The 142,752-nt window shown below is 51.2% G+C and overlaps 1 protein-coding gene across 10 annotated transcripts; it reads right to left on the reverse strand.

Annotated features, from left to right (window-relative positions):
* Positions 1-41,607: 41,607 nt before the first annotated feature.
* On the reverse strand, positions 41,608-90,275 carry TLE3 (TLE family member 3, transcriptional corepressor). 10 transcript variants are annotated; one of them, XM_027553084.1, is made up of 21 exons: positions 90,194-90,275; positions 89,146-90,008; positions 88,467-88,567; positions 87,860-87,923; positions 86,874-86,918; positions 67,125-67,187; positions 65,516-65,620; positions 58,066-58,270; positions 56,473-56,489; positions 52,501-52,620; positions 51,541-51,591; positions 50,788-50,940; positions 50,249-50,390; positions 49,496-49,695; positions 48,844-48,920; positions 47,815-48,064; positions 47,207-47,454; positions 46,546-46,693; positions 45,544-45,694; positions 44,616-44,692; positions 41,608-43,626 (listed from the first exon to the last, which is right to left on the reverse strand). In XM_027553084.1, exons 2-21 carry the CDS (start codon positions 89,167-89,169, stop codon positions 43,519-43,521), a joined length of 2,349 nt encoding a protein of 782 aa, XP_027408885.1. In that variant the 5' UTR covers positions 89,170-90,008; positions 90,194-90,275; the 3' UTR covers positions 41,608-43,518. The 10 variants fall into 10 exon arrangements, with proteins under 10 accessions (XP_027408885.1, XP_027408891.1, XP_027408890.1 ...); XM_027553090.1 differs by having other exon boundaries at positions 50,258-50,390; positions 65,546-65,620; positions 90,194-90,268; XM_027553089.1 differs by having other exon boundaries at positions 50,258-50,390; positions 65,546-65,620; positions 89,146-90,273.
* Between the last annotated feature and the right edge of the window lie 52,477 nt (positions 90,276-142,752).

Consider the following 142,752-nt stretch of genomic DNA (forward strand, 5'->3'; position numbering starts at 1 on the left):
GCACCATCAAGACTCAATAGATGGTAGGAGATAAAGTGGCTTGTGGTGGGGTGCCACCAGATAGAAGCAGTGCCCCTCCTGGCTTATCTGCTATGCATACTTGGAAGAGATGGGGATGACATTGAATCCAGCCAATTAGGAGGATTTCTCATAAAATTTTAATTCTTCAATAAAAAAAGTGCAAAATGACATAGGTGAAGTATTTTTAAACTGTAAATTAATGATCTATGGTTATAGCCATAATAATAATAATAATAGCTACCAATTATGGAATACAGAATCTGGACCAGGAGCTACATACACAGTGCCCAGACCCACCCTCCTTCCGACACAGGGACTCAGGCATTTTGTAGGCCAGGGGAGCAGAGCTTAGTGAGGTCAGTGGTTTGCCCACCACCCCACTGACACCCTATGGCAAAGCTTCTCTCTCTCTCCAATGACCAGGCATCTTCAAATACACTTACAACAAAAATCCAAAGAGCAAATAGAACAAGAACCATCTCTCATTCAGTTTAACTCTCTCCAGTCTCAGTTTAAATGGAATTGAATCTTTCCTCTCCAGACCTCTCTTTCCTCAAATCAGTCCTGCTTCTGTAGCCTCAGGCTCCTCCCTGCAGCCCCTGAAGAAGGTCAGTAAAAGCTGTTGAGGTTTTTCTCCTGCATCTTTGTGAAGTCAGAAATCAATAGCCCAACTTCGCATGTATTCCCCTCAAGATCCCCCCTGACCCAGATAAATGTGCTCTCAGGGCACCCTTTAGAGTCTTCTCCAGTCTCTTGTCCTCATGACTCCTCTTCAGGGTCTAAAACAGACAGGACACTGCAGCTGGGAAGCACCTGAATTCATGCATGCTGGAGACAGGCTAGAGGTTCACTCTTTGACTTGGTACTTACTGTGTGACTGCAGGAGGGTTACTCAGTGTCTTCGTGCCTCTGCATCTCATCTCATCTATAATATGAGGTTGATAATAATAGCACTACCTCCCTGGATTTTTGTGAGATTAAACAAATGCAAAGCACATAGAACAGCGCCTGGCACTTAGGAAGCACTTAATTATTTCCCACACCTTAAGTGTTTATTGTCACCCATGGCTACAGTGATTTCCTTCCAATACCAAAGATGAGAGGCCGGAGAGCTCCCCTTGACAAAGCCAAGGACTTCCATGGTGGCCTAGTGGATAGAAATCCACCTGCCAGTGCAGGGGCCATGGGTTCAATCCCTGGTCCAGGAGGACTCCACACACCACAGAGCACCTAAGCCCATGCCCCATAACTGCTGAAGCCCACACACCTAGAGCCCACGCTCTGCAACGAGAGGCCACTGCAATGAGAAGCCTGCGTGCCACAGCTAGAGAGTATCCCCCATTCCCCACAACTAGAGAAAGCCTGCATGTAGCAATGAAGACCCGGTGCAGCCAAACATGTTTTTTAAAAGCTCAAATCTAAAAAAAATATAAAAAGCCAGACACATTACAAAGCTCTTTAAATGCATCAGCTCCTAAACGTGCCAAGCACAGTGAATGGGCTGTTGTAGGTTCTCAGTAAATGTCAGGCTCTCTGAGACCCAAGTTACTTTCTCACTCAATTAACTTAGAGCCCTTTTCCTTTTTTTAAAAAAAACATAATTCAATTAGAAACAGATTATATCCTAGAAGAGAACATAGACAAAACATCCTCTGACATAAATCGTACCAATGTTTTCTTGGGTCAGTCCCCCATGGCAATAGAAATAAAAGCAAAAGTAAACAAACTTATAAGCTTTTGCACAGAAAAATAAAAAAAAAAATGAAAAGACAACCTATGGACTAGGAGAAATACTTGCAATTGATGCAACTGACAAGGGATTAATTTACAAAATATATAAACAGTTCATACCACTTAATAACAAAAAAGCAAATAATCCAACCAAAAAATAAAAAATGAGCAGAAGACCTGGATAGACATTTCTTCAAAGAAGACCTATAGATGGTCAAGAGGCACATGAAAAGATACTCAATGTCTCTAGTTATTGCTGCTGCTACTGCTAAGTCACTTCAGTCGTGTCCGACTCTGTGCGACCCCAGAGACAGCAGCCCACCAGGCTCCCCCGTCCCTGGGATTCTCCAGGCAAGAACACTGGAGTGGGCTGCCATTTCCTTCTCCAATGCATGAAAGTGAAAAGTGAAAGTGAAGTCGCTCAGTCGTGTGACTCTTAGCGACCCCATGGACTACAGCCTACCAGGCTCCTCCATCCATGGGATTTTCCAGGCAAGAGTACTGGAGTGGGGTGCCATTGCCTTCTCCCTATAGTTATTAGAGAAATACAAATCAAAACTACAAAGAGATGCCACCTCACACCAGTCAGAAGGGCCATCATTTAAAAAAATCTATGAATAAAAAATGCCAGAGAGCGTGTGGAGGAAAAAAGAACCCTCCTGCACCACTGGTGGGAATGTAAATTGGTGCAGCCACTATGGAAAACAGTATGGAGGTTCCTCAAAAAACTAAAAGCAGAATTGCCATAGGATCCAGCAATCCCACTTCTGGCCATATGTCCAGATAAAACTATAGTTCTAAAAGATGCATGTACCTCTATGTTCATAGTAGTACTGTGGAAGCAACCTAAATGACCATCCAGAGATGAATGGATAAGAAGATGTGGTGCATATATGTGGTGCACATATGTGGTGCAGCTGTGGATGGAAGCAACCACCCAGAGATGAATGGATAAGAAGATGTGGTGCATATATACAGTGGGGTATTACTCAGCCATGAAAAAGAACAGAGCAATGCCATATGCAGCAACATGGATGGACCCAGAGATTATGACACTAAGTGCAGTCAAAAAGAGAAAGACAAATACCATATGGTACTACTTATATGTGGAGTCTGAAATGCACCACAAATAAGCCTATCCATGAAGCAGAAACAAACACACACACAGGGAGCAGACTTGCGGTTGCCAAGCGGACTTGAGGTTGTTGGGGAGAGATGGAGCGGGGGTTTTGGATTAGCAGATGCAAACGATTATACACATGTATAACTGAATCACCCTGCTGTGTACCAGAAATTAACAAAACACTGTAAATCAACTGTACTTCAATAAAATATTTTTTAAAAAGAAGCAAATTACTCAATGTTTGAATCACAGTCTTTTGTTATCACCGAATCCTTCTCCTGGAACTTCAACAAGGTCTTTTTGCTCTGCACAGCTTTGAGACTATTTAGCTGGTAAGATTTAGATCACATTTGCTATGTGCGTCCAGCTATTTTTCTTTACAGCTTGTTTCTTGAATTTACCCTTCGGATGCATCTTTATCTACAGTGACTTCTGTTCAGGAATTGAGTGTTATGAATTTCAAGGATATGATTAAAGAAATTCTTCCTTAAAAATAGGTCATTTTTTAAAAAGCAAATTACATTTTGATTGCCTTCAACAATGTGTTTCTTAAAGAAAACAAAACTTTACATTTGGGGGATGTATTTTTAAATGGATAGAATCATTTTACAAGTCATCCAACGACTGACTCACCCAATGATCTCCCAGGGTAGCCTTTCTTTGGGGGACTTCCTTTCTCCTAAATGTTGCTGCCCACAAATCCAGTATCCAGCCAGCTTCCAAGGCCTATTGATTTCTCTTTAAATGTCCCTCCTTCCCAGGTTTTGTCCAGGCTTCCCCTTATCTTGAACTGTGACAAGTCCCTCCAGGACTTCCCCTTCCCAACTGACCCCACATAATCAGTCTCCCGTGTCTGGGGATCAGTTCCCTCCACAGAAACCATGGGTGGCTCTCCAGCCTGCTCCACCCCATCCTTAGCCCTCTAAGGTCTGTTTTCTGCGCAATCTCATTCTGGGTAGTTCTTCTTGCTTTCCCGAGCCCGCTGAAAACTCATGGAGGTGCCACTGTGTTTTAGGTGCCACGTGGACCCTCCAGCTCCGGCAACCAGCACAGGGTGAGCACACTCCTGGTGATCCACAGAGCGATGGAGTCCAGGCTTCCAGATTCAGTTCAGCTGGCTCTGTTTCTAGTTTGAGAAATATTCTGGGACCTGAGTTGCCAGTGTGAGTAACTAGGTGTGGTACCAAATGTCAGCAGCTAATTACTTTTAACCATTATTAATGGGTCTGCACTAATTATCCCCTGCATCTAGGCAAGATTTTACAGATGAGACTGAGCGCGAAGGAGGCGCGAAGGACTGTGCTTGAGGCCACAAGGTGAGTGGGTTGTCAGAATGGGGCTGAAACCCCTGGGGTCCTATGCAGGGACCTTGCCCCCAGAAGAGGGAATGGGGCAGAGAGACGTGGCATTCAGACTGCAGGGCTGAGAAAACGGGACACGGTTCCGCCTGGGGAGATGGAACCACTGTCTCGCCTGTCTCCTCCCCCACTCCCAGAATGCAATCTACCGAAACCTCTTATTAAAAGTATTCTGGAGGTGATAAAAGTGTCACCAAAGATTTGCTCATTTTCTAAACTGTCATTAAAACAAAATTTATTGTCAGGGGAAATATAGGCAGTGGAGGAGGAAGGGTGGGCAGGGAGAGGGGGAGGATGATTTAAAATCAGTCCCCTAATAAATTAAAGACATTCACTCGCAAGACGGGGGCTTGGAGAGGGAAATTGCTAAAAGGTCATTGCTTTCTCCATGCCAGCTGGCCGGGTCCTCACAGGCTGTCATATCCTGCAGTCTCTTCATCCCTCCCTATGCTCCATCCTGCTCCTAACCCATCTACAGGGCCAAATCCTCGCTCCCTTCAGGCCTGCCCCATCCCTCTCTCTCCTACAGGGGTCTTCTCCAACACCCCACCGCAGAGCTTCCATTGCTCGACTATCTGACTACTAACTGGAACCCAAATTGGCCTGGAAGTTTACATGGCTGCTTCTCACCCACACTGGACTGTAAGGTCTTTGAAGGCAGGAGATTGGCCTCTAAGTGTCACTAGATTCTGATTCCTCGGGATGTCCTCAGGGGGAGGGGAGAGAGGGGTGTGACCTAATTCCCTTAGAATGAGGACATGTCAGCCGCGAAAGGGAACACAGAACCCAAAGAGTTCAAACCCTCATTATAGAGACCAGGAGCCCACACCTCAGGGGGAGATGGGACTCACCCAAGGTCACATAGAGAGGTCGCCAGCCACTTCTCTGGCTTCCAACTCAGGGGCCCAGGAGCCTGCTCAAGAGCTGGGACCCTGGTTATAGTCCACCTGAATCCAACGGAAGCCCCCTGCACTCGCTAGTGGGGTGACCTCGAACCAGTCCCTGAGCTCCAGTGCCCCAGGCACCTGTCTGGGTTGTTATCAAGACCAGTTGGGAGAATGTATGTGCTTTGCTCAGTGATGTTGGCATTTATCATCTTCTTTGTCATCATCACTCTCATGATGAGGGGAGGGCAGAGCACTTCCAAGCTGTCAGGGTTTCTGCCTTTTGTCTGGGTCCATGCCACCTGCTCAACAAGTACCCCTGCATCCACTGTGCCAGCATTTCAGGGAGATAAATAGGCATGGCCCCAGCCCTGAAGATCCTTCAGCCTGTCAGGGGGAGATCGAGGCTCTGAACGTGGCAGTCACTGGGGCTGCTCAGAGATGTCCAGCCCTTGCTGCTTCGGGCCGGTGGCCGGCTTGCATTGCCCCACCCTCTGAAGTCAAATGGCCATGTGTCTTGCTTCGGCCAAGCAGGACCAGCCCAGAAGGAGGTCTCTGGGGAAAGGAAGAGGGTGTGGCTGGCAAGGGTGGGAGCGAGGGTGTGGGGTGCGCCGCAGGTGCTGACCCACTGAGAAAGGGAAGTGAGAGCAGGTCAGGGCCAAGTTGCAGGCCCTGGGATGCGCTTTTGGGTCTGGGCCAGGCCAGGAGGGGCCGTGCCCCCGTACCCCTTCCCATCCCCACCCCCCGCAATGAGGCCCCTCAGCACTTGTCTGGAGCGAGGCTCAGGAAGAGGAGCTCGGGGCAGGGGAGAGCCTGTGGTGTAAACGCGTTCTAGGACTGGATGCGCTCGCTGCACACCAGCTCCGGGAGCTTGGCACACTGTCAGCCTGAGCCTCCACTCCCCTCTGCCCACGGTCACGCTGTCCTCTGATTCCGGCGCTCCACACTGAGGACCAAGTGCCAGCATCCACAGAAAAATAGCCAGCGCAGCAGGAATCCAAGTATAATAGCATACATTTCAGAACCTCTGGGGCATCTCTCTGTGCACACGCCCGGGTGGGAAGAGGGGAGGAGATGATGGGGAAGAGGATTTTCACATCCAGGAGGGATGGGAATAGAGAATTTACATGCAGGGCAGGCCAAACAAGTCCAGAGAATCCCCTGGGGCTGTTGACTCCTGTGGGCTTCTTGGAGGAAGAGGAGCCTGGCTTGGGCTTTGAAGCCATGGTGAGCACAGGATGAGCGGAGAAAGGAAAGTGGGGGTGGGGTGCAGGAGGAGCCTGGGCACATGGGGACCGTGGCCTCTGCAGGCTGAACTTGCCCTCTCTGAGGCCTGAGGAACAGGACCCTGCGGGCCTCCCAGCCTGGGGAGCCCCCTCCAGCCTCAGTGGGGGCTTGGTTCTCAGCCTCTGCAGGAAGAGTCCTTTCCCTCCAAAGACCACAGCTGAGGAAGAGAACAGCAGGGCCAGCAGGCTGGGCACTTCATCTAGAAAGCGGGTCAGCGTCCACATGGAGAGAAGGAGGCCAGGTCAAGGGGCCGTGCCAGCTCCACAGGGGGTCCTGCCCCAGTGCCAGACCCTTAGTGGCGGTCCTGCTACTCCAGGCTCTCCCTGTGCCCCCCTCATTCTCTGTTTCGGCGTCTGTTCCCTGTCGACACTCTCTTTGCACGCCTCAGTGCCTCTCTACCTCCTAGGGCTCTGTCTTTGTTTTGCTTTCTGTTGTTGTTTTTATCTCTGTTTCTCTCTCTCTGTCTCTCTCTATCTCCTCTCTCTCTCTGTGTCTCTGCCCTGCCTGCCTCTCTGGATCTTGCTCCCTCTGCCCCTCTCTTCACTGTCAGCCCTTCTCTTTACCTCTTTCAGACTCCCCTGCCCTGCTCCACATGTCTCTGTCCAACTGTCTGTCTCTGATTCACTCTCTGTCCCACAGCTCTCTACCTGAAAGACACTGGGATTCCCAGCTACAGAGCTTTGCGGAGGTTGGGCAGGCCTCCTGCAGACTCCCACCTGCGGGGAGCTGGCTCCTCTTGCTTTAATCCAGGGCTGATCTGACTTTGGCTTCTTTTACCTCCTTTGCTTTTGATCTTTATCTTTCTTTGAAACCCTATGTTGTGTTAGAAACCTCTTGACTTCAGATGTCCTCGTCCTTTCCAGGTAGCCGCCGAGGAGACACTGAGGGAGGGGATCTGACTGGGTTATTCCCCAGAAATCACGAGGGAGAATCCTTTCAGAGCTTGTGTTGCAGCTGGATGCCTCCACCAGATTGAATGAGAGGTGGCTCAGGAAGCCTGCAGCCCTGGGGTCCTGGAAGACTGTGTGGTTGGTGGAGGTAGATGGAGTGCTACGCTGGGGACAAGATGAGAGAGGGCGACAGCATGGGACAGAGGGGTTTGCATGATCTGGGGAGCTGGAGGGTACAAGGGGCACAGAGGGGGGTTAGAGGAGCACTGTGGCATCAGAAGACAGACCTCCCTGAGCTCTGCCATCCCTTCCTGAGTGCCTTTGGATAGATCATAACTCTGGGTTTCTGTTCTTTCTTCTGGAGTTTTCATCGCTCTCCTCTCTTGGGGATAACACCGAGTATGAGAATTCTGCATAGCAATATGTGTGAGATACATGTACCCAGTGGATTACTTGGTGCATAGCAAGTGCTGTGCTTGGCTTCTATCTTGCCCTCCCTAAGCAGGCCTTCATGCAGGACCAGGCTCATGGCTGCCACATGACATCCCCGCCACAAAGACAAGGACTCACTCACTGCCCCACTGAAGAGATGAGCCGACTGGGCACAAGGATGGTAATGTTCGCAGGCTCATCCCCACACCCCTGCCCTATGCATGGGGACCTCAAGACTGTTCTCCCAGCTGCTCCAGGGCTCTCACATCTGCAGGTTTATTAACCAGAGGCACCAGCAGAAGTAAAGGACAAGTACAAAAGCAACAAGCACCATAATCACCACCACCTCTACCTCGTGGAGAGCCTTGGAGCCGCTCCTGGACATCCCTGTGCTCACTTCCCATGAGACCCTCAAGGTGAGAAGGTCCCAGATGAGCGGCCAGACTGACTCAGGTGACCTAGCAGGTCAGGACCAGAGCTGGGTCTGAACCCTGGTCTGTTGAAGCACGGACCAGCCCCCGGTGGGTATACCAGGAGACCCCAAGCACAATCCTCAGAGACTGGGACTCAGCTTGGGGGGCTGGCGCCTGGGACTCTGAATATCAGTAAGCCCCGGGGTGCTGTGACACAGGTGGGTTCCCCCAGTCTGAGAACACCCTTCCCCAACATCTGCATGGAAGGCAGTAACCCTCGCTCAGCTATCTCCCCAAAGAGGCAGAAGCTTGGTTAACAGTTACTCACCCTGCCACTTACTGGGGGCAATTTGGGGTCAAGAGCTTATTAGACAAGCTAGAGGGAGACCAGATGGGCCTGGAAACATGGGCTGTGTATCTGATGCTGGGGTGCCCCCTGTAATTCACTCTGGGGCTTCCTTGCGTGGTGATGAAATGAACTGAGAGCTACTAGTTGTCAATCCTGAGTGTACACTGAAGTAATCTGGGGACTGTTAAAAATATGATGCCTAGAAGGACTTCTGACAGTCCAGTGGTTAAGACTCCACAATTCCTCTGCAAAGGATGTGGGTTTGATCCCTGGTCAGGGAGCTAAGATCTCACGTGTGGCACAGTGCAGCCAAAAAATTGGAGGGGAAAAAAAAAATTACGCCTGGAGCCAGCCTGCAGAGAAGGCGATGTGATTCTTCTAGGGTGTGGCCATGGCTCTTGGCATTTGTTAAAAGCTCTCCAGAGGATTCTAATGTGCAGCTAAGTTTGAGAAGCAGGCCACGGGGGTCAGCTCTATAAGGTCAGAGCCTGGAACTGAGGGGAGAGCAGGTGTGATGCAAGAAGTATTGTTTGCATGTGGGTGAGTCTATGTTTGTGAATGTGAGTCTGTGCGTGGGCTGGGGTGTGTCCATGTTTCAGTGCATGCATGCACGCTAAGTTGTTCAGCTGTGTTCGACTCTTTGCGACCCTATGGACTGGCTTCTCTGCCCATGGGATCCTCCAGGCAAGATTACTGGAGTGGGCTGCCCTGCCCTCCTCCAGGGGATCTTCCTGACCCACAGATCTGAACCTGTGTCTCTTAGGTCTCCGGCAGGTTCTTTACCATGGGCCACCTGGGAAGCCTGTGTCCCTGTTTATGTGTTTGTAAACCCACGTGTGCGTGTCTATGTACCTGCATCTGTGTGCATGTCTGTGTTGACGTGTGTCTTGTGTGTGTGTGTCTACGTTTCTGTGTGTCAAGTGGGCAGCTCGTGGGGGAACAGGAGGGGCTGTAGAAGTAAGGAAGGATCCCTGGGATATGTTTCCTCACGTTACAGACAGGACCTAGTGAGAATAAATGGCTATTCCAGGTCACAGGCCCAGGCCTCCACACCACCATATCCACACCCCCAGACTGAAAGACGAGGAAAATTCAATCTGGTCTGTGGCTCCATGTCTTGGCTCAAGCGAACCTTTGTGTTGCTTCTTTACCTGCTGCAAATCGCTAGGCCCAACCTAACAGAGCCTGTTTGGCTGACCTGGGAGGGCTGGACCAGCCTTTCTCAGAACTCTGCAGCTGCTTCGCCACCAGCGACTGCTTCCCACCGCCCACGCCCAGCAAGACTCCCAGGCCAGCCAGGGCCTCCTCCTCCCCTCTGGGTATTTCGTCATGTGCAGGATTCAAGCGTGAGGAGCAAGCATAGCCCCCCACATTCCAGGTGACCTCCCCAACATCTTGGCGCTGAGGGTTGAGATCCAGAGCTCACCCCATGGTTACCTGGAGAGACCCTGGGAGCTGAGAGTGCTCTGGGTCAGGGCCTGGAGGCACTGCCTCTTGCCAGCTGTGCCAACGGGGCACAGGTGAGCCCTGCTTTCCTCATCTGGCAAATGGGCCGGCAGGACCTGCCACGCCTCGGGGAGCAGGTTGGCTGGAGCACAGACAGAAATGCAGGTGAAAGTACTCAGCAGTCGACAGCATTGGCACCCAAGCCAGATGATTCGGGCACCATGGGAGGCGGGTTCAACCCCTCCCGCCCCCAGATGTCTTCCACACTCGCCGCAGATACTGTTGTTGCCACCATTGGGTCCTACCTCCTGTGTGAGGGGTATTCAGAAGGTTTCTGCTTGGAGGGGCAGGGGCATGACACACCCACGGTCCATCCTCCACACCCGTGTGACTGGCTGTTGGCGCTGCAGCAGCAAGTGACGCCTAGGAGGCAGTGGCTCCTGCAGGCACAGGGACCTGGAGGCCTCGGGAGCAAAGGCCAAGGGAGGGGGCGGCTGGTCTCCCGGAGGCTTTCTGGACAGCAGGGGTGGGGTGCTGGCTTGAGTGCCCTAGGCACCTGGGAGTGACTGGTGGGGAAAGGAATCTTGAGGGATCAGATTCCTTTCTGGGGGGACCCTGTGAGTCCAGGGCTTGCTTGACCTATGGCAGCTGTCTCAGTGGAAATAATCCAGGATCTGGAGCCTGACAGATCAGCACACACTTCTTAACCTCTCTGAACATCATGTTGTCATTAGTAAAAGGGAGATAAAGAACAATTTGATTTTGGAATCATTTAAGGATTAAAATTCTTCCCACGTTGCTCAGTGGTAAATGAATCTGCCTGCCAATGCAGGAGGCGTAAATTCTATCCCTGGGTCAGGAAAATCCCCTGTAGAAGGGAATGGCAATCCACTCCTGTATTCTTGCCTGGAGAACCTCATGAACAGAGGAGCCTGGTTGGCTACAGTCCATACGGTTGCAAACAGTTGGACACAACTGAAGCAACTTAGCATGCACGCACAATTTTGTTGGGGCCTTCGCACAGGCAGACTATATATTCTCCCCCATATTGGGGTATTCACTGCATCCTTGCTGTGTTATCTCCTCCAGATTGGAATGCAGTGCGGCAGACGGGATGTGGGGTTGGTGGTCAGAAGATCTGGATTCAAATTCCGCCCTTGTGCTTGCTGGCTAAAGGACCTTGAACAAGTCCTCTGGCCACTCAGAGCCTCACTTGTAAAATGAAGGTAAGGAATGGGACAATAGTCACTAATTCATTAAGTTGTTGTTGAGAATGACACATAAAACAATATATCAACAATAGTACCCACCTGTCCAGCACTTACAGATGTGCCAGACATTAGTTCAATGGACCCTTGCTACAATCTTATAATTATCTCTGCATCTATGGGTGAAAAAAACTGAGGCTCAGTGTGACTAAGCAACATGGCCAAGGTCACCCAACTTGCAAATGAAGGAGCTTGAACTTGAACCCAGGCAGCCGCTACTTCCCTACTTTACCAGGCACAGGGTCTAAGCACATTCGAGCTGGAAGAAACCTTAAAGCACACACGGCCAAACCACATGTTTATTGCCTAGGAATTGCCCCTTGACCTTGACGTGCATCATAACATCACTGATGAGTCCCTGTATCTGACAGGTCTTTATCAGCCTTACGGCATCTACAAAGCAAGTTATGGTTCCCTTTCGAGGGCATTGAAACCCAGAGAAACCAAGTGACCCGCCCAGGGCACATAGCATGTGTGAGGCCAAGCCAGGGGTCTCACACCTTCTGCAGGCTCTGGCTGCAATGCATTATGCCGTGTGTTCTTGGTGGTCTTTGGGGCTTTTGATGCTGGGCGAGGGGTGGTTAGTGTTTCTGAGACCTCTCTGCCTTTCTAAAAGCATGACACTTTGTGGTCTATGTTCTGATGAGATGTGGGCAGGACTTCACCCTCCTCTTTCAAGAGCTGGCCCGATGTGGGGCTCTGCATAATAACGGCAGCATTCCTGCTGCGTCCATCCCAGTGCTACACACAGCCAAGATAGCACAGGGGTATAGCACACACTGTTGATTGCCCACTCAATACTCATTCAGATTTGTGCTCAGATATAGGCATCCCCAGCCCCAAGTGGCAAATCAGTTATGGTAATCCTTTCCTTCTGCCAGTGATTGGCTGGGCAGTGGCAAATGACCCACTTCCAACCAACACAAAGGAAGGGAAAATCTACTGGGAAATTTCCCTCCCTAAATAAGGAGGGAACCTAAGCAAAGAGCCCTTCTGCTCTCCCTGTCTCAGCTTCACCTCCCTTTCCGCTGACAATGCTCTTGGATGAATATATGATGCCTGGAACCATGGTAACTCTTTTGTGACTATGAGGCAGCATCTGCTGAAGGTGGTAGCGCAGGCGGATAAAGAGAACCCAGATGCACTGATGACGCCATTACCTGATACCTTGTTACTTGCAACCAGGATCATCCCAACTGCAGACAAGCAAGCTGGCCAGGGGCATACAGGAAGACAGAGATACATCCTGACTGATGATAATGATAATGGTAACAATAGGATCCAGTGTGTGACATGGACACTCTGAGATCTGTTTTATAGGTGAGGAAGCTGAAGTTTAGAGAAAACACTGAGTTTTCCCACTGTATATAACCACCACTACTCGCAAGTAGAAGAAACAGGATTCAGACCAAGGTTCATCTGACGCCTACACCCGTGCACCAAATCACCTCACAATCCTACCTCAGAAAGAACTGGGTTCCACGGGAAGGACGTCAGAGAAAAAGGTGATATCTACTCCTCTCCTAGAGCTGTCTCTAAATAGCCCCATTTCCAAGGATTCAGTGAGCACTCATGTTGAAATGTGGCCTGTCAGACCAACGACGTGTTTCAGAGCTGGAAAGAATTGAGACAGTGGAATTGGGTGTCTGTAGAATGAAACCACGGAGAAGGCGATGGCACCCCACTCCAACTCTTGCCTGGAGAATCTCAGGGACAGAGGAGCCTGGTGGGCTGCCATCTATGGGGTTGCACAGAGTCTGACATGACTGAAGCAACTTAGCAGCAGCAGCAGAATGTAACCAAGCAGGCCCTTCAAAGACTTGTGTTGTCTTTAAAGATCTGGGATGGTCATCCCATCCCATGAAAAAGAACACATCTTCTGCTTCTTCCAGTTGGGGTCCTTCAAGGCCAGTTCAAGCGCCCCTTCATCCAGGAAGCCTGCTCTGACTGTCCTGAGCAGACCTGTGAGATAGTGAGGGACAGGGAAGGCTTCCTGTTGTTGTTCAGTCACTATGTCGTGTCCGACTCTTTGCGACCCTACATAGACTGTAGCACACTAGGCTCCCCTGTCCCTCACTATCTCCCAGAGTTTGCCCAGATTCACATCCACTGAGTTGATGATACTATCTAACCATCTCATCCTCTGCCACCTTCTTCTCCTTTTGCCTTGTTTGCCCAATTCTTGTTATGAGCAAAGTTTCCAAAGCTAATTATGTATACACATACCCTTCCTGCCAACTGAATATGAGCACTTGGGGAGCAAGACTGCATCTTACACACAGGTGACCACCCTGTGCCTAACACAGTCTGGAGTGCCCAGGAGGCGTTGAGGAAAGGCTTGCTGGATTGACATGACTTCATTTAGTGCCAACTACCTGCTCTGTAAGGACAGCCCCCCAGGTCAGTTTCCCACATGGTTGCAAACCCACTCCACGCTCAGCTAAGTCTTTGTCCACCAAAGGGAGCTTCTTTCACCAAAATCTGGGGTATTCACTGTGGGGCGCGCCAAGGAGTGTGATGGTCATGTGACCCTCAGCGGGACCCCACAACATCAAACAGTCCAAAAAAGTCTGCCTGGAGGGACAGGGACTTGACCTTGCCTGGAAGGGTGGGCAAGGGCATTCCTTGAAGGGAGCCCTGCATGAACAAAGGTGCAGAAGTGACCCCATAAGGAGAGCATAAGGGACCATCGGGGTGGGTCCAGAGAGCTGCCAGGCACGTAGAAATGGCAGCTTTCTTCTCTACTCCTGCCGGGTGACACCACCTTGTTGATCCAGGCCTGAGGAATGTTCTAGAAGCTGACAATGTCTGTTCCCTCTGGCCTCACTACTCCCTGGAACATAATGGCTTGTGCTTGAAGAGCTTTGCAGGGGTGGGGTGGGTTAGTGGGCGGGGGGGTTGGGGTGGAGGGGTTTGGATTTCTTAAGTCAGCTGAGAATCAAGAGCTTCTGGGGGCTGCCCTGAAGCGGCCCCTCTCCATGGGTATTTTTAGTCACATTTAATTTGGCAGCACTGAGCACTTTTGATTTCACAATGATTAGTTAGAGCTTGTGTGTGCGCTGTTTTTCTTCTTCCCGCCCGCCTGTCTCCCCCAAGGGGACTGGGTGTTGTTTTGACTTTTATGTGCTACAATAAAAACTTTCATTGTAGCAAAATGTTTGCTCGTCAAAATTAGCTTGGTTAATTCCAAGGAATTGTTTCATCTTGGCTCCATAGGCACCGGGGATCTTTTTTACAAGACGAATTGGCCACCAGCCAGCTATCTCCGGGACAATTCCTCTGTAGTGTTCTTCCCCCTGGAATTTACCTTTAAAGAGGAAAAACCTGCCTTTGCTTTCCAGCAGCTCCTGCGAACACGTTACCAAGTTCATGTGCTAGGCACCAGGGCAGGGAAAGGAGGCCAGGAGTGTGGGTTGGGTGGTGTTGATTTTAAAGTCACGGACAAGAAAGAAAACACATCCCCCACACCACCATCCCACCCCGACCCGGGCACAGAGACAGACACTCATGGGTGTAATCCAGGCATGAATGCATGTACAGACACACACACACACACACACACACACACACACACACACACTCAGATATGCCAGGTCCAAGCCTCCACCCAGAGATGTTACATGCTGGGCACACTCACAAATGTACAGACACACCAGGCACAGACACTGCAGACAAGCAAGCTGGCTAGGGGCACACAGGAAGACAGAGATGCAGAGAGACGCACAGACCCCACTCGGTGGGTCCAGATGGGGGACTCTGGAGCCATCCTCTCTACACGCTGGCAGGGGTCAGCAGGCAGGCTGGGCCCAGAGATGACCTGCATCAGGGAGGGGACTGTAGGTGCCACCTCTACACGGCGATGGTTATCCTGGGCCCGGGGTCAAGGCCCTCCTCCTTCTGGAGGAGATGAAGTCCTGCACCAGAGAAAAACGGCTCTCTTGAACCGAGAACCCAGGTCAAGCCAACTCCCTGGGGCAGCTCTCCCACCCACCTCTCCCCTGCTCCCATTGAAGTCTGTTAGCAGAGGGGGTGGAGGCCTGTGAGGTCAGCTGCCCACCGTTAGGCAGGAATCTGCTCAAATTGTCAGGAAAACAAACTCCTGAGAGGTAATGGGAGAGGTGAATGTGCAGTCTGAGCAGGGAAGAGGGAAGGGGACAAGAGCTGGTGGGTGGGAAGGTGATTCTGGAAGACCCTCTGCAAATGGACCATTTCACCTTGGCTGACCTTAGGATGGTTATTAAATGACACAGCCCCTTCCTCCCCTCTCCTCTCTACACTGATTGGGTTTACAGACAAACAGTTCTGGGAGACAGGCAAAGTTACTATTATCTGAACACCCCCATGTGCCAGGCCCTGTGCCTGGCATTTTGAACAGTTGAGCTTCATTTACTCCTTCAACAATCCTACAAGGTTGGCATCTTTATCCCCATTTTGCAGAGTCAGGGTAATGAGGATGGGGCTCAGTGTGGGCTCGGAGATAACTGCTGTCTCGCTCCTGCACTGGATGGGTGAACCGTGAAGCTCAGAGAGGTTCAGAGACTTGCCCAAGGCCACCAAGCTGGTACTGAACAAGCAGGATTTGAGCTCAGGGCTGACTCCAAAGCCAGTTTGGGGATAGGCCTTTAGGACCTGCTGCCCTGGAAACAAGATGGCATGGTCAGGGCCCCAGATGGCAAGCGCTGGCCACTGTGTGGGTGGCAGACTATAGGGGAAGATTCACTGGGCTTTGGGGTGACCTGGTCTGAGAGCCTGACCTAGCGACACAGTGGCAGAAAGGCGGGTAGGAGGGGCAGGGAGGGTGGCATTCAGTTAGTAAGTTGGAGAAGCTGCGTCTACATGGATTAGACACAAAGGGCGCCCAGACAGGAGCAGCTGCCATGGCCAACAGAGCCCTGATAATGCCGCTCTGTCACTCTCCCCTTTCTGCCCGAGCCTCCTCTCCACCCTCCCCGTCACATCCTCTCCGTGGAGAAATGACACAGCTGACATCTTAAGCGGAAAGTGGCCTTCAGGCCATGCATTCATTCCATAAATTTTTATCAGCTGCCCATCCTGTTCCAGGCACCGGGACTGCAGCAGAGAACAGAACAGCTTCTGCCATCCAGTGCTTGCAGGGGAGACAGACAACCATGTAACGTCCAGCAAGGAAGGAGATAACAAAGAAGCAGCAAGAGCCAGAAGTGGTGATGAGTGCTGAAGGGAGGGTGGGACCAAGGGGAGAGATGGGGGGCTGAGCCCAGAAGCTGTCTGGGAAGAGCAATTCCAGCCCTGGGATCAGAGCAGATAGTACCACCAAGGCAGGAGCAGACTTGCTCACTGCACTCTATGGAGGCCAGTGAGGCAGAGCGAAGTGAGCAAAGAGAAGAGTGGGGGAAATGAGGCTGGAGAAGCGGCCAGAGGCAGGGCTCATAGGACAGTGTGGGGCACGGTCTGGGCTCTTGAGATCAGCCTTCACCTGTAGGCACCAGGCATCACCCGGAAGGCGGCTGACAGCATCCCGCGGGGAATCTGGCCTCCTCTGCAGCTGCTGGTGCTCTTCAACCTGGAGTCTCTGTAGCCAGAACTTTGGGTTCCGTTTGGCTTAGAGATTAAGTTCTCCTTCTCGGTCCCCATTGGAGAAGGGGTTTGCAGAAGCTGGCTGGGAAATTCTTGCTACACTGGGGCTTCCCTAGTAGCTCAGTGGTAAAGAATCTGCCTGCCAAGGCAGGAGATATGAGTTTGATCCCTGGTCCAGGAAGATCCCACACGCCTCGGAGCAACTAAGCCCATGCGCCACAACTATTGAGCCTGTGCTGTAGAGCCTGGGGGCTGCGACTGCTGAACCCATGCGGGACACCTACTAAAGCTGGCACCCTAGGGCCCATGCTCCTCACCAAAAGAAGCCCCTCAATGAGAAGCTCTGGCATGGAAACTCAAGAGTAGCCCCCACTCACTGCAACTAGAGAAAATCTCACTCAACAACAAAAGCTCAGTGCAGCCAAAAATAAATTAATAAAAAATGTAAAAATTCTTGCTACACTGCTGGATGCCAGCCAGGCCTGAGGACATGGACAGGCATCTGGCCCTAGGACCTAGCTGGGTAGGGAGATAAGAAGAGCAAGACCTAGAGTAAAGTCTGCTGGCGTCCCCTGGCCAGCTGTGTGGCCTCGAGGAAATCACTTACCCTCTCTGAGTCCCAGGTTCCTCCATTGTCGAATAGACAGACATTCCACCCCAGAGCTGTGCAAATCAAGTAAGCAACAGTAGTCAAAGGACACTGCAAAATGTAAGAATTCTGCACACATGGAAGTTTTTACTTAAAATTATTTCTTGCCTGTGTGGGGACAGGGTGGTGACAGCCATGGAAAGGAAGAAGAAGGCTTTGCTGGGAGGGGCTTGGGCCCTCCTCCCTGTCGACCTCGCCATTCTCCCCACCCTCTGGCCAGGCCACTTCCAGAGTCTCTCATCCTGAAAAATGGAGAGGCCTCACCTAGACCTTGAGGCCCAGCTCACATGCAGATTTCTCACCCAGGATTTCTGATCAGGCGGGTCCTTCTTGCTCTCTCCAGAGAGGAAGCTGCAGTCTGAAGAACAAACCCGCCCCAGGAGCCCAGGCCCCTCCTGTGACCAGGATTCAGAGATGGGAGGATCTGCTGACAGGACCCACCAGGGTTCTCCCCAAATGCGCCAAAGCCTGCCTCCACCCCACACCCTGATTTCAGCTTTGGGCCATCTCCTCTCTGCATTCATCAGTTACTTTTTAATAAGTCTGGGAGGAAGCCTCTTATTCTCCAAGTCTCTCCACCTGCCTCACTTACCTGGGCTTGGCCGACCCTGGCATTCACCTGCCCTCCAAGCCTTTTGGTCAGATGTCAGCCCCTATTAGACCCCTGAGTAGTCATATCTCTGGCCAAGGAGCCATCTGCTTTTCAGTGTGAGGACACCCTGGACCCTTTGCATGGGTGCTCAAGGTGGAACTGGGGTTCTTTCTGGGGCTGGTTTTGCACTCTTGCCTTCCTGAGAAAAGAGTTCTTGTCTTCCGGGCCCAATTCTCCTTTGCTTCTGGACCACCTTTCTCCAGACCCATGCCCACTTTCCTTCACCCACCAGTTTCTCCTAGAGGGTCACCATCATGGCACCCTGGCCTGCCACCGAGTGAAGCTGCCTGTGACACCCAGCAGGCCTGGACAGGCTGTGTGAGATGATGGCCGTCACAGCTGCACCGCTGGGCCCAGGCCAGGTGGACCCAGAACAGCACAGCGGCTGAGCTGAGCCCTGTCAGCCAAGGAGAGATGAGCTTCCCAGAATCCTTCAGAAGCAGCACAAAGGAGGGACCAGGCAAAGCACTCACTTGGAGTCTTGCTCAGACCCTGCTCTATGACCTGGGATACCTGGTAAATCTGCCAGCCTCAAACGGGAGCGCAGCAGACACCTCCAGGGCAGCCATGCGGATGAAGCCGACACTTAGCAGGGGTAAGGGAATCTCAGAGGTTCCTTTTCAGCTCCAGCAGCAGATGATTCTGTGAAAAACCAGGCAGGGAGTCAGGCTGCAGCACATCTCCTGAAAAATCCACAGATTTCTAGTGATCACTCAGCATGTGTCACGAGGCTCTCTTAAAGAGGACTCTCTGACTCCATCCCCAAGCCCCCTCCCCTGTGCAGGAGCCACGGTGCTGGAAATGCCACCATCACAGAGCACCCCTGGGACTTAAGTGCTGCCCTCTTTAAGCATCTCTTTTTATTTTTTTAATTAAAAAATTTTTTTTAATTTATTTTTAATTGGAGGATAATGGAGGCTTTTAATTTTTAATAGGAGGCTTTACAATGTTGTATCGGTTTCCACCATACAACAACATGCATCAGCCTTAAGTATACATATATCCCCTCCTTCCTGAACCTCCCGTCCACCCCTCACTCCATCAGTGGTTGTCCCGAAGTACAGGGTTGAACTCCATGTGTTATACAACGACTTCCCATTAGCTATCCACTGTACATATGATAACACATGTTTCAATGCTACTCTCTCAGTTTGTCCCACCCTCTCCTTCCCCAACTGTCTGCAAGTCTTTTCTCTGTCTGCATCTCTATTCTTGCCCTGCAAATAGGTTCATCAGCACCATTTTTCTAGATTCCATATATTTGCGTTACTATATGATATTTGTTTTTCTCTTTCTGACTTACTTCACCCTGTAGAACAGGCTCCAGGTTCATCCACCTCACTAGAACTGAATCAAATTCAGTTCTCTTTATGGCTGAGTAATATTTCATTGTACATATGTACCACATCTTCTTTATCTATTCGTCTGTCGATGGACACTTAGGTTGCTTCCATGTCCTGCCTGTTGTAAATCGTGCTGCAGTGAACTCCGGGTTACATCTGTCTTTTTCAGTTACAGTTTTCTCAGGGTGTATAAGCATCTCTTTTTAAAAGAAAAAGTTTCCAGTTGAGCATCTTCTCTTACAAAAGGCAGCCCCACAGCATCTTGGTCCCTGGGTGGGAGGAAGGCACAGACCTGAAAGCTAAGATGAGATGCAAAAAAGAACCAAGTTCAGAAGACAAACCTCACCAACTACCATTAGCATCGGCAGGTCAGCTTGGGGCGGCTACACACCTTGGAACCTAGGAAGGATCACAAAGCACATTTTAGGTACTCTTCTCAAAACTCTCAACCTAGAGAGGTAGGTCTATTTAGACCCATGCCACAGATGAGGAAACCGAGGACCAGAGATACGGACTTTTCCGATGTCACCAGCGTATCAGCGGCAGATCTAGGGTCGACCCAGCTCTGGCTCCAAGCCTAGTGCTCTGCCCGTTCCACCACCACCTGAAGCACCAGGAATAAGCCATGGTGAGCAGCCCAGCCCCACCAGTGCCATTGCATCCACTATGGGGAAAACTTCAGGGGGCTCAAAGCCTAGGCCAGCAACTATCTGGCTAAGTCACAGTAGGTAGGATTCTAACAGGTCCAGGTAAAAGCCCTGATCCCTGGCAGAAGTCTTTGGTACCCAAAGTGAAGGAGCAAAGTCCCCTTTGGGTCAGGACAAAGGGAGGGCAGGCTAGGCCCCCAGAGAGCAGAACCCACCCCTAGCCCTGGAGCAAGCAGCAGAGTCGCTGGTGGGCAGGCCCCAGACCGGGATGGCAGGGGGCCCATCAAGCACTTTGACTGCAGGCAGAGGTCTGTGCAGGCCCCAGGAAGGAGCAGCATCAGAGCAGCTGCCAGCTGAGCATCAGCGGCTCCTATGGGTCACCCGTGTTTTGGGGATGTCTTAGTCCCCAGGAGCCCCACAGCTCAGGGATCCACACGGTCTTCCTAATGAGACAGGAGAATCGTTCCGCTTCAGCTCAGAGGCCTCGCCAGTGAGGTCCAGATGAGCAAGCCCGTCACAAGGCAGTGGGCTTGGAGACGGGGCTGCTATGCTGCCGGGTGGAGAGTGTGTTCACCCATGTGTGCACGTGCAAGGGGGGAGTGTCTGAGGGAGAGATGAGTAGAGAGAGTCCAGCTGTCCATGGGAGCCCTGAGGTATGTCAAGTGTCCAGGCCTGCGGCTGTTCCTGAAAGGCAGAAACTATGTGTCTCGCTCACCCTGCCCCGTGTCTGTCACAGAGCACCATCACCCAGCTGTGCAGCCCTAGGCAAGATGCTTAACCTCTCTGTGCTTCAGATGCCTCTTTTGTAAGATGGAGCTGGTACCAGGCTGCGGGAAGGACTTAGCATGACAGTGAAAGAGCCTGGTACGCTCCCGGTGCTGGCATCCTTGGTGGCCCCCGAGCCCAGAGCCTCTGAGCTCCTCCTGGTTCACTAGCTGTTGGGAGAAGGAACTTCTGATCCTAGAAACTGGAACCACCCTCCAAAGAGAAGGTGAAAGGAGTGGAAAAGGTGAAGCCTGGGGAATGTTGTTTACAGAGCACACTTCACGAAAGTCATCATTGTTTTCTCTGAGAAGCCGTTACAGAGCACACGTCACGAAAGTCATCATTGTTTTCTCTGAGAAGCCGTTTTCTAAAGGGCCCTTGAAATACCTTACCAAGAAATACTCCAAGAACGATCCCTGCGACTCACTTGGAGGGCTGCTTCAGACAAGGAGACTCACAAACCTCATTCATCCAGATCCAGAGTGAAGGTGAGTCCAAGAGCAAGGACGAGGCCGGCTCCTTTCCCAGAGCTTGGCTTTAAAGCACAGGGTTTGAGACACCAAAGCATCTGTTTGTGAATGAATTGTATTTTGTCCGTGTAGAAATGTGCCATACTCAGTCACACACAAAACAAACTAAGCCCAAAGCACAGTGCTTAGCACATGCCAAGTCTCCATAGTGGCAGCTATAGGCATTTGATCACGATTTATGTGTGATAAATATTATTCGTGTGTCGATGCTGCTGCTGTTGCTTAGTTGCTTCACTTGCGTTTGTGCGACCCCATGAACTGCAGCTGACAGGCTCCTCCATCCCTGGGATTCTCTAGGCAAGAGTACTAGAGTGGGTTGCCATGCCCTCCTCCAGGGAATCTTCCCTACACAGGGACTGAACACAGGTCTCCGGCATTGGCAGGCAGATTTTTTACTGCTGAGCCACCAGGGAAGCCCATATGTATGTAAATGCATAGACGTAAGTAATATATTTATTTTAATAATAATATTATCATGCAGTAAAAAAAAATGAAAGATGCTACCTAGAAGAGTGGGAGAAGCAATCAGGTGACACCCAAATTCATCACTTGGGAGGTGCTTGGAGGGGAACTTTGGCACAGCTAGACCTGCCAAAGCTATGCAGAAATTCAAGGACAGGTCTAGAATAAGCTCCTACTTCCAGGGGCTTGTCCGTCACACTCCAGCCCTGCCCACCCCCACTGTGGGGACAGAGCCCTCTGGGGTGGGGGCAGAGCTCAGAAGGACCACTACCCCCATCCTCTGACCTATGCTGTCTCTGAGCTGGTGACCACTAGCAGTCTCACCAGAGCCTATCCTGGCTCAGGGCAGGAGACCTGAGAGCGCTGGGAGCCAGGAGACCCCAGGGTCACATCAGCTGCCCACCACCCATCCTGCAGAGAGGGACCCAAAGACCACTTGCCAGAACCAGCAGAACACCCCTGGGAATTCTTCCTTCCCTGCTCACTTACACGTGGGGGCCACGATTTACCTATGGCCTTGGCCTCCAACTTGGAAGAGAGAGCCGTGCACAGGGCCCTGTGAATCTGGGAGGTCACAGGTCCCAAGTGACCCCCACCCGCCCATCGAGGGGCGTGGCGGCTGTTTTTCCAGAAGACGTCTGGTTCCAGCACTCGCTTTCCCCTGCTGAATGCCATCATGTGGGAATAAGAAAGAGCTTTAAAGTTCCAGAGCCAGTTTTGCTTTTCTCTTGGGGCCCAGGGGTTAGGGAAAGTGTAGAGAGAGGGATGTTTAAAATCCATTCATTTAATTTGCCAGGGATTCCCTGGTAGTTCAGCTGGTAAAGAATCTGCCTGCAATGCAGGAGACCTTGGTTCAATCCCTGGGTGGGGAAGATTTGCTGGAGAAGGGATAGGCTACTCACTCCAGTATCCTGGCCAGGAGAATGCCATGGACTGTATAGCCCATGGAGTCACAAAGAGTGGGACACAACTGAGTGACTTCATTTTATTTGCATATTTAGCAGGGTGCCAACAGAATCAGCCGCACCAGGGTTTGAAACAAGGCAGCCCACTTACTAGCTCCTTGCGTTTGGGAAGTTCTTTGAGTTGTCTGAGCCTCAGCTGCCTCCTCTGTGAAACGGGGTAATAAGGCTCCTCTGGGAGCTGCTGGTAGAGGTGAGTGAGGCCAGACTCATAAGGAATCACTCAGCACAGATGTCAACAGCACTGTGATGGGGGAAGCAGGCTGCTGCTAAGTCACTTCAGTCGTGTCCGACTCTGTGTGACCCCACAGACGGCAGCCCACTAAGCTCCCCCGTCCTTGGGATTCTCCAGGCAAGAACACTGGAGTGGGTTGCCACTTCCTTCTCCAGTGGATGAGAGTGAAAAGTGAAAAGGGACGAGACTCAGCGACCCCATGGACTGCAGCCTACCAGGCTCCTCCATCCATGGGATTTTCCAGGCAGGAGTACTGGAGTGGGGTGCCATTGCCTTCTCCGACAGCTGTAACTACTTGCCTGTAAAAGCCTGAAAGAATCTTCACCAAAATTTAAGTGGAGGTAAGGGTGGGGAGGAGAAGGCAATGGCACCCCACTCCAGTATTCTTGCCTGGAGAATCCCAGGGACGGGGGAGCCTGGTGGGCTGCCGTCTATGGGGTCGCACAGAGTCGGACACGACTGAAGTGACTTAGCAGCAGCAGCAGCAGCAGCAGGAGTGGGGAGGTGGAGAGGGGAATGGACTGGGTGCGGCAGGGGAGGTTATCACTGAGGGGCAGGATTTCAGCGACTCCTTTTCTTTCTTTACTTTTCTTCTGGCTTATCCGAGTTTTCCAAATATTCCACAGTGTTTCCTGAATTCATTGTCATTCGAAAATAATAGAGTGAAAAATCAACCTGCTCCCCGCTGTGATGCGTGGCCGCCTCCATGCTAGGGATGGGGGTGGGAGTGCGGTGTTGCAAGGGAGCCCCCGGCAGCGGAGGGGCGAGGTCCCCCCCTCCCCTGTCAGGGAGGAACCCCCCTACCCCGGCAGGCCGGCCCCACGCTCCTGCTCGCTTGGGTTGCGCCTGGCTCAGACAATGCGAACACACAATCATTCATTATAACTCAATTACAGTGATTAAAGCTGGTGGCATGCAGAGGCAGGAGGGAGTGTTGCCAACAGAATTTACACTCCGTGTCATCAGCGAGAGATAACAGCAGCTGACGCGGCCGCTCGCCTCCCCTGCCATCTGCTCAGCGCGGGGGCCGCCCGAGGGGCGAGGTGCTGCCGGCGGACCACGCGGCGGGGCGGCGGCGAACTGCTGACTTGGGCTGCCCCCGGGCTGGGGCCGCGACCGCACCGCGATCGCTGAGGAAGCTGCCCTCCCCGCAGACAACGCGGCCCAGAAAGCCAACATCTGGAATGGGGGATGTGGGGAGGCGACGGTGCCGGCTCTTCTGGGTTTGTGCCCGCCCATGGCGGAGGGTGATACTGGAACATCTCACTTTTGCCCCCGTGCTCCTGATGGGTAAACTGAGGCCCAGACCCATGAGAGATGACACACAGGAAGGCAAACCTCATCTGTTTCTCTCTCCTAGGAACTGTGCAGAGAGGAAAGCTGGAAAGTTGGGCCCCTAGCCCTCTGGACTCCGGGGAGGGGGAGAGGCCAGACTTAGGCTTGAGACCTGAAATGGTCAAAGGTGGTGACAGGAGGGGCCCCAGGGGCAATGCAGGGGACACCAGCCACAGGGCAAGGACGCTAGGGGCATGAGGTGGGGCAGTGAAATGGCCATCGGTCAGCAGGCAGCGGATCAGACAGTGGTGGGCTCTGGGCAGGGTGACTCAGAGGGACTAGGAGGATGAGACAGGCCATGGCCTGGGCATGTGTCGCCATAAGGCGGGGGAGGGGGACAGGACAGGGCTGCCTTTTTAGGGGCAGCAGTGTCACCCCAGAACACCAGGCCTCCAGGTCTGTCAGCACCAGGAAACAGGAACCTGTCTATTGGACTTGCAGATGAGTGAGTCCCCTATCTGGAAAAGTCTCCATTCTGAGCCCCTGTGGAGTAGGGGTGGGGTGGGGGAAAGAGAGCTCAGGGCTCTCATGTCCCAGTTACTCTGTTACTTGTTCAGCACGTTTTCCAGCTATGCTAAGCTCTAAGGCCATGGTCACCATGGGTACCACAATACCACAGCTAGAGCTCATGCCTGAATCCCACCACAAGTCTCATTTGCTAAACTGTCAGCAGCTCCTTGGGGGCTTCCCAGATGTCTCAGTGGTAAGGAACCTGCCTGCCATGCAGGGGACACAGGAGGCAGCAGGTTTGATCCCTGGGTCGGGAAGATACCCTGGAAGAGGGCATGGCAACCCATGTCAGTAATATTGCCTGGAATATTCCATGGACAAAGGAGCCTGGTGGGCTATAGTCCATGGGGTTGCAAAGAGTCAGACATGACTGACTGAGCACGCACATACACAGTGGTTCCTTGCTTCCTCCAGGATACATCTGACACCCCGCAGGTGTTCTCCCTTGAGCCTCATCTTTCTCCACCGCCCCAGGGCCTTTGTACGTGCTGTTCCACATCTCTGCCCCCTTCCTTTGGCCTTCCTCATTCCACTGGTGCCTCAGAGCCCAGCATAGGCCTCCCAACCTCCAGGAGGCCATCCTGACCTCGGAGCCAGCTGAGTGCCCCTCCTCTGGGTTCTCATCCCCCCCCAGCATAGGCCTCCCAACCTCCAGGAGGCCATCCTGACCTCGGAGCCAGCTGAGTGCCCCTCCTCCGGATTCTCATCCCCCCCCAGCCCTGTGTTAGTCCCCTTGGAGCACTGACCAGGGAATGCTGGGGTCACCTGGGGACAGGTCTGTTTCCCACCTGCAATCCCAGTAGCAACTGGTGAGCAATGGCCGGGTCCTGTGCCTTTCCGGAGTCTCAGGGCTGACTGGATAGAAGCTTGAATGTGGATGAGGGGCCCAAACAGGAGCTGACACGGTGGCTGCCTCACAAAGACTGGCTCAGGAGAGCACACAACCAAGCCCACAGGCTGGGACAGAGGTCACTGTGAGAGTGAAGAGGGAGGGAGGGGAGCTGAAGGGGTAGGAACCCCGCTTCTGCCAGTCCAGACCTCTCCTGCAGCCATGAGGGCCACTCAGTCCATGGCTGACAAGCCCGCTCTGTGCTGCCTCTCTGGCTCCCAGGCGGGTCAGACAGGGCAGGGCTGATGGCCCAGGGTGAGGCTTGAAGCTGCTGACTGCTGAGGCCAGAGACAGAGAAGATGGGGCTGCCGCCTTCCCTCTCCACGTCCCATGTCAGGCCACCTCGACCCTGAGTGGTCAGCCACCGGGGAACCTTGGCGACATGGTACAAGAGCGAGGTCCAGGCAGGACCACATCACCCTGCCCGGAAAGCAGTCCCTGGAATTCCCCAAGTAGAACCAAAAGAGGAAGCTGAGGAGAGGTGTTGGAGGTGGGGCACGTGGTCGGGGAGCCTGCGATACAAAAGACACGCAGAGTCAAGAAACCTAGGTTTTAGTTTCAGTCTTGACTAGGGCTGCGTGAGGGACACAGAGAGTCCAGTGTTCTGTGGAACTTCCATTCCAAGTCACTTGTGCTCTTGGGGCCTCAGTTTTTCCATCTGTCATGGGAGTCATGGACTTGATCTGGTTGGGGGAGGATTCTTTTTAAGCAAGGTGAAGACGCATTGAAAATCATTGCCAACGATAGGCAATCTCCTGGCATAAACCATAATGAAAAAGAATATAAAGAAGGAATGTATATATGTGTATAATTGAGTCACTTTGCTGTATAGCAGAAATTAGCACAACATTGTAAGTCAGCTATACTTCAATCAAAAGAAAAAGAAAATCATTGCCCACAGAGCAAGAAAGTTTTTCTCTTTCTAATTCTCGAGGATGCTGATGAGTCCTTAGCACCTCTCAAACACTGCCCCACGTCCCTTTCAAGTAACAAAGAGGGAGTCAGGAGGACTAGAAGAGAGGTGTGGTTAGATTTATTGACATTACACTTAGTAGTATGGAGACCTTTTTAAAAAGATGAGTGATACCCATTTGCTGCTGCTAAGTCACTTCAGTCGTGTCCGACTCTGTGTGACTTTAAAAACAGCAGCCCACCAGGCTCCGCTGTCCCTGGGATTCTCCAGGCAAGAACACTGGAGTGGGTTGTCTTTTCCTCCTCCAATGCATGAAAGTGAAAAGTGAAAGGGAAATCACTCAGTCGTGTCCGACTCTTCGTGACCCCATGGACTGCAGCCCACCAGGCTCCTCTGTCCCATTTAGGAGAATGATATAAAGCTTCTTTCTTAAATGCTTATATTTAAGCTTTAAAAGTGAATTTTTTTAAAGAATAACTACGAAGTAACTCCCTGCCTGGTGAGTTTTAGTAAACCAGGGCACCAATCACCAGATGATAATTTACAAATGACTGCAATTCCTTGACCCTTGGGTTCAGAGGGTGCTGCATCAGCAGTGTAGCTCTGCCCATGTTGGGGCAGGGCTCGGAGGCCTGACAGCTGTAGGTCCTGGAACCAGGCCAGCAGGGTCAGAGGCAGGTATTACACCCTGATAAAAGTGAGCCAACTGGTAACATCGGTCCTTGAGGCTTCCCAGGGACTAGGGAGTATGTCCCCAAACAAGCTTAAATGCAAATAACTTTCATTGACACGCTGATCTACATCATGCATGCACAGCACTTGGCGCTGGTTTCCAAATAGTGCTCTGCAGAGAGGGCCGCCTCTCTGCTGTGCTCTCCAAAGTGACTCAGGCCTGTGGGCTCCCTCTCTTCCTCCTTCCTCCCTCATACTTTGTGCCTGCCCTCCTATAGCCCCCTCATGGGAGATACTGAGGGTCCTCCCGCAGCGGTCGCCAACCTCTGGGACCTAATGCCGGATCATCTGAGATGGAGCTGATGTAATAGAAATAAAGTGCACAATAAATGTACGTGCTTGGATCATCTGGAAACCACCACAACCCCAGGGTGGGGAAAACTTGTCCCTGGTGCCAAAAAGGTTGGGGACCATTGCTCCAAAGAGTAGCCTCCAGCCCCAGCATAAGGGATCTGTAAAACCTTTAGCCATCCAGGAGCAAACTAGCTCATCACTACAGAGGGGCAGGCCATTCAAGGGCCAGTGTGTCTAAAATGCCTTGCTTTCTCTCAACCCACAACTCCTGTTCATCCTTAAATACTTGGGACAAATGTGATCTCCTTTATGGATATCCCGTTCTGACCCTCTTAGAGCTGCCTGATCCTCCTCACGCCCATAATATGCTGTCCATACTACTTATTAATAACACGGTTTTATAACTGCTCTAATTGTTCAAGTTTGGTTTCCCCACTGATGAGTGCACTGCTTCAAGCATGAACAATTCTCTTTGTACTCCATGTCAGTCCCTAGCCTCTGACACTGGCTATGCTCTGTCTGTGTATCTATTCAATCAGTCGGTGGGTGGATTGGCTTGGCTTAAAGTTCTGAGCTAGTTTTCAGTTTCCATTCACTCTACTTCTCTATTTAAGGAGAGGGAACTTTATGTTGAAAGCATGGTTCCTTCAGGCATTCGGTAACTATTTACTAAGCACGTATCATGGGACATGTACTCTGTTAGGAGCCAGGAGTATAGAGCAAACCAGATTTGATCTGTACCCTCAGAAAGTTGACAGTCAGGTTGGAGAATGAGGCAAGCGACACATGGAGAACAAGAGAAGGATTTCAACATCATAATTACTTAGATGTAAACCACTCAGAATTTAATCTACTTTGAAAGGAAATTCAGGTAGAAGATCAATGAGGTTAAGTAAAAACCTACAACCCTGAATTTGAAGTATCAGTAGATAGGGAATCATATCAATATCTTGTAATAACTTGTATTGGAAAAGAATCTGAGAAAAAATATATAATACATATTATATATCTATATCAGTTTAGTTCAGTTCACTCAGTCATGTCCGACTCTTTGTGACCCCATGGACTGCAGCACGCCAGGCCTTCCTGTCCATCACCAACTCCTGGAATTTACTCAAACTCATGTCCATAGAGTCAGTGATGCCATCCAATTGTCTCATCCTCTGTCGCCCCCTTCTTCTCCTGCCTTCAATCTTTCCCAGCATCAGGGTCTTTTCAAATGAGTCAGTTCTTTGCATCAGGTGGCCAAAGTATTGGAGTTTCAGCTTCAACATCAGTCCTTCCAATGAACACCCAGGACTAATCTCCTTTAGGATGGACTGGTTGGATCTCCTTGCAGTCCAAGGGACTCTCAAGAGTCTTCTCCAAAACCATAGTTCAAAAGCATCAATTCTTTGGTGCTCAGCTTTCTTTATAGTCCAGCTTTCACATCCATACATGACTACTGGAAAAACCATAGCCTCGACTAGACGGACCTTTGTTGGCAAAGTAATGTCTCTGCTTTTTAATATGCTGTCTAGGTTGGTCATAACTTTTCTTTCAAGGAGCAAGTGTCTTTTAATTTCATGGCTGCAATCACCATCTGCAGTGATTTTGGACCCCCCCCGCCCCCGCAAAAAAAGTCAGCCACTGTTTCCACTGTTTCCCCATCTACTTACCATGAAGTGATGGGACCAGATGCCGTGATCTTAGTTTTCTGAATGTTGAGCTTTAAGCCAACTTTTTCACTCTCCGCTTTCACTTTCATCAAGAGACTCTTTAGTTCTTCTCTGCTTTCTGTAATAAAGATGGTGTCATCTGCATATCTGAGGCTATTGATATCTCTCCTGGCAATCTTAATTCCAGCTTGTGCTTCATCCAACCCAGCGTTTCTCATGATGTACTCTGCATATGAGTTAAATAAGCAGTGTGACAATATACAGCCTTGACATACTCTTTTTCCTATTTGGAACCAGTCTGTTGTTCCATGTCCAGTTCTAACTGTTGCTTCCTGACCTGCATACGGATTTCTCAAGACGCAGGTCAGGTGTTCGTTTCCAAGGCAAACCATTCAATATCACAGTAATCCAAGTCTATGTCCCAAACTGTAATGCTGAAGAAGCTGAAGTTGAATGGTTCTATGAAGACCTACAAGACCTTCTAGAACTAACACCCCAAAAAGATGTTCTTTTCATTATAGGGGACTGGAATGCAAAAGTAGGAAGTCAAGAAACACCTGGAGTAACAAGCAAATTTGGCCTTGGAATACAGAATGAAGCAGGGAAAGGGTGACAGAGTTTTGCCAAGAGAACACACTGGTCATAGCAACACCCTCTTCCAACAACACAAGAGAAAACTCTACACATGGACATCACCAGATGGTCAACACTGAAATCAGATTGATTATATTCTTTGCAGCCAAAAGTGGAGAAGCTCTATACAGTCAGCAAACACAAGACCAGGAGCTGACTGTGGCTCAGATCATGAACTCCTTATTGCCAAATTCAGACTTAAATTGAAGAAAGTAGGGAAAACCACTAGACCATTCAGGTATGACCTAAATCAAATCCCTCATGATTATACAGTGGAAGTGAGAAGTAGATTTAAGGGACTAGATCTGATTGATTGTCTGATGAACTATGGACAGAAGTTCATGACATTGTACAGGAGACAGGGGTCAAGACCATCCCCAAGAAAAAGAAATGCAAAAAAGCAAACTGGCTGTCTGAGGAGGCCTTACAAATAGCTGTGAAAAGAAGAGATGTGAAGAGCAAAGGAGAAAAGGAAAGATATACCCATTTGAATGCAGAATTCCAAAGAATAGCAAGGAGAGATAAGAAAGTCTTCCTCGGTGATCAGTGCAAAGAAATAGAGGAAAACAATAGAATGGGAAAGACTAGAGATCTCTTCAAGAAAATTAGAGATACCAAGAGAACATTTCATGCAAAGATGGGCTTGATAAAGGACAGAAATGGTATGGACCTAACAGAAGCAGAAGATATTAAGAAGAGATGGCAAGAATATACAGAAGAACTGTACAAAAAAGATCTTCATGACCCAGATAATCACGATGGTGTGATTACTCACCTAGAGCCAGATATCCTGGAATGCGAAGTCAAGTGGACCTTAGGAAGCATCACTATGAACAAAGCTATTGGAGGTTATATATATATATATATATATATATATATATAATACATGTATATAGCTGAGTCATTTTCCTATACACTTGAATGGTACAACATTGTAAATTAACTATACTTGAAAAGCTATCAGTAGATTTCATGATGTATTTTATCTTTAACAAATATACAAACACACACATATCCTATCTCTGCTACGGGAAGGAGCTAAGTACAGTGACCAATCCATTAGCATCAAGCTAACTCCCAGTATGGCTTCTAAATACTACTTCCCACTAAAAGGAACTAGGGCTTCTTGGAGAAATGGCTGACTCCAGATTTCAGACAGAAAATGTACAAGATGAGAATGTTGTACCAGTAAGCAATGAAGCTATCAAAGACTACCACTGCTGCTGCTGCTAAGTCACTTCAGTCGTGTCCGACTCTGTGCGACCCCATAGACGGCAGCCCACCAGGCTCCCCCGTCCCTGGGATTCTCCAGGCAAGAACACTGGGGTGGGTTGCCATTTCCTTCTCCAATGCATGAAAGTGAAAAGTGAAAGTGAAGTCGTTCAGTCGTGTCCGATTCTTAGTGACCTCATGGACTACAGCCTACCAGGCTCCTCCATCCATGGGATTTTCCAGGCAAGAGTACTGGAGTGGGGTGCCATCGCCTTCTCCAAAAGACTACCACAGGCATATCGAAAAGACTCAGAAGGTATCTTCAAGAAGTTGTCTAAAATAGGATGATTTGAGAAGCAATAAGGATAGCTCAGTTGATAATGAATCCGCCTGCAATGCAGGAGACCTTGTTTTGATCCCTGGGTAGGGAAGATCCCCTGGAGAAGGGAAAGGCTACCCAGTCCAGTATTCTGGCCTGAAGAATTCCATGGACTATATAGTCCATGGGGTTGCAAAGAGTCAGACATGACTGAGCAACTTTCACTTTCAAGGATAACTCCATTTGACTGAAATGTATCAAATATTTACAAATCCACAAGTTAAAAGTGATATTTTAAAAGAAGAAAATCTTTGAGAATACTAGGGAACTAGCTTATTACTTTGAAAACTGAAAAATAAAGTAAAATAAGTAGGCATTTATCTTGCATTTAAACTCTACCTTAAGATAACCAAATGGTTCATGAGGGGTGGTTTCTTTTTATAGCAGTGTCCAAGCAAATAGATGAAGGAGTAATAAAATACCACATTTTGTACCCCCTAATGAATTCATGCATCTAGACAATGATCATCCATGCCTGCTGTCATACAGAAAGAGAAACATCTAGATAGTATGTGCCTCCTAATGGGTCAATGAGATACTCTTGCTGTTCCTCGGCCCCCCCAACTCCCAATGAAATCTGGATCTAATCAGGCTCCAAGATCTAACTACAATTTAGTGATCAGCACAATTCAGACTATGAGAAGCTTTGGGGACAAATAATTTTGTTTCTTCAATACATTAATGTGTGTATGTATGTGCAGGAATGTCAGAGAGAGAGAGAGAGACACTGAAATATGAAGAAGGAGCCTATAAGACATATCAATTATAATCACTTTGTATGGACTTTATTTGGGATCCTAATTCATATATACAATGTTTTAAAAAAAATCATGAGGCAGTTGAGGAAATTCAAATACAGAGTGGGCCTTTGATGACATTGAATATTACTGTTAATTTTTGGGGTGGCTTAGTGGTATGAATATCACAGCTATATTTTTAAAATAGATTTTACTTTTTGGAGATATTGAAATGTTTACTAGTTAAATGATGAACTGTCTGGGATTTGCTGCATAATATTCCAGTGGTCATGTATAAATAGAAGGAGTATAGGGATAAAACAAGGTTAACCCTGAGCTGATAACTGTTGATGCTGGATGATAAGTATATGGAGATTCATGATACTGTTTTCTCTATTTTTGTATGTTTGGCATGTTTCCTAATAAAAAGCCAAATGGATTCAATCCATGATGTCTCTGCATGAGATAGTTGCCCATGCAATCTACAGAATCATTAGAATCACAAAAAATCTAGGCTGGAGAAGATCCAGGGATTGCTCACCCAGCCTTCAAGCATGACTGCATAGATAAGACCAAGATCTGGGAGAGTCTGGTGACATAGCCAAGGTGACATGGTGAGCTTGGGGCTGTGCTCCTCTGCCTCTGGGTATGTGCACCTATCCCCCCACACCCAAAGTTCCCCTCCTAGTCACCAGAAACGATGGTGATCCTTATCAAGGCCTGATTTTTCTGGCTTTCTTTCTTTAGTCTTCAATTATGAAATATTTCAAACATATAGAAGATATTCAGTTCAGTTCAGTCGCTCATTCGTGTCCGACTCTTTGTGACCCCATGACTCACAGCACGCCAGGCCTCCCTGTTCATCACCAACTCCCGGAGTTCATCCAAACCCATGCGCATTGAGTCGGTGATGCCATCCAGCCATCTCATCCTCTGTTGTCCCCTTCTCCTCCTGCCCCCAATCCCTCCCAGCATCAGGGTCTTTTCCAATTGATACTACTAAAACTACCACATAGATTTTTAAAAATGGCTATGTACCAGTTGTGGTGAGCAGGGGACGCTTTTTGCCGTGGTGCAAGGTCTTCTCACTGCGGTGGCTTCTCTTATTGCGAAGCACAGGATCTAGGACATGTGGCTTCAGTAGCTACAATCCCGGTCTCTACAGCACAGGCTCAGTAGGTGTGGTGCATGGGCTTAGCTGCTTGTGGAATCTTCCTGGACCAGGGATCAAATCCACGGCTCCTTCATTGGTAGGTGGATTCTTATCTACTGCACCGCCAGAGAAGTCCAACCACATAGATTTTTTAAATGTGAATATTTTGAGATTTTCTTCGGATTTTTTTTTAAAGGTAACAGAATGTGATGATGGATAGAGCCAAACTCCCACCTTCCTCTCCCTTCCTTTCCTCCTCACAGATACCAACATCTTGGTGGCAGGCTGTGTTCTTTCCACTTGCGTTTGATGTGTATACTCAAATTTAGAATTGTTTTGTGTGGATTTATATTTGACATAAATAGTATCATATCATATATTTCCTTTTGCAACTTGCTCTTTTCACACAACATTGTGTTTTTGAAATTTATCCAAGTTGATGCATGCAGATCTAGCTCATACATTTTAAAGCCTCCATACAATTTCTTTATACAAAAATGTATAGATTTTTCTTTATTCATCCCTCCAATAATGTGTTATTGCATTACTGGTTATTTACAGTTACTTTTGCTGCTTTGAACAATGGGGCCATGAAAAATACTCTGCATGTATCTCTTTGTGTAAGAGCTTCTCCAGCGTGTGTACTTGGAAGCAGAATTATCAGGTCATAGAGTTGTGTTGCTTCTACTTTGCTATTGCCAAATGCTCTGTGAAGTGGGTGACCCAGTTATGCTCCCACAGTGTCTGACGATACTAGTCATTCCACATCCTCATGGAAGCTGCATGTTCCTAAACGCAAAACTTGCCAATCCAACGGGAACAAGTTGTTCTCTTTTGCTTTGGCTTTTGGGTTTGCATTTCCCTGAGGACTAGTGAGGCTGGGGCATTTTCACCTGCTTCCTGGCCATTTGTGCTTCTCCTGTGCATCGTCTGTGTTCTTCCCGTTTTTCTGGGTTGTTTACTTCTATGTGCCAATTTGGAAGAATTCTTTACCTATTCCAGTTACTATTTCTGTGGCAGTTATTGGTGTCACATTTGTAGTTTTCCGTGCTTTGCAACTTGATGGCATCTTTTGTGGTACAGGTGTTTTAAATTTTAATACAGTCAAATTGACCTCCAATTTTTTCTTTATAGCTCTCAATTTCTGTATTTTGTTCAATGATCCTTTCCCTACTCAGATTTCTAAACGTTTAAGGATTTTAATCCCGCTTGAATTTCTTTGTGTACGCTGAGTAAGGCAGAGGTCCACTTCCCCTCCATAAAGATGGTCTATTTGTCCATTGTCCCAGAGCTGTTTGCTAAAAGCCCTTTTCTTCAGTGATACATAGTGGCGCCTAGGCCATAGTCACCTTTCATCTCTGTGGAGACTTACTTATAGACTCTGTTTTGTTCCATTGGCCCATTTGTCTATGCGTGCACCAAGAGCATATTTGCCTGCCGACTGTAGCCTTGAGTCCCTAATAAGTCTTGCTATCTGGAGGACAAGCTCTCCTTTCTTTTTCCTCTCCACAATTATAGTTGCTATTTTGAGTCCTTTATTCTTCAGATAAATATTAGTATTAGCTTTTCAAATTACATAGAAATCATTCTCTTTGGGTTTTGTTTGATATTGCATTATAAATTGATTGCTGGGAAAGAGAGCTTTAAAAATGATACTGAATTTCCTTATCAATGAATATGGTATAGCTTATGATCTGCACAGGTCTTTTAAAAAAGACCTGCAACATTTTTCTGTAACATTTAATGTTTTTCTTCAAAAACGTCTTGTGTAGTTTGACTTAGTTTTACTCATAGGTCATATTTGTTGCTATTTGGAAAAGCATTTTTATTTCTTTACATTATGCTTTGAAATTGGTTATTGCTTATGAATAGGAATGCTATTGATTAATGAATATTGATTTCAGATCTAGCAATGTGGTTAAGCTCTCTTATTTAATTGCATATTTTCTACATATATACTCATACTATCCATAAATAATCATAGTTTTTCTTCCATTTCACTCATTGCATTCATTTTTTTTTTTATTGTTTTATTTTGTCCAGCTGGAGGCTGGTAGAGCCTCCAGCCCAATGCTGAATAGAAACAGTAATAAGAGGATTCTTGTTATGTTGCTGACTTTGAAATCATGGTTCTAAAACTTAATTTTTATCTATCATTGGGTTGCTGCTCATCTGGTTTAGCTGTCCATCATAGGATTAAAGATATTTTCTTTTATTCCTTGTTTGGTACATTAAGGAAAATCATGAATGTTGAATTTTGTGAAATATCTTTATTTCTTTTGACTGATGAAACTAGATCTTCTAGCTGTGTTCTTCAATAGTTGGTTGTAGGGTTCTGTGATTCAATTATGTTGTTCAACTCTTCCAGATTCATATTAATTTCTCTCTCAGCTTGATCTACCAATTTCTCTTAGCGGTTTGTTAAAACCTCCCATTCCTCTTTATAAAATTCTGTCCACTTTTTAGAATTTATGTAGTGTTCTGAACTTGGGAGCTCCCACTCTACCTTTAAAGTCTTTTATCTATGACATTAAATGAGTCCCCTTTTTTTCATGATAGGCTATCAAAATTGTTTTATTTGCTTTTTATTTTTGGCTGCACCTTACAGCTTGCTTAGTTCCCTGAGCAGAGAGTATTGAACCTGGGCCCTGGCTGTGAAAGTGCTGATTCCTAACCACTGGAGCTCCAGGGAATTCCCTATTTTACTTCGATTTTATCCAACATGGCTGTCTGTCCACATGGTTAAAGGGAATCCTAATTAGCTTGCTGTTTCATTTGCCAGTATTGGACATTCCAGACCTGCTTTTTCTGAGTCTTGTCAGCTATTGCCAGCAAACACTTGCATGGGTAGCTTCCCTCTGTGATATCCAGGAGAGACAAGACCATAGCCCCATCTCACTCTTGCTCCTGGCCTCAGTAGTACAGGAGACCTCCAGGGCCTGCTTCTGAGCCATCAGCCCTGTGCTGGTTGATCTGCTTGGGAGGGGAGTTCGGAGTCAGGGTCAGAGTGAGCACGCTGTGGAGCTTTCTAGGCATTGACAGACATGCCCTAATGGATGTGAGGAAGGCCTAAGCTAGGCAGTGGACATTTCTGTCTTCCATCTCTCCTTCCTATGTTCTTCATCTCGAGATCACTCATCCCCTGCTCTACCTGTGGGGTCAGTTCTTTCCAAGTTTCTGAATCAATCCTAATGGTCCACCACCCAACCCACCCATTCATCCATCTACTCGTTCATTTGTCCAGCCAGCATCAGTATTGTACAAATACTACAAGCTGTGTGATCTTGGAACTTCAGCGACATCATCTATAAAATGAATATAGTAATAGCATTGACCTCTTAGGACAGTTATGAGTTTGGAATTACACAATGCTTAAAAAGAAGTGGCAGACACATACTAAGTCCTCTATTAAGAATAGCTATTATCTTCATCCCACACTCACTGATTCAGTCAACTAACATTTCCTGAGCATGTACTACTGAGTACCAGAGATACGAGACACAATCCCCGCTCACTTCCAGGTGGACGTCAGGAGAGGGTGATACCATTAAATTAACAGCCATGATTCGCCATGCATAGTACGTTCCCCAGAGAGCTGGCAGAAGACGCTCCAGCAGCACAAAGGAGACACAGCCAGTTTAGACTAAAGGAGTTGGGGGCTAGGGAAGGGCTCCCTTGAAGTGAAACTAAAGTTGAATCCTAAAGAAGGAACAGGGGTTCAAAGAAAGATGCAGGGCATTCCTGGCTGGAAGAGAAACACATAAGTAACCTAAAATCCGAGTGGCCTCTCAGGGCATTGGAGGCGTGTGTGACTGGTGTGAAAAGGTGACTCCAGAGGTACAGGGCTGCACCTGGAAACCAGTTAAGGAGTTCAGACACAGTGCTGTGCACAGGGCCATCGAGGGGCTCCAAGCAGAGGACTGGTGGGGACAGATGTGCAGCTTAACGTCCTACATGACTGTATGCACCAGATAAGCGACCCAGGTCATGTCCAGTGCTCCAGTGCACAGAACCCCGGTCTCTGCACGTCAGTTGAGGTGGGGACCTAGAGCCTGGGGCTCAACACAGGCAGTCTCAACCCTCTGAACTGCAGCTCACCCCCTAATATTTCCTCCTCCTGGCTCAGGTCAGAACCCTGGCCTCTGCAGGTCTCTCCTCCTGAGTTTCACCAGCCTGCTTGGCCTGAATCTGAGCCTGGTTTCTGCACAGGAGGCGACTGGCCAACGAGAGGCTGCAGGAACGGGGACTTCAACAAGCTGGAGGGTAGCTAGATCAGGGTAAAAGGGAGAACTAGACGGGTTGGGGGAGGGAGATGGAGGAGGATGTGCCTCTTACTCTGGGCCTTGGCACATGCTGTTCCTTCTACCTGGAACACTCTGCTCCCCACCTCCCTTGGGCATGGCACCTCTTTGTTCTTTGGGCCTTGGTTCGGCTCACTCCTTCCAAGAAGCCTTGCTCTGACTCCACTCCCTGGGTAACATCTCTACTGTGTGCTGTGGCATCTTCCGGTTTGTGCCTTCTCACCCAAGTTATGGGCATTAGCATTAACCTGCTGGTATCTGCCTTCCTTTTGGGCTTCCCTGGTGGTTCAGACAGTAAAAGAAGCTGCCTGCAATGTGGGAGAGCTGGGTTTGATCCTGGGTCGGGAAGATACCCTCTAGACAGAACTGGCAACCCATTCCAGTATTTTTGCCTGAGGAATCCCATGGACATAGGAGCCTGATGGACTACAGTCCATGGGATTACAGAGTTGGACAGGACTGAGTGACTCACACACACACACACACACGCATCTCACCAAGTGGCAGTTGTCACTTTACGTGACTGTTTCTCCCGGCTGGCTGAGCACACTGTGGAGAGGGCAGGCATCATGTCTTACTGATCTTTGCATCCTAACACCTAGAACCATGCCTGGCATATGTTGGGGTCTCTCCATAGAAATGTTGGTGGGATGGATGGGTAGATGGAAGGATGATTGGAGAGATGAGAGGATGAGTGGGTGGGTGGATGGATGGATGGATGAATGAGTGACTGGTGAATGGATGGAAACATGGGTAAGGTGGGTGGGTGTGTTCTAGAATGTTCTCAAGGCAGGATACTAGTTTCCACGACTCTTGTCGGCCATGGCTCTTCCATGAGAAATTTCCTCACCAGTCCTCTTAAAGAAGAGGCAGGAATCCTCATGCCCTAGATACTAATCCTTGAGACAGTACCGCTCAGTCCTGCCCACTAAGCGGCTCCTTCACGGAGGCTGTGGTATGGGTTTAGGGGAAGGGGAGGTGTGAGTCGCAATGTCGGCTCAGGCCGTGTGACTCATGGTGAGTTATGTAGCCTTTATGGGCCTTCACTGTCCCATCTATCAAACGAGGGGCCAAGGACAGACGTCTCTCCAAGTACAAAAGTTCCAATTTTGGTGTAATATTTAAAAATACTTCACGAGTATGGTACATTTTATAGAGTACATTTCCTACTGTTGTCACAAAAACATCAAATGATGCCCAACCGTGCAAATAAAATAAGGCTCATCATGTTTGTTTGTTATACTTTATATTAAAAATAGTTCATTCTCCAACACTGTGTTCTTATAAAAATGTACACCCCATCTCCATGGGAGAGTCCATGGCCAGTTTTTAACATTTAAGTCTTGCCGATCACACTTCCACCTCCAGCTCTCTGTATCTGTTCCTTGGTGCAGACCCTATGATTTAGGACGGTCACTGCCTCTGCTGGGGTCGGGGCTGCCTAGGGGTGGGGAATAGGGATGGGCAGTGACTCAGAGAGGCCTGAGAGTGAATGGCTCTGCCATTGCTACAAATGGCCTGGACACTTGCACATCATCTGATGTGACCTGAAACCACGAACTTGGTTTCTGGCCAGAAACTCTGGCTTCTGACGACCATGCCCTCTCTGTTTCAAAGATCTTGCTTTGAGCAAAGGCAGAGTGACCAAGCTGGAAGACCCTCAAAAGCCAACCTTTTCTCTGGGCTTCAGGGACAAGCCTCAGGACAGTGCACTTGCCCTGAGAATCAGGATAACCTCAAGCCAGGGAAAGCTCAGCCTTTATTCACTGGTGCTGCCCCGAGTCTATGAGGTCCTGGGCACTATCTTCAGTCAGCGAAACCAGTCTAGCTGTGTGGACAAGCAAACAGGAGCACTGAAGAGTTGCAAATGCTATGATCAGTATGAGCCTGGATTTTTGCAGGAATGGTTAAGGGGTGACTTTGAAAAAGGCTTGGAAAATGGGACATCCCTCGTAGCTCAGTTGGGAAAGAATCGGCCTGCAGTGCAGGAGGCCCCCTGCAATGCAGGAGTCCTGGGTTCGATTCTTGAGTTGGGAAGATCCCCTAGAGAAGGAAATGGCAACCCCACTCCAGTATTCGTGCCTGTGAAATCCCATGGACAGAGGAACCTGGCAGGCTACAGTCCATGGGGTTGCAACTGTCAGACACAACTTAGCAACTAAACCACCACAGGAAAATGGTATCAAGGTTTTCTGCTACTTTGTTGATGAGGAGGTAGGGGCAATCTTGGGGGATTAGAGACGGAAATTGGAGTGTGTACAGTATTTGGGTTCCTCCCCAAAGATTCGAAGAGGCCTCCCAAGCCTTCAAGTGCAGAGGAATCATCTGCAGAGTCGCGAGAGGTGGATACGGCAGTGGATATGGCTTTCGTACGGCTGAGTCAGGGCTGAGGTTCCGTAAGGTGGAAAGTGCGGGAGGGGAGCGGTGGTGGGGTAGGAGGCAGTAGCGAGGCAAAGACAAGCATGCGCAGTGAGAGGCTCGGGGTGGAGAGGCTTGTGAGCTTCTTTCTGTCAGGACAGCCGCAGCGCGGACAGGCAGGGTGGAGGCACCAGCACTCAGAGCCGAAGGATGTGTTCCCAACTGCACTTTCACAGGTCAGGTGACTCTCCCTGGCCTCCACTGGGAGCTTCCCGGCCCGAAGTGAGTCTTGGTCGTCTCCCCATGCTCAATTGTGCCCAGAACCTCTTGGTAGAAGAGCCTTTCTGAGATGGTCTCCCCTTCTCAGCAATGGGCCTCACATTGGCCTTCACTCCCAGGAGCCAAGAGTGGAGGGGAGCATTCTGAGACATTCTTCCTTTCTACCCACTGGGACCTGCAACCCTCAGGCACAGAGAGAATGTTCTGGCCAAAGACTCCCCCATTTGGCCCCGCTAGCCCTCTGCTGTGATGATCAGACTTTGACAAGCAAGGAAAGCATGGTTCAAAGGGGTGTTCCTTTACTCAAGTTTGTGCCACCAGTACAAGACAGAGATGTCAGCCAAACATAGCCGCAGACGGGCCTTCTTCCTACATGCTGGAAGCTTCTCTTCTGCAAGCCTGACAGGAAGCCCAGCTCCAGCTAAGTGACCCTGGTACGTGCAGTCCAGCTGTCCTTTCGAGGCTTAGAATAAAGGCTGCTCTATCTGGATGGTCACTCCTTTTTTCAAATGTTCAATCCTCTTTCTTGAATGAAATAACAGCAGGCAATCATTTTTATGTGCTCATTTGCAGTGACTTTGGCAGGACTTGGAAACCACATTAGCCCTACATTCTGGAAATTTAGCTCATGGCTGCGTGATGCCCAGGAACCTGGGAACCACCACCCCAGGCCAGTCCTGCACCCTCAAGGGCACTGCCCCCATTTCCTCTCTGTAAACCCCTCCTAAGTGGGGTTGCCCCACAGCATCTGAAGTTAAGCTTAAAAAAAAAGAGGGTAGAGGTTTTCAGGGTCCTGATGGTCATAGACACTTTGCAATTTCTCTGCAAGTTCATCCCATTTCATCTTTCTCCGCAAAGAGTTGGGCAGTGGCAGCTACACAGGACATGGGTGTTAACTGTGGACTTCCCCTCTGGGAACTGCCCTGAGGAGACCCCCCCACCCCACCCTGCCTTAAACTGGGGAGACAGCACAGGGCTGGGGTCATGAAAACACTCACTTTTTAACTGTTCCACGTGATCACTTTCTAGGGGTGTGGGGGCAGTATGGGAACGCTTTAAAAAAAGAAGCGCTCACATTTATGGATGACAAAGGAGATCACCCAGGACGTGGGGTAGACAGCACCCCACCCCTCTTCTTGGGAGCGTGAGGGGAGGGAGAATGGAGATAAACTACTGGGGTGGGGCAGGGGGAGGAGGAAGAATTAAAACGCAACAATCAAACCTTTAAATAGTAACTTTTAAAAATATAAAAACAGGTCATTACAATGACTTTTCATTTTCTTTTTTTCTTCAGGAATCAATTTGTCTTCTACCCTCGCCTTCCCTTGTGGCAAGAGCCTTAACAACAGGTGGTGGCTAAGCATCCGAGACCCAGAGAGAGAGAGACTGAGAGAGGAAGAGAGACACAGACAGACTCTGGACACCCCTCCCCAGCCTCAGAAAGGTTAGGGCACCCACCTTGCCCTTCTCTTCCGCCTCCAGAGCCAGGTATGTGGAGGGGCTCACCTGGGAGCAAGAACATTGGAGAGGGGTTCACTGGGAACCCCCCTTCCTTCTAACCAGACAGGATCACACATTAGAAAATAACCCATAAAAATGCAGTATAAAAATTATCTTCCATATGCTACATCCACGGAGAGCCCACCACCAGGACTCATAACGGCCTTTAGCTTTTCCTTAAGAAAAAAAAAAAAAAAAGACCAAAGGAAAACCAAAACAAAAAACAAAATTCTAATACCTCAGAACATTTTGGTACCAAAAAGTGGCACCCGCAGGAGCTGATATTCTACCTGTAAGCTGTTTGGGCTCCTAAGAGAGACAGGAAGCCAGGAGAAGTCAGCGCGGTGCACCCCCAGCCCAACCCCAAGTCCCCTCTCCCTGCTGCCCTGCCTGGGGTGGGGGGGCAGGGAGATCAACCTTAGACTCCGTCCTGCAGGCTAAATACACATTTTCCCTCTAAGGAGAGAGTAAGGGGTCAGAGGCAGGAAAGTGGGGAGAAGGCATTTTATGAAAGGACATCACTTCTAATTCCTTTTATTCGAATTAAAAAAAAAAGCACCCACATCAGTTGCTATTTTCCTCTGGTAGCTCCCTGAGCTGAGTTGCTATGCGTTCTTCTACCTTTGTGTCCTTTTCAGGTTGTGTCCGAAGATTAAGTAGGGCTGGAGACAGAGTGCCTTTGAACTTCCATTTCTCATCACGACAACCAAGTGTGCACCAAAGAGAGATGGAGGCGGGGGTGGGGTGGGGGAGACAGACAGACAGACAGCTTCAGACACCCGAGAGGGGAGCCAAAGGGCTAAGAGGCAGGTGGAACTCAGGAGGCCACAGAAAAATTCACTGTGTTTCTGCTGCCGTCAGCCTGGGTGGGCACCCGTCTCGAGCTCTGCCTGTCCGTCAGTCTGTCTGGAGCTGGGTCCTGACATGCCTTAAGACGATTTCCAGGTCCACATGGAGACACACTCACCCAGGGGTACCTGATGGCTGACCTGGCCGCCAGCCATACTGCCCCTCCTCCACCCAGGAGTCTTCTTCCTCTCCCACTCCCCTCTCCATTCTGCCCCCCTCCCTGCCTCCCCTTCCCAGATGGGAACTTCTGTTTAAAAAAAAAAAAAAGCCACCACCACGAGTGGATTACGAATACAGCAGGCGAAATACACGGCTGGCATTGCCGGTGGGAAGGGGCCTCCTCCCCCGCTGACCAGTCCGAGATAGGAGTCTGTTATTTACACTTTTCACAAACCTTGTGCGCTGCACAATCGGGGACGTGAAACCCTCCCCCACACCCTGGTACAAACGTGTGGTCCACACTCCAGTGTCCCCGGGCTGGGGAAGGAGGACACATCAAAAGAAAGGGGAAGGAAAGAGATTCATGAGGGTGTATGTGGAGAGCCGGAGCCATGAGCCTCCAAATCTACGTGCAGCCTCTGCCAGCATCGTTACGGGAGGAGGAGGGGAGAAATCCATGGGAGTCCGTGAGACACAGAAGTCCCGACGTGACAGGCGTGTCCTCTCAGCCCGCCGGAGCGCGGTGCTGGGCCGCTCGCTGCCCGTCCTCCGTGTCTGCGGGGTCTCCCTGGCACAGCCGAATCGGGGTCTCCCAGAGCTTGACAGCCCCGTCACAGTCCTTGCTTAGTAGATGACCTCATAAACCGTGGCCTTCTTGTCACCAGAGCCTGTTACGATATATTTGTCATCCGCCGAAATGTCACAGCTCAAGACTGACGAGGATTCCTTAGACTGGAGGAGGAGAGAAAGGACAGAAATTCACTCTCTGGGGGTACTCAGCGCTTTCTTGGTACTCGTGGGATTCACCCGCCCTCTGCCCACCCTGGAGAGCATGCTGTGAGGCCTTCAAACACAGCCCTTCCCATCAGTGGGGCCCCTTCTGCCTGCTTCCCCATAAGGAAAAGCTCATTAACTGGGCCAGATGTGATCTTTACAGTCAGCTCCGAGCAGCAAAACACAACACTTGAGTGTGAGCTTTGCATCCTGAGTTTACAAATAGGAAGAAGCGTTTCTGAGCTGAGAGCAGGTGTATCCAGTGTAACTAGAGACTCTTGAAAGTTACATGTGTGATGCACCAGATGCCAGACTTCCAAACTGCATCAAGAGAATGTCTTACTGGCTCTGAAAGAGAGTGTGTGTGACTGTGTAAGTGTGCAAGACTGTGTGTGTGTCTCTCTCTCTGTGTGAGTGTATATGAGTGAGCGAGGGAGAGTGCAGCGTCAGGCCCCAGGCTTTGAAAACCCACACACAAAAAAAGCCTCTTCCCTCTCTCATACCTCTTTCTGGATCCTTCTCTGGCCCCATACCTCTCTCCTTATATTGAAGTGTTGAGATGGAAAATGAACTTACTTTAATACCAGACAACACTGCTCAGAAAAAAAAAGCTGCCCAGTTTGCTCATACGCCCGGTGCGCCTCCTGTGAGGGCTCAGTGTGCAGGCCAGAGCCAAGAGCATGTTTTCATTCCTCCTTGCTCTAGAAATCCTACAAGAGCCCCTGCTAAAAGCCCTCGCCCCAATTGGTCAGATGCCACTAGCAGCAGAGTATGGGTCCCACTGATGTGCCCAAGTCCAAACCCTCGCCGCTGGAGAAGCCGTCTTGGACTCCCAGTAGGTAGGGGTCAGGGCAAGTCCTGCTCTGCCTCCCCCATCCCTGCCCCATCACCGTGGCCAGGCCGACTCTCAGCAGAATCAAGAGGGGCACTTGGAGGGCAGGTAGTACCTGGAATATGCTGGCTCCATACGGAGTCCTCCAGGCGTTGAGAAGGTTATCTTTCCCAGTGCTCACAAACCACTTGCCTGCAGGCAAAGGAAACATCAGGTTGTGGGCTGCTGCTCTCTAAAGCAAGACCCGCCCCACATGGCCAGCTACCATGGAAACGCGGTGTGACCCGCTAACTAGTGCTGGGCTGACTCTTCCCTTGTGAGAAGCGTTTTGTAATCAAGACATACCACACACACACGGACACACACGGACACTCAGATACTGCCTTTCTCTGCAATCAAGGGGAGGGGTGGACAGGCTGGTACAGAGAGAGGCAGGATCTGCAGTTAATCACAGGGATTACACTTCGCCAGAAGATTCTTTTTAAAGCCACTAAGCTCAACTGACCCATCTCGATTCTACTACTGAAAGATGGCAGGAAGTACTGGGGATGGCGAAGCTCCAAGCAGCTAGAGATCCAGCCAAAGGCGGTGGGTCTCTGCAGGCACGCCACCAGAGCTTTGCCTGCGTTAAAGCTCCAGGGTTCCCAAAGCCCTGGGGGGGTGCCTGCTATTCCTGGTCCATAAAGACCTGTTGGGGTTCAGAGAGGCTGGGACTGTCCTAAGCTGCATGGCTAGTCAGTGGGCCGGCACATACTCCAGTCCAGAGCTGTGGCCACCAAAGCCCATGGTCCAAATCACCTGTAGGCAGGTGCTCTGCTCCTGCCCCAGGCCAGCAAGGTCTGGCTCTGGCCTGGTGCCACAGGTGCTTGGTACCCTGTGGCAGTACCTGCATCCTCAGATGCGGGGCGGGATGGGGGTACTGGTCTGGGTCAGGAGGCTGGTTCTGAGACCATGCTCACTTAGGGGGGCTCTGGCCCTTCTCCAAGCTCCGAGCGGCATCCCTGCACAGAGGGCTGGCCAGGTTCCCGCTCCCCCAGGCTCACCGCAGTAAGCGAACTTGAGGGACAGCACGCAGCTCTCGTGCAGGTGCAGCTGGTACTTGTCGGGCTTGGTGTGGTGCAGCACCTCCACGTTGCTGCTCTCCATGCCCACGGCCAGCCACTCCCCGGTGGGGCAGTAACCCAGCGAGAAGATCTGCAGGGGAGGGGAGGACAGAGATCAGCATCCTCCAAAACCACGGCAGCGGGGTGCCGGGGGCAGTGCGGCGGGGACAGGAGGAGGGAGAAGAGGGGCGCTCCTCCACCGCCCTGCTCAGGAACCCTGTGGGCTCAGTCTTACCGACTCCCTCCCCTAGCACCTCCCCACCTGCCATGTGCAATGTAAAGTCCCCCTCTCTCCCCCTCAAGGGAATAGGATCTCATGTTTTATCCCCAATCAACTTCCCAGGTGAGGAAGCTGAGGCTCAGAGAGGTTGCTGACTCTAAAAAGTAAAGCAGGAGAGCCAGGATTCAAACTCAGAGGTGACACAGACATTTCACTTTCAAAGTTATTCTCTGTCTCAGTGACTTTCACCTTTCCTTAAGAAAAATATGAGTAAATAAAACACTAATGTATTAAACGTGCAAGATTAAAATATTAACACAAATAATACAATAACAAAAAGTAATAATACTTAGCATTTATGGAATGCTTTCTATAGCCAGGCTTACAGCCAAGGCTTTCAGAGGGACCATTGCAGGTACTCACATCAGACCCATGAAGTAGCTATGACTATTCCCATCCCATGAATGAGAAAACTGAGGCCAAATGCTCAATGGCAGAGGAGCTGGGAATCAAGGGGCAAGTGCGACCAACTCCAAAGCCTTGTGGATTCTGCTTCACGGCCACTTCCTCCAGGAAGCCTTCCTAGATGACTCAGCTTGTTCTCAGGTCCATTTGTAATGACTGCGTGTGAGGACCCCTTGGTCCCCTGAACCAGCCCCTGAGACCCAGGGAGGGAAGGCCCCATGCTGCCCCAGTGGACGGGGAGGGTCCCAGGCGCACACCTGGGAGGTGAAGTCGTGCTGCTGCAGCTGCCGGCCCTCCCGCAGGTCCCAGGAGCGCACGGTGTTGTCCAGGCCCCCCGTCCACAGCTTGGTGCCGTCGTGGGAGATGTCTATGCAGCTGGCCCCGTCTGTGTGGCCCTGGAACTGCCTAGGAAGGCCAGGCAGGGGTGAGGGTGAGCCCCAGGGAAGCACTGACTGCTATGTTGACAGCTGTCCCAGGGAGACGCCAACTCTGCCCCAGCAGAACGGGAAGCTCGAGGGCCATGGTCCCTCAGGGCTCCTCTCCCACGCGAGCGTCTCGGCCAGGGCCAGTACTTGCATGAGGTCACAGGGAGGGAGGACTCAGACCCAGCAGCTTAAGCTCCTCCAAACCGGTCTCAACGCCGCCTCTTCTCCCCACATCTCTGCGTGTCTCAACTTATCTGAGTTCTGCCCTGCCAGGTCTGCCCCAGGCCCCCTCTCCCTGGAGCCTGGTGCAAGCTCCTGGTCCACAGAGCCCTCCTGCCTCTGTGGGCACCTGGTACAAGCCATCCTTTCACCTGGGTGCCCTCACCTGTGCCACCCCGGCCACCCCACAACACCTCAGACCAGCTGGTCGCAGCCACGATGCCAGCACGGCCTCCCCAGGGCGAGGACACCCCCGCTCCCCCCCGTGCCTCACCTGACCAGCGTCTGGTTGTGCAGGTCCCACACGGCAATGTTCCCATCACTGCAGCAGGAGAAGCAGACTTTGGCGTCAGGGCTGATGGCCAGGGCGTAGCAGGCCGGAGCCGAGGACGTCAACTCAGCCTTGATGCGGGGCGTGGGCGAGGCCAGGTCCCAGATGGTGAGCGTGCTGGCCTCGCCGCCCACGATGAGCGTGCGCCCATCAGGGAGCAGCTTGCAGGAGCGGATGTAGTTGTCCCTGTTCTGAAGAGGGAGGGGACAATGCTCAGCGCCACCCACCTCTCCTCCCGGGGACCGGGAGAGTCACATCCAGCAACACTGAGCACCCTTGCCACATCTGCTCTCTTCCTGCCCTTAATCGCGGCTGCCAGGCTGACCCCACTGCTCACTCGTGACTTTTTAAACTTTCACTTCTTCACAGACCCCTGGAGACCAGCATCATCTCCCCAGACAACGAAAGCAGGGTTCAGAGAAGTTTGCCAGGTTGCCCAGAGTCGCTCAGTCGATACAGGGCTGCGCCTGGCCAGGTCAGTGGGGCACTGCCCCAGGCCCCAGCTCTCCTGTAACAGCTAGAAGGGATGCCCGCAGCCCTAGGATCCTCACCAGGCAGTCCAGCTGGGAGATGGGGCTCTTGCTCCCCGGCTGGCTGATGTCCCAGATCTTCACGCAGCCCTTGCCTCCTGTGTAGACGTGGCGCGTGGGGTTGCTGATGGTCACCGCACACACCACCTCCCCGTGGCTGAGAGTGTTGATCTGCCGGGCGTGCCTGGGGATGCCAGGGCCTGCCAGGGCGTCGTGGGGGAAGGGCACGGGCTGCATCTGCCCATCAGCGCTCACATGGAAAGAGTAGGCTCTGAAAGGGGGAGAACCACGTTTCTGCCATCTCCAGTCCTCTAACAGTTTCTCCTAACTGGCCCTAACCCCTGCCTGGCCTGCCTGCCTCCAAGGTGTCCCCTGCCCTCATCTTAGGAAACCTGGTAACCCTAACCTCCTTGACCTGGTTCCACCAGGACGGAGACAGCTTCATAGTCCTGCCTTGACTTCTGCCCCTGCTTATAGATCCTCGCTCCGAACCACGTCACTGACCCCTCGTTGCCTTGGAACACCCTCTCCCGCCATCTATACAATCTCTAGCACTCTGACCCTGGAAAGGGCCCAGCTTGAATGCCACCCCTCCTCTAGGAGCCAGTAGTATTAGGGAAGAAAATCTGCTTGCCCCCCATCCCTGAATGAATCACAGAGTACACATCAGAGCCAGGGGTGAGCCAGTGTAGTCTGCCCGCTGGTTCAGGTCATAGGAGTGCCAGCTGCGGCTAGAACCCACAGGAACCCCCAGGGCAGGGAAGATCCGTGGCATCTGGTTGGGAAGCCCAACATGTGAAATGTTCCTCCCCTCTCAAGTCCAGGGATCACAACCTCAACCCCAAACCTTCTTCCCCTTTCAGAGGGAGCCTGGGGGCGATCAGGAGTGCAGCCAGGCAGCCATCAGTGGGATTGCAACCTGCCCCAGGGGCACCCCTAGAGAGGCAGACACCTTTCCCCAGGAGAGGCCCATCAGGGCAGGGGATGGGTGAGTGGGTGGTGTGCTCTCTGCCCTCCCCAACAAGCAGAAAATAAGTAGTCAAGGCTTACGGTTTTCCACCAGGAATGGAGGCGAGGCTTGAGGGCAGGCCTGTGGCCCGCATGGGAGGGTGAGGGTCAAAGCCAACCTGTAAGGCAAGACAAGCCCAGCCCTTAGTGAGGGGTGCCGCCCTCCGTCCCCCTACTATACAACGCCGCCACCCCAGCTTCCTCCTCCACCACGTCCTGTCCCACCAGCACCACGCTGCCTCTTCAGAGCCCAAGATGGCTGAGCAGAGCAAAGCCCCTGTTCCAGCGACAACACAGGCCGGGGCCCTCTCAGTAACAGCAGACACGCCTTGGTATAACACGTGGGCAGCCCCACGGGCCGAGGCCCTGCCTCGTGAAATCTCCTGACTCACCATGGGAGTCCCACCCCAGAGCGCCCAGAGAGACGGGTGCCAGCCCCGCTTCCCAGATGGAAGGGCAGCCCAGGGCGGCTGCTGGTGGAGGTCACGTGGTGACCAAAGGGCAGGGGTGGGAACCAGGCCTGTGACCCCAAGAGTGTTCCCTTCTGCTTCCTCATGAACACTCTCCCCCAAGGAGCTGCCTGTCACTGGACCCAGAGGCGCCCCCTGCATGCAGGACGGGTCTCTCTAACCCCCTCCACTCCCCTCCCACTCCTTGCCCAGCCCCCCAAAAAGGAGCCAAAAGGTCTACGTACAGCTCCAAAGCTCACCATTGGCGATCGGCCGTAGGCGGCAGCAGCGGCGGCTGCAGCCGCGCTCATCTGGGGCGGGATGTTGTGGAGGCCTGCGTAGGCGCTGGGGCTGGTGAGGGAGCCATTCATCTCGTGGTGGCTCATCATGGCAAAGGGCGCGGCGTAGGAGCTGGTGATGGAGATGGGCGTGCGCAGGGCCGAGGCTGCAAGGAGGCGGACGTAAGCCCGGACGCACCGCCAAGGGGAGAGGGTCCCACCCCCTCCATCCAGGAAAAGCGCAGGCCACCAGGCTGCCTCTGGCCCAGAAGCAATCTTTCCTGTCTTCTCAAGCTATCCACTCCAGGCAGCCCTCCTGGGCTGAGCTCACCTACCAGAGATCCCCATGTTCACAGCCCAAGAAGGTTTGAGGTGAGAGATGTGCCCACCTTTTTTTTATAGAACAAGATTCAGAGGCCCAGAGAAGAGCATTTTTCAGAATCTCACAGAACTAACAACAAAGGCAGACAGACACTGATGGTGTCCCGAGCTGTCTAAAGCTCCGTCCACACGCTGAGCTCAACAGTGGCCTCAGTAAGCCCTGACATGAGTGCTGAAGCAGCAGGCGTTCACCTCGGTGTCAAACCTGACCAAGTCCCGCAGAGACAGGCCCTCACTCCGACTCCCTGCCTGGTGCTCTGGCCCATCTGTGAGGCTCCAGCCCTGGCCCGGGGCAGACCCTCCCCTCAAGCACAGTCAGCTCAGCCCCATTGTGCCTACCCATTATACCTAGCGGGTCCATGCCTGGAGGTTTGCCTGGCATCGACCGGAGCCCCGGGGTCGTGCTGGTGCCAGGAGTTGGGGCATCATTCCGCGGGGTTGGTGTGTTGGACTTGAGTCCAGGGGTGGAGGATTTGTCATTCTGCAAGGGGGAAACGCAGACACCAAGGGAGGCTATGGAGATTCCTTTCTCCAAGAGCTAGACACCACATGAGGCCTAGTTCTCAATCTTCTGCCACACAACCCCTTCATTCTTGCCCAATCTTGTTTGGCAGGGACTGTGTTCATTGTTCCCATTTTACAGATGCAGCAACCGAGGCTCAGAAAGAGTAACTAAGCACAGGGTTCAGCCTGTACGTGGTAAAGCCAGGATGTGAACCCAGGCCAAGCCCCAATCCATGTGCTTTCTGCTCCACCCCTCCACCTTCTAATCAGCAGCACTCCAGGTGCAGCCCCTTTTCCAGAAACTTTTTCTCTCTGCCCCAACCCTCCCTAGCCCTCTCCTAGTCTCTGCGGTGCCAGGAGCAGACCCCACATACATGACCAAGGTCTTTGGTCTTGGAGGAGGGCGTGCTGCTGGAGGAGGCCACCGAGGCGGGGCTGGTGGGGGCATCCTTCTTCAGGCCACGGGCCTTGTCCAGCCCATTTTCAGGAGGGGAGTGTGCCGGGCTGACCCGGGGTGTCGCAGGGTCCTAAGGACACAAGTGAGGCAGAGATGTGCTAAGAGCTACGATGAGCCTGAGTCTTCTCTGGTCCCAAGGGGAGGCCACCAGCTCTTAACAACCTAGTCTGACCCTTCCTCATCCCAGAGACGGGGAGACTGAGGACAGAGCGGGTGGGTGGACGGGATCTGCTCAAGATCAAACATGAGTTCAGGCCTCCATGCTGGGGAGCTGGCCCTCTTGACTTCGTGTAGATCCCTTCTAGCTCCTCATTCCCAGCTGAGGCTGACCCACGGGGCTCACCACCCTAAAACCCTAGGGATGGTGCGGAGAATAGAGCTGACCTAGAGGACCAAGGGAGCCGGCCCCCCACTGGGATCTTCAGGGGTCTCTCTCTCTGGAGACCCATCCTAGGAAGCCAGCATGCTGAATGACTCCCCAGCCACTAAGCAGCCAAGCCCTGTCTTCCTCCTCCTGACCAGCCTGATGCCCCCAACCCAAAGGCCTCAAACCCAGCTGGGGCTGCCGGTAAGGGTGCAATAGCCGAGACACAACAGCTCCCACCTGGGACAGGAACCATCTCCAACTCCCCACGCAGAAAGCCACCCTGCGACCGGGAACTGCCCTCACCTCATTGGAAACGTCCACCACTAGATCATCACTCTTGTCCCCGTCACTATCCTGCATGGAGAGAGAAGCCAATGAGAGGCCACACCCACCCCAGACTGAGCCCAAACCATCCCATTTCCACCAGCCAGGAGCTGAACCTCAGCCAAACCCCAAAGTGCACACTGTCCCCACTCAGCCCCACCAGCGGCGGCCTCCTCTTTGCTGCTTACTAGTGCAGCCTCCCGGACCCAGGGTCTTTCGGCTCCCACAGCCACCGGCAGCGTCACCCACAACTGCCCCATTATATTTCTAAGCTTCCTTTAACTTGTCCCTCTGGAGCCAAACACCTCTCTCCAGTTGGCCTGACATCCGCCATCACTTGTACATACACTGGTCTCGTTCCATCATTTCCATCACAGTGTGGGAAGGGTGATTAGCCTCATCTCCCAGAAACGCAGCTGAGGCTTTGGCTGCGCGATACGCCCAAAGCCCCAGAGCAGCCAAGGAGCTGGACAGGGAGGGCTGGGCCCAAGGGCACTGGCTCCCACACCGCATTGCCCCCTGCCCTCTGCCCCAGCTCTCAGCCCTGCCCAGCCTGGCACAGAGCAGAAACCATGACCACCTGTAGGGTCAAAGTATGAGGGCACCAGGGATGGCACCTGGAGCAGACCACAGATTCTGAGGGGGCGGTGATGGTAGCACGGGGTTGTGGGTCCATCTGGGGGGGCCCCTAACTCTCCCCAGACTCCACAGGGCCCAGGGGGACCTCTCTGCTCACTCCCTCCTGGCTGTGGCCCATATGCTCACAGCGCACTGATCTATGCAGGCTTCCCATGCCCAGGCCACCTGCCCTCCTCAGCAGGCCACCTCTCCTCCCCAACCTGTACCTGACTCTTCCACGACCAGGCCCTGGGGCGGGGGAGGGCTCCTCCTTCAGCCCGGCCGACCCAACACAAACCCCAGCAGAGCCCCCAGACGTACGTATCGGCTCAAACTGTCCTTCTCTTCTGCTTTCCGCTTCTTGGCTTCCATGCTGTAGTCTGCAGATCCCCGGTGCTTCTCACTAGCTCGCAGGCTTTCCGAGGGCGACACTGAGTTATTCTGGAAGCAAGGAGGAGACTCAGTGTGAACATTTCATTCGTGCATCGATATAGCTCAGTGGGGTGACCCAGAAGGTCAGTTGAGGTGTCGTGTGTGCCCTGTAGGTCTTGGCTCCATCAGAGCCTCACCAGGGAGGGACGCCCTCCCAACTCCCCAGATTTGGTTCCTCTGGGAGAGGCCCTGAGAGCATGACAATTCTCTTTTGTAGCAATGTCGCTGCTGTTAGATAATTAACCTTGCACGAGCCACTGGCCTCTGGCCTATTAGCCTGTGCGCTTCATGAAGGCGGGGGTCGCACCTATCTCCTTTTCCACCCCTCTGTGCTCAAAGAATGGATAAACTGAATTTGTACAGAGTCTTGAAGACGGATCTGAGCCGACAAACTGGGGCTATGCACAATACCTCATCTGCTAAACCTGACAGGAAGAGGGACTGACAGGCAGGGGAGCTGCCAGGTGCCAACAGGTCTCCCAGTGTAAGTACGCAACGGGGCATTTTGTGTGAATGCCCCTCCATGACGGCTTGGCCTCCCGCAATTTTAGAGAGAAACACCAGGGTTGCAATGATGCAGAAAACACAATGTCATGAAGCCTCTCCCTCTGAAGATGGGAAAAGGCATAGAGGGCAGGTGGAATTCCCCTCCACTCTGTGATGATGGCCAAGTCCAGGTCCCGAGACGACGGGAAACGTGCCCAAGGTCCCCCAGCAGGAGGCCACTTGAAGAAAACCCGAGGCTTTTATGCCTGGAAAGAACTAATGAGTTCTCCCTTCAACTACAAAGCAAGTGAGGATGAGAAGAGTTTGGAATGTAAGGCCTGGGAAGAGGGAAGGTGGGCTAACAAGGTGAGGCAGGAGAAACAATGACAGTGGGTCTGAGGATGGAGCAGTCTTGGAAGTTGAGAGCTTCTCTCAGAGAAGGACTCCAGCTGGTGGTGCGATGGGTGAGTAGGGAACAACAGGCGTCACGTGGCCTCCAACACCAGGCTGGGAGCAGACAGGGAGGTGCGATGGGCAGGGGTACCTGCCAGCAAACCTCTGTGCCAAGGGAAAGATACCACAACCCCCTCTAGGGGACCACTGAGGTTTGTTCCTTCCTAAGAGACTACACTGGTGGCTCAGTGGTAAAGAATCCACCTGTCAATGCAGGAGACACAGGTTCATCCCCTGGGTCAGAAAGATCCCCTGGAGAAGGGAATGGCAACCTATTCCAGTATTCTTGCCTGTAGAATCCCATGAAGGGGAGGAGCCAGGCAGCTACAGTCCGTGGGGTCGCAGAAGAGTGGGACACGACTGAATGACCAAACAATAACACGACAAGAGACCGCACTGCACCTTCCCCTGCAGCCCTCGGCACCTTCTTCTGTGCACCTGCCTTGGATCAGGCTTGAGGCTAGATGCAGGTGTGGAGGAATGAACAAGATGCAGTCCCTGCCCTCCAGCAGCTGACCGCCCAGCTGGGGCAGGGCGGGGAGCAAAGTCCAGTCCATCCTCGTCCCCGTGCCCAGGGGTGTGTGACAAGCCTACGTGGGGACCTGCAGAGATGTCTCCTCAAAGGCGGAGGCCTTCCAGAGGCAGATGGAAAGTCTCCCCACTTCCCCCAGAGGCAGGGTCTGGCGTTCTGCGGGGAGCTGTGCGGGAAGGAGCCACAGAACCTCATTTCCTCCCCTAAGCCGGTTTCTGGGCAGCCCTTCCCTGCCAAGCTTCTGCCTGAAGCAAATTAAAATGGCAGAGTTATCAAGCCTTGAAGAAAATATGGAGGTTATAATGGAAGTGCAGCTTCAACCTTCCCCGCAGCTGGGCAGGCGCGGCAGCGATGCGCGCATAGCCGCAATTCAATTAGCCGCGGCGAGCGCCGGCAGAAAAATCACTGTCATTTCATTTCATTTCCTCCGACGGCGACCACCCCGTGCTAAGCAGAAACGCTCCCAGCCCCTCTGCTCTTGCGCGGGTAGCAAGGAGAGGGGGGCGTGCGGCCGCTCCTGTTTCTCCCCGCGACCCAGGCCGCGGCTCCGAGAACAGCGGGCTCTTTCTTTTGCAGTCAGCTGCAAAGCCTCGCTGCTACCGGAGGAGAGTCATGTCAGGCGTTTAGCGGCATCGATCCAGCCCGCCTCTGGCTGGCAGGCGGCCAAAAAACTAAGTATTTTTTATTGCTTCGGCTAGGCAAGGAAATATGAATGAAGCTACCTCTAATTGGACTCCAGACTAACCCCTCCGGGACAGCTTCCAGCCCGGCCAGTCGGCCCCCCTCCCACTCCGACACGGCCCTGTCTTTCCTGCCGGGGCCTCATCTGTTGACAGCCTGGTTTCCAAAGGGCTGATTACGTTCGTTTCCACTTCCCGCGACACCATGGCTGCGTGCACACGTGTGAGCCCCTACCGCCTACCCCCAGGGCCGGCCCACAGCCCTCTGGGGCAAGGACGGTGACCCCATTCATTTCCATTGAACTCTCCAGGGGCCCCTCTGCCCTGTCTCAACATCGGCGAGCACTGTAAAGAGCCCCGATCTTGGGGGCTCCTCGTGGGATTCTTTAGCAGAAAGCATTCACAGAGAGGGCGCAAAGCCAAGGCCAAGAGAGATGAGGATGAGGACGTGTGAAGGCAGTGAAGGGATTGAGCAGCCACTGCTCTCTGTGGCAAGTCCGTGGTAAGCAGGTAAGCTGGGTCCTGGGTCCTGTGCTAAGTGGGGTCTTCCTAACTAAGGAGAGAGGCTGGCTGAGCAGGAATATTCCCATATTACAGATAGAGAAACTGAGGCTGGGAGAGGCCAAGAGGGCTACCCAATGCCCCATGAAGCTGGGACCAGGCTGAGCCTTGAGGTGTCTAGCCCAGCCCTCTTCCTGTCTAGGTAAACTACCTCTCCAAAAATGTCACCTCCTGGGATCAACACGAAAGCAATCAAAATGGATTTGCAGCTTCAGCTGTTCCTTTCTTATGCACCTAGCCATTCCTGGGCCCAAATGACCTGGATTTCTGAGCACACAGGCGAGAGCCTCGGGGACGGATGTGAGCACTGCTGCTGATGCGAGGTTCAGAATCAGCCCAGTGGAGGACTGGGGAGGGGACATGGGTCGAGATGGAGAAGCCACCCGAGGAAGCTGCTGTTTAGATGGTTAGTTAACTGCCTGACCTTCCAAGTCCTACTTAACACGAGGTAATAACCAAAGCCATCCTAACAGATTAGATGGCCCCAGATATAAGGACAGTGATGAGGAATAAAATAGCTTTGCTAATCGCTGGAGGATTTTTTTATCCAGACTCCACTGCGCTCATTCAGAAGGCTTATTCACTTGAAACAGAACCTCTGAGCCTCAGTGTGATCAGAAAGATTTACGGCAAATCTCAGAGCTGGCAGACACGCAGGCAGCCTGGCCTTAATGCTCGCTTGTGAGCACTTCTTAAACCAAGTTAAAGCCTGCAACAGGGAGAAACCTCAGGTGTTGGGAGGAAATAAAGACGATACAGGATCATATAGGAGACAGCCAACCTAGGGGACAGGGAGGGAACTCCGGCCCCAAATGAGGGAGGGACACCAGGGTCCCGAGCTCTGGGGTCAGCCCCGTGACTCCACAACCCCCCTTGTACGACCCAGGGCTGGCCGGCTGACCTCTCCAGTAATCACCTCTTATATAAAAAGGGGGTTAGTTACAGCTCACTTAGCCCAAATCTTCATTTGACAAACGATGGCCCTAAAGCCTGGAGAGGTAAAAGCTTGCCCAAGTGAAGGTCAATCAACAGGTGACAACAGCTCTTATTTCATGACAATACCCGGCCACCCCCAGGAGCCCACACAGGGTACCCCAAGTACCCTGCACCCCGAACGCACCCCACAGGCCCCAGAGTGCCAGCACTTACCGCACTGGATTCTCTCTCTTCAGGGACAGAAGGCCAGGAAAGGAGGAGGGTCAGGTCCCACAACACAGAAAAACAAAAAGAAAGCAAGGTCAGTCTCGTCCATCTGGCTTTTATGCTTTGCTAGTTCACGGGTTTTAAAATGGGCAGTGGCCTCGCTCTCTGAGTCACCCCGGGTCAGCCAAGGCAGAGCCATTAGGTGACGTCTCTTAGTTTGGAAATTAACCGCCCCAATTCCATCGCTTCGCCGGGCCACCAGGCCTGGGTGGGGCTGCAGGGGGCTCTGTGGCCTAGCTCTCCCTGCCATGCTGAGAAGGGTGCCAAGATTACTGGTCAGCAGTTTTTAAAGCCACGAGCCTGGGAAGGATCGTGCTATGTAAAATATCCATAGGATCTGAGAGTTGAGAACATTACTGTTATTTCTTTTTAATTAATTATAGGAGTGGTTTTTTGGTATGGTGGTGTTTTTATCACCCTTCTCTGTTTCTTTGCCAAGAGCCCCTGGAAGCAGAGGCCTCTGATTATCTGCCTAGTCAAGCACTAGCTCCCTGGTCCTCCTGTCTGCTGCAGAGAGGCCCTCTTCCTCTGTCGGGAGGATCATCCTAAGGCAGAGACAAAAATCTTAGTCTCAGTTCCCAGGACCTGCTACCACTCCCCAGCCCCGGCCTGGGCAGGATGGTGACGCTCCAAGGCCCTCATGCCCATAAGGCATTGGCATGTGCCCCAGTGAAATCTAAGCATAAATCAAACCATCACATGGTACACCTTGAATGTGATGTTATGTGTCAATTACGTTATCAAAGCTAGAAAAAAACATCTGAGGGCAGACCACACAAAGTGGTCCTGTTTGCAAAGGGTCTGCTAGGAAGCCAGGCCCTTTCCCATCCCGATAAAACGAAGCCCTCCTGATGCCCTCCAACTTCCTTGCGGGAAGGGCTGAGTAAAGGATGGGGGGCATTCTCATTCCCCATCTTCCCAGTCCTCTCCCTGTAGCGGCACCAGCACTGTCTCTATGTAGCGTACAGCCCCCTAACACGTCTTTACTTGAAAGTCAACTGGGTACCTTTTCCAAGGATCCTTGATGGGTTAAACACCTGGGAACTTGGCCTCTGTTCTCAGAGGGCTAATGATCTCTGTGAGGATGAAACGTTTTCCAGGGAAGGATAGAAGATGATGGCAACAGAGGTCTTGGGACCCCGACTCTTAAACTCCCCTGGGAATTTGGAAAAACCCTCAGCTTGGCCAGGAGGCCCGCCTGAAGGAATGGGACTGGGGCTGACCCTTGGAGAGTGGGCAGGGTGTAGCTAGGAAGATGGGAGGGTACTCTAGGATGAAAGGACCAGATGTCTTCCAGGGCAGAGCAGAGTGGGTACACTTAGGGCAGAGCAGAGTGGGTACACTCAGGGCCTGGGGATGGGTCTGGGGGTGGGCCTGGTCTCCAGGCACACAGGAGCTTCACTGATGGACAGCTCCAAGGCTTGCTAACTCCTGGTCCTCGGGTGGCAGCGTCCGCGGTGTCCACTCACAGCAGGGCCCCTAGAGCCTCTGCCCACACCCCACCCCAGCCCTTGCCCCTGCCCCGGCCCCGGGTCGCACCTCTGTGGTCCAGCTCATGGTGGTTCTTCTCGTCCTTCACTGACAGGTGGGCCTGGCTGCCCAGTGCACCAAGCGCCAGCAGCCCTGAGCTGCTCCCCGTCACTGGGGGGATCCCTGGAGGCTGGAGGCCTGACGGGTGGGGTGGCAGCTGGACCGGGGGGCCGTGTGTGGCATGGGAGAGGTGCTGCGCCTGGAGCTGCTGTTGCTGCAATGAAGTGGGTGGTGAGCACGGCCGAGCCAGCAGGGCGGCAGAGGCCTGGGCCGCCCTCTCGCTCCTCCAGGAGGCAGCAGGGGAACGCGCACCCCCCAAAGCTTCATCCCCAGCTCAGGCCACATGCTGTCATGCTGGAGGAAGTCTGTTAATGGACTGCAATTTAGACACAAGATTTATGATGGCAAACACCACCTCCTCCCCAACCAGGACAGAATTTCTCAATGTATGATTCCCAGCCCAAGATAAATAAAGCATGCATTTAAAAACCACAGTCATCAGGGCTCCCTCTCTGTGGAGGGCGATCCACTTTTAAGCTCCCAGCGGTCACAGTTTTGCTCATGCTTACATGCCTGCCAACGTCAGCAGCCAGCGTCTCCCACCCTTAACCCCAACCCTGGGGAAGACTCCCTAATTCTGAAGAACTCCACGCCTGTCTTACAGAGCAAGAGCAGCACACAGCAGAAGAGTCCTGGGATCAAGAAGAGTTTGGGGCCAGAGGAATGAGAACCAATGTCACTGAACAGGAGAGTGGAGAACAGGGTGAAAAGGGGGGCTTTGGAATTAAGACAGATCTGGATCCAAATCCCAGCCCTGGCACTTACTAGCTGGGTGACCTCAGGTGGGTCACTAAGTGATCTCTTAACAATAGCTAACATTTACCAGAGGGCTTTTCATGGCCCCCCTTCTCCCCTACTTTCCCCAAATCTAGACAGGTATTAATGCAGTTATTATCATCAATAGATGGAGAAGGAAATGGCAACCCACGCCAGTATTCTTGCCTGGAAAATCCCATGGACTGAGGAGCCTGGAGGGCTACAGTCCACGGGGTCCCAGAGTTGGACAGGACTGAGCATGCATGACGACGACGACCATCAACAGCAAGGACAACAATCCCTAGTCAAGGATTCTGCTCTGTGGATGTCTCGAACACCTCAACCTAGCACTGGTCTCAGGGTCTTCTCTTCCCCTCGTCCCCTTGTTCTCCCCCAGCAGCCGAGACAAAACACCCTTTATCAATCTTAAGATTGTGTCAAGAACCATGGGCACTGTGCCGCTGACTACACCATGACCAAATATTTCATAGAGATTGAAACATTTCTTGGGAATGACTGGGGCCTCGGGTTATACATACATCTTTCCTTTCAACAAGCACGAGGGGAGGGAATGGAAATTTACTGAATGCCTGAATGAATGCCTGGGCCCTTTCCAAAGCTTATCTCTGACCCTTTCAACTACCTGGCAGAAGGGTTGTGCCCACTTTAAAGACAGCAAACTGGTACTCAGGGGCTGGAATACGGTCAACTACCAACATCATCCAAAGAATGTTCCGAAGGAGACCCCCTGCCCCAGAGCAAGAAGAGTTTATGGGGGTGACAGAGAGCCAAAGCCTGACAAGCTCACCTGTCAATGTGAACCGTGGCTCTCTGGCCACTGCTGACAGACGACAAAATACAGAGAAGGCCCACAGCTCTGGATGCACATGCGGCTCCAAGAGGCAGTAAGTGTATCTGAGATCAGGGATTAAAAGCTTCCCAAACGGCTTACCAAGTAAAGAAACTGCCTGCAATGCCAGAGATGCAGGAGACTTAGGTTTAGTCCCTGGGTTAGGAAGATCCCCTGGTGGAGGAAATGGTACCCCGCTCCAGTATTCTCACCAGGAGAGCCCCCTGGACAGAGAAGCCTGGTGGGCTAGAGCTCATGGGATTGCAGAGAGTTGGACACGACTGAGTGTCTGAGCACAGAGCACACATTAAGAGACCTGCTCTTCCTCAACTAAACCACAAACTGCCAACCTCATGCACCCCCAAATTCATGATCCCCACTTTGCAAATGAGGAAACTGAGGTACTACACTCCTAGCCCTGCAGGGCTCATTTTTCAGCATAGGGGGAAAAGGCTGGGATTACAGCCATCGCTCAAGACCTGGGACGTCTCTTGGCGGGAAGTTTATGGAAGCTGCTGGTGGCCACTGGTCCGGGTTGTCTGCCCTGAGACGCCAGAGCAGACACAAAGTGGAGGTGTCTATCCTAAAGCCATCCACCCCCCAGAGGCAAGGCCCATGGAGGTGCAGCTCGAATGGTTAGTTGGGACGAGGAGTGTCAGTGGGGCAGCCTGCTTCCTGAAAGGTGAACCAGTGAACCAGCACCAGAGTCTTGCAACAGAGTCTATATCTGCAGTTGCAGTGTCTGTATGGAAGACACTGGCTTTCAAAGCTGTTTAGCCTCCAAGAGGGAGATGGTGGTTTTCTGGAGTGGCCCATGAAGCAGGTATGTCTTTTTTGCAACAGAGGAAAGGCAGCTTCCGCGTACTTCTCATCTTCAAGCACAAAAGAGCAGGACCCCCTGCACAGCCAGAAATTCCCCCGAGGTCTGCTCTGGATGGATGGAAGGCAGGGTCAGGAGCAGTCCAGCAGGCTCCAGGAGGCAAGGACAGCCAGCCGACCTCCAAGGCTTCTGTCTCAGGGCGAGGACAGATGCCAGGGCTCGTCAGGTCAAGGGTCTGCTGACAAGCATCCTGGTTGTGACAGAGAGTGAGAAAAAAATCTCCGCAGCGGGGCGGCTGGCAGTGTTCCACCTGTCTCTCCATCCCAGTGTCACAGGCAGGGCACAGCCATCCTCAGGCTGCTTTCCTGTCCCCATGACACATCTCTGACTTCAGAGGACGAGGGGAGGAAACACAGAGACATCCAAGTGGGAGGGTGACGGGGTTTTCAACCGGGGAGAAATGGGATCGAGGCCCCCATCCAAGGAGGCACTGGGCTCAATTCTGCAGCAGCCTGTCTCCAGCTTCCACTGTCCCCTCTAAGACCAGGATCTCTCTGTCCATGAAGTGAAAGGAAGTCAACAAACCCCCTCAAACCCCCAACCAGGGGGCAAGGCCCCTCGCGAGCGCCCCCTCCTCTTGCCTTTCACATTTCATGCCAGAACAGCAGCCTGTCAGAGAAGACATCCTGGGGGCAGGCGTGTGTCCCTGCCTTCCTCATGGGGCCAAGTGCCAGGTCCTGGGCTCAGAACACAGGGCCACTCATTCACAGGGGACACTGACGGGAGGCCCTTGCTGGCCAAGTCTGTGTGACTGGATGATGCACATCATGCTTCACGCCTCTGCTACCTGATTTAATGCTTCGCTTCTCCGGTTCATGATATGGGTTAAACCTAGTGAAGTGGTCTAAGCCTTTCCAGGGCTGAGACCCACTGAGGACGTCCCAGCTGTATGAGATGGAGACTTCTCACCTCCCGGGGGAGGGGAGAGCAGCCCCGACCTCTGCCTGGTCCTTCTACTTCTTGCCCACAGAAGAGGCCCCCCAGCTCCAGGTGAATTGTGCATCTGTGCTCTACTGCAGCTTGGAGGGCTCACAACAATGCTATTACTCCATTTCAGAGACAGGGACAGGCTCAGGGGCGGTGAGATGACTCTGCTAAGCCAAAGAGACCAGAGCCAGAACGCAAGCCCAGCGTGACTTTTCTCTACCATGGCCCCCGGCTGAGAGAAAAGGATTGGCGTTCATTCTAAGGCTCCCTTTCTGCACCATCCATCCCCCTGTCAACCAAACCCAGCTCATCAGCACTGTGGAGGGAATGCGAGAACCTCAGGACTGGCTTCAGCACACCCTGTGCAATCTGTGACAAGCTACAACCTCCCTCTCCCTCTTCCTCACCCCACCCCTACCTAACCTGAAAAAAAAATAAGTAACCACCACCAAGGACCCATTGTGTAGCACAGGGATCGCTGCTCAATATTCTATAATAACCTAAACGGGGAAAGAATTTGAACAAGAAGAGATACACGTGTATGTATAACCGAATCACTGCTATACACTCTCGAAACTAACATAACACTGTAAATCAACTATACTCCAGTACAACTACACTCCAGAAAAAAAGCTACCAACACTTTAAATCTCTTCCACTAACAATTTTCAAGGGGACACAGCCCAAATTGTCAGTGGACAAGTGGGGTGAGTTGGCCACTTGACACGAAGAGCCGACTCATTGGAAAAGACCCTGATGCTGAGAAAGACTGAGGGCAAGATAAGGGGGTGGCAGAGGATGAGATATATAGGTAACATCACTGAGTCAATGGACATGAGTCTGAGCAAACTCCAGGAGATAGTGAAGCACAGGGAAGCCCGGTGTGCTGCAATCCATGGGTTCTCAAAGAGTCGGACGTGACTGAGCAACTGAACAGCAGCAGCAAGTGGGGTGAGAACCCCTCCACCTGCCAGGTTCAGTGACCTGGAGCCAGCGTGGAGCAAACTGAAACGTGAGCTCTGGAAGTGGTGGGTACCATCAGCTCACTGTGTCTACTCTGCCTAGAGAAACCTTTTGCAAGTTGCTGACCAAGGGACAATACTCTGCCCCCGCCCCCATGCTCAGGAACCTTTTGACTGTCTAAGGTTCCCTTAATAACCTGGATCCAAGAAGAGAGGGTGTGGATCAGGTCTGCAGTAACCGGGTTTTGTAGGCCCTCCACGAGCACACACACGCCTTCAGGCCTGCTTTCCCCAGATGGACATAAGTTCCCCGCAGACCAGCAAGCCTGGGCCTCCGTCAGTCCCTCCATCCCCTCTCACCTGGAGGGGAGACCCTAGAAATCCTCTAACTCGTGTGATAAACATGCCCCTCACTGCAGGCACGCCAGTGACCAGGCTTGCCAGATACCCGATCTCTCACCTCTCTCTGACATAAGCCAAGGCACGAAGGCAGAATCCTTCCACCCCATGCCCAAGAGAGCCCCAGATGACTGACTGAAGTGGGCACATCATTCGACACTTGCCCAGCCCTTCACTTTTCCACAGATGAAGAAACAGGCCTGGAGGAACTAGGTGACTTGCCCAAGGCCCCTCAGCTCCCAGACCAGGAGGCCAGGCCACTCCTCCCCGCAGAGGGGCAAATCCAGCTGTGCCATGGGGCAGGTACCAGCTGCTGTTGCGGCCTCGTGGGCCCTCCCTTCCCTGCCCTTTACTGCTGGGGCAGGACTCCAGGCCCCTCACCACCTTCCTCCCATCACTCTCCTGAGTCAGCCGGCCACAAGCCCGTTCTCCCTCTCCCTCCTTCGCGGGATGCCCCAGCTCGAGAGCCTGTCCGTAATTCCTGCCTTGTGAGGCTCTGGCAGGCGCAACGATTAGACGGCTGCCTGCTTAATGACAGGGCGATGGCTGCGTTCACTCAGAGCTGGAGAAGCAATTACCTCGAAAATGGGGGTCACAGGCCCCACTCGTTGGCTTTAATTGAATTCCAATATCTGCCTCGAGCTGCCTTGACCTAACGCGTAGCTTCCTAAATACTCCTTGAAGGAAGCAGAGCTAATCCAAGCAGTGCTTCTTCTCCTCAATTCCACTCTTTCTTAGAACTTTTTTTTTCAAAAACTATTTTCATAAGAGGATTTTAATTCCAAAGGGGGAGGCGGTCGGGGGAAGAGGGGACCCCACTGTGGCCATGGCAGGGGTGGGAGGGCTGGGCCTATAGTATGGATGGGGGCAAGGGGCTGGGAGAGGAGAAACTTCAGAGAAGGAACTTCCCACCTTGAGCCCTTGCCTACCACTCTCAGCACGGCCATCCAGCTGTGAACTGCCACTGAGGAGGAGGACACTGGCCCCACACCAGGGCCGGACCGGGCAGGAGGTGGCAGGGGAGGAGCCCTGAGCTGAAAGCCAGCCTGGGGCGTCTGGCCTGACTTTGCTCCTGAACGCTGTGTGACTGGCTGTCACTCCCAGCCTCTATAAAGCAAGGGTCAGTTGAATCAGTCGCTCTCCACCTCGGGCGCTTTCATGCACTGCCCCCGGCCCCTCACCAGGACATTTTGCAATGTCTGGAGACATTGTGGGGTGTCACAACTGTGTGTGGAGGTCACCGGCATCCAGTGGGTGGGGACCAGGGCTGCTGCTGAACACCCTCCCGTGCATCCTCACAAAGCACCCGGCCTCAAAGTTCATGAGCCTAGAGGCTGCACGACCCTGGGCTGGGTGGTCTCTGAGGAGACCTCAAACTGTACAATATGGTTTCCCTGCGGGGGGCTCTGCCTCCCAGATCACTGGCTAGAAGCAGTTACCACCCACTCATGTTCTCCTTCCCGGCCTCCTCTCCACTCCTCCTGCACAGCAGGTGAGGGTCTCCCCTTTCCTCACCACTCCCAGGATTCAGACCAGGCTAACACTCCCCTGCCCAGCCCCCCGCAGGCAACTCAGACCAGAAGGACAGAAGCCCATAACCATCACAGGTGCCACTGACATGATGAAGGGTGAGGATCCACCAGCATCACTCTGTCACTCCAACCCTGCCCTCCCAGCAGTCCTGGCCCAAAGAGATGAGCTGGTCCACCCCTCTTCTGTAACAGATGCAGACACTAGGGTGCGAGGAAAAGACGGGATCTGCCTGAGGTCACACGGGGAAAAAGTGGAACTAGAACAGAGGGCCCCAGGTTTCTCCCCAGAATCAAGAGCCCAGTGACATCATTCACCCCATCAAGCCAGAACATTCTGCACCTTTAATTCCACCTGGAAATAATGACTGCACTTAAGGACAAGGAGAAGAGTGAAGACCAATCAAAGGGCTGGAGAGACCCTGGCCAACCCATCTACTGCTTCCCAAGCCAGACTACGGTTCAGAATGATCTGGAAAAACACAAAAACACAGAGGCCCAGTCCCATCCCAGACTGATGGAAAAGAATTCTGAGGGGGGTGCCCTGGAATGTATATTGTTCAGAAGTCCCTTTGGGGACCCACACTCAGGAAGACGTGGCCAGGGGTCCTGGCTGGACTTCACACAGGTCCATGATGGATGCTCAGCCAGGCAGCTCAGCGCACGGGACAGCAAGGCCCAGACCCGAATGCCACAGCACGCTTCACAGCACAGAACAACAGAGACAGTTCTGACCTCAGGAGGCCAAAGAAGGGCGGATCTTTGCCAGGGAAGGGACAGGCCCCCAGGGAGGTGGGAGAAATCAGGCTGGCCTCCAAGGTGATCCCAGAGCCCACCCCTTCTCTGTTGGAGATGCCAAAAGCCAGGGTAGGATGGGGCTGATGAATTTAGAGGTGGATTAGGGTTGGGTCAGATACCCCTTTAATCTGGGGACTGGGAGGCAACTGGGGAGCCACTGGGGAAGATATCTAGGTGGGTCCAAGCCCGTAAGACGCTGGGGGCACTGGAGCCCTGGGGCCGCACTCTTTGAGGCCAGCTGAGGTCAGGGTCTGTCTCTGGTTACGGTAAATGGGAGGAATAAAAGGGCTATACACACGGTGAGAGGCAGACTGGGGAGTCCACGTACCCCGATGATGGCGTTCAGCTCTGTCATGGTGACCTGCTTGGCTCGCTCCACCGCCTGCGCCACCTGCTGCTGGTGCTGGAGGAACGAGGTCCGGGTCAGAGGTGGCGGCTTCCCTGCCCGAGGAGGCATGGGGTGCGGGGACCACGCGGGACGGGCAGGGTCACCGTCCTAACAGGAGGCAGACCAGGGCCACGAACCCAAACAGGACTTGGGGGACGGGGAACCCTTTAAACCCTTTTCAATGAGCATGTATTACTTTTGTAATGAAAACGTCCCATAATTTTAAGCCAAAAGATGGCTATTTGTCAACTGTCGCCCTCTACCACAGGAAAAAAAATCTTTATTTGAGGCCTCTGAGAAAGAGCCAACATCAGACGATGCTGCTGCATGATTATTCCCCTTCTAAATGCAGTGACAGTGTTGTTGTCCATAAAACAGGAAGGTGTCCTGTTTTTAGGAGAGGCAGCCTGAGTACGGAGAATGCTGTGAGTTTTCAGGATGTTTGCAACTACATTCGAAGGGTTCAGAAGAAAAGTACATGTATCTATACTCAACCTGTATCTATGTAAACAGAAAACAAACCAAAAAAGCATGTGTCTATAAACGTGGGCAAATGTGGCACAATGAACCCTGATCTAAGCTATGGACTCGGGTGCTGACGCTGAGATGCTGGGATGCTGATGGCGTGTGAGGCAGGTTCATCCGTTACTCCAGGGTGGGGTGCTGATGGTGGGGAGGCTAGGGGACAGCTCTGTACTGTCCATTCAGCTTTGCTATGAACCTCAAAGCACTCTAAAAAATTAAGTCTTTTTTTTTTTTTTTAATCTTTTTTAGAGCATTCATTCCCTTCAGCCTTGGGGTTGACTGGCTGCAAGACCCGAGGGCATCACTTACATCCTGCTTTTACAGGAATTCAATCAGGTAAGGGTCAGTACTCTCGCTCAAGACACCTAGCACCTAGGAGGGAGTGCAGGTGGAGGGGGCCTGGAGGGCAGGCCTGTCCGAGCTGCAGTAAGCTCTACGGGCCCCTCTCGGGCAGCCCACCCGTCTGCCCTGCACCAAGGGGCCTCCTTGGAGAGGGTTTTCTCCTACTGCCCTCCAGTCCAGCCCTGTCTCAGGTAGGGGCCAGGGGGGAGTCTCCTGGAAAAAGTGCTTAAAGATGACGTGACTGACTCTGTTGTCCCTGATGAGTCAGAACCTTTGGGTAAGTGGTTCCCCGCAGAGGGTCTGGCTCCTGGCACTGACTGGGCAGGCTTCCTTGCTCTTAGATGTCTCCAGGCGTGGATGCTGGGGCATGGGGAAGCTGAGGCTGGGAATGCTGGCTTGGACGGGCTGAAGGGTGGAAACGGGAAGAGGCAGAGATACCCACTGCCCATTGTGGCTCCGTCACAGGCCAGGACCCTCCTCTTGGGGCTCAGCAGAAGCAGGGAACAGCTTCCACCGGAAGAAGGAGCAAACGGCCCCTCTGATTTGCCAGAGAAGGTTGTAAAGCCCCAGGCTGTCAACTTCTGTCCACGTGAACGGATGGACAGGGGCCGCTCTGGCAAGGCACAGAAGACAAAGCGAAAGAAGGTCTTACCTCTTGTGACAGGAAAGGCATGATCTGTGCTAAAATCGTGTTCAGCCTCTTCGCAATCTCTGTCTGCAAAGGGAAAGAGACTGCGTGAGGCTAAGGCAAATAAATCAAGTCGCCAAAATGTCAGACTGTGGAAGGGCAACCCCCCGCCAAACCACAGGCCCTCGACAGGCTCCGTCCTTCCACCCTCTATGGACCTCCTGCCAGGAGGCCTCGCTGAATCCACAGCGTGAAGCAATTCCTTCCCACTCCCTCCAACCAACCCAATTTCCAGGAGCTCCAATTTCCTATCAGAGGTGGTCTCCGTGTTTGGTTCAGAGCATACAGTTCGCCTCCTCTGGAATGGAAGCCCTAACCAAAACAATGCAAAGCTAAACAAGAACAACCCCCATACCACCCACTGCGGTGAAACCTTTCATAAGAGCGGACGCAGCACGGTGAGAAGGAACTGCTTTGCCCGGTGGCCCCACGGGCAACTGCAATTCAGACTCTCAGATGCCCAGACACATCAGGAGGTGGTGGAAGACCCCCGGATGCATGTGCCAAGTGCTCCCTGGTGCTAGCCTCATGCCCACTGATGTGCAGTTGAGAGGGTTTCCCTCACTCCCACTTCCCACTGCTGCCTCTCCCCCTGCAGACCAATCCCTCGCCCTTCTAGTGCTGTCCAGCCGGAAATCCCACCATTGATGCTTCCTTCTGGAGAGAGCAAGCCTTGCCTTCTCTAAGATGCTGCTCAGAACGTAACTATCAGAACCCTAGCCCTTCATCTAAGCTGATCACAGAAAGGCAGATCAATTCTCTGCCCCACCCCTAACACCCCAGAAAAGATCACACTCAGAAAAACATCAGCTGGGGGCTTCCCTTGTGGTCCAGTGGCTAAGACTGCGCTCAAAATACAAGGGGCCTGAGTTCAGTCTCTGGTCAGGGAACTAGATCCCACATGCTGCAATGAAGACTGAGGATCCTGCATGTTGCAATTAACACCCAAATAAATCACAGCCAAATAAATATTAAAAAAATTAAAAAGAAGAAAGAAAAAATCAACTGTTTTTGCCATCCATCTATGTGAGCCATCTCAAATGAAGAATGGTTTAAAAAAAAGAAAAAAGAGTGGGGCTAAATGGTTAACAGTCCAGGCAGGAAGGCTGAGGACCACTGACAGACAAGTCTCAGAATCGCCTCTCTTATCCCATTCTGAATCCCAAGGCTGCCGGGACTGAGGTCCCAGAGCTGGCTTCAGAGCTCTCATCAGCACATAGCAATCTTTGAGAGACAAAACCATGACAACAGCCTTTAAAAATCTGTGATCATCTGCATGTCAAATGACTCCGGATGAGAAATGCTTGTGCATTTAAAGTAAAAGCAATGCTGTCTGAAGGCTTACAAGCAGACCCGGGCCCTAAGGAGAATTCGTGGGGCCAGCACTCCTACTACCCCAACCCCCCACCACAACCCGTCCCCAGCCATGATGAAGATGCCTCTGGTTGGTGAAGAGATGGGTCTCAGGCTAGGAATCTGTGGGCTTTTGTGGGCCCACATCCCGGGGCTGCTGGCTGCAGTGCAGGTTCCAACACAGACCCCTCCTTGTCCAGAGCAGCAGGGGCTCCTGGGTGGGGATCACAGATCACAGCTCTCTCCCGGAACACTCTAGATTGGGCACTGGGGGTAAAGCAAGTCTTTGGTGCGAAAGACTGTCCCTCATATCCTGGACCAACCAGTGCCAATAATGGTCCCATTTCCAAACGCATCCTTGGCTGAGTTCCAAGGGAGGGACCACAGCCATATCTGTACTTTTGGGGTTTACTTCAGCAAGGACACTGTACAGGAGGGTTTGTCACAGCATCCGTGCTAGCCACATATGTGCTCAGTCGTGTCTGGCTCTTCGTGACCCCATGGACAACAGCCTGCCAGGCTCCTCTTGTTCACAAGATTTCCCAGGCAAGAATACTGGACTGGGTTGCCATTTCCTCCTCCAGGGGATCTTCCCGACCCAGGGATCGAGCCTGAGTCTCCTGCATTGCAGGTGGATTCTTCACCACTGAGCCGCCTGAGACGCCACGCTACACACATTTGGGGCCAGAGAAAACTCTGTTGGGTGGGGCTGCTCCGGGCACTGTAGAGTTTTTAGCAGCAGCCCTGGCCTCTGCCCACTAGATGCCCATCATTCATACTTATAAGGCTCCTGGGACTATTACTAACTATTGTATAAATTATTAATCTAGGTAAGTGGAAAGAGTTCTAGTCCAAAACAGGGCCCCTTCTCATTTCTTTTCACTTTTTCTTCTCCCACATTGATTGATAGTGGGAAAGGGAGATGAAATTATAAGAGTCAGAATTGTATACGTCAGGAATTCTGGAAACAATCAGCTCAGTCCAAACCTGTATAGAACAACATAATCACTCACCTGTCACATGTTTATGCGCCAAATAAGACTAGAAAGTTTTATTTAAAACACAAAGCAAAGAGAAATAAAATAAATCATCCTTACCAATGAGCTTAGGGAGCTCACTGGTCCAATGTCTCTTACCTCAAATGACTGGCATAGCAGAGACTAGTACATGATAGATGCCCAGTAAAATCTAGAGACAAAAGAATCTCACTGGTTTCCCTGCATGTGTGTTTCAAGACTTCATATTACAGTGTCCCCTGGCTGGGGATGTGGGCCTGCCTCACTGTGGGCAGCATTAGGCAGAGGGACAGTGGTGGACAAAGTGCTGACCTACAACAGGGAGATGGAGCAGGCAGCCCCTCAAGTAGTGGTTAAGCCAGACCAGTCCAGTTAAGCGGGTCCCTAGCTATTGCCTGCTTCTCAGCCAGGAAGGCAGGCGGCAGGCTCTGAACCTTCCCTGTCACTTTGGCCCACTCAGTAACTATAGGTCTTACCATCTTCAAGGTGGGTGGTTATCAAGGAGTCCTGTGTGTGCATGCTAAGTCACTTTAGTCGTGCCTGGCTCTTTTTGACACTTTGGATTGAAGCCCACCAGGCTCCTCTCTGTCCATTGGATTCTCCAGGCAAGAATACTGGAGTGGGTTGCCATACCTTCCCCCCAGGGGATCTTCCCCGACCCAGGGATTGAACCTAGGTCTCCTCCATCTCCTGCATCAGCAGGCAGGTGCTTTACACTATCGCCACCTTGGAAGCCCATAAAGGAGTCCTAGCTTTTGCTTACTTCCTCTAGCAAACAGGTCAAGTGTCAAGATTTTGTTAGGTGAAGGGACAAAATAAGAAGTAGCCAGCCAGCCTTGCCCTTCCCCGCATCTTTTAGCAAACGTGTGGCCATAGGCTGCCTCCAGGTGGAATCTTCCCCTGCAGGGCCTGGTCCAGAGCCCAGCATCCTCTGGTTATGAGGAACAACCTACTGGGATTCATGGAGCTCCAACTGGTTCCAGGCTTGGCATCCAGGCTACAAGATGACCACAGCTGGGTCGCTCAGAGCAAGTCCCCTCTCATCTCTCCTTTCCACCACGGGGAACAGTTCTTGCCTCCCAACCCCACAAGTCAACCAAGAGTCAGCAGAACAAGATACAGAATATTCCAGAGGCTTGGGATATCAACCTTCAGGCTCTCCCCTGGGGCCCAGACTCAGTGAAGACCAGCTTCTCTGAGAGGCCGTAAGGCCTCTGGCCCATCATGGGTCAGGGCTCATAGGTCTGAGGGGCCGTAAGGCCTCTGGCCCATCATGGGTCAGGATCCATAGGGCTGAGGGGCCGTAAGGCCTCTGGCCCATCATGGGTCGGGGCTCATAGGGCTGAGGGGCCGTAAGGCCTCTGGCCCATCATGGGTCGGGGCTCATAGGCCTGAGGGGCCATAAGGCCTCTGGCCCATCACGGGTCAGGATCCATAGGGCTGAGGGGCCGTGAGGCCTCTGGCCCATCATGGGTCAGGACCCATAGGGCTGAGGGGCCGTGAGGCCTCTGGCCCATCATGGGTCAGGGCTCATAGGGCTGAGGGGCCGTGAGGCCTCTGGCCCATCATGGGTCAGGATCCATAGGGCTGAGGGGCCGTGAGGCCTCTGGCCCATCATGGGTCAGGATCCATAGGGCTGAGGGGTGGGGAGGGGGCGGTGTCACCCTTGGTCCCTGTTCTTGGGTCTGGGGACTTCTTTCTGGGGGGAAGTGGGGGTGGAGAAAGTATGCAAACCCCATCCCTCCCAGCTGGGACTGTCCCCTGCCATGGGCAGCACCGCCCTCCTGGTCTCCCCACCACATGGAAGCAGGAATTGAGCCTTGGTCATCTCTAAACCCATGGCTCGGTGGTAAAGAATCCTCCTGCAATGCAGGAGACAAGGGAGAAGTGGGTTCCATTCCTTGGTTGGGAAGATCCCCAGGAGAAGGAAATGGCAACCCACTCCAGTCTTCTTGCCTGGGAAATCCCAGGGACAGAGGAGCCTGGCAGCTACAATCCACGGGGTTGCAAAGAGTCAGACACGACAGGGCAACTAAGCACACAGGCCAATCCAAACCTGAGTTCAGCATACAGCAGAGGGCCAGAGAATGAACAGGAAAATTGTTCCCTAAATGACTTTAATTCTTTAATGTTTATTTTTTTGAGGGTGGTAACTGAGGACGGGAAGCTCTGCAAATACAAAGTTGGCCTAACAGAACCACTCTTAACAACAATAATAATGGCTAACATCCCCAGATCCAGCTGTTCTGAGCATTTTACATGGGTGAGCTCACAAGAACCCTATAGGAAAGGCACTTCCTATAAATCTCCAGTTTTCAGATGGAGAAACTGACGCCTGGTAATTAAGCAACTTCACTAAACGACTTCCTACCAAGAAGCCAAATTTCGACATTTTGAGAGAGCTCAGAGAAGCATTTTTGAAAGAAAAACTACTGTCAGGGTTAATAATTGACAGCATTTCCGATTAGAACAGCTGTTAAAACAGCATTTGATCCAATTCAAACAAGCTCTAAACATTCACTTCCAAGAAAGGAAAGAAAAAAAGAATCAAGACGTGTGGCTTTAACAATCAGGACAGGTCACAAATCACAAATTGGATCTAGAGCCTATTTGTGGCATGCCGGGCATCCCGTTATCAATATGGCAGCTGGGGCTCGCGGGGTAGACCTCCACCCTCCCCTCCATCTCGGCCTCAGCAAAGCCTCTGCCTTCGAGTCAGAGCCTTGGAGGGGAACCTGGGAGGAGGCGAGTGCCAGGCAGCTGGAGGATGGCTTCCTTTGGAAATAGGTGTTTGGGGAGCCTGGTACTGCCTTTCAAGGTTTCTTTTCAAGTGTGGTTCAAAGAAGGCAGCTTTGCTGGTGGAAAAACATCATTCCTCAGAAGGAACTAATCTACTCAACACAGAGAGGCGTGCACAGAGATCCTGCGAAATCCGGAGTCTGCGCTCCCAACTGGCTCTGGCTGCAGGAGGAACATCTGTCCCACGTCTCCATCGAGACTGTTAAGCAAATAAATGTCGGAACACAGGATAGTAGGGGGCGAGTGTAATTTCCCCAAGAGCTGCCTGCTCAGTGTGCCTTAGGAACTCCCATTCACGCAATCATCTCCTCACTGTAGCAGGATCTCGGAGCATCCTGCTATAAAGAGAGGGCTTTCTCAAAGTACACTGCTCCAGTCACAGCCGGCCACTCACATTTGCTGCAGTTCCCATCCTTCTGACCTTTGACCCAGGACACTTAAGGGAGATGGAACCTACTCTTGCCCCACACCCTCAGCAGCCTCTTGCTCCTGGCCTGCAGCCTTTAGCCAGTCTTTGGCTTTTCTTTTAATTTAAATGCCTGCTCAAGAAACAGCTGACAGCCACTTCCCTGAGACTCTCTCTCTGGTACTTAAACTGCCAGGTACTGATCAGGTCTAGAAAATGCAGACTTCATTCTAACCTCAGCCAAATACAAACAAGGAGAGAGAGGAACCTGACTGCTTTAGAGTTCTGAACCCTGAGCCACACAGAAATGACCTGCATGGCTTTGGGCAAATCCCTTCCCTCATCTGGGCTTCAATTTTATTGTCTGCAAAACAGGGGGACGATAATAAGATCCAAGAGCCATCGTTTAGAGTTTGAGAATACTAAATGCTCCCAAGTTGCTCTGTGACACAGGGATTCCTCCAGAAAGCTCAGAAAAGTAGAGCCGAGCATGAGTTTAAAGGACGAGCAAAGAGGCAAGCCACCTTGAAATGTGGATGGACCTCGAAATGTGGATGGATGCTGAGTGGTGTGGGCGAGACTGGGGCTGGCTGGGGCTTGGTCCTCAGGACCAGTCTTCATGGCACGCGAACCATTCGAGTGTGTCCATCAGCCAAACTGCCCACAACAGTCACAGAGCGGGCAAAAGCAGGGATGTCCTATCCTATCTGTGAGTGTCCAGCTGCTCCTGTCTGGGTTCTTTGCATGATTCACAAGGAGCTGCAGCCAGCCAGGAAAGGGCTCAAGGTGTTTCATTCAGCAGGAAGAAACCACTGCCTCCCTGTGAGGCAGCCAAGGGGCGGCTCCTAGGTCCCTGCTTTCGCTTCTAAAACAAGGACTTCTTCACCGGACAACCATGCAGGCTCTTGGAAAGAGCTGTGTGATTCTGGAGATGCGTTTGTGGATGTGTGTGAGAAAGATGAGCTGAGGAAAAGATACCTACGTGAGACCCTGAGTTATATTCCAAGCCATGTGGAATGCTGGCTTTCTCACCAGCTCCCTGTCTGACAAGCCATGTGACCTCTGAAAAGTCACACCCTGGTGGCTGGGCCTCTTGAAGCATGTACGTTTGAGGTGGCCACTTCAGTCTGCTCTGAGGTTCTTGAATTTGAATCGGGTTTTACCTAGCTCTCTGACATATGTCCTGGAGTGTTTAAAGTTAGTCTATCTCACCTTGAAGTAACATCACAAGGGCAGAGGGAGAGGTTGGAGGCTGCGCAGAAGGCCTTGGAAGCGCCAGCGGCCAGGTGCCACAGTCACCCAGCAATCAAATATTAGAAGATTCCAGAACAATGCATCCGAGCAATTTTACCTTAAAATATCCCATTGCATTTCCTAGGCAATTCTAAATTGATAGGCCCTCGATTATTGGACTACAAGATGAAATTCCTTGCCAGGCAGTTTCTCCTCGAACCAAACTCAGAGAGCACGGAAATAAAATAAGTGGGTGTTTTATCACCAGAGAAAAGGAAGTCCAGGGAGGGATGAGGCCTCCAGCAAAAGCTGGGGCGGGGCTCCCAGGCCCCACTCCATCCCTACCATGTACAGGCTCAACAAGAGAACAGTTCCACGGCACCTTTAAGAAGGGGGTGAATAAATGCCCCACTTAGCAGCCAGGGAGATAATGACCCCTGCTCCTGGAGGGGCCGGGGAGGTTTACATCACAGATCACTCAATGATAGGTGAGCCTCCTTAAAGGCCCTTTTAGCACTGACATATTGATCAAATTATATATAACTACAACGCCATTAAATATTTATGCTTCCGAGGAAGCCTGCTGAATTCTTTATGCCGGGAGGGCTTGGAACAAGAAAAGGCCCAGCCCTGGCATGACCCTGAGGATCTGTCTCCTGGGGGAGGGCAGGGACGCTGCCGGGGGCTGGCCTCTGACACTGGCCCCCACGCCCTTCACACAGAGAAAGGATGGCAGCCCTCATCTGGCAAGGGCAGATGAAAGGCGAGGGAGTCTGGGGGCCTAGGCGTGACGTGACCCTGCCACGTGCTCCACTGAAAGGAGTCTCACCTTCCTTTTCTGTGCTCACCAGAAACCTTAGACATTTTCTGCCAAGAGTCCAGGGAGGAAGGGAATTGGGAATGGTGATGCTAAGTGAGGAAGTGAGGGAGTGGTGCGGGGTGGTGGGTGGCGGGGGTGGAAGGGACAGAGTTAGTGTCTAGGCCACTAACCCTGGAAAGAGCTGGCGATGCAATGTCCAGAGACCTGCATGCCTGCCCCAGGTGTGTCCTGTGCTAGGACCTCAGCTTCCATTGCATAAATGAGGCAGATTTAGGTTCAGGATAATAGTCAGTGCTCTCAAAACCAAATTCAGTGCTGTATGCAAGTGAGTACCCTGTCCTGGACAGCATTCAACTCCAACCCTACAGACACACGGGGGTGGACACCACTCCATGGGAGGGACCTGGAAATCTGACAGCCAAGTCCCTCTCTGCCTCTAAGGCTTTCATTTCTCAGACTCTCAGTTTCCATCCACCGGGCTTCCTGTTAACAAGATCCAATAATCTTTAAATATTTGTTCACTTTAATTTCTTGGTTTCTAAAACACATTAAACTCTGCCTGCCTCCCACCCCCACTCCAGGGAATGGTCCTCAAAGAGCCTGCTTGTGTAGATGAACAGGGAAAGTCTTTTCAAATTACAGCTTCTCCCAACACTGTCCATTCATCCCAGGCACGACCAACCGACCAACCCACCAACCCCCTCCCCATCTCTCCCTCCCCTCCCCATCTCTCCCTCCCTCCCCTCAGATAACCCCCAGCCTCCCTCCCCCACCTTCCCAGACTCCATTGGCCAACTCCTGCCAGGAGGAAAAATTCTCAATTCATCCCTGTGGGGTTGCCATGGCAACCCCCAGCCACCTAATCCCCCTTGGAACATTATGCAAATCTCCCTTTGCCCCTCAACAGGCTGTAAAAGTCACATTACCCTTGCAGAGGCAGCTCGTTAAATTTTGGGGGTCTCCCTGTAAGGTCAGTGCTACAAATGAAGCATTGGCTATTGGCTATGAATTTTAAGGATGGGCCTCTCTGGGAAACCTGGGGGGCAGGAAGGGGAAAGCAGGATGTCACAGTATTCCTTAACAGACTGACCGTGGGCAGAAACAGCCCCATTTTACCCTCACCACCAAGTTCAAAACCCAAGAGCACGTCCTTTTCCTAGTTTAAAAGTGTCAGAGGGGCCTGGCTTCCCCAGACAAAGATGGCAGAAGTGGTGGCATTTCATAGGCCTTAAAAATCAAGATCAGGTATTTAAGAACTTGTTTATATCATCGGCTCGCTCTCAGGCTGGCCTCCTCCCAAACCACCAGCACATTCACCGTCTCATTTCACAGATGAAGAAAACAAAGCCCAGAGAGGGCCTGGCTGCCCAAGGTCACACAGCAAGGCAGTGGCCCTAGAGCCAGACTTCCTCCTCCTCCATCATGGGTTCTCAAGCACAGCAGCTTTGGCTCCCCCGGGGACATTTTGGGGTGTCACAACTGAAGTGGTGCCACTGGAATTAGGAGGTAGAGCAATGCTGCTAAACACCCCAGGGCAACCCCACCACGAAGAATTATCCGGCCCCCAAATGCCAACACGGCCAGGGTGGGAAACCCTGGTCTATGCATCACTGACACTTACATTTCACTGAATTCTTAAAATCTCTGAGGACTTCCCAGCACTGGAACTGAAGCCCTGACGCACAGGTGGGTCTGGAGGTGGGCCAGTGGGCAGACCACAAAAGACCACACCTTGATGTGGCCTCTGGATAAAGATCATTGGTCCAAATGAAACAAGCCTAGTTCTCACTTCTGAACCCACCCCTAGTCGACCGTGAGACCGCAATCCAGCCACTTAAACTCTTGAAACATCCGTGTTCCTACTGTGAGGTGGGGCTTAAGGTGTCTACACGGTAGGGCTGGCATGATGGAGCCAACCAGTCACAAATGAGAAAGGGCTCTGGGAAGTCTTACAACATCAGCAATACCAAGGAGCTGGTCCTCGCTCTCTGAGGCCTTGGCAGCTTTGGGGACTGTCCTGTTTTGAGAAGCCCTTGTGAGATCTCCCCACACACAGAGGAGTCAATATACATCATCTCACATCATCCTCAAAACACTCTATAAATGCACAGGCCCATATATGATGCCTCCGGCCACACATGGCTAGTGAATGTTCACTAAAGTTCAACTTGACACTCAGTTCCTCGGTCACAACAGACACATTCCAAGGCTCAAGAGCCCCATGGGGCTGGTGGCCACCATACAGGCATTTCCATGACTGCAGAAAGTTCTATCAGACAACATTGCTCTAAAGGGAGGCAGGCATCCTCATCACCTCTGTTACAAATTCAAGTTCACAGAGGACAAACGGGCCGCCAAGTTGCACAGCCAGTAGACCCTGATTGAGGACTCAAACCTAAGTTTGTCTCACTCCAAAGCCTGTCTCTCAGCCACCAGGTCAGGCCAGCTCCCAGATCCTGGTCCTTTGCCCCTAACTTCCCAGGATCCCCACTTTGAGAACCAACTGACTTCTAATGAAGAAATTCTGATTCCACTGGCACCTTTGTGAAAAAGGGTTTATCAATGACGCATCACCTGGAGGCCTGGGAAATGCCCAATATTCCTGCAAAACCAGAGGACTGAGAAAGGGATGTGGTCCGAGGGACAGAGAGGGAGAGCCAGGGAAAGGTGGTCCTTTGAGAAGGGTGGGTAGGAATCAGGTAAGAGATGAGAAACCAAAAAATGGCTAACAGAGGGATTTCCCTGGTAGTCCAGTGGCTAAGACTCCAAGCTCCAATGCAGGGAGCCTCAGTTCCATCTCTGGTGAGGGACCTAGATCCCGCAGGCCACAACTAGGTCCCAGCACAAATAAATAAATTAAAAAAAAAAAAAAAAAAAAGGCTAAGAGAGACGATCACACACACACACACATGCCACCACCTTAAGGAATTCCTGCAGACTGAGCTCCATGGTGCCACACACACTTCCTAAGTGACACGGCCAGAGGCAAGCCGACGGGGGGAGGACCCTGGCAAGGGCAGGTGCCTCTCTGGGGCTCTAATGCTCCTCATTTCTGGCTGGCTTCGTGGAGAGCTGTTTCCCTGGGATGAAGTGTGAGGCCCTGGGAGACAGGGTCCCTGGACCTCAGTCCCTCCAGAGTCATGCCCTCGGACTCCTGCTTTTAGGCCAAGCAAGACTCTCCATGGGTGACGGAGCTCTGAGGAAGAGTCCCTGTCTCTTCTCAGAGGAAGGGTTTAAGGAGATGCTAAAGCACCCACTGACCGATCAGGCCCTGGCCAGCTCACCGCCTCCATCTGCCGCATCTCATCTGTTTGTCTTCCCACCAGACCATTCAGCCCCTCACTCTAGACCATGTGGTATCACCTGCAGCTTCTCCACAGGGCCACACAGAGTTGGACATGACTGAAGTGACTTTAGCAGATGCACACAGCTTCTCCCAGGCCCGTGAGTCTGCCCAACGTCTTCCTGGGCAGGAAGTCTGACAGAGCCTGTACCCGGCCCCACCCCAGCTGGAGGACGGACTCCTGTCCTGGTTCCCCAGTCCACGCTAAACTGCCTTGCTCCTCCCCAGCAGATATCACCACTGATTCCCAAAGCATCTGCCAGGATGTTCAGTTTCAAACCAGGAGGAGAACAGATCTGTTAACTGCTCTCCTTTAAGAAGCCCTGGAGACTGGGTAGGGGCCCCTCCTCCAACCCTTCATCACACCGTCCTCACCTGGGTGGGTGGTGAAGGCGTTTAAAACCAAAGAAAGCCTCCCCAGCTGACCAGGCAGGAAGAATCACCTCCCCTGCCCCTTGTTGCAAAGAGTTGGAAAGAACTCTCTGCGTTTGATGGAAGACGCAGCCTTCCAGTGCAAACTAAGAAGCTCTCATTTGGAATTAAAAGAAAAAAAAAAGTTGAAGAGCTGTGAACAATGGTTATCAAGGATTTAAAAGGGCAATGAGATAAGGCCCTGGCACTTGGAACTCCAGGCCCATATAGATAGCTAAGGCATGACAAGCATCATTGACTAAGTTACCTCCAAGCCATTAACCCTTGCTTCCTGCTGCTTAGGTCCTCCTATAATCTAAATGCAGCATGCTTTCCTGGCTCTTCCCCATTCCTTATCCCCTCATACCTCTGCTTTATCATCCTTCCCAAGTATCTGGTTCTTCACCCCTCTCCTTTCTTCCCCTCACACTGTCCTGTCATGTGAAAGGAGGGGGGGGAAGCGCTTAAGCCTATTAAAGACACGTTAAAATACAGGTTTATGACATATTTCTTTCTACAATCACGACTTTCGCAGCCACAGGCCTCTCTCAGTAACCTGAGAAAGCCTGCAACATTCCCAGAACGATGTTACACAGGGTCAGCGAGCCCCTCCAAAAAAAAACTGGAATGTAACAGTCCTGGTCTGTGCATGCTTGTGCGTGCTCAGTCGCTAAGTCATGCCTGACTCTTTGCGACCCCATGGACTGCAGCCCGTCAAGTGAAAGTTGCTGTCGTGTCCAACTTTGCGACCCCATGGACTACACAGTCTATGGAATTCCCCAGACCAGAATGTGAGAGTGGGTAGCCATTCCCTTCTCCAGGGGATACTCCGTACCCAGGAATCGAACCAGGGTCTCCTGCACTGCAGGCGGATTCTTTACCAACTGAGCTACCAGGGAAGCCCTATAGCCCACCAGGCCCGTTCTCTAGCCACAGGATTTCCCAGGCAAGAATACTGGAGTGGGTTGCCATTTCCTCCTCCAGGGGACCTTTCTAACCCAGGGATCGAACCAGGATCTCCTGTGTTGCAGGCGGATTCTTTTCCTGGCCTGAGCCGCCATGGAAGCCCAACAGTCCGAGTCCCCCACAAAATGCACACTGTGCACCCACGACGGGCTCAGGAGCCTCTGTGATACAAAGTGGTCTTGTCCCTCGCGGCGCTCACAGCTCACTGCTGCTCCACACGCTCCCCTCCCACCCCAGCCCCAGTTTAGGAACACAGCCTGGTGGCACCCTGAGCATACAGGTCATCTTCACACCCCAGGCCTTTCCTGACACGCTCTGACGCTTTCCTCCTGGTGTGTTTGTCCTGGACCCACATGGCTGTGAGTTTAGGTTTCTAAGACAAAAATGTCTTATCCGCTTTGCAAACAAGTGCTCCACAAATGTGAACGCCTGTATTATTATAGTCTCTAACTATAGATCAGAATTTTCACTCTGTCTTCATAAAGGCTTTCTCTTGGCAGTGTCTAGAGGTGGCGGCAGCTGCCCCAGGATCCCACCTGTGTCCCTCGCATGGCAGGTGAACAAAATGGGGCCCCTCTAAGGAGCCAAGGCCAGACTCAACCCCAACAGGGCTCCCCGGTCATCTCAGCCCCACTGCTAGGAACTTTGTTCTTCCTTCACCCTGTAATGGGTCAGGGAAGGTTTTGGCTACAGCAGTGAAGGGAACCCCTTCTCAAAAAGATATTGCACCATTAAAGTCATGATGTCATGGGGTGAAGTGGAGGGAGGTATTTGTTCTTGGGCAGAATCTTCAAAGCTGAGTCAGTGGGTCCCCCTGTTAATCCCCGAAGCTGGGATGAACGTCCCCTGCAGAAGGCAGGTCCCTGCCCTACTCATCCTCATGATTTTCAGAGGAACCTCTGTACAGAAGGGCCTCCTAAAATCTGCTTTCAAGGGCTTAGAGGGTTGTAATCTGACTCCCCAAAGGCTGACCCCTTTCTCCCTCAGGTGGTCTCTGCCTGCTCATCCACGGTGACAAGGTAACATCTTGGAAGCCTGCCCCCCTCTACCCTCACGCTCACCAGGCAACATCCTTACCCACGGAAGAACTCTACATCACTGCTGGGGAAAACAGCAACTCTCCCGGTAACCTCCTCCAGAAGACCCTCAGGGGAGGCACCCCACCCCCACCGCATACCCCACAGGCTGCCTGCAGTGGATGGTACCCAGACCTTACTTCTGTGGCAGCAGGAAATCCCCCCTTCCCTAAGTTTCTCCTTAGCCTCAACTTGAGAGGGAACATTTCTTTTGAAAGGCAAGAGGAAAAAAACAAAAGCCAAGGGAAAAAAGCAAAGAGAGAAGGGGAGAGAGCGCATCTTGGCTGTGAGTCTCAGAGAGCATTTGTTGAAAACAAGATATTGTCCCTTTAAGCATATAAAAACAAGGCCCTTGAGCGCGCAGTTCTCACTCTGGTACACAATTATGGGTGCTTTCAGCTGTCTAGCACTACTTCAAGTGCTCTCTTAAACCAGACTGTCAATGGCATGTTGAAAGCTATTTTGCTGGCTTGCTATCATTAATAGCAAAGTGGAGAGCTGGGCTGATGAGAATTAAATATGGGGGAGGGGGTGGGTCATAACCAGTCATTACAGAATTACCAATATGAGCGAGAAGACAATGCCACTTTGGGGGATAAAGTTCAAACCAGCAGATGATGGTGGGGTAGCCAGCAGGGGAGGGAGACAGACTGCAGAGAGCAGCCCCCACCCCACCCCCCAGCCCGGCAGATGGACGCGGGCCAGCCTTAGAGAGCCATCTGGGGACGGAGGAGCCACAGAGCAGCGAGTGTGAGCGCCGAGAGGCCTTGGAGATCACTTCGCTGCAACATGTCACCACCTCGCCTCCCACCCCAAGTGGAGTCCCTCCTCCCCTCCCCCCCCACTGCCAGTTCCCAAGACTTGTGGACTTGTGGCTTCCGGGACACATAGCCCCGTGTTTCCAAGGGCTGCTGCCACCCCAGAGGAGCCTCCGGGGGTGCCTGCCTAATGAACCCTCGCTTTAAGACTCGGCTCAGGTAACAGCCCTTCGGTGTAGTCTTCGCTGGTGTAGTCTTCTCTGACCTGACTCCCCTTTCCCAGGAAGAATGAGCAGCTCTGTCCCAGGGTGCTCCTCCCGTGACACTGGCCCTGTTAGCACTTACCTCACTGCATTGCAATGACTCATTTAGATGCCCAACTCCCCCTGAGGAGGGAAGGGTGTCTGTGAAACCAGCCCCAGCCCACACCCAGCACATCCCAAGCCCCTAATACCCGTTTTGGGAATCAGTCCAACCCCCTCATTTGACTGATGAAGAAACTGGATGCTGAGCCAGAGGAGGAAGTAGCAGGAAGCCCCGCAAGAGCAACTCCCCCTCTCCTACTCACAAGGCTGGGGGAATGGGAATTCCACCCTCTGACAGTAATCCTGAGCAAAGAAAAAGCAATGTGTTTACTGAGCACCTATTATGTGCAAAGCACACACAGGAGACCTCAAAAGAGGGGCTCCCCACAGACACTGAGACTTTCTGCATGCGGATCAGTGGGACACCCCACTGAGGTCTGGCCTGGGCTACCTTTCCCTGGTATCCCAGGATTTTGTACAAACAAGATGAAAAACATCTTGCCCACACAGGAAGAAAAAGGGAATCCCTCCCTTGACTGACTTCAACAACAAAAAGGAAAAAAAGGACCTCTGACACAGACTAGGCCTTCCTGTACGAGGGGGAGGAGGAAGCCACAGACAGAAAGAGGAGCTCTGTGCCCCTCCAGGAGCTCCTGGTCCGGCAGGATTCATGAAGAGTCTTCAATAAGGTCCCCACCCAGGACCAGTATCCATGATCGGTAGGGACCACGTGCCCATCTCCCAGATCATTTCAATAATAGCGTGGATAAGAAGGAAAAGAGCCAGAAAGCACACAGACCCTCACTCTGACAGCTCCATAAACAAGAAGCAATGGGCTCCAGAGAAGGCTGGAATGGACGGCAGCCTTGAGGGTCCAGGGGGCAGATTCTTCCTAGGTGGTCAGGACAAGGTGAAGGGAGCTTTCAACTTGGTGGACCCCAAAGTGGAGTGAGGCAGATACCCTCCTCCACTGCCGAAGAGAATGAGAGCAGAGACAGCTCTGGAGAAGAGCAACAAGGCAAAAACACCAGAAGGAAACTGAGGCTTTAGAGGGGTTCCCGGATCCCGGTATTCTGACCAAAATAAATGATACTCAAAGGTATTTTTTCTTAGCTCAATTCAGATGCCACAAAAACAGGGACTGCCCTAGTATGAAGAAATACATCCCCTTCAATTTGAGGGTCCCAGCTTCTCCCTACCCAGACTGACTCGACTCCTGGGCAGGGTTTTGGTAACTTCATCACTTGCTGGTCCCCTCTCGCTCCTCACACCTTTACAGCGGCCACAGAACTTCAAGATGTTATACCTGAAGATCTTCCAGCCCAAGCCCCTTTTTATGTGGGTGTGAGGGCCCAGAGAGGGGAAGTAATAAATGAAAATGTTCCATCTTCCTTTTCAGCCACATCCATGGCCACCCCCATGGCCATGCCCATCCTCAGGTGAAAGACTCACAGGTTCTGCCACCTTTCCCTACCTGTGAACCTTATCTCCGGGATTGCTAGTTATACACTGTGTTTATTACCAGGCGCAATGAATCATTAGTTGTGCAAATAGCTGGCGGTTCAGAAGAGGACCCTGGGCAGGCAGAGAGATTCAGCTGATATGGTTATACAACCCGAAATGGGGGACTTTGGACTTCGGTGTCACCAGGTCTGTAGCCTTAACCTCCTGAGATAATAATGCAGAAAGCAGCAATGGTAATTAAAGACACAGAGTGCTATTAGTTAATACACGAGCACTCTCCATTTCTTGAGTTTTGCTAAGAGAGCTGGGTCGGGAGGAAAAGCGGCAACAGCAGCTCCTCTGGTAACTTACTGGACTGGATGGATCTGGAAACCTCAGCTCCCCCTGCCTGGGCCTTAGTTCCTTCATCTGGACCTTGAAAGGTGTGCAGTAGAGGCCAAAGGGCTCTCCCAGTTAGAACAGAAGGTCAGAGGAAGGGCTGCTTGGTGATGGGAAAGTGGGGGCATGACACATTCCCCAAATCAATAGGCCTCCAGTGTTCTTCCAAAACCTCAGTGATCACCAGCAAGGGGTGAAGAGGCAGCCTGACCCAGCTTTTCAGAGCATCAGTGCCTCAAACCCTATGCACTACAATCGCTCTGGAATGCCTGTTTCTACGCTGGCTTTGTGATTTGTGGCTGACACTGGACAGTGTCAGCCTCTGTGGGAACAAGATGGGAACTGATGAGCTGGCCAGCCATCATCACCTCCCTGGCCTTGCTGAATCACCCTTGACATCCTGCCTAGAAGCAGAGGCTTGGAGGAGGTGGGTGACCTCTTGAAATCTCAGGCCAGGCCCATGATTCTGTAATCTCTGCTTTGCCACAATTAGGGAGGGAAACCGAGAAGGGGAGGAGAAACCATCGACTATGTTCTCTGGGATTCATTCGACAGCTTGGAGAAAGAACACAGAGGGAGACAGAGAAAGGGCCAGGAAAGGAACCAGCCACAGTAAGTGTAACCTCTCAGTAAAATAAAGACTGGCTGCATGTACCTCATCAGCTGCCCTCTGTCAATACTCAGGCCCGTCTGGCAGAACCTGAAGTTCCGAACTAACAGGCATTTCCCATTGAGCCAGCAAAGAAGGGCTTTTGAAAAAAAATATGTGGTGGTGTTGGTAAGAGGGGTGCGTGTGTGCACGCATGTGTGTATGTGTGCATGTGTGTGTGAGCTGGCTGAGGGCTGCCACACTTCCCAAGGTGCTAGCTCTGGAGATCATCTATTATATAAAAGTACAGACAGTCCCCACCCCCACCCCTGAGCTTCAAGATGAAGAATCCAGCCTGTTTGTTCCAGGCAGATGTAATCACACGAACAGTCAAGTCTAGAGGGCAGGACACTGCATGAATAATTCAAGCACTCCAGTCACTTGATTGTGTGTGCAGATAAAACACCAGTCAACCGCTAAACAGGTCAGCTGATAAACTTGTTTGCTCAGGCCTAACCACCATCCGCCAAATGCACCCAAGACCCACACTACAATTAGTGGCCGGTTTTCTTCTGCAGAACCCTAGCAAGCCTAGGGAGGTGGCCAGCCCCAGGAGGTCAGGACTGCATTTCTTAGTGCAGGGTTTCTTCACCTCCTTGCCTCTTTGTTCCTACACAGCCACAGGGCGATTTCACCCAACTCAGAGGTTGCTGTAAATCCAGCAAAGGCACTGTGCTCAGAGCACAGACAGTCCTGCTGGGAAGCAAGTGGGAGCTGAGGCTCCAAGGCAAAGGTGAGTGGCAAACAAGGTAAAGTGCTCGGTCTGGAAGCCAGAGGCCCACGTTTAAGTCCCACCTCTGCCCTCCTGGCTTCCCTAAAGCCTCGGTATCCTCGCCTATAAAAAGGGGGCAAAGAAGACATCTATCTCCCTCTGGCAGCTCAGAGGATTAAATGAGATCATGTCGCCAAACCTCAGGCATTCTCCTCCTAAGAACCCAGGGTCTGGGGACGGGCCAGAAGCCCCAGATGCACACAGCTGCTTCTTATGTAAACCCCACCACTGAATGCACTAGGAAGGTGAATAACTCTTCCTGGGTTCAGAGTGGCCCAGGACTCCAGGAGCAGCTTCGCTCCAACAGCCAAGGTGGATTCTTTGTGCCAAAGAACCATCCACTTACAGACACAGGGAACACCACCCATGCAGACCTCAACATGCAACGACATATTACACCTTAATTACGAAGCTTTTAGAAGAACGGCTGCTATAAATTTTAAACCTGGGTGCAATTACCCTCTCTAAACACACCCAAGATACCAAGCACTGAGGACAAAAAAAGAGGGGTGGAGAATGGGAGGCGGTGGCATCTTGCATAACAGCCCAAAGTCCTCGAACACCTGGGACCCCCGTTTCACTTCACACATTCTTAATGGACCAGTCGGATCCAGCCAGTTCCACTTCAAGTTAGGCAGTCTCTAGCCCATACTCCCGGGAGCAAACATCTTTACTTACAAACTGGTGTCTGTTTATGATTCTTGTGGGTCAAGAAGTAAAAGCCTGGTAGCCTTTTCCTGTGTCTCCCTAAAAAGCTAATCCCTGACTGCCTCCCCACATTCCTCAACAAAATCAGGCCCCTTTCTGGCTGCCCTTCACCCAACACTGGGGTTCCCTCCAGAAAGGGGAAGGAACCTGGATTCCAAAGGCTCTCTGTGAAACCACTGGAGCAGGCAGGCAGGAATCTACAAGCATTCCAGAGGTCACCTGCCCTTCTCACCTGCCCTGGGTCCTGCCCTCTTAAAGAGCAAAATTTAAACCTTGTAAACCACTGTTCATTTAGAGCAGAAAATCCATTCAAGTCACGGTCACCAAAGGCTAGAATGAGTCAACAGCCTTCTGAGATTTCAAGAACACCAATTGTTAAAAAGAACCATCGGCCCGCGCCATTTCTCCATGCCAAGTCAACGCTAATCGCTGGCCAAGCCAAACTATAGGCGGCCTCTCCTCGGAATACAAATATACAAACAGGCCTCTCCCACAGCCCTGCCCAGTGCCCAGGACAGAGTTACTGATATGCACTGAGATAAAGGTGTTTGTATTTGCCCAGTTTGAGGTATACTGTTATTAGAAGAGTGACGATACAGAGTAGTTTACATATCCATCACACACCAGCTAAACTGGTTTGACTTCAGGATTTCAAAGCTGAGCTCAACCCCCAGCCATCTCAGAAGTCCTAGCTAGGCTGCCCCTGGGCTTGTTACTTCACCTCTCAGCTTCCCCCTGGAAAATGGGAATGACCGAGGCAGCCTTTACATTACGATGGAGATGAGAAAGTTGCCTCATATACGTAAGGTACGGGGCTGTAACTCATCCTGGATTTATATTTTTAAGCGGTAGGTAGCCTGTTCCCTTAAATTTTGACAGCTCAGCCTGGCTTTTAAGACTCTTGAAGTTTAATCTTATCAAGGTAGAACATCACATTTTTGCACATGCGCACACACACACACGCATGCACATACAAACACACACACACATACACCCTCCTGCCCTTCCTTTTGTAAATTTTACATTAAAACAGATTAAAGCATCCAGCCACCTCTGGGTTACAGGAGTTTGTAAAGCGGATGCTGAACGGGCAACTTGCCTTTTGCTCCTTACCCCTCCACCAAGATCCAAGACCAGGACAAACTTCATAAGCTCGGATTGCTAAAAGCTCAACATGTCTGAGAACTCAACCAAGCCTCAGACCCTGCCTGTCAAGAGCTGGATCTGTAATTAGATATATATCCTAAAGCACTTACCTGTTTGTGCATCTCAATGTTCAAACCGTAGGACATCTCGTAGTACTAAAAGTAAAAAGAACTGCCGTTAACTCACAACACCAAAATCTGTGTTCCAGAATCGGCTTTGGCCAAATGGTACTTTTAGGATACATTTGCTAAAGAAGTTTAAGTCAAACCCCAAAGCCAGCTAACAAAGGGGCTGAAGAGATGAAGGACTCAGGAGTGTTGTTCTCATCTTACAGAATACCCTATGTGCAATAATACCCTATGTGTAAGAAGAGTTGGGCCCTCCCTCCCACCAGCCCTGCCTGTGCCATATATCCTGTTTATACAACGTTCGGGTTCAACAGGGAATCAATCCTGTGAACACTGGGGCCGCTTGCCCTATCAGAGTTCTTTAGCAATGTGTCCAAGGTCTCTTATGTGGACAGCAGTGCAGGGAGTCCCACATATGGACCTCCAGTGCCCTCCTCACCATCAGAAGATTAAAACTTGCTGGAAGAGACACTGGGAAAAGGGAGGACACGTCTACACACTGCCCCAGGGTCCATGAGATTCTCAGTGGGGTGATCCCTGAGTGAGCGTGGAGGCAAAAGGCTCCTCCACTCTCAGGAACCCCTGGGGAGAGAGAGGGAAGGGGAGAGGTCTTATGTCCCACTCTGGCTAAATCCCAGGGCTGCAGAGCAGAGAAGTTTCTACACACTCCCAGGAGGTCTCTAAGAACGACTTTTATCCAACCCCGAGACAGGACAACCAGCCCTCAGGGAAACCTTCAGAACACAAATCAAAGGCGCACAAAGGTAGTGTACAGGGAGAGGGGTTGGGTTTCTCTTTCTGCCCCTCCTCTCACCCACCCTCCTCCAAGTGGCCCGGGCTGACAGAGGCTGGTGAAAAAGGGTCGGATGGCACACCCGGACTACACCCGCTGCGGGGGCCGCCCCGCGGAGGCTGGGCAGGGCTCCCCAGGCCCCCGCAACCCTGGCCGAGTCCCAGCCGCCTCTCACCATCACATAATGGCGCTGCATCTCCGTCTTCTCGTTCGCCAGCTTGTCGTACTCCACTTTGAGGCTACGAGGGCAGGAGGAGCCGGCTCAGGCCTGGGGCCTGCACAGCCTCCTCTGGGACCCCAACCCCTAGGGCGTCTCAGAGCCACTTGGCCACTTTCCTGACACCCACCCCCGGGGGTACTCCCCTCATCCCGCAGCCTCGGGCGGAGGGGGACGTGGGTCCCCGACACAGGGAGGGGGAGTGTAACAACTTGAAACTTCCCGCGGCCAAACGAATGAACTTATCCCGGGCTCGGGGTGGGGTGGGGGCCGGGACCCTGACGTTGGCTCGCGACCCCTCGAGACCCCCAGAACCCGGAGCGAGCCGGCTCGCGCCCGGATCCCTCAACTTCCCTCACCCCCGGAGCGGCACGGGGAGCCGAGAGGCTGCCGGCAGCAAAGGGTTAAGGCGCCGCGCTCGGAAAGGGGAAACAAAAGGAGGAGGCCCGGGCTGCCCCGCCGCCCCGGGGTCGAGAGCCCGCTCAGTCCCCGAGGGGTGGTGGCAGGAGCCGCGGCGGGGACGCCCCCGCCCTGCCAGCCCCGGGGCGGCCCCCACAGGCCTTACCTGTGATATTGAGCTTGAAGGAACTGGAATTCGTCTTTGATCCTGTCACAAGACTCAGCCACCGTGAATTTAAATCCTGGCTGCCCTGGTTGATGGGGAGCCTGAAGCCGGCCAGGACAAGACAGGGGAGGGGCGGGGGCGTCAGACCCGGCTCCAAGCTGCCCAGGCCCCTCAGCGGCTTTCCCCGGTCTCCCCCCGCCCCCACCTCTGCCAAAGGGGCCTCCCACAAAGCCCAGAACCTTCCCAACAAGTTTCTCCGGTCCCTGACGGGGAGGGGGGCGCCCTAATCTCTCCCTCTCGGCCGCGGGGCTCCTATCCCTTTTACGAAGGGGCTCCTATTCCCAAGTAAGACGGGGACAGAGGAGACACAACGAATGAGTTGGGAGACTTAGGTGAGGGGGCGGGAGACAGCATGAAAACAAACAGTTCCCCAGGAACACTGGGAGCCCCTCACGCCATTAGGGCGGAATTAACCTCCTCTCTCTACGGCGCCCCCCCATCCCCATCCTTTGTGTGAGCGCGCGCGCGCGCGCGCACACACACACACACACACACACACGCACGCACACACACACACATACCATAAAGGTAGCAACAAGCAAAATGGAGGTGCCAGATAAACTGCCTCGTTTACCCTGCCACGATAGATGCTTAAATAAACCGAGTTGCAATTACTCACCGGATGTCTGCCTTGCGGATACATGGCAGGGAGGGGTCGTGATTCCGAGAGCGTGGAAGCGCAGAGAGCCCGGGCCGGGGAGGTGCGGGGGAGGGGGGAGCCAAACCCGAGCGGGGGGCGGCCGGGAAACCGAGAGCTCGCCCCCGGCCCCCCCAGCCCGATCTCGCACCGAAATCCCAGAGTCCGGCGCCCGCACCAAGCGGAGACAAAGAGCCGAGGAGCAGGCGGCAAAGTCGTCGGCGGGCGCGGGCTTTGTGCACCTAGGGCTCCGCGAGCTGCGGCCGGCCGCCTTCCCCCCGCTGCGTGGAGCGCGTCAGAGCCGGGGACTGCGCGGACATCGTCGTCTCCCCGGCGGGTCCGGCGCGGGGTCCCGACTCTGGGGGCCCCTCTTGGGGCAAGCGCGGGCGCCCTCCGGTTCACTCAGCGCGTCGCGCCGGGAGTGGGGGCGCGCCAGGGCAGCCCCAGCATCCGGGGCGCACGGGTCCGATCCCAGGGGCGGCTCTCGGCGAGAAGAGGAAGGAGGCAGGCACCGAGGTGGCGGCTTGGGGCCGCAGGAGCGCCGGAGGGTGAGGGCGGGAGCCCGGCGCTGGCGCTTCGACGCCCCCCCTCGGAGAGGAAAGCCTGCTGTTCCGTCTGCTACTGCCGCCGCCGCCGCCGCCGCCGCCACTGCAAGCCCTTCCCAGGGCCGAGGAGGAAACTCCGGGTTCAGTGGGTGGGAATCAACCGCCCTGGCATTCTAACTCCAGTAGGCACTAGAAGCCGCCGCAAGGGTGTCCTCGCTGCTCCCAGTTCGAGCGCCGAGTCCCCAGCGAGGAGCGCTCGGTGCCGCCACCGCCGCCTCGGAGCGCGCAGGCAGAAGAGCGCTGGAGGGGAGACGCAGCTCGAGACCCGGGAGCTCTGCGGCTTCCTTCCTTCGCCTCGGCCCGGCTCTCCTCTCCGCGCCCCGACACTCCCCCCCACCCCCAACACACACCCAACGCGCGCGCGCACGCACACACACACACACACACACACACACACACACACACACCAAAAAAGTACCCCGAACCTGCGGATACCACACACAGACAGGCGAGTGGGACGAGCACGAGGTCTGAACTGCCGCGAGAGCAGTTCCAAATAGGGACTGAAAAGTAACAAAATAATGTGGCAGCTTCGCCCAGCGCTGGCCAATGGGAGCTCGGGGCCCCCACGTGGGGCAGCCGGACTCGGCCTGCGACTGGGCGCCGCCGGGCGCAACGTCACAATGCCCTCTTGTGTCTAAAACTATGCATGAAAAGTAGCAATCAGGCCCTACCCGCTGGTGACTTTCGCATGGGAGTGAAAAACAGCGCTCCTCAGATCAGGAATTAACCGAAAGACATATAATAAATAGATATATATTATAGTCCAGGGCTGCTGGGGTTTTTTTCCCCCCCTCTTCTTCTTTTTTTTTTTTTTTTTTCCCACGATATACTAGTAAATAATCATTTGGCGGGAGGGGAAAAGAGGAAAGACAGAATAACAACAAAAGAAAAAAAGACAAGCTGTACAGTCCTCAAAACCTGTGGCTGGTAGCAATGTATCAGTTTATTCTGCAGTGGCGGCGAACGATTCCTCCCTCTAATCTCATTAGGTCTGCAAAGCAGCCCAATTAGATACTATAAAACAAACAGAATCACTTTGTCACTTTAATGTTTTCACTTCACAAGATTTAGGACCGATAAAATGGTGGCTCCCAAAGTTGCCTCCCACCTTAATTTTGCTGGGAACTGAGAGTGTCCCTTTCTTTGCCCCTTCTTCTGCTCACCCACCCCCACCCCCGCCCCCGCGGCCCCCAGCTTTTCTTCTTTGTTCATTTGTCCTTTACGGAAAGCCAAATAAACAGCGTCTTTGATGTGCGGCGGCTGCCCGCGAGGACATGTCGGAGGAACTCTTGCTTGGCGGGCTGCGCAGATAGAAGGGCCCGTCTGTCCGCGGACACCCTGCACAGTCCGCGCTGTCCCCACTCGGGGACTCTTTCTCGGTGTAGACCGCTACGCCTTCGCCGCAGCTACCCAGTGAGCGCCGAGGCCAGGGAAGCGGAGTCGGGAATGCGGTGGCGGCCTTACCCCACCAGCCCGGGAGCTTCGAGTTCCGACCCGGTTTTCTCAGCCTGCCCCCGGCAGTGTCACGGCGTCGGCGGAAGCCTGCAGAGGGGCGCGCGTGCGAGCCTGTGGGCGTCTCGGCCGCCAGCCTCGACGCCCCGGGAGGCGCAGACGCTCACACGCCCCCGTTCGCTCCTCTCCCACCCCCACCTCCGCGCCTCCGGGACTCCCCGCGCGGTCGCACAGGCCACTCGACTCCGGGGGCCAGTTTGCCCGCAAACCCATAGCCTATATCTACTGAGCTCGGGGTTACGTCAGGGCAGACGGGCCGGGGGGACGCGGCCCTCGAGCGTCGGGGGGCTGGGGGCCGCGCCCTGGGCCGCAGGGGCACCTACGGGCGGGGGGCCCACTTGGGCCCCCCTCCCCAACATCTCCGCGAACCCGCACGCACCCGGGGGCCGGCGACGGGCCCGGGATCTATATTTTCCCCTCATTAGGAGCTGGAGTTCGCTTTTGCATTTTAATGAGGAGCTGAGAGCGAGCGGGCGCTCGGAGGCCGGTGCGCTGGGAGTTACACGTGAGCGCCCGCCTCGGAGTTGAGCCTCCCCGCGTCCCCTCCGGCCGCCAGTCCCGAACCGCGCTCCTCTCTTCATTTATTTATTTTCCTAAATAAAAACATAAATCGTGTGCGCCACGCACTGAAGAGGGGGGTGGGGAGAAGCCCGGCTCGACAGATGCGAGCATCTGGCCGCAGCATTCATTAGACACAAAATGGCTCCTCTTTGGAGCTTCCTTCCCCCCTCCCCCTTCTCTGCCCTCCCCCTTACGTCACGGGTGGGCGCACCCGCTTCCCACCCGCCCCGCCCCTTTCTCGCCCCTGCCCCCACGTGGGGGCCGCAGACCCCGCCCCCTAGCGAGGCTCAGAAGACCAATCAGAGACGGTTGATGAGAGTCTCAGTTACTGATTGGTTAAATTGCCGAGCCCTGTCAGTCGGCGACCAAGGCTGTCAGTCAAAACCACGCGGGGTGGGGGAGCGCTGACAAATGCCGAGGCTTCTGAGCCTCCCGCTTGCAAATAGTGCTTGGAATGGCTGCTTAATTAGCTTTGAATGGCTTTTCCTTCCAGCTCAAACAATCTGTCACTACCATGTGGTATAAAGGAGCCATGCATAAAAAAGTAAGCAGAGGCTAAATATCAATTTGATTTTGTGTATCAAAGGAATATTTTATTTTTCTCCCTAGTAATGAAACGTATCAATTTAAATAATAAAAGGTAAAAACACACACACAAACCAAAAAAAGAAAAAAAGAAGGGGGGGCTGGGCAGAAAGAAAGAAGGGGAAAAAACCAAACTCTACGGTTCTCCGACTCCTGTGCAAGCCTTAAACAGGTAATTTCTACGGCCCACGTTCAGGAGGAAGCCTAAAGAGTACACCCATCCTCACCTCTTTCAAACTTGCATTGTGTGTTCTGTTGTCGTCCAGAGGTCTAGGAGGAGTGATGGGGGAGGGGTGGCCCGTAAAAGGGGAGGTGGGGGCGAGGAAGGGGGCAAACTTTAAAGGGAGCTCTTTGAAGCTGCTAATCAAAGTGGAGGGGGGTTTTAAAACCCCATAAACTCGGGATCCCGCAGCAGGTCTCGATTTGGGAGCTGAGAGGGAGTGAGGGGTCGGGGGAGAGAGTGGGTGTGCGTCTCGCCGGGATTTATTAAACACAATGCCTTCAAGATGCCCGGGATGCGGCGCCTGGTCCGGCCTTCCCTCTCTCCGTTCTCACTTAAGACTGGCTCCATTGGCGTCCGCCCGCAGTTGGCCAACAAACCTAGCCCCTAGGTCGGGTCCACTTGGATCGGGGCCAGAAGAGCGGTCTGGGGTTTGGTGTCGCTCCTAGCCGGACGACCACTCTCCGGGTCGTTGAGCCAGTGCCCTCCTGCCTGGTAGACTCACGTCGAGTTCACCTGTGAGCCTCAGCGCCAGCCCTGGAACCTTGGAGCCCTCGTGCAGAGAGTCGCCTTCTCGGCAGGATTCCACTGGAGGACCCCACCACCTAGTCTGAAATAATAGCGGCGCCAAAGCCCTTTCTGTGTACAAGGCAGGACACTGCTACCCAGGCACTCCCGAAGGAAGCGGCCTGACTGGTAGCCTTGTTTTATAGAGTAAAAGAGAAGACCTAGAAAGTCCAGTAATTTACCCCAAGCTGGGCATAGGTGTCAGGATTCGAGTCCAGGGCAACCGGTTCAACAGCCAACTTCAGCGTCCTCTTTGATAGCAGGAGCTGGACCCCTGCGAATATGTGCTAAAGGAAAGGCATTCACTCATTCATCTTCATTCATTCATTCATACTGAGGGTCTGGCGATGAGGTCACAGGCCCAGCTCCCCAGCGCTGGGCTTCCACTGGCTCCTCACAGAGCATCATTCCCAGGTCTGCTGGGTGTCTGGCCTCCAGCATGTAGAGGAGCAGAGAGGTAAAAGCAACTAGCCCAGCTCTCCTTTCAGATGGCCACTGCTTTACCCCCCACCTTGCCACACCACAAATTAGGAAAAACAGGGAGAAAAACAATTCTTTATGCTCGAGGTAGAAAAGAAAAAAACATGTATAGGACACCCCGCCCAAAGTGCTTGACAATTATTTTTCAAGAAGGAGGGGAGTGGAGAGAGAGTTCAAACGTCTCTGTCTCCAGTTCTAATTGGAAACGTTTCAACTGTTTATGTTACAAGAAGTGTCAGGGTCATTTGCTACTGGAGAGCTGACTTTTCATTGGCTGCTTAATTGAGTACCTCGGAGTCCACCCCACGTGGGAGAGGAATTCCTGGCACACACACATACACACACACACACACACACACACACACACACACACACATACAAAAGTCACCCGGTGAGACAGAAAGCCTGGCCTGGATTTGCAGAGTGGAGGTTCCCCAGCCCTTCATTGGGGGGTGAGAGGTGGTTGGTGGGCAGTTGTTCACCAGCTCCAAGAGCTGCTTTTCTGGCTTTTAAAAATTAACTGTCAAGCACGTTAGATAGAGTGTTAATAAATGGTTTCTCCTTTTCCCAGGAATCAAAGGGCTTGACTCAGGTCAGCCACAGGGCTGTGGCCTCCAATTTGAGGAAGAACTCAGTACCTTGCAGCTTAGATGGTAAAGAATCTGCCTGCAATTCAGGAGACTAGGGATCCATCCCTGAGTCAGGAAGATCCCCTGGAGAAGGAAATGGTAACCCACTCCAGTATTCTCGCTGGGAAATCGTATGGACAGAGGAGCCTGGCGGGCTACAGTCCGTGGGGTCGCAAAGAGTCAGACACCACTGAGTGACTACACTTGTACTTTCAGTACCTTGGGTGGGTTTCAGATCACTCCGTGTTATCCCTTCCCCCACAGCCTCCACTGGCTTTGATTTTCTCAAGGTCTGTCATTGGGACTGCACAAAGGGAAGAGAAATCTTTCTCTGTCCTCTCCCATTTGGTTGATTCTGTAAGTCTCCTCTGATGGTTGGCCCTTGACTCCATTGCTAGGGCAGTTCTGTCCCTTCACCATCACCACCCCTATCCACCAGTCATCCCCAGCCTTCCTCCACAAGTGAGCACCTCACCACAAAGTAAAAGGAAAGGGAATTTTTATTTATCTAACAAACTCTTACATAGTGCTTAACTCTGTCCCAGACACTGTTCTAAGCACTTGACAAATATTAACACACTTAATCCTCTCACAGTGAATGAAGTGGGTACTATCAGTATCACCCCTGTTATACAGGGGGTTGGGGGTGGGGGGCAATTGACATGCTATGTACAATGACTTGCCCAAAGTCACTTCAGTGGCTGATGGACTTGAACCCAGGCAGTATGGCTCCAGAGTCTTCACCCCCACACTCCACTGTCTCCAAAAGCTTGACTTTCCTGGGAATGCAGATTAGGGCCACAGGACAGACCACAGGAAACAGGAAGGCCCCTAGGAAGTCCCAGACAGAGCCCCTGTAGAGCTCATTCTGCAACCACCTTATTTCAGGGACAGGAACTGAGCTCTAGGAGGGCGGGGAACTTCCCAGGGTCTCCTTATCCCCACTTCCAATTCTCTGGCTGGTCCCAGCTATGTGACCTGGAGGGATGTATTTGATCTTGCTAAGCCTCCATTTCCTCATCTGTAAAGTGGAGATAACAGTCCTGTCCACCTCAGAGAGTTGTTCCAAGGATGGATGGAGATAATGCATGCAATGTACTTAGTGCAGAGCCTGGCTCATTAAGTGATCAATAATAGCCATGTTGGCCATGATGATGATGCAGAACCATCCTTACACATTCTTCAACTCCTTACACATTTCCTGAGTGCCTGCAGAGATGAGGGAGGTCTAATGCCCCAACCCTTGAGGGGAATAATTCAGGCAGTAGCCAAGCCCACGTGGGAACATTGAGCTCACTGAAGCTCACCCGCCCCCCACCCCACCCTGGCCCCACGCCTCATCCCCCACAGAGGTCATCAGGCCTTCCCCTCACTCTCTGGAATTCCCGTTCTTTATCATGGTCCTATGATGTCCTTGGATATCCCTACTGCCCAAGGACCCTTGAGATATGTGTGGGAGGGGGAGGGCCAAAGGCAATTCAAAGCTAAGCTTTGGGGGGTTGGTGGGTGGGGAATTCTGGAGGCAGAGAAATTTGATAAACAGCAGTGGAGTCCGTAGCATTTCTGAGAAGGCCAGCCACAACAATGAAGTATGTGAGGATAAAGTAGTCCGGCTCTGAGGGAGAACAGGAGTTGTGAAAGGGGCTCCTGGGAGGGCTGCCTGGGAGAGTGGAGCTTGAGCTTAGCCCAGAAGGATGGACAGAAGTTCCAGTGGGTAAAGGGGACCAGGATGAGCAAATGCTGCTGACAGGGACCCGTCCCCTTTAGCCTGCGCCTGGGTGCTTTCTGCTTCCCTGAATCCTTTCTGTGTTTTGCCACCTGAAAGAGGCCTTTGGCTCCCTTCCCTAAGGCCCCTGCCATCATCCCCACTTGTAGTTCGGGCTCCAGTGAAATGTCTCTAAAGTCTCCTAAGGTCAGAAGAGAGGAATCCACTCAGTACTGCCTGGCAGCCCCAGCCTGAATCAAGAGGCCTGAGGAGCTGCCAGATTCTGGGGAAGACCCGGAAACTCCTAGGGTCTCAGTTTCCAGATCTGTAGAATGGGAATAGTGACCCTTAATTGCTTACCTGGCAGGAGTTTACAGAAAGTCTACTCTAAGACCTTTTTGGAGGTACCAAAGTCTAAGGGAAACCTTTGGAACATACACAAGCACAGACAGCCTCTAATTCCAGGCTGTATGTGGGCCCTAAGAACTAAATAGGGTCTATGCAGGGGAGCAGTTTTGGGTAGAAGGGATAGATAGAAGTAAAATCAGGGAAGCTGCGTGTAGAGGGTGGTGCTTAGTGTGGCTAAGTGCAGAGGAAGGGGAAGAGTTCCAGACAGGGACAAAGGTGGTCAGCCAAGACATTCTAGAGAATGCTGGGGATGGTTTGCTTTGCTTGATGGTGCAACTGGCAGAGGAGGCCACCACATCTCTCCAGAAATCTAAGGAAGCCAGGCAATAATTTAATGAGCCCCTGGTGTCCACCTGGGACTCTGTACAGAGGAGGCATGGAATGTGTTTGTTTACCTCTCTTTAGGAGAAGTGTAAGACTGGAAACATTCTCCCAGCATTCCATCCAAAGCCGAATTCCCCCGCATCCTGCTGTTCCCAAGGCGCACTTTGCTGACCTCCATTGACTAAGGGGGCAGGGTTTCTGTGCCTCATGCCGGAACTGGGTAAATATTTATCGAAGTGATTGGGCGTCCTAATTAAGAGATTTGTGCCATTTCTTTCTTTCCTTTTTAAGGATTCAAAGTGGAGGCTTAGGAGATTAAGAAATATTTTGCTGGTATTATGCATCCAACTTCACAAGGGTGAGGCTCATGCCGCAAGAATTATACGGGCCAGCAGAGCCAGCAGTGGGGAGTGCTCTGGGTCAGGCTGAAGGGTTGAGAGAGGGGACTGTCGCCACCTGGTCTGTGATGGTGGGTGCAGATGTGAGGAGGTCTGTATTTGCCTCAGAGCTTTGATGTTCACTTCCAAATCTGGTCTCAGCTTTCTATCCTTTTAGTAAATGAATTGATAAAAGTGGGCTTGTCACATACAGGCCATAACAGTGAAGAGTTTGTTTATACAGTGTATTCATGTATATCAGTGGTCCTCAACCAGGAGGGATTTTGCTCCTAAGAGGATGTTGGCAATATCTGGGGACACTTTTGGTCGTCAAAATTGAGGGTAGTCATGCTACTGACATCTACTGAGTACAGGCCAAGGATGACTCTAAACATCCTGCAGTGCACAGAGCAGCCCCCACAGCAAAGAATGACCGAGTCCCAGATGCCCATCACATTGAGGTCGAGGAGCCCTGCAAACCTGTCTCATCTAACTTTAACGAGCAAAGGAGCGCTCTCTGCTCCTCTTTGGCAGATGAGCAAACAGAGATACACAAAGGTATCACGTGTGTAGGACATGAAGAAGCAGTTGTTGAACTCAGACCCTCTATCTTCAAACACTGGATCAAGGTCTTTAGACCCCCTTTCTACTCTTTTCTCTATTCTTAGTGCTGTCTCTACCAGAAAGTAATTAGAACCAACTAGCTCTGGCATCCTCCCTTGTGTAGAGTTTAAGCCATTTTAAAGGTTGCCCTACAAATCAGTAATCATGTAGTAGTTCTAATAAAGTCTCTCTATGAAGGGCTGGCTCTCAACAAGGTCCTGGGATTTCCTGGTAGCTCCTCCAAGTGGGGACATTAAGCCTGGCCCCTCTGGCCAACTGTGTTACACTGGGAAGTAGTCAGGAAAGTAGATGTTGGCTCAGCTCTGAAAGAAATCCAAGTGAAAGGCTAAATAGGATGAGATTGTGTGGAGTTCAACGAGGGAGGGGTGGGCCAGTAATGATGTATGTATGTATTCTTTGGCTTTGGAGGTTCCCTTCCCGATATGAAGGTCCTGCAGGAGGGAGCCTGGAGCAACTTAAAAAGGGTGGGCTGGGGCAAAACTAAGGGTATAGAGGAAAGAGAGCTGGAGACTCTGACGGTCCAGACTGCTGGTAGACCCAGAATTCTGGAAACATGGAGATGGGGGCAGGAGAAAAGGGAGGGGGCTCCTGAGGTAAGAAAGAAGGAAATAAGGCAGAAAGACCATTTCAGATTTTGAGGTTGGAGTAGAACTGTAAAAAAACTCATTTTGAAAGTCTGAAGGACCAACACTGTTTGACTCCTGAACCCCTACAAAACATCTGTAGGAAGAGGTAAGGTACAAACAAAACCCAAGCTGTGTTTTCAGCTTACAGTACTGTCATATATATGGACCTGTAGGCAAGATACAACTTGTAGAGCAGGGAAATAGCCCCATTTGGCAGATGAGAAAACTGAGGATCAAAGAGAGAAAGTGGCTTGCCCGCTACCATACAAGTTGATAAATGTGAGTTTGCTCAGAATTAGGCCTTCTGGCATTGGAATAAACCAGTCAGGGTTTTCAACTGTGCTCTAGGGTGGTCCTGGGATATGTGTAAGTCCCAGGGTGGGAAGAAGATGGGGAAGTGGAGAGGGTGGTGACAGGGATCCCCTTCCCCACTTCCATTGGAAGAGCTCCAATTTTTATCTGTTTAATACATTAGGTTCTACAAAATACTTTGAGGAAATAAAGAAGAGGTTCTGGGGCTAAAAAATAAGTTTTAGAATCGCTAAACTACATGATATCTTTCCAGACATTCTCAGCTGTGACTACAGAATTTTTTCCAGCTCAGTGGGAAGGGCTCTGGAAGCCTGGGAGGGGCATTGCCAATGCCTCACAGCAGAAGGCACCTAGGGAGCCCTTAGTGCTAATTTGGTCTCCCATTTGCTCTTGGAAAATGGCCTAAGAGGACATGGAGACTCTGGGAGGCTAAGGGCCACACTCACACCCTCAGAGCAGATTGAATGGCTCAAATTCTGAGGCTGAAATTCTGGGCCACCTCCTTCCCCACCACCCACATCTGCCCTTTTACAAAGAATGGAAGGGAAACCCAGAGAGACCCGTGATCTGCTTAAGTCACTCAGCTCAGTCATGGAAGACCTGGGGTTGCACACCAGCCCTGTCCAGCTGCAGAGTTAGCATCCATGAGCACTGAACTCCTCCACCCAGGACCACCCTGCTTCATCAACCCACCATTCTTCTGTTCTTGGAAAGTCACAGTGAACTAATGCTCCACTGTTGGCTAAGCTGGGGTCTGGAACTAATATATCATCTACTGTATTACCTTGGTCCCCCCACCCCCACCCCACCCTGCCCAGTGCTCATCATTCATTCCAACTTACTTACTGGCCACCTTTCTATACTGCAGAGACTGACAGCTAAACATCACACTTCTAGACTCCTTCACTGCAAGGGCCGTGAACAAAAATACAGTTTCACAATTAGATGCTCTTGAGCAAGACTGGAAAGCAGCAGTAAGGCAGAGTCCCATCGCTGGCTACCCCAGTCATCTCTGACTGGGGATGTGTTTGTGGAGATGGTGGTTTTTTCTGCACTCATGTTCCAGTGTCTAATCACTAGCTTCATAAATGTCAAGAGTAAGTTGGTGGGGTGCGGGTGGGGGTACAGATTTCTGAGCTCTGACTCTTGGTAACAGCAGGTATTCACCAAGTCAAAGATACTAGAGGTGGATGTCTATTTCCCCATCTTCCTGACTGTGCCAAGCAGCTCTCCCCACGAGACTCCTAGAGGAAAGCATGGGGGAAAAACCTTCATAACATTGGATTTAGCAATGATTTATTGGAGATGACACCAAAAGAACAGGCAATAAACACAAAAATAGACAAATGGAACTATATAAAACTTAAAACTTCTGTGTGTCAAAGGAAACAACCAACACAGTGAAAAGGCAGCCTATGGAGTGACAGAAAATATCTGCAAATCATTTATCTGAAGAGGGGATAATATTAAGATTTTCCAGGAACTTGCACAACTAAACAACAACAACAAAACAAATAACTGAATTTAAAAATGGGCAAAGAACATAATAGGCATTTCTCCAAAGAAGATATACAGAAGGCCAACAAGCACAGGAAAAGATATTCGACATCATTAGTCTTTAGAGAAATGCAAACTGAAACCACAACAGTATATCTCAACCTCATTAAGATGACCATTGTGTTAAAAAACAACGACAACAACAAATGTTAGTGATGATGTGGTAAAAGTTGAACACTTGTACACTATTGGGAGTGTTAAATGGTATAGCCACTATTGGAAATAGTGTGGAGGCTCTTCAAAAAATTAAAAATAGAATTGCCATCAGATCAGATCAGATCAGTCGCTCAGTCGTGTCTGACTCTTTGCGACCCCCTGAATCGCAGCACGCCAGGCCTCCCTGTCCATCACCAACTCCCGGAGTCCACTCAGACTCACGTCCATCGAGTCAGTGATGCCATCCAGCCATCTCATCCTCTGTCGTCCCCTTCTCCTCTTGCCCCCAATCCCTCCCAGCATCAGAGTCTTTTCCAATGAGTCAACTCTTCACATGAGGTGGCCAAAGTACTGGAGTTTAATTCCACTTCTGGGTATATATCTAAAAACCATTGAAAGCAGTATCTTGAAAAGACATTTGCACACCTATGTTTATTGCAGCATTATTCACAATAGCCAAGAGGTGGAAGCAACCCGACTGTCTACGGATGAATGGATAAACAGAATGTGATATATGCACAATGGAATATTACTCACTTATAAGAAAGAAGGAAATCCTGTCACGTGCTACAATATGGATAAAACTTGACATTAATGCTAAGCAGAGTAAGCCAGTCACGTAAAGACACATATTGTATGATCCCACTAAACTGACGTATGTAAACTAGTCAATTTCATAGAAACAGAAAGTAGAATGGTGGTTGCCAGGAGGTGGGGGGAGGGGAGCGGGTACTGAGTTTCAGTTTTGCAAGACGAAAATAATTCTAGAGATCTGTTGCACAACCATGTGCATTTAGTTAACACTCTCAAACTGCACACTTAAAAATGATTAAGATGGTAAATCTCATGTGGTTTTTACGACAGCTGAAAGAGATAGCCGCCTGGCAGACACGTTCTGTGGAGCTGGAGGTGCGCTTCCCAGAGGGCCAGTCCCAGCCCTCCGCTCTAGCCCTTCAGTGGTGTGTCAGATACCAGCTCCTCCCACTGGGTGCTGTAGGGGCTTCTATTCCCTGCACCTGACTGCTGGCGGGTACCCTACTGCTTTTTTCTGCCAGCCTCCTGACGTGCCAGTCACAGCCTGACCTGGGCTTTGGGGCTGTTTCATCTTTTTTTGCTGTTTACCTGTTCACAAGAATAATGATATTGAAAATAACAATGACTCAGGGCCACTGAGCCTGAACAGAAACAGATGAATCTGTGCAACCTATCAGAGGGTACGTTCTCCTATTCAGAGCCCAGGTGCTATTGGCAGACAGGTGTGGGTTGGAATTCTGACTCTTCTGCTGCTGCTTTTCTTTTTTTGCTGTGGAACCTTGGGCAAGACACTTGTTTTGCTAAGCCTCAGTTTCCTCATCTGTAGAACAGGGATAGTAATGGTGCCTTCCTGACAGGGGGCTGTGAGAATTAAGTGGGATAACGTTGGCTGGCAGCAAGCTTTCGGTGACTGTTAGTGATTCTGAATGAATGAGGGCATGTCAACTGCTTTGTCTCAATATGTTCAGACCCCTTAGCCTCTTTATCTAAATCCAAACTTAGATGCTTTTCTACTAGAGCTAGATTCTCCGCTCCCAGAACCTAAATATATCTCACATTAGTGGGAGACCTGGAAAGAGGGGAAGCTGGGGGCTCAGAAGCCCAGATGCTAGAGGGCAGTCTTAATCAGAGGGCCCTGGGAGTCCTTGCAAAGGGAAAATGCAATGGTGGTGGGTTTTTGGTGGGTAATGGATGTGTGCGAGTGGGTAGGTGAGATGGGGTTGGGGACTTGCTCACCCAGAGCTAGCAAGAGCCAGACATGGATGCAGTCCCTGCCCTCCTGCCTGCAGCCTCCTACCCTACAAAGACCAAATCCAGGAACTAGAGCCAAGTGTTCCCCACAATTACAATTCAGGGATCCCCTTTAGCCAATGAGGAGTATTACCATCCCAGGCCAATTAACGGCAGGCTCATAACTCCTAGGGCTTTCCAGGTGGTGCTAGTGGTAAAGAACCTGCCTGCCGATGCAAGAGATGAAAGAGAAGTGGGTTCAATCCCTGGGTCAGGAAGATCCCTTGGAGGAGAGCCTGGCAACCCACTCCAGGATTCTTGCCTGGAGTTGCCTGGAGAATCCCCGTAGACAGAGGAGCCTGGCAGGCTACGTTCCAGAGGGCCACAGAGAATCGGACATAACTGAGCAACTGAGCACATACATCATAACTCCTCCTAACCAAGATGAGAATGCGGCTAGAGCCAAACGGAGGAAGACCGAAGCCCCCATGACTATGACCAGGAGACTAGGCAGGAGACAGACTCTTGAGACCAATGTTACGCTATTGGTTGAGATCTCCAGAATCGAAGGTTAGAGCGGATCTGGTTATCAACACAGAGGGGACACTGTGAACAGAGTCTCCCTCTCCCTCAATCAACAGGACTGACTTTGGAAAGGGTTCTCAGAAAGGAGCTGAGGGGAACTGGAAGAGCATGTAACTTGCAACTGGATAATTGATAGCCTTGACGGCCAGGCCACGTGACCTGGCCTTTATTTGGGAGATGCTAAAATCATTGACTACTAGGTGTCAGGTCTGTGCTAAGCTGTTTTCATAATCATCTCGTCAAACTGTGTAACCACTGGGTCATGGTTGCAGGGTGGGCCGGGCCCAGACTCCCCTGGGACCAAAGCCCCATGCCTTAGCTGTGGGGAGTTTGGGGAGCTCCCAGAACTGCCTTCAGCAGAGGACAACCCCCTTGCCCAAGCTCACACCCCATCAGGCCCCACCCTGCCAGGGAAAGCCAGAATCCAATGCGGGTGGGCTATAGGAGTATAAAACCCAGTGCCCTAGTCTCAGCTTGGACAACTCTGAAGGCCACGCAGCTCCAGCTCCCAAGCGTCCCTGCAGGTCGACTGAGACCGCTGTGTGATGTTGTCCCAGCGCTAAGGCTTCTCTCTCTGCCCCTTCTTCCTCCCCTTGCTTAGGTATCACCCTTCAGTAAACCCCTCGAACATTCTCCACTTTACAGCTGTGGGAGGTCATGAGTAAAAACACAGGATACTCACTGAAATTTGAATTTTGGCTAAACAAATAATTTCTTTTTAGTCTAAGTATATCCACAGTGTTGCACAGCATATACTTATACTAAACAAAATCCTTCATTTATCCAAAAATCAAATTTTACTGAGCATCCTGTATTTATTTGACAACCTGCTCCACCTGAGTCCGTCCTTGGGTGAATCTGACCTGTAACAAAGCCTGTGAAGCGGTACTCTCATTGCCCCAATTTAGAAACAAAACTGAGCCTGAAAAGAATTACAGTCACATATGTGACCCCAGTTATTACCTGAGGGTGAAACCACATAAGCAGTAGGCTTGGGAGCTGGAGCCACTGGAGTGGGTTGGGGTGGCGGGGCAGAAACTCCTGGGTCATTTTTGAAGCCCCACCACTCACTGGGCCCGCAGCTCTGGAGGAGATGGTTCCTCCCCGGGTTTTCCAGCGAGCCTTCCCAGGGCAGAGCTGAACAACCCGGGAAGAACATTTTAATCAGCCACCCTGGTCTCTGCCTCTCTTGGCCTTTGCTTTCATTGTCAGAGTCTGTGTCAATAGCTGGAAATCCAGGCAGCAGCACAAGTAGACAGCTTGCTCCTTCCTAAGCAGAAATCTCACAAAGGGCAGGGCTCCCCTTTTTACAAGGAAAACAAACAGGTCTCTAGGCTCCCAGGGGGTGGGGGCGGACTTGGGGGAGGGGCTGAGGCCAGGCAGCTGGCTCAGCCCGGCCCAGGCTTCCCGCTTCCATCTGGCGGGGGAGCCTCGGCGGCTTCCCCTCTCCTCTGGAGATTGTGGCTGGCTCAAGCCTCTGACTCGCTCAACTGAACCACAGTGACTTCACTCTGTCCCTCTCTAGGAGCTGGTGTGACCTCTAAGCCAGATAGCCAGTGCGAGTTTGATATATGATGCAGAGCACAGAAGCTGGCGCTCTGTGACAACCTGGAGGGGTGGGGTGGGGAGGGAGGTGGGGGAGGTATCTGGATGGAGGGGACATAAGTATGCCTATGGCTGATTCATACTGATATATGGCCAAAAAAAAAAAAATCACAATATTTAATTATCCTCCAATAAAAATTAAAAGACAAATCTGGTCTGTCCTTCCCCTGCTCAAAAACCCTCGCATGGCTCCCCATAACCATAGGCAGTGTAGATCAGGGGTCCCCAACCTCTGGGATCTAAGACCTGCTGATCTGAGTTGGAGCTGATGTAATAATAATAGAAATAAAGTACACAATAAATGTAATGCGCTTGAATCATCCCGAAACCATCCCCTCACTTCCATCCGTGGAAAAATTATCTTCCATGAAACCGGCCCCTGGTGCCAAAAGGGTTGGGGACCACTGGTGTAGATCACACCTCTAGCCTCTGCCCATGTGTTCCCTCTGCCTAAATGCCCTTTCTTCTGTGTTTGAGCTCATGGAATTCCATCATTCTTTAAGGCCCCCTCCCCCTTGGTCAGAATGAATCACTCCTCTGGGGCTCCAAAGCATCCTTAGGTCGTGTCTTATGTCCGAAACTCAGGATGCCCTGCCTTGCGGTTAGCTGAGCGTGTGGGTCTCTATCCCTCCTGGGCTGTGAGCATCACCTGACCTTTGTACAGTGATGTCCAGTATATAAGGTCATTTTCACATTCCTGCTCCCTTGCAGCTCCCTTGGTTAGATATCACAGTCCCCATTCTAAAGATGATGCAGTAGGGGCCTGGAAGGTTTCCTGGTGTGCCTGTGACTGCTGGCTAATTACGGAACAGAAGTCAGCTACCCAGATCATCTTGGTCGCATGCCAGTGCCATTTCCGTTAAAGGCTGGACTTATGATCTTAGATGCTAATGACACCTATTCCATGGGTAGGCACATAGTAGGAGCTCATTAAATGCTGAATGAAATGCAGCAAGGCAGAGATTTTACAAAAATATCAAGGAGGGAGTCATTTGGAGATGTCTAATGGCTTTCAATAACGCTGAGAGAAACACCTTCCTCTGCTGTCTCTCCCCACCCCCACGCCTGCCGGCTCCCAGTAGACTGTGGGGTTGCTAGGGCAGAAGTCCCACTTCCCGTTCTGCCCCCTTCCTCTTTAACTGGAATGCTGGGGCTGGGTGATCCGGAGGTCAGCCTCCGGGCGTGCAGTAGGAAGCTACCATCAATGTGCCACCGACGGTAACAACAAGAGGAACTGGGACTGGGGCCCATACAGGCCAGGGGAGGGGGACATGAGGGTGCTTTCCACTAATGGGGAGGCCCCAGCATCACCAGCCTACCTGGGAAAGAGGCAGACCTGGAATCTCCCACCTCCTGTGGGCTGCTTGCTCAGCTGCCCCTGAAGACAGGGCCTGGGGAAAGGGCTTCTACCCCCAAATCTTTCCCGTGAACAGCTCCCTTGGGGAATCATGATGGTGCCACCTGCCAAGGACACCCTCCACTGTCATCTCTGCCTCTTCCAGGCTCAGGTGGAGTTGGTGGTAGAGGAGGGAAGGTGCCCCAGGCAGAAGAGTAGTGTGGACCAAGTCCTGGAGGCTCGAGAAGGAGTAGATGCAGGTGATCTGGCTCAGGGGAGGTCAGGTGTGAAGGTCATGGGTGAGGCTGCAGAGGCAGAAAGCAGGATGATCCCTCTAGAAGTCACAGAAGGATGGCTGGGGGGAAGGGGAAAGCAAGCTAACAGTTATAGCAGCAAGCTGGCCCCAGGGTGATTTTTCTGGGGTCACTCCAAGAAGAGGGAAGAGTTGGACTATGGAGTCTGACAGCACACGGTGTGAATCCTTGGAAAGTGGCTTGTCCAAGTTCACACACTGGCTGGCTGTGTGACTTGGAGCAAGCCACTTAACCTCTCAGTTTCAATGTGTTCTTCGGTAAGGATGTCTATCTCTCAGGGAGATCCTAACGTTAAAAATAAGTGATAAAAATTAAGAGGATCTGGGGTAGGAGAGACATGAACTGTACTTAAGCCTCTAAGGGAGGTTCAAGATGAAAACAGTACCATCTATAATTGCCCAGTTTGGAACAAGGACTCTTTGACACAGACAGTGCTAGGTTTGAATACTGGTTCCACTTCTTAGTAGTGTGCAATGTGGATCTAGCCACTGCATTTCTCTGAGTCTCCTCTTTAGCATCTGTAAAATGGGCATAATAATATCGGCTCTGCAAGGTCTGGGGTGGGATCACGTGAGATGATTGTCAGCACCTGGAACACTGGGAGTGTTCCAAAGATGAGAACACTTATCAATATCATCATTATTAATAATATCCTTAGAGGAGTGGAATGAAGAATATTTTTTCTCTTGATTTTCATTATCAATTTGCTGCATATACAGTAATTATTTTAATAATGAAAAAATTAACTCATCAACAAAACAAGAAGACAAGCCACAGAGTGGGAGAACATATTTGCTAAAGACAATCTGATAAACGAATGGTATCCAAAATATACAAAGAATTCTTAAAAGTCAACAATAAGACAATTAACAGCCAAATTAAAAAATGGACAAGGGGTTTGAACAGACAGTTCACTAAAGAAGATGTTCAAATTGCAAGTAAGCATATAAAAAGATACTCCACATCATGCTGCTGCTGCTGCTGCTAAGTTGCTTCAGTCGTGTCCGACTCTGTGCGACCCCATAGACGGCAGCCCGCCAGGCTCCCCCGTCCCTGAGATTCTCCAGGCAAGAACACTGGAGTGGGTTGCCATTTCCTTCTCCAATGCATGAAAGTGAAAAGTGAAAGTGAATCGCTCAGTCGTGTCCGACTCCTAGTGACCCCATGGACTGCAGCCCACCAGGTTCCTCCGTCCATGGGATTTTCCAGGCAAGAGTACTGGAGTGGGGTGCCATTGCCTTCTCCGACTCCACATCATAGGGAAATGCAAATTAAAACAACAATAAGAACACTGTCTACCTATTAAGAATGGCCAAATTGTAAATGCTGATGACACCAAATGCTGGCGAGAATAAGGAGGAACACGAATTCTCATTCATTGCTGGTGGGAATGTAAAATGACATAGCCACTATAGAAAACACTTTAGTTTGGAAAACCAAACATATTCTTACCATACAACCCAGCAGTTGCACTCCACGTTGTTTACTCGAACGAGATGAAAATGTATGCCCATACGAACACCTTCATGTGGATGTTTGTAGCAGTCTTATTCACAATTGCCGAAACTTGGAAGCAGCCAAGATGGCCTTCAGTAAGTGAGAGGATAAAGAAACTCCCATACGTTCAGACAATGAGATATTTTTCGGCACTAAAAAGAAATGAGCTATCAAGCCAAGAAAAGACATAGAGGAAACTTACAGCTGATCACTGAGCAACAGAGGCCAATCTGAAGAGGCTACATACTATATGTTTCCAACTATATGACGTTCTAGGAAAAGGCGAAAAAGGAGACAGTGGCAAGCTCAGTGATTGCCAAGGACGAGGCGGTTTGACTAGGTGGAGTACCGATGATTTTTAGGGCAGGTTTGAACTGGGAAAATTAGACGGTTTAGGTGCAGGCGCCTTGTCCGGGGTGATGGGTTGGGTGGGAAGTGAAGGTCCCCCGACCTCAAGGCCCCGTCACCTAGTCCTGCCCTTTTCAAGCCTCCCCCTCCTCCTTCCTATGAGTGGTTGATTCCCCTGGGTGCCTGAAGCCTGGGCAGCTCTCTACCTACCATTGTCACTTGGTCCTTCTCTGCTCTGCTCTAGCATTTAAAAAGGGAGTGGAAGGACTTCCTAGGGGGTCCAGTGGCTAAGACTTGGTGCTGTCAATGCAGGGGGCCCAGGTTTGATCCCTAGTTAGGGAACTAGATCCCACATGCTGCAAGTAAGAGTTTGCACAGCATAACTAAAATGTGGCACAGCCAAATAAATAAATAATTATTCTTTGGGAAAAAATAAAATGGGAATGGAGAGATGCTCCGTAATCTCAGAGCTCCTGGGACTAGGCCTTTGGAGAGGCACAAATGGCATCTCACCTCTCCACCTGGTGTGCCGCCCACCTTCAAGCGTAGCTGTCTGGCTGGACCTCCTCAGGCAGAAGGGATGTTGAACCCACCATTTGGGTCTTGTCAGCGACGGGAGGGGACAGGTACTTCCAGGGGCATCCCACCCATGGCTAAAAGAGTGCTGGCTCCTCTTACCTGATGAAAAGGTCCTGTGAGGAGCTAATGAATTACCTCTCTTTTTGCTACTTAACTCCAGGAACTCCAGGCCCAGGCACAGCTCCGAGGGGGACAGGAATATGATGCAGAGACCTGCAGTCACAGTGTATACAAACTACTTGCTGGCCAACACCCACACCCCCTCCGAGGCCAGCAACCTGCTTGGGTTCCCCAGTTGGGCGCCCCTTCTTTCAACCAACCAAGTACCTGCCCACCTGCCTGAGACCACACACACCAGTCAGGGGCTGCAGCTAGCTCCCCCTGGCTTGTGATCATCCACGTCTTGCTGTGAGAAGAACGTGTACATCATGAAAATCAGCAAACACCGCCAGTCAACAGCCCCCTCCAGTTATTATTATTACTATTACTATTATTAGCCAATAATTAAATTTCTAGCACATACTACACGTACTGCTCCTTTTGCCAGAAACAAGCTCCCCTCCCCTTTCATACCTCAGGTCTCAGTGCAAATGGGACTCCCCAGAAGAGGCCCTCTCTGCTTCCCGACTAGAGTGTGGGGTGCATAGCAGGGACATTTGAAGGATGTGGAGGGGCGCACGGGACCAGCCAAGTCAGGACAACTGTGAGAAGGGAAGGACCTGCATTATAGCCTGCACCCCCTCCGCCTCCCCACAACCCCGCTCTCCTTAGGAATGGTGTCTTCTTCCTGAACCCAGCTTCCCAGGGACAGATCATTTCCATTTTTCTCCCTTGATAGCCTCGAACTGCCGGCTGTCTCTGGAAGGGCTCAGAGGGCTTCCTTCTCACCAATGAGAGCTTCTCCCAGAGCCCCCAAGCCTGCCTTTCTGGTTTTAGCAAAGCCCTTAAAAGTTACAACTCACATCCTAACCTCTGCAAGGCCCCTCGGCCTTTCTAAACCTTCTCCTTCTCTACATCATTCTTCCTTTCTGCTTCCAGGGCCTCCACACTGCCCTCAGATACCCTCTGCCCTTCTATTTACACATCTTGCTTGCAGTCTGGGTTCCACAGTCAATCAATTATTATACTTTAGTGAAAATTAAGACATAAGGCAGCTGGGAGCCATGGAAAGGCACTGGCTTTCTGTCACCTGTTATCTTTCAGGACTCAGCCCAGATCTTAGTGAAGTCTTCTCGGAGCAACCTCCTCTTTAGTTTTTAGATTTGTTTTTTTTTTTTTTTTTAGTTAGTTATTTGGCTGCTCCAGGTCTTAGTTGTGACTTACAGGATCTTTAGTTGCAGAATACAAATTCTCAGTTGTAGCACATGGGATCTAGTCCCAGGGATCAAACCCAGGTCCCCTGCATTGGGTGTGCAGAGTCAGCCATTAGACCACCAGGGAAGTCCCCCCTCCTCTTTAGTTTTTATCATAGAATCCTGCTTATTTTCTTCACAGCCTTTACTACAAGCTGCGATCTTTATTCATTTACTCACCTTTTCCTGGCTCATTGTGTAAGAGGTGTTAGCTCTAGAAGAACAGGTCTCTCTCGTGTCCTTAGGGCCTGGCCCACCCATGCTCAGCACACATTTCTCGACTGCACACATGATTTCTCATCCGTATTCAAATCTATGCTCTGCCTTGCCTAGCTGGATCACCTAGACAACTCCCTTGTTCTTTGTGATTCAGTGTTCTCATCTGTAAATGGGGGGAGCAGGACTTGTGTTTTTGGATTTCAGCTTTGTTGTAAGGATCACATGTAAAGCTGATGGGGAGTTCTGAACACCTGTAATGTGCTGTTGTGCTGGCAGGGCTTATTTTTAAGTCACAGTGTCTGTCTAAATTTATCTGCCATCCCAGTCTGCCCCGCCTTGTGTGGTGAAAGGGTTAAAGGAATTCTAGGAGGCAGCAAACAAGTGAAGAGAACAATAACTGTGTAACTAATGCTGATGGTAATTAATAGCCAGTTAATAATAAAAGTCATAATAAATGACAAAGTACTTTCTATATGTCAGATGCTGTTCTCAGCTCTATAGGAATTAACTTGTATCACTTAAGAACAACTTTATGGGGTAGATCCTGTCACTTTCCCTGTTTTACAGATGAGGAAACTGAGGCAAGGAGCGGTTAAGTGATTGGTTCAGATATGGAAATGGGATCAAGTTTTAATTTTTGGTGAGACTTCTCCAAAATCTCTTCTATCTAGTAACTCCACATGTTCAATTTTATGGTTACTGGATTGCAAACACCAAGACTTTATGTTGGAGTGTGACTTCACCCCTGTGGCAGGCACTGGAGGTCCAGAGCAGAGTGGGGCCCACCCCTGCCTTCAGGGAGCCCCCTAGAGAGGTCCTGCTTCTGAGGGGGCTTCCTTCAGAGCTGACCCCAGGGCTTTCCCAGTCAGGGAATGACTGGAGGGCACAGCCTGGTTACCTGGGACCTACAGACTACCTAAATGAGAACCCTAGAAAGTCAGCACCAGAAAGGCCCTTAGAGTCAACAGTTACTGATGACTTGTGCTGTGCCGGGAACCGGGCTCCACGTGGCCAGCCACCCTCAGGGGCCAGGTATGTGGGGTGGGGTGGAGATCCTGCAGGTCAATTCAGAAAGCAAACCTCAGGGCAGGACCTGCAGAGCGAGGCCCAGAAACCTGCACTGTTCCCTGCCACTCTGACCATCTGCAGATCCTGGCCCTCCACCCCTACCCCAAGCCAGGGGCCGCTGGGGAAGTCTGGTTCTCCCTTCCTCCAGCATCTCAGGTTGCTGGCATGGACAGCTGCCTGCGGTGATGAAAAAGGCCTCCCAGCCTGAGGCTGACCCAGGTCACACACTGTTAGCTCAAGGCAGCTAGGGTCTGCGAAGTGGAGGTGCGAGGGACCCGCCCCTCATCCTCACCCTGGCCTCCCTTTATCACCTTGTTAAAAGATTTTTACTCTCCATTTGGAAGCTGGAATTTCCTTATCCCACCTCTAAAGCTTAAGGATAACAGGTTGCTCCTGGAAGGCTACCTTTCAGCTTCAAAGCCACCCCCTCTTCCCCCAACTCCTCCCCTCTCCCCCAGCAGACTGTTAATTAGTCCTCTCTTGCCCGCCTGCCCCTGTGACAGACAGAAGTGTTCTTGGGCCTGGAGGGTAACCCAGAGCAGGCTGAGGGACTTCCCTGAGCAAACAGCTGAGGAGGACAAGGAGGAGCCCTGACTTCTGGAATCTTCTACTCCTGGATTCCAAGCTCCCGGGCTCCTCCTCCCCTCTTAGGACAGCAGCGTAACTGAGGGTGGGGACCGGGGCAGAGTCCTCCGCAGGAATGCAGCAGCAAGAGGCTTCAGGGCCAGGCAGTGCTGACCTGGAGTCCCAGCCCCCACCAACAGCAGACCTGGATCATTAATGCCTCCAAGCCTCTGTTTTCTCCTCTGTGAAATGGGGATAATAATAAAGCCTGTGGCCAGCTGTTGGATTGCGTGAGCTATCCCTCTGAGCGAGGGTGGTGCTCACTATGAGAGTGAATGAGTGAATGAATGGGACTATTGGTGGGTTGGGGTGGGGAAAGATGAGAGGTACAGAGAGCCGAGTTGGGGGTCTAGATAGGAGGGAGGGGCTCCTTTTCTTCCTTTGCCCCTCCTTTTCCTTACCCCCATGACCAAGGGCTCTATTATGGCCAAGACCCCCATGGGGCCTCACAAAGTTAGTCAAAGAAGAAGTGGGGGCCTTTGACATTCACAGCAATGGAGAGCTCTACCTAGGAGTTAGCAGGTGAGGATACCTCCATCTGCTTGGCCTACCCAACCAGGCTGGTGTGAAGGCCGAACCAGACAGCTGGTACCACAGCCCTGGCTTCAGGGTCTCCCAGACCTGGGCTCAAACTGCTGCTCCACTCTGCTGGACACAACATTCCAGCTCAAGTGGGGAAATCAGCCCTACCACTCGGGACGGCTGAGTGAGGCTCTGAGGGCTGTATGTGAGCCCCAAGCAGCTCAGTGCATGGTAAGTGATGGCCAGAGCTCTCTCCGCACAGAGTGTGGGATGAGGGGTATAAAGCATGAATGCACTGACAGGTGGTGGCCACAACAGGACAGGGAGTGAGGCTGCCCCAGCCAGTTGGTCACCTCTGCATCCTCGCCATGGATGTGCACAGGGTGAGACAGGAGGGCTGAGAGATGTGTGCAGTCTGGAAAAATCATTTCTTAGCATTCTGGTGCCCTCTACATTTCTGTGCCAGGGACCCCTGTCCCCTTCTTGCTCACCCTACTTAGGGTTCCCATGGAAGTTACTTAATGATGGATTTATCCTTCCTGCCTTCTCTCCAAACCCACAAAAGTGGGGCCTATATTTGAGGTGTGTCTGGGCCCCAGTGTCTTTGTTGGTGACAATGATAAAAGATGGGGTTTGGAAGGTCGGGGATCAGAAGGACATCATTTCACAAGGACTCAGAAACACTGATCCTGCTTCCTGTCTGGGGTCAGAGGGTGAAAGCATATTGAAAGAGGACCAAGAAAGACACCCATGGGAGAAGTTGGTACAACCTGGCTGATGCTGCTGCCACCTGCCAAGCCCTCTTGACATAGGGGAGGGGTTGCAGGGGAGTACAGAGGGGCTTCCAGACAGATAACAACCGTGGCTGGAAAAAGCACGCCCCTCCCTTGATCGAAATCCCCACCGGCTCCCCGGGGCCTGCGCCAGGAGTCCCTGTAGTTGTGGAGGCGGTTATGTGGGTATTCTGTAGGTACTTTCCATTCCTTCAAAAAGTTTGATACCAGATATGAATGGTCCTTTTTCCTGCGATATTGCTCTATGGGTTGACCTGAAATGGCACATCAGATTCACTCACTGAATGGCCTGCTCATTACTCAACCTCTAATGAGCACCACTGTCTTCCATGGTGCTGGCCACTAAGGGGTTTGGATATGAAATCCCTGCCCCCAGGGGTTCACAGCCTCCCAAGAGAGACAGACAAGCCCACGGAGCATGCCCACACAGTGTGATCGGAACTCAGCAACTAACCTTTATGTGGGGTCAAACAACTCTGCCTGGAGGAAGCATTAAGGTTTGAAAAGCCAGAAGATAGGGAAGTGGGCAAGAATCAGAGGCATCCATGTAGAGCAGCAGCATACTCAGAAGTCTGAGGGGGAAATATCAGGTCTGAAGAACCACGGGTCATCTGGTAAAACCCTGTAGAGAGGTGAGAGGCCGGAAAGCCAATGACTTTGCATGTTGACCTTTGTCCTGAGAGCAATAGGGAGCCATTGAGGAGTCTAGAGCTCTAGAGTGAGATGTTCAGAAAACTTTTCTTTTTCCTTTCACTATATAATCTCAACTGAACCTACATTGGTTATACTGTGAGAAAACATGTAGGTTACTGTTTAATAGCAGGGTTGTATTCAGCAGGGCAGGCCTCCTAAAGATAGGATCCTTTGAGAAAGCTGAACAAAAAGTCTTCAGTGGGGATAACTTTGGTGGCGTCAGGCCAGCAGGGTCATGTCAAACCTCACCCCACCTCACCCTGGCTTTGCCTCCACTGCGTCAGCAGACCCTTGCTCCAGCTGGGACACGCGTGTGTGGTTTGTGCCTATGACGTGGCTTAGGGGTCACCCTGTCTGTTTGTGCCACAGGCCTCTCCTCCTTCCTCCTTCTTCCCTACCACGTCATCTTTCTAAAACCTCAGTCTTGCCACCTCCTCTAGGAAGCCTGCCCTGGTGTCTATGAGCCCCTGAGATTATTAGCCCTTCCCACTTTGGAAGGATTGTAGTAGGGTTTTCTAAGGCATTGTATCCTTGGGTAGTGTGGTAGGGCCACCTGTATCCAAACTGAATTTCCAGGACTTCCCTGGCATTCCAGTGGTTAAGAATCTGCTTGCCAACACAGGGGACACGGGTTCGATCCCTGGTCTGGAAACTAAGATCTCACATGCTGTGAGGCAGCTGGTCCTGCGAACCACAGCTGCTGAAGCCCATATGCCCTAGGGCCCATGCTCGGCAAAAGAGAGGCCACCGCAGTGGGAAGCCCATGCACCACAACTAGAGCGCGATCCCACTTGCCGCAACTAGAGAAAGCCTACCCACCACAGTGAAGACTCAGCCAAAAATAGATTAATTAATTAAAAAATTTTTTTTAAGACTGAATCTCCATGGTTGGAACATCAGCAATCCAGGGGCAGGGCTTTGTCTTGTTTCTCTCTCTATCCCTCTGTCATCTAGCTCTGTGCCAGGCAAGTAACCCATCCATGGTAAAATGTCTGTTCACTGGAATCTTTCTGAATTGTGTGCATTCCAAACTTGCCCAGAAATGTTGGGGAGTAAGTGTAGGATCCCCTCCAAGTTTCGGCAGGTCGATTTTCTGCAGTGCCTGGTAGCCCTGGTTTTGCCTTTCTGAGCTGTCCTGTCTTACAGGTGTAGTTAACCACCCTTTTTCAGGGCTCCCCAAGGCCTTCTGTGCTTTCCTCTATTATTCTCCTTTATGCTCCTTACGACACTGGGTCAAAGTCATTTTTCAAAGTGTCCACTCTCCCCACCTTTCTGCCCCTACACACAGTAGGAGATCAATACATGTTTGTCAAATGAAAAAAAAAAAATGCCCTGGCAAGAGTTCAGAGTCACTCCTTAGGCATATTAATGGGAACACAATCACCGATTGAATTTGTTTCCTTCAAAAGAGCCATATATCCTGGAAGCTCTAGTCCAGACTCCCAGATGCCAAGGCCTAGGAGAATTCAGAATTATTCCTATTGAAACGGTTTCCTCCAGAAGGTCCAGAGTTCAAAAGGGAGGCATTTGCCATGAACAATTGGGCCAGTGTGAGAGGATGTGGGTGGCATGGTTCCAAGGCTTTGGTGGGACTTTGAGCAGTTCCCAATGCAAATATAAGAGAAAGACTTTCCCCTGGGGGGCAAATGTGATCACCCAGAAATGGAGCCTTTGGCAACAAGAAGGAGAAAAAAAAACCAGGCCAGCCACTGTGTGGGGCTGTGGAGAGGCCTCTGGACTAGGAGCTAGGAGGCCTAGGTTCTCAGCTGGGATTTGGGTTTCAGATCAAGGTTTCTGATAATCTAGGCCCAACCTTATTCCCCTGAGACAGTTTCCAAGCCAAGAATGAGATGCAGGACACATCAAAGGAAAGTTCCTGATTTGCGAAGTGTTGTGGTTAACACAGGCTTCAGAATGAAGCCCCCTTTCTTATTCTTTGAGGGGACACCCCTGTTGAATATAGGACTCTCCCTGCAAAACTCGACTCCCGTGAAGTTCATCTCAGCCTTCTCCGTACACATCTTACTCCCCAGCCTCACTTCCTTTGTTCATGCCTCTCCTCCTCTCAAGTGTCATCTCTTGATATTGTAGCATCCCCTAAACTGGGTTTGACTGTTGTTTTTCCTTTGAAGGCTTTCTTTGGTCACCACAACTTACAGAGATCCAGTTCTAAGTGACTACACAGGGTTCCGCTGGAATCTCCAGTTAGCATGTACTGAGAACCTACTGAGTGGTTAACACCGGCTGAGCACTGGCCATGGGCCAGGCACTGTGCTAAGCTCCCTATAAGCTGGATCACACTTAACTCTTCCAACAAACTAGGAGGGAGATCATTCTTGTTGTTATTGTTCAGAAGCTAAGTCATGTCTGACTCTTTGAGACCCCGTGGACTATATCAAGCCAGGTTCCCCTATCCTTCACTCTCTCCTGGAGTTTGCTCAGATTCATGTCCATTGAGCCCATGATGCTATATAGCTATCTCATCCTCTGTTGCTCTCTTCTCCTTTTACCCTCAATCTTCCCCAGCATCAGGGTCTTTGCCAATGAATCGGTTCTTTGCATCAGGTGGGCAAATGATTGGATCTTCAGCTTCAGCATCAGTCCTTTCAATGAATATTCAGGGCTGATTTCCTTTAGGATTGACTTGTTTGATCTCCTTGCAGTCCAAGGGACTCTCAAGAGTCTTCTTGTACCTTGTTTCAAATCCATATTCGTGGTAGTCATTAGACCTGTCATCATATACTTCTGGCTCTCCTCTTTCTGAGTACCAAAAAGAATTTCACTTCCTCAGCCCCTTGTGACAGAGTAAGGCCATGGGAACAGTCTGACCAATGCCGTGTGAGAGGAAGGAATCCCTCATTCCAGGTTGGAAAACATTTCATTTTCCTTCCAACATGGTGATGGGCCTGCCAACAAGGTGGTGGCTTCATCAGCCTGCTTTTTATTGAGAAAGGACAAGAGCAGATACTCTGGCTGAACCAGGATGGCATGGAGCATGAACAAAAAGTAGATGTTGATTGTTTTAAGCCATTGAGATACTGGACTTGCTTGTTAGCGCTGCATAATCTAGCCTATGATGACTAAGACACTGTTTCACAGATGAAACAATCAAACTTGTATATGGAAGCATGGATGAGCCTGGGAAAGAGGTAGCTGGAGCCCTCATTGTGCCCAGAGCCCTGACTGACTGACTGTGAAAGGCCCAGAGGGCCTGGCAAACAGCTGGACTTTACATTGCTATCTCTGGAGTGAGAGGGAAGGGTTTGAAAACAGGAACCACACAGCCGTCATACTAGGGCTTCAGAGGATCATGTGACAGCTGCTCCAGGCTGAGAGCTCACTCTTTATTTGTCCACCTGGAAACATCAGTCCTGAATCCCATTGAAAGCCCAGCTCCACCAAGCATCCATCATGACACCCACAGGGACCTCCCTGGTGCTGCAGTGGCTTGAACTCAGAACTCCTAGTCCAGGGGGCCTGGGTTCAATCCCTGGTCAGGGAGCTAGATCCCACATGCCACAACTAAGAGTTTGCATGCTGCACCTAAAGACCCACATGCTGCAACCAAGACCTGGTGCAGCCAAATTAATTAATTGATTGATTAATTTAAAAAGACATCCAGGGCCAGTCTGCAGAGTGACTGTGTTTCTCCAGGACCCAGTGTGGACCACCCATCCCTCTCCAGAAGGAGCCAGGCGGGGTGGAGGAGAGAACTCCCAGGAGGGCCTTCTCCCCACTGAGGGAGGCCTGTCTGCTCGGCTGTCTTTTTAAATGACCATAAAACAGCACAGAAATGAATGCCAGCTAACAAGGTTAAAGGATCCTTAAAAAACAAATGACGCCATTTTTTCCCCCAACTCACTGCTGAGTAAAAATTTGTCACTTCAGTAAGCATTTTATTGGTAATTACAGAGTTACTTTATTTGCATATTACAGAGCTGCTAGCAGCCCTGGTGAAAATGCTTAATGTCGTTGAGCATCTTGGAAGGAATTACTCAACCCAGGGAGGGAGAATTCACTAATTATTTCCTTAAAACTGGAGTTTGCTAATAACTTTGCAGTCGATCACTTTGTGCTCCCCAATAAGGCAATTAAATAATAAGCAATTAAGTGCCAAAGTGACTCAGTCATAGGACATACCCCCTCCCTCTCCACTCCCATAGGGCCTCTGCTTCATTTTCTTTGAAAGGGGAGTCAGGTCAAAGTTAACCCTTTGACTCCAGAACCACAGGGGAATAGAGTCCTCTTAGTCCAGTACTCTTGCCTGGAAAATCCCATGGACAGAGGAGCCTGGTAGGCTGCAGTCCATGGGGTCGCTAAGAGTTGGACACGATGAGCGACTTCACTTTGACTTTTCACTTTCATGCATTGGAGAAGGAAATGGCAACACACTCCAGTGTTCTTGCCTGGAGAATCCCAGGGATGGGGAAGCCTGGTGGGCTGCCATCTATGGGTTCGCACAGAGTCGGATACGACTAAAGCGACTTAGCAGCAGCAGCAGCAGAGCCAGTTAGGGCTGGAGCCCAGTCATCTCTTCATCTTCAGAGTGGTATCTGGGAACCCAAAGAATGCACGGGGACCCCATGTGAGGTGAGGGGTGGCTGGGATCCTGGGACAGAAGTGAAGTGTGGGGATGCTGAAATCAAACAGATCGAGTCTGTACATGGGGCTCAGTGCTCACCCTCTGGGTATCTGGGACAGATTACTCGCCCTCCCTCAGTCTCAGTTTCTCAACAGTAGAGTGGTATCTCATCATGGTATCTACTTTAAAAATTTTAAATTTATTTTTGGCTGTGCTGGGTCTTTGTTGCTGCGCTCAGGCTTTCTCTGACTGCAGCGAGTGGCGGCTGCTCTCCAGTTGTGCATGGTCTTCTCATTGCAGTGGCTTCTCTTTTTGCAGAGCACAGGCTCTAGAACTTGCAGGCTTCAGCAGTCGTGGAGCACTGGCTTAGTTGCCCCACGTCATGTGGAATCTTCCTGGATTAGGGATCAAACTCACGTCCCCTGCATTGGCAGGTATATTCTCAACCACTGGACCACAAGGGAAATCCCATGGTGTCTCCTTGACTGATGGTTGTGCCAATAGAAAGCTACATGCATCAGAACAATGTAAACTCAGTAAACACTCAGGGTGTGTGAATTGCCTTGGCTTTGCCCAGAGCCCAGGGCTCTGCCTGCTATGTCAGGGGATGGGATTTGAAAGTAAAGTCAAGCATGATCACAGGCCAGGTCTCTCTAAATCCCTCTGCCTGCACTTGTGAGATGCAACAGTGGGGGTGGGGCCAGTGTTTCCCGTGTAGATGAAATCCTGCCCCCCACCTCCTCGACATGCATACTCAGTAGCCATGTGACCTCGGGGCACTGGCACAGCCTTTGAGAGCTCCAGGTCCTTGCTGGTAAACTAAGGAGAGCGATACCCATCAGAGTGGCGAGGGCACCAGGGGTCTCATGTTTAATCATGTGCTTTAGCCACTTAGCTTCCTGCCACGCAGGTTAAAAAAATCAAGTGGACATGGCCTGTCCTTAAAAAGGATCATTACAATTTTTTGACTTGCTCTGTCTTAATTCCTGATTGATACTTAATCAGCAGTAGCTTGGAACGCTTTGGCTTTTAGTCTCTCCTCTGTTAAGTATTTAATGATCTGAAAACAAACACTGGAGAGGATGCTACCTGCAGAGGCCCTCCATCTTCCTGCAACCCGAGGGATCCCTCTTGAAGAGGCTGAGTGTACCCTCTATTTCATCTGTCTGGAAGATCTGCTTAGGTGTGGTTTTCTGTTGAATAATGTAAAATGCATTATTGTAGAATGCAGAAATGTATATTTTCAAATATTCACCTCTGGCGTCCATGCCCAGGCTTTCTCTGATGCCAGGTAGGTTTATTGGGAATATCTAGTGACCTTCTGAGAAGGAGGATGAAATGAGCTAGTGAAGTCTAGCCCCCAGCACAGGACCTGCCACTGAGGCCTGTAAATTCTAGCTCCCACGTCCACCTTGGCAGTGCCTGATAGTACATCTTGTAAGTCTTCTCTTTAGCTTCAGCCACTGGTCTAGATTAACATCTCTTCCCAGCCTAAGATGCTGAGAGGGTCTCACAGTTATTGGTTATTTACATCTCAGCCAGCGTTTTTTGGAGACCATGCTTCAGAGATGTCTATGCATCTCAGGGCCAGGAGGAGGAAGCTTGGCTGGGTTCTAACATCAGAGGAGATAAACCCACAGGAAATGCCACCTTTTGATTTCTTCCTGGGGGGTAGAGTAGTGGGTGGAATGGGGGGCTCTGGCCCATGTGTTGGTGGTGGAAATTTAAAAACATGGCTGTCTTTGACCAGCGCGACCTTGTTTTTGTCAACTTCAGAGGCCTGGACAAATGGCCTGGGCAGCTCTAAAAAAGCCAGGGCACCTTGTCAAAGCTGTGTCTGCCTCATGGATACTCTCGGTTTGGCTAAGTTCTGCTCTCCTTGACACACAGACGATGAATTCCATGTCCATGTAGTGACTGTTCAACTTCCAGAGTATGCTCCTGGGCTCAGAACCTCACCAGACCCAAGGATACCTAGTCCCTAAGCCTTCACCCTCCATCCTGTGGCCTGGCTTTGGTGTGTAGCTGGTTCACTGCTCTTGGACCTACTCTAGTTTATTCGTGCTGCCCCTGAAAATTGGGCTAGTTTTTTTCTCCTGTGCAAGTGGACCCAAGTGGAAGCTGGTTAGAGCCGACTGGGGAGGTCATCCACTGCTGCCTGGCTGGGGATTTGTGAGGAAAGAGGCTTTGCTGGTCAAAGCTACATGTGAATGGGAGATAGAGAGGGGAGGTCTGGTAGGGCTCATGGAGGAGGCTGGCTCTCTCCTGGGTCTCTCACAAGAATGTCCCCAAAGGCCCAGCAGGGGCATTTGGCTGGGGCTCCAGGGAAATGCAAAAAGGGCCCAGAGGACCAGAAGCATAAATCCACACAGAAATGTCTGTAGGGCCATAAAATAATATGGAACCCAGTCCTCCCCTAGTGAGATGACCGTGGGTGACTGGCAGTTGGCAGGTTGATAGCTGCCGGCCTGTGTGGAGCCCCGTGTGTGTGGCTGGCACACCATAGGACAACCTGGGCTCTGAGGTTCCCTCATTTCTGCTCACGGGCACCCCTGTCTTCCATGGTCACCTAGCTCTCTGCCCTTGGCTTCTCTCCAGGGGCTGGGGTCCTCCAGAGCCAACACCTGAATTATAGCCCCTGTGGTCCCTCAAGGGCCCCAGAGACCAGAGGCTGGCCAGGGCAGGCTGCTATAGGTGGCAGGTGATGGAGGCAGGAAAGCCACTCAGATAGACAGAGAGCACAAAGGTCTAGGGCAAAGGGACGGAGATCTTCTCCAGCCTGGACACAAGGAGCCTTGGAGCAGAGCCTGTCCTGGGATAGGAGACATATGGATGAAAACTCTGCCCTAAAATGGCAGCCAGACCAGAAGACAGCAGTGTTCTGGTAGACATTGCATGCTTGGCTTTGGTTGGGGTGGGGGTTGATCTATATCCTAATGCATGCCCACTTCTGTGGTATACATCTCACCACAGCTAATTTTGAAATCAATGTGAGGCACTGAGCAGAGTCAGGAAGAGATGCCTACAAGTAGCCCTCCAGAGCCCGCCAAGCTGGCCCCAGCCCACCACTGCCTGACGACCTCTAAGCACCACCCCCCTTACCCTCCCTGCAGTGCCTGACACCTTTCCTGGCTCTAGAGGCTGCGAGGGTCTCCCGCTCCTTCTCACAGCTGCCCTGCACTCCTCCGGGGACCTGTCACAGCTCTGCCCCACAAAGCCATGGTTCTCAGTCCTGACTCTGAATCAGACTCCCTTAGGGAGCGCTGGAAACTCCTAAAGCCCAGATCTTTCTCCAAACCAATGAATTAAATCAGGATGTCTAGACGTGCCACGGGCCATCAGTAATTTTTGAAGCTGCCCAGGTGATTCCAATATGCAGCCAAGTTTGAGAACGACTGTTTCAAAAAAGATAGCAGTGCTGAGTCCCACTACAACCCAGTCCAATCAGGCTCCTTCAGAAGGGGCCTTGGCTTATTTTTGTGACTGCCAAGCTATCCAGATGAAGCCCAGGTGTGGCTGTCTTGGAGGACCCCTACATATGGGATAGATTCTTCCTCAGAAAGAACCAGTCTTGCTAACACCTTGATTTCAAGACTTGTGAGACTACACATTTCTGTTGTTTAAAACCAATCAGGTTGTGGTACTTTGTTACAGGAGCCAGAGCCAACTAATATAGTAGGTAACTCGTGTATCCTAGTGGGATTCATCTTCCCACTTTGCTGTCCTTGAACTTCTTTTCCAGTTGGGGAGACAGGCATTAAATAAACAAAAAGTCAATGACGAAAGTGCAAAGGGTCCTGGGATCCTTCTTTTCATGCTCTTCTCCTTATTTAGGTCGTGGAAACTCACTGATAAATGTTCCATTTCCGAGTTTTGCTTCCATGGGGTCCTTAAGAGAAAAATGAGATTTTAATAATCAAAGCATCTTTTGTTTTCCCTCTCTGCCCTCTGGTTAAAAATGGGCTAATAGAACAAATGAAACAAATCCTTTATTTTTATTCATGATAAAAAAACCATTAAACATATTCACGTGGAGCCATGCGCTCTGCAGGATGTGTGGTAAGAGTGATTCTCCCAACCCATCAGGATGTGGTCATTGGATGTGGGAGAAGAGAATACTCACTGTTTGATGCGGAAATGGGCTAAAAGGCCTCGGGGAGCTGAGACAAATGAGGGGGCTGGCATGTCACTCTGGCTGGCTGGAGCTCGAAACAAAAATCTTCCCATGAGGCCAGGGAGCCCTTCCCTTCTAGAAACAAGGTTTCAGCAGGGCCTAACTGCTGCCTAAGGAGCCTGGGCAACGAGGGGGTGCTTCAAATCCAAGCCTCTGGTTAATTTTTTTTTTCTGGGTGAAGAATCATAAAGACTCTAATTTGAGAATCTATAGAATCGTAACACCTCATTTAGCCAGTGTCATTAGGGAGTGAGGAGTTCCACATAAGTGAGTTTTCCAGATAATTGAACTTTATTCCCTTAAGAGCCAAAGCTTAAAAGAAATTAACCATTTTGAAAGCGTTCTAGAATATGTCCCTCTGCTTTCAGATCCTGGGTACCCAGATATTTAGCCCCTTCTTGGTAACTCTTGGGGCTTCCCTGATAACTCAGTTGGTAAAGAATCCGCCTGCAATGTGAGAAACCTGGGTTCGATCCCTGGGTTGGGAAGATCCCCTGAAGAAGGGAATGGCTACCCACTCCAGTATTCTGGCCTGGAGAATTCCACAGACTGTAGAGTCCATGGGGTCACAAAGAGTCAGACACGACTGAGTGACTTTCACTTCACAGACTTGGTAACTCTGATGATGTGACCCTGAATGCCTATTTCTGGATGGGGTTGGGTTACAGTTGCCTCCAGAACAGGGGTTCTCAGGCCTAGCTTTATTAGAATCATTTGGAGAGCTTAACACTTGGTCCAACCACAGGCCATTTAATTCCAAGTCTCTGGGAGGTGAAGCCAGGCATGAGTATTTATTAAAGCTCCTCGGATGATTCCAGCCTGTGCAGACAAGTTCGAGAACTACTGCTCTAGGATGGGTTGAGTTTCCTCCAATAATTAAAAAAAAAAAAAAAATGACATCAGGACTTCACTGGTGGTCCAGCGGTTAAGAATCCACCTTCCAATATAGAAAACGTGGGTTAGATGCCTGGTCGGGGAACTAAGATCCTACGTGCCTGGGGGCAACTACGCACAGGCGCCACAACTAGAGAACCTACATGCTCCACTAGAGAAAGTCAGCATGCTGCAACAGAGACCCATGCAGTCCAAATAAATGAATGAAATGCCGTCAAGCACAGTGATCATGAAACAAGTGTCAGACACTCAGCTGGTGACCCACATACCCTCCTTTCCTTCCTGTCGGTGGCCTCAGGCCTGCTTTTCGATGGTGATATGGAGTCTCAGAGTAGCAGCAAGTTTTCTGCCCTCCCAGCAGAGTCCAGAGGCTCAGCTCTCTCTCTGCCAAAGCTGGCCTCTGTGAGACAGCCCTCACCAGCTTCACAGCTGGAGCACTTCTGTGCACCTTGCTGTGGTGGTTCCGGCCCCTTCTTCGTGGTTGTTTTTAGCAGCCCCTCCTCGTGGTGTGTATGTTTGTCTTTAATCCTTGCCGCAACTGAACCAGAATTTCTAGGCCACCTGGGGATGGGATTCCAGGTCACTCAGGGTCAGCTGACTCCAAGTGGAGGCCTGACAAGAGGTCCCTTTCTGTGGGAGATATATGAGCCCTAGGACATCAGCTTTGGACTGTCTGCATTGTGGGAGATCCAGCCTTCCCTGGTGGCTCAGACAGTAAAGAATCCGCCTGTGATGCGGGAGACCTGGGTTCGATCCCTGGGTTGGGAAGATCCCCTGGAGGAGGGCATAGTAACCCACTCCAGTATTCTTGTCTGGAGAATCCCCATGGACAGAGGAGCCTGGCAGGCTTCAGTTCATTGGGTCACAAGGAGTCGCACATGGCTGAGCAACTAACACTTTCACTTTTTCAGGAAATGGCTGTATGAATAAACCAGTTCCCTTCTCTGCCTTTCTCATCGGGGGACACTCAGGCACTGGCACACTCAAGGCGCTCAGCCATTATTTGCTACTATTTGCTGCTCCTCAGCGGAGAAGGAAATGGCACCCCACTCCAGTACTCTTGCCTGGAAAATCCCATGGACAGCGGAGCCTGGTAGGCTGTAGTCCATGGGGTCGCTAGGAGTTGAATACGACTGAGCGACTTCACTTTGACTTTTCACTTTCATGCATTGGAGAAGAAAATGGCAACCCACTCCAGTGTTCTTGCCTGGAGAATCCCAGGGACGGGGGAGCCTGGTGGGCTGCCGTCTCTGGGGTCACACAGAATCGGACACGACTGAAGCGACTTAGCAGCAGCAGCAGCGGCAGCAGCAGCAGCAGCAGCTACTTCTCAGACAGGGAACCCTGGCAGGAGAGGTGGAGGCCCTTCTTCGGTCAACTCCTGCCTCTGTTCTGTCCTCGCCTCCCCAGTCTCCTTTCTCTCCTGCCAAACTGGGCTTCTCACAGCCTCTGAATTCGTCCCAAACATCTTGCCTTGATTTTCTTGGGCCGGCTTCCTCCACATTCCCTTTTCTGTGAGCCTTTCCCCCACTTCCTTTCAGCCTGCACTTCCCAGAGCCACTGCCTGTAAGGGAGGCCACAGGGCCCTGTCCTCGGAGCCCCTTCCAGGGTCCTGGTCCTTAGACAAGGATCCCAATCTGTTGGAGCATCAGTCTCCTTGTCTGTGGCACGGGGATGACACCACCTCTCACCCAGTTTAAAGTAAACAAGGCGTGTAAAAACACTCGGCCCAAGTGACCACCCAGGATATGGTAGTTCGTCTGTCCCCCTAGAGGACCAGGTCCACCCATGCCGTTCACAGCAAGTCAGCCTTGCCTCTCTCACTGGCCCCTTCTACCTCTGCTGCTGGACAAAATGGCTACTTCTTAGAGCCTTGCAGCTCAAATAAACATCCATTCCTCTCAAACTAGCTCTTGGCCAGCCTAGAATATATATTATATATTATATAATATATATTATATATTTGTGTGGGTGAAGAGGTGGGGACAGGGGGATGGAAGGGGGGAGGGGCTGGAGGAAGCTAGATGGGTGGGGTGGGGGTGCGGACCAGTGGTATTTCTGCAGATGGGGCTGCAGGAGGCTCACTTTTCACTCCAAGTCTTGCTCTGAACCTTAGCCTTATTCTGTCCTTGCATTTACGCTTTGGTCTCTGAGTGTCTTTGCCTGCTCTCCCCACGCAGCACGAGGACCCCCCAGGAGGGCGGGGCTCCCCATTCCACCCTGGGACCTGGGGCCCGCTGCCCTCCTGCACTGTGCTGCCCAAATCTGGGACCACACAGCCCCTCCAGCCTCTCTAAAACAGGCCTTGGGGGACCCGAGCGTGGACAGACTTCCGAAGGCAAACAAGCAGTGAAGTATTTCAAGACCTGGTATTTCACCAGAAACAGCCCTTCAGAGGGGCCCAAAACACACAGCTCAGTGTTTGCACTTAAAGAGTGGGAGGCCCAGCCCAAAGCTCAGCGGCCAGGTCTTCCCCGAGTCAACAAGGGAAAGGAAAACAGCCTGGCTATGTCTGGGGCCACCTGACAAAGGGGTTTTCCGACTGGGGCTGGAGGAGAAGGGAGGGGAGGGGGGCTGCCAGCTCTCCTGAGCACTTCCTGCAAGGAGTGTGGAGACCCTGGGGCTTTCTTGTGAGCTCAGGGAATAACCTCCCAGGGAATTCCCTAATAATAATAATAATAGTTCCCAGTTACTGTGATGCGCTTTCCATGGTTTGCTGCTGCTGCTGCTGCTGCTGCTAAGTCGCTTCAGTCGTGTCCGACTCTGTGCGACCCATAGACGGTAGCCCACCAGGCTTCCCGTCCCTGGGATTCTCCAGGCAAGAACACTGGAGTGGGTTCCATGGTTTAGCCCCCCTAATCCTGATGAGGTCATTGTTCCCATTCTGTAGATCAGAAAACTGAGGCTTGGAGAAGCTCCCACGTTGATGAATTGTGTCGTTGATTGCAGTGAGGGTGGGTCTGGCTCCCAGACCTGTGCTCCAAGCAGTGTGTAAAGTTTGCCTGCCCTCCCTCCAAGGTCGCTGAGCCCCACCATGGTCCAGGCACTGAAAATACTGAGAGGAGTGAAATACAGCCTCACAGAGCTGCCAGTTTAAAGGACAGCTCTGTGGACAGGGCAAGGCCATGTGAGAGCATGAGGGGCTCTCCCCAAGGTTTATTTCATGTCGTGGGAGTGGAGAGGGAGGAGCTCGCCTCTGCAGGGCCATGTGTGGAATTGGGATTGGGGCTGAGAAGAGCTGGCATTGCCAGGCTGATAGGTAGAGGTGGGCACTGCAGGCCTGTGCCCGTCTGGCCAGCAGGGTGGGTGTCGGGGGAGAGATGGAATGAACCGCTTCCTTCGGGGGTCTGGAAGTGGATGAATTCCGTGGGGCTGGGCATCGGTAGAAATCGGAGGACTTGGAGGAGCCCAGAGGATGAGCTGGGCTGCTGCCGTCCTGGATGGCCAGGGAGATGTTGAGGGTGACAGAGCACTGACCAGCCTGTTGTGAGCTCTCTTAACACATCAGCCCCCAAGAGGACCCTAGTGACAATGTCTCCAGGCCCCATGCAGGTGGTATGGGTAGTGATGACACAATGGTATGTCCCATATGTGTTACGAGTGTCACCTTTTGACAGACCCGTCCTTAGCACAGGCTGAGATGCAGGGGTTCTCACTTCCGAGGTACCCATGAGAAGAAGAGTGGGGTGGGCTGGCCCTGGGTGAGGTGCCAGGAGACAGGGGCACTTTACAGTGTGCTCTTGGGAAGGTCCTTTCACTTCCCCCCTCAGTTTTTCCAACAGAAAATGAAGTGGATGGGATGACCCCTGAGTTCTGGCTTGAATGGAAGCTCCTGTGTGGTGATGAAGGGAGTGGGTGGCTGGCATCAGAGAGTCTGCTCTGTCTGCATCAGGAGGTGGGACAAGCCTGGGCCAGGAGACCAGACATGAAGGAGGCTCAACTCTGTCCCATGCAGGATGCATAACTGGGGGCAAGTCATTTCCCTGCTATAAACTAGAGCTAATAGTCCCTCTCCCGGCTCATGCATGGGATTCTTGTGAACATCAAATGAAGTAACAAGCAGGGAAGTGTTGTTTAAGCTGTAAGGAGTGACATAATGTTGAGTCACCTTCTGGTTTGGGAACCATAAGGACCACTTAACCCAATTCTCTTATATTCCAGAAGAGGAAACGGAAGTTCAGAGCGGCTGTGACTTGTCCAGAGTCCTCAGGGCAGAAGTGAGACCTGTTTCCTAGATACAGTCTTTTCCCTTTAACCCCTGCTGATGCTACTGTGATTCATTGTGCCATCAAAACAAATGTTACCACCACCCTACTGACCACTGGTGTGGAACATCTCAAAAGGAAAGAAGAAAAAAAAGGATTTCAATTCCAATAACCAGAGAGCAATTTCTTCTCGGGGAAAGCCACTAGGTATGTGACACAGTAGAAACGGCCTCACTGCCTGCCACCAGACAAGTGTGGCCTGTTCCGATGGCTCTGTGGCTGTGTCTTGCTGTCACCAAGCTCCTCCACGTCGCTGGGGGAGGTTGTTTGGATATTTGATTAGCCACAGAGAGTAACTTGTGAGTGCTTGAGTGAGCCAGCTCCAAAGCCCATCACCGCGTTGAGTGCTGTAGCCTGTTAGAGATACCACCGTATCAGAGAACGTAATGGTGGGCAAGGCTCCAAGAGGAAAGATAAGTGGGCTGTTGGGAGAAATTAATACGAAGAAAGGAAGTGGTGAATGAAGTCGGATGAAAACAGGGTCCTGTGATATCCATGACTCATAAATTTCACTGATACTCGGGCTGCGAGTTCCCAGCTCTCCCCTAAGTTAGCAAGCTGCTTGTCCTCGGGGCGACCCTTGGGGAAGAATCACAGTGGGGGTGGGCTGCGAGGTGGGAAGGGGTCGGCCCTGTGAAACCTGGGTAACTTAGAGGCCAAGCTCACATAATGTTTCTCTTTTCCCGCAGGGGCAATCTGGCCTAGGAAGGTCCGTCCTAGGTAGGAAAGGGAGGTCAGCCCAGGACAGGATTCAGGGGGGGGAAAGGCGCTAAGAAGAGAAGAAGGGAGGTGATGATGGTGGGGGTGGGAAGGGAGGTGGAAGAAGTATGGCTGAATCCCAATTTCTTAGCCAAGTTGTTCAGACTCACCTACTGTAAGCTGTTTATTGCAAAAAGCTCCTTTTCTTATTTTTAACTATTTTGTTATTTTTAACATGATGTGAAAGATTGTGTCAGCCAAATGGATTCATTTTTCCACTTTTTTATTTTTTTCTTCCAATCAGAAATCTCTCTAAACCCCTGCTCAGAAAAATCTGACCAGGTCTCGAATCCTTGGTTGTCTGAGGAATGAGGTGGTCTCAGCCAAGGTTTAGTCCTTAGAGTTCAGTAAGCCCTGCTGTCAAGCTTAGGTCTTCGTGGGATTCCCAATAGAGGTTTGGAAATGTTGGAAATCACTTGGGCACCCCTTGCTTTCTGCAAGGCTTAACTCAGATTGGCAGCTGTGGGTGCTGTGCCATCACCCCCACTCCCACGGCCCAGTACCACATGGCCCCGGAGTCACACTGGGAGGACCCGGCTCCGGGATGGAGGAAGAGCTGTGAAGTAGATGGGGAATAAGAGAGGGCTGGCCTTGGAGGCTGGGAGAGGTCCCAGGACACAAGCGGGGAGGAGTGGGCTGGGTGTCGCCCGAGGGGACTTCCTGGAACCCTGGGTTTGCTGATGCTGTCCCGTTGTCCTCGCAGGCCAGGTGTGTGGTGTACTGTGGCCTTCCTATGTCGGTTAAGCCCTGCGGCCAACGAGAAAGGTTGTTTCCCTGCTGAGGAAGACCCCTGTTTCAGTGTGCAGGGCCCCACGTCAGAGTCCTCAGGCACGTACCCCTGATAAGGGCGATGGAGGAACACCAGGACCAGATGGGAAGAGCCCAGAGATCCTGGACAATGGGGCCTTTCTTGAACCCCAGAGGCAGGAGCTGCCATCGCGTTGCCCAAGCCCACCTTCCAAACATAACTCGGCAGGGCGACACCTCCCATTCGTCCACCTCAGGGCTGGCCTTCCAGAGCTGACTGAGTTGGGTGTCTTAGTGCCAATTTACAGGCAAAGAAACTGAGGTTCCCGGAGGTGAAGTCATTTGTCCAGCATCACACTCAGGGCCTGAGTCCAGGTTTGCTGGACTCCCAGCTGGGCTCGTCAAAGCCACCCCAGGTGCTGCATGGGGCTTTAGTGCCCTGCAGGCTGTCGTCCCAGTGAGGCGGGAAGCACTTAGAAGGCAGAGCAAGATTTTTTTTGGTTCACCTCATTTTGACACACATTGATGGAGGGCTTGCTTCATGTAGGCACCGTGCTAGGCAGGATCTGCTATGCCAGACATGGAGCCTGTGTTCCAGAACATCAAGATGGCGACTGCAGAGTGTTACCCCAAGCACAGGCCTTCCTGAGTGAAGCCCGTGAAGCCAGTCCAGGCCCTGAGAGAGCAGAGAGGAAACAAAACCAGAAGCCACTGTAGTGGACAGTGGTGAGCATGGGGCTACAGGAGAGCCAGGGAGGGTGCTGGGCCCAGTGGGCCCTTGGCTCAGGGCCTGTGCTGCACATTTGTAGATTCTCAGCAAGAGTTTCAAGAAAAGCCCCTTGGCTCACATCATCTCACAGTGATGCCACAAGGCAGATATCATTTATGTAACAGAAGGCCATGGCATATAGTGTGCACAGATGTCTTCCTGAGCACTTTGCTTTTAACAATCTTATGACGGAGTTGCTTTGTTCTCCCCAATTTCTAGATAAGGAAGCTGAAGTTCACAGATGTTAAGTGACTTGGCAAAACTCAGCTAGGAAATAGGAGTCAACCCTAGATCGGTCTGCTTCTAAAATGAGAAGTTTCCTGGAACATATGTACAAAGGAATATTACTTAGCCACAAAAAGGAACAAACTCAGGTCACATATAGAGATGTGTGTGGAGAGTGTCATAGAGAGTGCAGTAAGCCAGAAAGAGAGAAACATCATATATTAATGCTTATATGTGGAATCTAGAAAAATGGTACAGTGAACTTATTTGTAAAGCAGAAATAGAGACACAGGGGCTGGGAGAATTCTTAGAAGAAAAAGGAGAAAAACAAAGACATTTCTCACTAGACTTTTTTCACTGTATAATCTTCTAACCAACTCCCTTGCTGTATACTCCGTGCTTTGCAGGCCACCCCAGCCTGGCAGTGAGAATGGGATCATGGTCACACAGTACATGGCAAACCTCCAATGCCAGCCCCTGGCAGAGTTCAGCCTGGGAGTCAGCCTGCCACTCATTCTCTTCCTCTGCTTCCAAAGCCTTTGTGGTCTGCCCAAACCAGAGTCCCATTGTTGAAACTGAAGGTGCCATCCCCAGCCATCCTCAAAGATGAGGGAACCCGATGGAGCCTGATGGGGTCCACACCTGGTATCCAGTTTCTGCTTGCGTGGGCTGAATGAAGGCATGCCAACCTGGCCCCATTCCTTGCCTCTGCTGGGGATTCAGAGTCCCAGGAGAGAGTCTCACTGGTCAAGTGTCCATCCTCAGGCTGAACCAGGGCGGTGGGAGGGGTTCCAGCCAAAGAGCCTCTGGAGTTCTGTTCCCCACCAACCCCAGAGAAACACAGTTCTCCTGTGTTTCCTGTAAACTGAGGCTGTGCTCTGTGAGCTGGGAGGGAGGCTGGGAATGCCCCCGAAAGGAAACTGGGGGCTGCTGAGGGAGGGGAATAGGTGCTGGAGTGTCAAAAAAATCAAATTTCTTCTTTTCACTAACCCCACCCCCATGTAGAATTTAGGAAAATAGGCTGGTTTTACTTAACATGCTTTTGGTTGTAAGTGACAGAAACCAACTCAAACTAGCTTTATCAGCAAAGAAAGCTTTCTCCTAAGGAAACCAAGGAGCAGGAAGAATTTAAGACCTTAGGGAAGACCTTTCGAGGACCTGGCTTCTCTCTTGGCTTGTCTTTCTACTTGAGAATACATGCTCTCTTGAGTTGGCTTCCTCCTGCATGTCTTTCCCACTCCAGACTGACTGTCTCCCCTTCATGCCCATGGAGTTGGAAGCTTTCCAGCCCACAGCGCCTACATTTATATTTACATCTGCTACTCAGGAGAGCATCCAGCTGTCTGACTCTCCGTCTCAATTATAAATTTCCCAGGGAGAATGGGATTGGCTTTGCTCGGGTCGTGGGGTCACCCTTGCTCCAATCAGCTGGGGCTAGTGGGCAGGCTCGAGGGATGTAGATGCGATGCTGGGGTCTTCACCCCAGGCAATGGGAGCCAAGGGAAGAAATGGAAGGAAAAACCTTAATAGAAGCACTGAATCCAGCAAACCAAGAGCATCTCTGCTAAGTCATTTCAGTTGTGTCCAACTCTGTGCGACCCCATAGACGGCAGCCCACCAGACTCCCCCGTCCCTGGGATTCTCCAGGCAAGAACACTGGAGAGGGTTACCATTTCCTTCTCCAATGCAGGAAAGTGAAAAGTGAAAGGGAAGTTGCTCAGTCGTGTCCGACCCTCAGCGACCCCATGGACTGTAGCCTTCCAGGCTCCTCCATCCATGGGATTTTCCAGGCAAGAGTACTGGAGTGGGGTGCCATTGCCTTCTCCGAGAGCATCTCTAAATCCACCTATAGTCAAAAAAAAGAAAAAGAAAAAACCAGCAAATAGCCATCCTATATGGAGCTGGGGGTATGGGGTGAGGGATCGAAAGTGGGAGAATCAGGTTGGGAACAAGCAGGTAGCCAGAGTCTTGGGAATGACCAGAAAGCGCCCACGGTCTTGTAGAGGGCATGATATGGGACTGGGTTAGCTTGGCTTCAAGAACTGACAGTTGTGATCTACCTGGGGATACAGTTTTGAAAAATTAATTTTACTTTTCCCAAAGTAATATATGGACATAGCTCTAAAAATCCAAGTAACTAAAGGCCAAATGTGAAAAGTATCTGTTTCCCCAAGTGTTCCTCACCCCTCCCCCACTCCCATGAGGAAATGCTTCTATTATTAATTTCCATATACTTCTAAATAATTTGTTATATTGCCATTTTCTTCCCCTTATCTATTGATTTCTTGTTCTGGCAGTTGATAATTGAGCTACTCTACAAGCCCTACCTTCCTGCCACCTTTTCTTCTTCTCTCTTTACCATTCTGTGTTATATCAGTTTGGGTCTGTGCTTACATTATCATGGCTGTCAAAATACTGTTTGCCATGACTCAAGTCAGGCATTATGATCATATTTCCCTTTTTGTATAACGTTTTTTTTTTTTTCTTGGTATTAATGCCTTTGTTTTTTCATTGGCTCAGTTCTCTGTGCTTCAAGAGAGCTAGCAAATGTCTATCACTATTGCTTCCTAAAAATTTGAAATGGGGCTTCCCTGGTGGCTCTGTGATAAAGAATCCACCTGCTGATACAGGAGACATGTGTTCAATCCCTGGTCCAGGAAGATCCCACATGCCTTGGAGCAGTGAACTCCTTGTGGTACAGCTGTTGAGCCAGTGCTAGAGCCCAGGGACCATGAATACTGAGCCTGCTCACCCCAGAGCTTGTGTTGCACAAGAGACGCTGCAATGAGAAGCCTGACCACTGAAACTAGAGAGTAACCCCCTGCTCCTTGCAACTAGGGAAAAGCCCAAGCAGCAATGAAGACCTGGCACAGCCAAAATAAATAAAATTATTTTAAAAAATAAAATAAAAAATTGAAACGATTTAATCTCCATGCTCCTCCCTCTCTTACCCCTCATTTCGACTGGCTGCTGTCTGGACCTCTCTGGGGGTTCTGGGCCCTGTGCTTGGTAGTTATTGGAAATTGTACCAGTTTCTTGGGTGAGATCCCCTCTTTCCTATATCCCATGTGTTACTATTTATTGGTTTATTCTCCTGTTTGGCTGAAGCACATGCTTAGTAACTTCCTAAGAAAAGGTGCAAAGGAGGTTAGTTTTTGCATGTCTGAAGGGTATGTATTCATCGTCACACCTGAATTATAATCAGGCTACATATTGAATAGTGTCAGAAATGGTGTCCCTCTCTTCTTTCTGCAGACATGTGTTTCCATTGCCTTTCCTTTCTCAAGTTCTGGCTGAGGTCTGATACCAGGAGGGTACCGTGGAGCGTGGAGAGGGGTCTGGGAGCACAATGGCTCCAGAACCACTGTGGCCTTTCACAGACTTGGACTGGCAAGCGCTGAGCCTCTCAGGAATTCAGGACAAATCCATCTGCTGCTCGTTGGTCTCCTTCTGCAAGTGCTTTCTGTCTTAGCTTTCTCCACTCTGCAGAGTCATTACCACCCAGAATGACTTTCCAGAGCTGGACATTTGCTGAAATCTCATATCTCCTGATGTCACAGACCGCTTTGGGCTTAGGATTTTATACGCCTCCCCCTCTATGTCAGTTTAGTGAGATGCTGAATGTGAGAGAAGACCAAGTGCATTTAATCCACATGTTCAATCAGATTTAAATCTTGATTCCACCCCCCCCCCCATAGTTAGAACATACTTACTTTTCCATGTTACCCTAAGTGTTATGGACTTGTTTTGTAATTGCTGTATAGTATGTTGTATCCCATCAAGAAGATGTGAGATGGTTTACTTCACTCACCCCTTACTGCTGGGTGTTTAATTTGCTTTACTTTTTCTTTCTTTCTAATATTTATTTATTTATCTGTCTGCAACGGGTCTTAGTTGTGGCATGTGGAATCTAGTTCTTTGACAAGGGATCAAACCCTGGGCCCCTGCATTGAGTGCAGAGTCTTACCCGCTGGATCACCAGGAAAGTCCTGAATTTGCGTTTTCACATCATGAATATGCCTATGGTTCTTTCTATACTTGGGATTATTTCTTTAGGATATATTCTAAAAGATACATATCTTAAAAAATCCAGATTAATTTTGTCAAACTTTCCAATTCTGTTCTCTTGGCTCTTGGTTTGTCCCTGGTTTGCCTGCAGTCAGGAGAGGGAGGCAGGCTGCTGTAACTGCCCGGCTAGTCTTCTACGGCTGTGAGCTTTATATTGAAGCTCAGGTCTCCACAGGTTTCCCCAACACCAAGTTCCAGTGAATCTGTGTAAGCTGACAAAGGCATTCATTCTTGCTAGGAAATGTCCACTTGCTTGTTTCAACCAACTAAAAAAAACCAAAACAGTGCTGGTGAGGGAAGAAAAGAATGTAGATTCCTTTATTTTTTTCCTTAGTCTTTCTTCTGAGGAAGGGAGGGAAAGTACAGGAAAAGAAAAAATACGTGTTTCAAAAGCTATTTAAAAAATAGCATGAATTGAAATCAGCCAGGATGATTAGTAACTGTAAATTGAGAATCTCACTACTTCACCTTATTTCTTCTGGAGCAAAGGTGTTTGAGTGAACCAGTTGAGTCACCTTCTGAAATCTGCTTATACAGACCTGTGGACCTTCGGTGATGGAGAAACTGGCAAGGTCCTTAATTCAGGGTCCCGTTTTACAGAGGAGACAGAGCCCAGAGAGGGAAAGGGGCTGGTTCATGAGCACAGAACAAGCCAGTATCAAAGCTGGGAAAAGAGCTTAGGGCTATGCAGACTAAGCTGTTTCCTCTGAATTAGTGAAGTTGCTCAGTCGTGTCCGACTTTTTGCAACCCTATGGACTGTAGCCTATCAGGTTCCTCCTTCTATGGGATTCTCCAGGCAAGAGTACTGGAGTGGGTTGCCATTTCCTTCTCCAGGGGATCTTCCCGATCCAGGGATCGAAACCTGGGTCTCCTGCATTCCAGGCAGATGCTTTAACCTCCGAGCCACCAGGGAAGCCCTCCTCTGAATTGGGCATGTCTAAATCATGGCTGGGATTGTCAGTGTCTTGTCTGACAAATAGGATCTCCGTGGTTGCACAAGGTGGTCCATGGGCTTCCCTTCAGTGCAGCTCTGGAGGAACCATGGCAGTAGCAGCCAAATCAATATCACTCTTTGCAGGAGCTGTGAGTGGCTGGACGTGGGGTGAATTGTGGCTCTTGGCTGTCTGGGGCCTTCCAGCGGGGAGGGTAGCCATCTGAGGGGCTGGATAAACATCAGAGTGTGAAGTTTGAGTCCTGGGGTCCCCAAGGAGCCTACCAACCCTCAGAACCTGCTGTGCAGAGTCCTGAATGCCCCCACTGGGCCCTCCCTACATACAAAGCCTTGCTTTGACCCTTATACTGAGTCTTTCCAGACTTTTAACTGGGTCTGACCAAGTGTTTCTACAGCCACTAGGCTTGAATTAGGGATCCTGCTATCAAAGCAAGACAAGTGGCTATTGTCCTTTATTCCCAAGGCCGGGCTAAGCTGACCAGCTCTGGTGTCATCTGCCAGGAGCCTATCTCATCTCCACCACTGGTCCATGTGCCTGATCTGATCACATCAGCATCCTGAGCCTGACTGCCTCATCAACAGAATGGAAGATGTTAGGCTGAACATACAAAATTACTGATCTTCAACCAGTTTGAACTATGAAACCAACAAATTTCATCTGGCTCAATCTGCTAATAGTATCTAACTTATAACATTTTGAGGATGAAAATGAGATTATTCATACGCAACGCTTGGCACACATCTGAAGTGTAATAACCATCGAGACTAGTGCTTTTTTTCTAGGCTCAAGGCCTAGGCAAGGAAGAAGTGAGCTAACGTGGGTTAACATGTACCATTTACTAGGTACTGGGAGCCTGGTGGGCTGCTGTCTGTGGGGTCGCACACAGTTGGACATGATGAAGCGACTTAGCAGCAGCAGCACATACATCATATCATTTAATCCTCTCAGCAGTCCTAGGGAGGGTTGCCATGACTATCTCCCTCCACATGAGAAACTGAGGCACAGGGAGGTTAATAAATTGCATGGCCAGTTCGTGGCTAAGGTGACACTGAAGCCCAGAGATTTTTAACTGGAGATCATCCGCTTTTGCCACTTTCCGAGTCTTACTGAAGAAGTCCTGAGTGTTGGGCACTTAATGGTCTTTCCCTAAAATTGAAACTAGGAAAATAAAGAGGCTATTATGAATTATCTTCAATGAATTGATAAGCTTCATGCGTATAATGTTTGTTTGAATTAATAAAATAACATGAAATATCATTCATTCCACAAAAGAGGAACTCTCGTTTCCATTTACAAATAAGAAAACAGGCTCAGAGGGGTTATAGGATTTGCCTAAAGTCACACAGCAGAAAGAATAGCCAAGATCCACCTCCAAGTCTTCCGGACTCCAAAACCTTTGCTTTCTCTGTGTCGGGTGAGAGCCATGGCTTCCCATGTCCTGAGGAAAGGGCTACAACATAGCCGGTTGCTGGAATCTTCTCATCTGGGGTGGAGGCAGTCCTTCTCCCCATCCTCCCTGTCCTGTCTGCCCTTCTCTCGCCTGCAATGGTGCAGGACCCAGATTTGTGGGCAATATCACTTTGCTGAGATCACCGTGAACCGCAGCCTCCCCGCAGCACCCCCTCCCCTCCTCACATCAGAGCTCTGGGGGTAGGTAGAGGGCTCTGCTCGCTCAAAATAGCTCTGTGTTATTAGCTGCATTTAATTGAAGGTGTTTCGAGGGCAGCCTCCACCAGGCCCAAACCAAATGGAAAATGACACACTGTCAAATTAATGTCCCCAGACCATGATAAATGGCCGGGGTGGTGAGTAATGCTTCCATTTCTTGTTTTAAAGGAGAAGGATGCAGCCGGGCTCTGTGCGTCTGTCCCTGTTGCGCAGGGAAAGGTCAGGGCCATCCTCGGGATAAATAGCCCTTCTCGGCTAGCCCGCCCATCGGGATGGGCTGCTTCGGCTTCTGCTGAGCTGTGATTCCCTCCCTTCCTGTCTCTGGAGGCTGGCGAGGTTGCCGAACAGCTTGCAAGTCTCCAGGCCAATGTCCAGGGAGGAAGGAGCAGGAGATAAGACTAATCCTTCACCATCCGCCTGTACTTTATACCTTCCAGAAAGCAGCCACCTCAGTTATCTCATTTGATTAGTTGGCATTCGAAGCCTGCTCCTGATCTCCGGCTGTATGCTCCCCGCTCTGTCCTTGGTTTCAGCCACGCTAAGTCCTCAAACCTGCCCTGCAGTGCGCCTAACCTCTCATAGGATCAGGACACAATTCCTGGGCGCCAGGCACTGGGCTCGGTGCTGGAGAGGCAGGAAAGGAAAGGACAAGAGACGGGCCCTTCCCTGGAGGAGGCAGATAGCCCCTGAGAGCCGGAGCTAGCCTGGCACCCCAGCCGGACTGCCCTTCTCCCCTGCAGAACATAAACAATTTCCCAGAATATAAACATCAGACAAGGCCATGAGCAAGACAAAAACAAGACCACTCCATAATCGTGTCTGAACACAGACAAAAACAAGAACATTTTCCAAACCACAAAAATCACTAAGCATTCCCCTACTCTGGCTAATATCAAGGACTACTGCTTTTTAAGCAATTACAGCCTTTGCTGTGCTCTCTTCTTCCCTCCAAGATAAGATTCATTAAGTTACTCAGGCATAGAATTACTGCCTGCCCCCCTGCTCACTTCCTGACGGCATTCAAACCAGAACAGGACTCTGCTTCCTCGAATTCCTTCAAATTGTACATCATCAGCCCCAGTTGTAGAACTCATTTCTTATACCCTCTCGTTGATAACCCACCATACCCCACAGTTCAGCCTGTTGCAACAGGTAACACATCCACTTTTGTTCAAATACAGGTGTGTTCTTCATGATCTTTGGCTGAATATCGATAGCACCATTGACCTTGGCCACAGGGCAGGTAGAATTGTGGAAGGGCTAAAATGTCCCGTAAATAATTTGTCACGAGAAACGAGGGTGCTGGGACCATTCATTCTGGATGAGGAGGCTTCTTGGAGGAAGTGGCATGGCTGGTTATTAGAGGAGGAGAAACGTGAGCAAGTGGGGCGCAGGACAAAAGGTCACAAGGTCCTGAGCAGAGGCCCAGAGGCGGGAACTAGCCCAGGGCAGCATCGAGATTCCTTCCCGCTCCTGTTGCCTGTCCGCACGGGAAATTCTGCGCATCCTCCAAGGGCACATGTCACCTCCTCCAAGGAGCCTGCCTAGGAGTCCCTTCACCACTCTGGGCTTCAGTTTCCCCGCTAGTAGAATGAGAGGATTGGACTAAACCTGTGCTTTTCAGTTTTCTTTTTAAAGGAATGCAGCCTTTTGCTCAAAGGTGATCTTACATAGAAGATCAACAAGAAAGAAAAGGCATGAGGAGATATAAGTGGAGCTGTAAGGGAGTGGGAGCCAGAGGCCTTGTCCTCACTTTGGCAACTCACGGGCAAAGGGGCGCTCCTGGAGACTCTAGGGCAGGCATGAGAGGGGAGGGCGTCTGTGGTCCCTCTGACCTTTTCACTTGGCCTCCCCCACTCTTTGGGGGCTCCCCAAGGCCTAGAGCCATGTCTTAATTGGCTCCCTTTCTGCACGTGGAGGATAACGAGTCCTTGTGGGCCTCACATCAGCCCTGCCAGATTCATGCTCTCCCATTCTTTCGAAGTGGCTGGTGAGGCCCCAAGGACCCCACGTTAGGCAGGGGCAGTGCCTCAGGCAGTGTGGTTTCTGAATGGTCTGCCTGAGATGCCCTGATCACTCTCCTGCATCTGGCACATCCCTCGCTGTGTAGAATCCAAGGCTCCAGGCACGCCTTGTCTGTCCATCTGTCCATCTGCCTCTGTGGGCCCAGGCTCCTTTCCTTCCCCATGACAGCCTGAGACAATATTGAGAGCACAGCATGGCTCTCTTGGCTCCATTATCGCCAACTCCCCTGCTGTGCGAATGGACCATCAGTCCCTGATGATACATCGCAGAAAATTGGTTGTCAGGCCAATAAATGTATCCGATTGGATTTTTGACATCCGGGTGAACCCATCTGTAAGGCATTTGATTAAAGTGCTAAAAGGCAGTGCAGCGATAGCTGGGCAGAGCTGCCCTCCGTCTGGCCTAAATAGGGTGCTGTCTTCCCCCTGGGCACGACGCTCCCTCCTTCCCTGCCTGCTCCTTCTCCTCCTTCCCCATTTTCATCCTTCACTGCTCTGAAAGTGCCACGCTCAATCAGCGCTTCCTGGGGGTGGGAGGGACAGCCTGGCTGAGCGGGAGAGGGATTGCCTTCTCTTGGCTGCCCGTTCACGAGGCTCGGGCCTCCAGGAGCTGGCTGACATCCCGGCTGGAGCCCCACGGGCGCCTGCCCTTCTCTGGGGCTGTCAGCAGGTATCAGTCATTGAGTCATCCTAGCCGCTCCTCTTCCTGGGAGTTGGGGAGTCTGTAAAATGGGGACGATGAACACAGACACAGTTTCACGTGCACATTCCAATAGCTTGAGGTGGAAACGGCACAGCCCTTCCATTAGGGGACATGATGCTTGTTACTGGACTTGCTATCAGTTGCACCTCCCACACGGGACACACGCTGTTCCTTACTTTTGGCTCGCAATCACAGCCTGCAGGTTTGGCTATAGGACATTGTAATTATTGGAATCACTGCAGAGAAAATGACCTTGTGAGTTCCTTTTGTTCATCCTGCAATCTCTCCTTTCCTATCGACCCACATGATGTTTCTTAGGAAGCCGGTTGTCCCATGGTGTCAGCAGTTGAGAAGATGAGACGAGATGTAGAATGAGACTTAGTAGGTCCAGTGTTCAGCCCAGGATGGATCTTCAAAGAGTCCTTTCCCCCGTCCACCGCTCCCTCTTACATCCTTTTCTTTCCAGCATCAGAACCACCACTCTTGTTCAAGCTCTCGTTACCCTTCTAGGGTACACACAACAGCCTCCCAACTAGTTACTTTGCCCTGTTTTCTCTTGCCCCCAAATCTGTCTTACAAGTGGCCCCTAAATTAATCTTCCTGGAATCCAGCCCAATATTGTCACTCCCAAGTTCCAAGACTGGGGGGTTCCCAGGACCCTAGGATACATGATTCCAGCCTTATCTTCCGAAGCCAGTCTCTCTACATGAACCTCCTTCCAGTTGTCCCTAAGCCCCCAGAATGCTTTCTTGCCCACATCATTGTCCCCTGATCTCCGCCCTCCAGGCCACACTCTCTACGTCTCACAGTTTCTACTCAGTCTATAGCCCCCGACCACTGAAACAATGTCCCAGGCCTGTCTTTCCCCACACTGTCCCTTTCAGAGCCAGGCCAAAGCACGCAGTAAACTAGCTGACTAGCCAAGGCCTCACCTCCAATGATCTGGAGTGAGAATGGTCTTATGTATTCACTGAGGTATTCCCAGGACCCCAGATCTGAAGGCATGCTTGGCAAGAACTCTGATGATATAACATGTCCCGAAGTGGGGCAGATCTGCCAAACCTGGACTCTGGGGCCCGTGCTCGGGCTAGAAAGGAAAGATGGTGATCCTGGACTGTGTTTGAGCTGCACTGGGAGGTTCTGCCGTGTCTCCTGATGCTGCTTCTGAATCCTGATTCACTCTGCCCTTCTTTCTCTGTCCTTAGGTGCAGAAGGAATTGGTTTGATTGTCCTCAATTCCTTTCAGACATGGCCATTCCAACTAATGGAGTTGTATTGTTGTTCGGTTGCCCAGTCGTGTCCGACTCTTTGTAACCCCATGGTCTGCAGCACACCAGGCCTCCCTGTTCCTCACCATCTCCTGGAGTTTGCCCAAGTTCATGTTCCTTGCACTGGTGATTCTGTCCAGCCATTTCATCCTCTGACTCCCTCTTTTCCTTCTGTCCTCAGTCTTTCCCAACACCAGGGACTTTTCCAATGAGTCATCTGTTTGCATCAGATGACCAAAATACTGGAGCTTCAGCTTTAGCATCAGTCCTTCCAGTGAATATTCAGGGTTGATCTCCCTTAAGCTTGACTGGTTTGATCTCCTTGCTGTCCAAGGGACTTTCAGGAGTCTTCTCCAGGACCACAGTTGGAAGGCATCAGTTCCTTGGCACTCTGCCTTCTTTATGGTCCAGCTCTCACAACAATACATAGCCACTGGGAAGACCATAGTCTTGACTATACAGACCTTTGTTGGTAGAGTGATGTCTCTGCTTTTCAGCACACTGTTTGGGTTTGTCGTTGCTTTCCTGCCAAGAAGCATTTGTCTTCTGATTTCATGGCTGCAGTCACAGTCTGCAGTGATTTTGAAGCCCAAGAAGAGGAAATCTGTAACTACTTTCACCTTTTCCTCTTCCTTCTGACATGAAGTGGTGGGATTGGATGCCATGATCTTAGTTTTTTTAATATTGAGTTTTTAACTGGCTTTTTCAAGCTCTTCTTTCACCCTCATCAAGAGGCTCTTTAGTTCCTCTTCACTTTCTGCCATTAAAGTGGTATCATCCATATATCTGAGGTTGCTATATTTCTCCCAGCAATCTTGATTCCAGCTTGTAATTCATCCAGTCTGGAATTTTGCATAATGAACTCTGTATATAAGTTAAATAAACAGGATGACAATAAACAGCCTTGTCATACTTCTTTCTCAATCTTGAACTAGTCAGTTGTTCCATACAAGTCTCTAACTGTTGCTTCTTGACCTGCATACAGGTTTCTCAGGAGACAGGTAAGATGGTCTGGTATTCCCATATCTCTAAGAGCTTTCCATAGTTTGTCATGATCCATGCAAAGGCTTCAGCATAGTTGATGAAACAGAAATAGATGCTTCTCTGAAATTTCCTTGCTTTCTCTACATTCCAGCAGATGTTGGCAATTTGATCTCTAGTTCCTCTTCCTTTTCTAAACCTAACTTGGACATCTGGAAGTTTTTGATTCACATAATGCTGAAGCCTAGCATGCAAGATTTTAAGCATGACCTTACTAGCATGGGAGATGAGCGCAATTGTCTGAGAGTTCATTCTTTGGTACTACCCTTCTTGAGAATTGGGATGAGGACTGACCTTTTCCCATCCTGTGGTCATGGCTGGGTCTTCCAGATTTGCTGATATAATGAATGCAAAACCTTGATGGCATCATCCTTTAGGGATTTAGGGAATAGTTCTGCTGGAATTTCATCTCATCCACTAGCTTTATTAACAGCAATGCTTCTTGAGGCCCACTTGACTCCAGAATGTCTGGCTCTGGGGGACTAACCACACTATTGAAGTAATCTGGTTCATTAAGATCTTTTTTATACAGTTCTTCCATGTATTCTTTCCATCTCTTTTTGATCTCTTCAACATCTACTAGGTCTCTACCATTTTTATTCTTTATTGTTCCCATCTTTGGGTGGAATGCTCCTTTGATGTTTCCAAGTTGTATTAGCCTGCTCATTTGTCTCTGAACTGGAAGACAGGCTTGCAGGAGCTACTGTCTCCCAGAGCTGGAGCCACCTTTGCAGAAAAACCTCCCTCCTTCCTGGGAGTATCTCTGCCCTCAGCCTTCTGCCTCAGGGTGGGCCAAGCAGGCAGGCAGGAAGCAGGTTGCCCCTCACTTAGGCTCCACATCCAGCTGGGCTGAGCTGCCAGAAGCCTCTTAGATGCCTAGAGCCAGTGACTATGGAG

Source organism: Bos indicus x Bos taurus, chromosome 10, assembly GCF_003369695.1.
Source record: "Bos indicus x Bos taurus breed Angus x Brahman F1 hybrid chromosome 10, Bos_hybrid_MaternalHap_v2.0, whole genome shotgun sequence".
Lineage (NCBI taxonomy): Eukaryota > Metazoa > Chordata > Mammalia > Artiodactyla > Bovidae > Bos > Bos indicus x Bos taurus.

Excerpts from the sequence above, each read along its gene's own strand:
- TLE3 (XM_027553084.1), bottom strand. The coding sequence starts at position 89,169 with ATGTATCCGCAAGGCAGACATCCG. Across the intron at positions 50,941-51,540 it reads TGGTGGACGTTTCCAATGAG|GACCCTGCGACACCCCGGGT; the intron begins GTGAGGGCAGTT and ends TTGTGTCCTTAG. Across the intron at positions 50,391-50,787 it reads AGACCAAAGACCTTGGTCAT|AATGACAAATCCTCCACCCC; the intron begins GTATGTGGGGTC and ends TCCCCCTTGCAG.